This window comes from Strongylocentrotus purpuratus, unplaced genomic scaffold, assembly GCF_000002235.5.
Source record: "Strongylocentrotus purpuratus isolate Spur 01 unplaced genomic scaffold, Spur_5.0 spur5_scaffold_21, whole genome shotgun sequence".
Classification (NCBI taxonomy): Eukaryota; Metazoa; Echinodermata; class Echinoidea; order Camarodonta; family Strongylocentrotidae; genus Strongylocentrotus; species Strongylocentrotus purpuratus.
This window is the reverse complement of record NW_022145607.1, coordinates 8,645,953-8,790,131: the sequence shown is the minus strand read 5'-3', so window position 1 is coordinate 8,790,131 and position 144,179 is coordinate 8,645,953. Positions and strand designations below refer to the sequence as shown.

The window sequence follows — 144,179 nt, the reverse complement described above, 5'->3', positions numbered from 1 at the left end:
CGAAATGGTAAGGGCCGGGGGGTGGTTCAGGATTTTGGAGGAAAATATTTTTTTTTTTTAATAGGCTAGTTTCCCCACAATGAATGTACCTACATGCAATTTAATGGATTCTGACCCCCATATCCCTTTGAAAGGGGCATAGTGGTAAATATTGTAAAAATTTGAATTATCACAACTTTCGGGCCGAAATTGTAAGGGCCGGGGTGGTTCAGCATTTTGAAAGAAATTTTTTTTTTTTTTAATAGGTTAGTTTCCCCACAATGAATGTCAATACATGCCATTAGATGGATCCTGACCCCCATATCCCTTTGAAAGGGGCGTAGGGGCAAATATTGTGATATTTTGAATAAACACCAATTTCAGGCCGAAATGGTAAGGGCCGGGGTGGTTCAGGATTTTGGAGGAAAATATATATTTTTTTTAATAGGCTAGTTTCCCCACAATGAATGTACCTACATGCAATTAAATGGATTCTGACCCCCATATCCCTTTGAAAGGGGCGTAGTGGCAAATATTGTAAAAATTTGAATTGTCACAACTTTCGGGCCGAAATTGTAAGGGCCGGGGTGGTTCAGTATTTTGAAGGAAAAAATTATATTTTTTGAATAGGCTAGTTTCCCCACAATGAATGTACATACATGCCATTAGATGGATCCTGACCCCCATATCCCTTTGAAAGGAGTGTAGGGGCAAATATTGTAAACATTTGAATTATCACAACTTTCGTGCCGAAATTGTAAGGGCGGGGGTGGTTCAGCATTTTGGAGGAAAATATGTATTTTTTTTAATGGGCTAGTTTCCCCACAATAATGTACATACATGCCATTAGATGGATCCTGACCCCTATATCCCTTTGAAAGGGGTGTAGGGGCAAATATTGTAAAAATTTGAATTATCACAACTTTCGGGCCGAAATTGTAAGGGCCGGGGTGGTTCAGCATTTTGGAGGAAAATATTTTTTTTTTTTAATAGGAGCATTTCCCCACAATGAATGTCCATACATGCCATTAGATGGATCCTGACCCCCATATCCCTTTGAAAGGGGCGTAGGGGCAAATATTGTGATAATTTGAATAAACACCAATTTCAGGCCGAAATGGTAAGGGCCGGGGTGGTTCAGCATTTTGAAGGAAATATTTTTTTTTTTATTTAATAGGTTAGTTTCCCCACAATGAATGTCAATACATGCCATTAGATGGATCCTGACCCCCATATCCCTTTGAAAGGGGCGTAGGGGCAAATATTGTGATATTTTGAATAAACACCAATTTCAGGCCGAAATGGTAAGGGCCGGGGTGGTTCAGCATTTTTGAGGAAAATATTATATTTTTTTGAATAGGCTAGTTTCCCCACAATGAATGTACATACATGCCATTAGATGGATCCTGCCCCTCATATCCCTTTGAAAGGGGCGTAGTGGCAAATATTGTAAAAATTTGAATTATCACAACTTTCGGGCCGAAATTGTAAGGGCCGGGGTGGTTCAGCATTTTGGAGGAAAATATTAATTTTTTTGAATAGGCTAGTTTCCCCACAATGAATGTACATACATGCCATTAGATGGATCTTGACCCCCATATCTCTTTGAAAGGGGCGAAGGGGCAAATATTGTGATAATTTTAATAAACACCAATTTCAGGCCGAAATGGTAAGGGCCGGGGTGGTTCAGGATTTTGGAGGAAAATATATATTTTTTTTAATAGGCTAGTTTCCCCACAATGAATGTACCTACATGCAATTAAATGGATTCTGACCCCCATATCCCTTTGAAAGGGGCGTAGTGGCAAATATTGTAAAAATTTGAATTATCACAACTTTCGGGCCGAAATTGTAAGGGCCGGGGTGGTTCAGTATTTTGAAGGAAAAAATTATATTTTTTGAATAGGCTAGTTTCCCCACAATGAATGTACATACATGCCATTAGATGGATCCTGACCCCCATATCCCTTTGAAAGGGTGTAGGGGCAAATATTGTAAACATTTGAATTATCACAACTTTTTGGCCGAAATTGTAAGGGCCGGGGTGGTTCAGCATTTTGGAGGAAAATATATTTTTTTTTTAATAGGTTAGTTTCCCCACAATGAATGTCCATACATGCCATTAGATGGATCCTGACCCCCATATCCCTTTGAAAGGGGCGTAGGGGCAAATATTGTGATAATTTGAATAAACACCAATTTCAGGTCGAAATGGTAAGGGCCGGGGTGGTTCAGCATTTTGGAGGAAAAAATTATATTTTTTGAATAGGCTAGTTTCCCCACAATGAATGTACATACATGCCATTAGATGGATCCTGACCCCCATATCCCTTTGAAAGGAGTGTAGGGGCAAATATTGTAAACATTTGAATTATCACAACTTTCGTGCCGAAATTGTAAGGGCGGGGGTGGTTCAGCATTTTGGAGGAAAATATGTATTTTTTTTAATGGGCTAGTTTCCCCACAATAATGTACATACATGCCATTAGATGGATCCTGACCCCTATATCCCTTTGAAAGGGGTGTAGGGGCAAATATTGTAAAAATTTGAATTATCACAACTTTCGGGCCGAAATTGTAAGGGCCGGGGTGGTTCAGCATTTTGGAGGAAAATATATTTTTTTTTTAATAGGAGCGTTTCCCCACAATGAATGTCCATACATGCCATTAGATGGATCCTGACCCCCATATCCCTTTGAAAGGGGCGTAGGGGCAAATATTGTGATAATTTTAATAAACACCAATTTCAGGCCGAAATGGTAAGGGCCGGGGTGGTTCAGGATTTTGGAGGAAATATATATTTTTTAATAGGCTAGTTTCCCCACAATGAATGTACCTACATGCAATTAAATGGATTCTGACCCCCATATCCCTTTGAAAGGGGCGTAGTGGCAAATATTGTAAAAATTTGAATTATCACAACTTTCGGGCCGAAATTGTAAGGGCCGGGGTGGTTCAGCATTTTGAAGGAAAAGATTATATTTTTTGAATAGGCTAGTTTCCCCACAATGAATGTACATACATGCCATTAGATGGATCCTGACCCCCATATCCCTTTGAAAGGAGTGTAGGGGCAAATATTGTAAACATTTGAATTATCACAACTTTCGTGCCGAAATTGTAAGGGCCGGGATGGTTCAGCATTTTGGAAGAATTTTTTTTTTTTTTTGAATAGGTTAGTTTCCCCACAATGAATGTCTATACATGCCATTAGATGGATCCTGACCCCCATATCCCTTTGAAAGGGGCGTAGGGGCAAATATTGTGATAATTTGAATAAACACCAATTTCAGGCCGAATGGATCCTGACCCCCATATCCCTTTGAAAGGAGTGTAGGGGCAAATATTGTAAACATTTGAATTATCACAACTTTCGTGCCGAAATTGTAAGGGCCGGGGTGGTTCAGCATTTTGGAGGAAAATATATATTTTTTTTAATGGGCTAGTTTCCCCACAATAATGTACATACATGCCATTAGATGGATCCTGACCCCCATATCCCTTTGAAAGGGGCGTAGGGGCAAATATTGTGATATTTTGAATAAACACCAATTTCAGGTCGAAATGGTAAGGGCCGGGGTGGTTCAGGATTTTGGAGGAAAATATATATTTTTTTTAATAGGCTAGTTTCCCCACAATGAATGTACCTACATGCAATTAAATGGATTCTGACCCCCATATCCCTTTGAAAGGGGCGTAGTGGCAAATATTGTAAAAATTTGAATTGTCACAACTTTCGGGCCGAAATTGTAAGGGCCGGGGTGGTTCAGTATTTTGAAGGAAAAAAATATATTTTTTGAATAGGCTAGTTTCCCCACAATGAATGTACATACATGCCATTAGATGGATCCTGACCCCCATATCCCTTTGAAAGGAGTGTAGGGGCAAATATTGTAAACATTTGAATTATCACAACTTTCGTGCCGAAATTGTAAGGGCCGGGGTGGTTCAGCATTTTGGAGGAAAATATATATTTTTTTTAATGGGCTAGTTTCCCCACAATAATGTACATACATGCCATTAGATGGATCCTGACCCCTATATCCCTTTGAAAGGGGTGTAGGGGCAAATATTGTAAAAATTTGAATTATCACAACTTTCGGGCCGAAATTGTAAGGGCCGGGGTGGTTCAGCATTTTGGAGGAAAATATATTTTTTTTTTAATAGGAGCGTTTCCCCACAATGAATTTCCATACATGCCATTAGATGGATCCTGCCCCTCATATCCCTTTGAAAGGGGTGAGTGGCAAATATTGTAAAAATTTGAATTATCACAACTTTCGGGCCGAAATTGTAAGGGCCGGGGTGGTTCAGTATTTTGAAGGAAAAAATTATATTTTTTGAATAGGCTAGTTTCCCCACAATGAATGTACATACATGCCATTAGATGGATCCTGACCCCCATATCCCTTTGAAAGGAGTGTAGGGGCAAATATTGTAAACATTTGAATTATCACAACTTTCGGGCCGAAATTGTAAGGGCCGGGGTGGTTCAGCATTTTGGAGGAAAATATTATTTTTTTTAATAGGTTAGTTTCCCCACAATGAATGTCCATACATGCCATTAGATGGATCCTGACCCCCATATCCCTTTGAAAGGGGCGTAGGGGCAAATATTGTGATAATTTGAATAAACACCAATTTCAGGTCGAAATGGTAAGGGCCGGGGTGGTTCAGCATTTTGGAGGAAAAATTATATTTTTTGAATAGGCTAGTTTCCCCACAATGAATGTACATACATGCCATTAGATGGATCCTGACCCCCATATCCCTTTGAAAGGAGTGTAGGGGCAAATATTGTAAACATTTGAATTATCACAACTTTCGGGCCGAAATTGTAAGGGCCGGGGTGGTTCAGCATTTTGGAGGAAAATATATTTTTTTTTTAATAGGAGCGTTTCCCCACAATGAATGTCCATACATGCCATTAGATGGATCCTGACCCCCATATCCCTTTGAAAGGGGCGTAGGGGCAAATATTGTGATAATTTTAATAAACACCAATTTCAGGCCGAAATGGTAAGGGCCGGGGTGGTTCAGGATTTTGGAGGAAATATATATTTTTTAATAGGCTAGTTTCCCCACAATGAATGTACCTACATGCAATTAAATGGATTCTGACCCCCATATCCCTTTGAAAGGGGCGTAGTGGCAAATATTGTAAAAATTTGAATTATCACAACTTTCGGGCCGAAATTGTAAGGGCCGGGGTGGTTCAGCATTTTGAAGGAAAAGATTATATTTTTTGAATAGGCTAGTTTCCCCACAATGAATGTACATACATGCCATTAGATGGATCCTGACCCCCATATCCCTTTGAAAGGAGTGTAGGGGCAAATATTGTAAACATTTGAATTATCACAACTTTCGTGCCGAAATTGTAAGGGCCGGGATGGTTCAGCATTTTGGAAGAATTTTTTTTTTTTTTTGAATAGGTTAGTTTCCCCACAATGAATGTCTATACATGCCATTAGATGGATCCTGACCCCCATATCCCTTTGAAAGGGGCGTAGGGGCAAATATTGTGATAATTTGAATAAACACCAATTTCAGGCCGAATGGATCCTGACCCCCATATCCCTTTGAAAGGAGTGTAGGGGCAAATATTGTAAACATTTGAATTATCACAACTTTCGTGCCGAAATTGTAAGGGCCGGGGTGGTTCAGCATTTTGGAGGAAAATATATATTTTTTTTAATGGGCTAGTTTCCCCACAATAATGTACATACATGCCATTAGATGGATCCTGACCCCCATATCCCTTTGAAAGGGGCGTAGGGGCAAATATTGTGATATTTTGAATAAACACCAATTTCAGGTCGAAATGGTAAGGGCCGGGGTGGTTCAGGATTTTGGAGGAAAATATATATTTTTTTTAATAGGCTAGTTTCCCCACAATGAATGTACCTACATGCAATTAAATGGATTCTGACCCCCATATCCCTTTGAAAGGGGCGTAGTGGCAAATATTGTAAAAATTTGAATTGTCACAACTTTCGGGCCGAAATTGTAAGGGCCGGGGTGGTTCAGTATTTTGAAGGAAAAAAATATATTTTTTGAATAGGCTAGTTTCCCCACAATGAATGTACATACATGCCATTAGATGGATCCTGACCCCCATATCCCTTTGAAAGGAGTGTAGGGGCAAATATTGTAAACATTTGAATTATCACAACTTTCGTGCCGAAATTGTAAGGGCCGGGGTGGTTCAGCATTTTGGAGGAAAATATATATTTTTTTTAATGGGCTAGTTTCCCCACAATAATGTACATACATGCCATTAGATGGATCCTGACCCCTATATCCCTTTGAAAGGGGTGTAGGGGCAAATATTGTAAAAATTTGAATTATCACAACTTTCGGGCCGAAATTGTAAGGGCCGGGGTGGTTCAGCATTTTGGAGGAAAATATATTTTTTTTTTAATAGGAGCGTTTCCCCACAATGAATGTCCATACATGCCATTAGATGGATCCTGACCCCCATATCCCTTTGAAAGGGGCGTAGGGGCAAATATTGTGATAATTTTAATAAACACCAATTTCAGGCCGAAATGGTAAGGGCCGGGGTGGTTCAGGATTTTGGAGGAAATATATATTTTTTAATAGGCTAGTTTCCCCACAATGAATGTACCTACATGCAATTAAATGGATTCTGACCCCCATATCCCTTTGAAAGGGGCGTAGTGGCAAATATTGTAAAAATTTGAATTATCACAACTTTCGGGCCGAAATTGTAAGGGCCGGGGTGGTTCAGCATTTTGAAGGAAAAGATTATATTTTTTGAATAGGCTAGTTTCCCCACAATGAATGTACATACATGCCATTAGATGGATCCTGACCCCCATATCCCTTTGAAAGGAGTGTAGGGGCAAATATTGTAAACATTTGAATTATCACAACTTTCGTGCCGAAATTGTAAGGGCCGGGATGGTTCAGCATTTTGGAAGAATTTTTTTTTTTTTTTGAATAGGTTAGTTTCCCCACAATGAATGTCTATACATGCCATTAGATGGATCCTGACCCCCATATCCCTTTGAAAGGGGCGTAGGGGCAAATATTGTGATAATTTGAATAAACACCAATTTCAGGCCGAATGGATCCTGACCCCCATATCCCTTTGAAAGGAGTGTAGGGGCAAATATTGTAAACATTTGAATTATCACAACTTTCGTGCCGAAATTGTAAGGGCCGGGGTGGTTCAGCATTTTGGAGGAAAATATATATTTTTTTTAATGGGCTAGTTTCCCCACAATAATGTACATACATGCCATTAGATGGATCCTGACCCCCATATCCCTTTGAAAGGGGCGTAGGGGCAAATATTGTGATATTTTGAATAAACACCAATTTCAGGTCGAAATGGTAAGGGCCGGGGTGGTTCAGGATTTTGGAGGAAAATATATATTTTTTTTAATAGGCTAGTTTCCCCACAATGAATGTACCTACATGCAATTAAATGGATTCTGACCCCCATATCCCTTTGAAAGGGGCGTAGTGGCAAATATTGTAAAAATTTGAATTGTCACAACTTTCGGGCCGAAATTGTAAGGGCCGGGGTGGTTCAGTATTTTGAAGGAAAAAAATATATTTTTTGAATAGGCTAGTTTCCCCACAATGAATGTACATACATGCCATTAGATGGATCCTGACCCCCATATCCCTTTGAAAGGAGTGTAGGGGCAAATATTGTAAACATTTGAATTATCACAACTTTCGTGCCGAAATTGTAAGGGCCGGGGTGGTTCAGCATTTTGGAGGAAAATATATATTTTTTTTAATGGGCTAGTTTCCCCACAATAATGTACATACATGCCATTAGATGGATCCTGACCCCTATATCCCTTTGAAAGGGGTGTAGGGGCAAATATTGTAAAAATTTGAATTATCACAACTTTCGGGCCGAAATTGTAAGGGCCGGGGTGGTTCAGCATTTTGGAGGAAAATATATATTTTTTTAATAGGAGCGTTTCCCCACAATGAATTTCCATACATGCCATTAGATGGATCCTGCCCCTCATATCCCTTTGAAAGGGGTGAGTGGCAAATATTGTAAAAATTTGAATTATCACAACTTTCGGGCCGAAATTGTAAGGGCCGGGGTGGTTCAGTATTTTGAAGGAAAAAATTATATTTTTTGAATAGGCTAGTTTCCCCACAATGAATGTACATACATGCCATTAGATGGATCCTGACCCCCATATCCCTTTGAAAGGAGTGTAGGGGCAAATATTGTAAACATTTGAATTATCACAACTTTCGGGCCGAAATTGTAAGGGCCGGGGTGGTTCAGCATTTTGGAGGAAAATATTATTTTTTTTTAATGGGCTAGTTTCCCCACAATAATGTACATACATGCCATTAGATGGATCCTGACCCCCATATCCCTTTGAAAGGGGCGTAGGGGCAAATATTGTAATAATTTGAATAAACACCACTTTCAGGCCGAAATGGTAAGGGCCGGCCGGGGTGGTTCAGGATTTTGGAGGAAAATATTTTTTTTTTTTAATAGGCTAGTTTCCCCACAATGAATGTACCTACATGCAATTTATGGATTCTGACCCCCATATCCCTTTGAAAGGGGCGTAGTGGTAAATATTGTAAAAATTTGAATTATCACAACTTTCGGGCCGAAATTGTAAGGGCCGGGGTGGTTCAGCATTTTGAAAGAAATTTTTTTTTTTCATTTAATAGGTTAGTTTCCCCACAATGAATGTCAATACATGCCATTAGATGGATCCTGACCCCCATATCCCTTTGAAAGGGGCGTAGGGGCAAATATTGTGATATTTTGAATAAACACCAATTTCAGGCCGAAATGGTAAGGGCCGGGGTGGTTCAGGATTTTGGAGGAAAATATATATTTTTTTTAATAGGCTAGTTTCCCCACAATGAATGTACCTACATGCAATTAAATGGATTCTGACCCCCATATCCCTTTGAAAGGGGCGTAGTGGCAAATATTGTAAAAATTTGAATTGTCACAACTTTCGGGCCGAAATTGTAAGGGCCGGGGTGGTTCAGTATTTTGAAGGAAAAAATTATATTTTTTGAATAGGCTAGTTTCCCCACAATGAATGTACATACATGCCATTAGATGGATCCTGACCCCCATATCCCTTTGAAAGGAGTGTAGGGGCAAATATTGTAAACATTTGAATTATCACAACTTTCGTGCCGAAATTGTAAGGGCGGGGGTGGTTCAGCATTTTGGAGGAAAATATGTATTTTTTTTAATGGGCTAGTTTCCCCACAATAATGTACATACATGCCATTAGATGGATCCTGACCCCTATATCCCTTTGAAAGGGGTGTAGGGGCAAATATTGTAAAAATTTGAATTATCACAACTTTCGGGCCGAAATTGTAAGGGCCGGGGTGGTTCAGCATTTTGGAGGAAAATATTTTTTTTTTTTAATAGGCTAGTTTCCCCACAATGAATGTACCTACATGCAATTTAATGGATTCTGACCCCCATATCCCTTTGAAAGGGGCGTAGTGGTAAATATTGTAAAAATTTGAATTATCACAACTTTCGGGCCGAAATTGTAAGGGCCGGGGTGGTTCAGCATTTTGAAAGAAATTTTTTTTTTTCATTTAATAGGTTAGTTTCCCCACAATGAATGTCAATACATGCCATTAGATGGATCCTGACCCCCATATCCCTTTGAAAGGGGCGTAGGGGCAAATATTGTGATATTTTGAATAAACACCAATTTCAGGCCGAAATGGTAAGGGCCGGGGTGGTTCAGGATTTTGGAGGAAAATATATATTTTTTTTAATAGGCTAGTTTCCCCACAATGAATGTACCTACATGCAATTAAATGGATTCTGACCCCCATATCCCTTTGAAAGGGGCGTAGTGGCAAATATTGTAAAAATTTGAATTGTCACAACTTTCGGGCCGAAATTGTAAGGGCCGGGGTGGTTCAGTATTTTGAAGGAAAAAATTATATTTTTTGAATAGGCTAGTTTCCCCACAATGAATGTACATACATGCCATTAGATGGATCCTGACCCCCATATCCCTTTGAAAGGAGTGTAGGGGCAAATATTGTAAACATTTGAATTATCACAACTTTCGTGCCGAAATTGTAAGGGCGGGGGTGGTTCAGCATTTTGGAGGAAAATATGTATTTTTTTTAATGGGCTAGTTTCCCCACAATAATGTACATACATGCCATTAGATGGATCCTGACCCCTATATCCCTTTGAAAGGGGTGTAGGGGCAAATATTGTAAAAATTTGAATTATCACAACTTTCGGGCCGAAATTGTAAGGGCCGGGGTGGTTCAGCATTTTGGAGGAAAATATTTTTTTTTTTTAATAGGAGCATTTCCCCACAATGAATGTCCATACATGCCATTAGATGGATCCTGACCCCCATATCCCTTTGAAAGGGGCGTAGGGGCAAATATTGTGATAATTTGAATAAACACCAATTTCAGGCCGAAATGGTAAGGGCCGGGGTGGTTCAGCATTTTGAAGGAAATATTTTTTTTTCATTTAATAGGTTAGTTTCCCCACAATGAATGTCAATACATGCCATTAGATGGATCCTGACCCCCATATCCCTTTGAAAGGGGCGTAGGGGCAAATATTGTGATATTTTGAATAAACACCAATTTCAGGCCGAAATGGTAAGGGCCGGGGTGGTTCAGCATTTTTGAGGAAAATATTATATTTTTTTGAATAGGCTAGTTTCCCCACAATGAATGTACATACATGCCATTAGATGGATCCTGCCCCTCATATCCCTTTGAAAGGGGCGAAGTGGCAAATATTGTAAAAATTTGAATTATCACAACTTTCGGGCCGAAATTGTAAGGGCCGGGGTGGTTCAGCATTTTGGAGGAAAATATTAATTTTTTTGAATAGGCTAGTTTCCCCACAATGAATGTACATACATGCCATTAGATGGATCTTGACCCCCATATCTCTTTGAAAGGGGCGAAGGGGCAAATATTGTGATAATTTTAATAAACACCAATTTCAGGCCGAAATGGTAAGGGCCGGGGTGGTTCAGGATTTTAGAGGAAAATATATATATTTTTTAATAGGCTAGTTTCCCCACAATGAATGTACCTACATGCAATTAAATGGATTCTGACCCCCATATCCCTTTGAAAGGGGCGTAGTGGCAAATATTGTAAAAATTTGAATTATCACAACTTTCGGGCCGAAATTGTAAGGGCCGGGGTGGTTCAGTATTTTGAAGGAAAAAATTATATTTTTTGAATAGGCTAGTTTCCCCACAATGAATGTACATACATGCCATTAGATGGATCCTGACCCCCATATCCCTTTGAAAGGAGTGTAGGGGCAAATATTGTAAACATTTGAATTATCACAACTTTTTGGCCGAAATTGTAAGGGCCGGGGTGGTTCAGCATTTTGGAGGAAAATATATTTTTTTTTTAATAGGTTAGTTTCCCCACAATGAATGTCCATACATGCCATTAGATGGATCCTGACCCCCATATCCCTTTGAAAGGGGCGTAGGGGCAAATATTGTGATAATTTGAATAAACACCAATTTCAGGTCGAAATGGTAAGGGCCGGGGTGGTTCAGCATTTTGGAGGAAAAAATTATATTTTTTGAATAGGCTAGTTTCCCCACAATGAATGTACATACATGCCATTAGATGGATCCTGACCCCCATATCCCTTTGAAAGGAGTGTAGGGGCAAATATTGTAAACATTTGAATTATCACAACTTTTTGGCCGAAATTGTAAGGGCCGGGGTGGTTCAGCATTTTGGAGGAAAATATATTTTTTTTTTAATAGGTTAGTTTCCCCACAATGAATGTCCATACATGCCATTAGATGGATCCTGACCCCCATATCCCTTTGAAAGGGGCGTAGGGGCAAATATTGTGATAATTTGAATAAACACCAATTTCAGGTCGAAATGGTAAGGGCCGGGGTGGTTCAGCATTTTGGAGGAAAAAATTATATTTTTTGAATAGGCTAGTTTCCCCACAATGAATGTACATACATGCCATTAGATGGATCCTGACCCCCATATCCCTTTGAAAGGAGTGTAGGGGCAAATATTGTAAACATTTGAATTATCACAACTTTCGTGCCGAAATTGTAAGGGCGGGGGTGGTTCAGCATTTTGGAGGAAAATATGTATTTTTTTTAATGGGCTAGTTTCCCCACAATAATGTACATACATGCCATTAGATGGATCCTGACCCCTATATCCCTTTGAAAGGGGTGTAGGGGCAAATATTGTAAAAATTTGAATTATCACAACTTTCGGGCCGAAATTGTAAGGGCCGGGGTGGTTCAGCATTTTGGAGGAAAATATTTTTTTTTTTTAATAGGAGCATTTCCCCACAATGAATGTCCATACATGCCATTAGATGGATCCTGACCCCCATATCCCTTTGAAAGGGGCGTAGGGGCAAATATTGTGATAATTTGAATAAACACCAATTTCAGGCCGAAATGGTAAGGGCCGGGGTGGTTCAGCATTTTGAAGGAAATATTTTTTTTTCATTTAATAGGTTAGTTTCCCCACAATGAATGTCAATACATGCCATTAGATGGATCCTGACCCCCATATCCCTTTGAAAGGGGCGTAGGGGCAAATATTGTGATATTTTGAATAAACACCAATTTCAGGCCGAAATGGTAAGGGCCGGGGTGGTTCAGCATTTTTGAGGAAAATATTTTTTTTTTTTAATAGGCTAGTTTCCCCACAATGAATGTACCTACATGCAATTTAATGGATTCTGACCCCCATATCCCTTTGAAAGGGGCGTAGTGGTAAATATTGTAAAAATTTGAATTATCACAACTTTCGGGCCGAAATTGTAAGGGCCGGGGTGGTTCAGCATTTTGAAAGAAATTTTTTTTTTTCATTTAATAGGTTAGTTTCCCCACAATGAATGTCAATACATGCCATTAGATGGATCCTGACCCCCATATCCCTTTGAAAGGGGCGTAGGGGCAAATATTGTGATATTTTGAATAAACACCAATTTCAGGCCGAAATGGTAAGGGCCGGGGTGGTTCAGGATTTTGGAGGAAAATATATATTTTTTTTAATAGGCTAGTTTCCCCACAATGAATGTACCTACATGCAATTAAATGGATTCTGACCCCCATATCCCTTTGAAAGGGGCGTAGTGGCAAATATTGTAAAAATTTGAATTGTCACAACTTTCGGGCCGAAATTGTAAGGGCCGGGGTGGTTCAGTATTTTGAAGGAAAAAATTATATTTTTTGAATAGGCTAGTTTCCCCACAATGAATGTACATACATGCCATTAGATGGATCCTGACCCCCATATCCCTTTGAAAGGAGTGTAGGGGCAAATATTGTAAACATTTGAATTATCACAACTTTCGTGCCGAAATTGTAAGGGCGGGGGTGGTTCAGCATTTTGGAGGAAAATATGTATTTTTTTTAATGGGCTAGTTTCCCCACAATAATGTACATACATGCCATTAGATGGATCCTGACCCCTATATCCCTTTGAAAGGGGTGTAGGGGCAAATATTGTAAAAATTTGAATTATCACAACTTTCGGGCCGAAATTGTAAGGGCCGGGGTGGTTCAGCATTTTGGAGGAAAATATTTTTTTTTTTTAATAGGAGCATTTCCCCACAATGAATGTCCATACATGCCATTAGATGGATCCTGACCCCCATATCCCTTTGAAAGGGGCGTAGGGGCAAATATTGTGATAATTTGAATAAACACCAATTTCAGGCCGAAATGGTAAGGGCCGGGGTGGTTCAGCATTTTGAAGGAAATATTTTTTTTTCATTTAATAGGTTAGTTTCCCCACAATGAATGTCAATACATGCCATTAGATGGATCCTGACCCCCATATCCCTTTGAAAGGGGCGTAGGGGCAAATATTGTGATATTTTGAATAAACACCAATTTCAGGCCGAAATGGTAAGGGCCGGGGTGGTTCAGCATTTTGAGGAAAATATTATATTTTTTTGAATAGGCTAGTTTCCCCACAATGAATGTACATACATGCCATTAGATGGATCCTGCCCCTCATATCCCTTTGAAAGGGGCGTAGTGGCAAATATTGTAAAAATTTGAATTATCACAACTTTCGGGCCGAAATTGTAAGGGCCGGGGTGGTTCAGCATTTTGGAGGAAAATATTAATTTTTTTGAATAGGCTAGTTTCCCCACAATGAATGTACATACATGCCATTAGATGGATCTTGACCCCCATATCTCTTTGAAAGGGGCGAAGGGGCAAATATTGTGATAATTTTAATAAACACCAATTTCAGGCCGAAATGGTAAGGGCCGGGGTGGTTCAGGATTTTAGAGGAAAATATATATATTTTTTAATAGGCTAGTTTCCCCACAATGAATGTACCTACATGCAATTAAATGGATTCTGACCCCCATATCCCTTTGAAAGGGGCGTAGTGGCAAATATTGTAAAAATTTGAATTATCACAACTTTCGGGCCGAAATTGTAAGGGCCGGGGTGGTTCAGTATTTTGAAGGAAAAAATTATATTTTTTGAATAGGCTAGTTTCCCCACAATGAATGTACATACATGCCATTAGATGGATCCTGACCCCCATATCCCTTTGAAAGGAGTGTAGGGGCAAATATTGTAAACATTTGAATTATCACAACTTTTTGGCCGAAATTGTAAGGGCCGGGGTGGTTCAGCATTTTGGAGGAAAATATTTTTTTTTTTTAATAGGTTAGTTTCCCCACAATGAATGTCCATACATGCCATTAGATGGATCCTGACCCCCATATCCCTTTGAAAGGGGCGTAGGGGCAAATATTGTGATAATTTGAATAAACACCAATTTCAGGTCGAAATGGTAAGGGCCGGGGTGGTTCAGCATTTTGGAGGAAAAAATTATATTTTTTGAATAGGCTAGTTTCCCCACAATGAATTTACATACATGCCATTAGATGGATCCTGACCCCCATATCCCTTTGAAAGGAGTGTAGGGGCAAATATTGTAAACATTTGAATTATCACAACTTTCGTGCCGAAATTGTAAGGGCGGGGGTGGTTCAGCATTTTGGAGGAAAATATGTATTTTTTTTAATGGGCTAGTTTCCCCACAATAATGTACATACATGCCATTAGATGGATCCTGACCCCTATATCCCTTTGAAAGGGGTGTAGGGGCAAATATTGTAAAAATTTGAATTATCACAACTTTCGGGCCGAAATTGTAAGGGCCGGGGTGGTTCAGCATTTTGGAGGAAAATATATTTTTTTTTTAATAGGAGCATTTCCCCACAATGAATGTCCATACATGCCATTAGATGGATCCTGACCCCCATATCCCTTTGAAAGGGGCGTAGGGGCAAATATTGTGATAATTTGAATAAACACCAATTTCAGGCCGAAATGGTAAGGGCCGGGGTGGTTCAGCATTTTGAAGGAAATATTTTTTTTTCATTTAATAGGTTAGTTTCCCCACAATGAATGTCAATACATGCCATTAGATGGATCCTGACCCCCATATCCCTTTGAAAGGGGCGTAGGGGCAAATATTGTGATATTTTGAATAAACACCAATTTCAGGCCGAAATGGTAAGGGCCGGGGTGGTTCAGCATTTTTGAGGAAAATATTATATTTTTTTGAATAGGCTAGTTTCCCCACAATGAATGTACATACATGCCATTAGATGGATCCTGCCCCTCATATCCCTTTGAAAGGGGCGTAGTGGCAAATATTGTAAAAATTTGAATTATCACAACTTTCGGGCCGAAATTGTAAGGGCCGGGGTGGTTCAGCATTTTGGAGGAAAATATTAATTTTTTTGAATAGGCTAGTTTCCCCACAATGAATGTACATACATGCCATTAGATGGATCTTGACCCCCATATCTCTTTGAAAGGGGCGAAGGGGCAAATATTGTGATAATTTTAATAAACACCAATTTCAGGCCGAAATGGTAAGGGCCGGGGTGGTTCAGGATTTTAGAGGAAAATATATATATTTTTTAATAGGCTAGTTTCCCCACAATGAATGTACCTACATGCAATTAAATGGATTCTGACCCCCATATCCCTTTGAAAGGGGCGTAGTGGCAAATATTGTAAAAATTTGAATTATCACAACTTTCGGGCCGAAATTGTAAGGGCCGGGGTGGTTCAGTATTTTGAAGGAAAAAATTATATTTTTTGAATAGGCTAGTTTCCCCACAATGAATGTACATACATGCCATTAGATGGATCCTGACCCCCATATCCCTTTGAAAGGAGTGTAGGGGCAAATATTGTAAACATTTGAATTATCACAACTTTTTGGCCGAAATTGTAAGGGCCGGGGTGGTTCAGCATTTTGGAGGAAAATATTTTTTTTTTTTAATAGGTTAGTTTCCCCACAATGAATGTCCATACATGCCATTAGATGGATCCTGACCCCCATATCCCTTTGAAAGGGGCGTAGGGGCAAATATTGTGATAATTTGAATAAACACCAATTTCAGGTCGAAATGGTAAGGGCCGGGGTGGTTCAGCATTTTGGAGGAAAAAATTATATTTTTTGAATAGGCTAGTTTCCCCACAATGAATGTACATACATGCCATTAGATGGATCCTGACCCCCATATCCCTTTGAAAGGAGTGTAGGGGCAAATATTGTAAACATTTGAATTATCACAACTTTCGTGCCGAAATTGTAAGGGCGGGGGTGGTTCAGCATTTTGGAGGAAAATATGTATTTTTTTTAATGGGCTAGTTTCCCCACAATAATGTACATACATGCCATTAGATGGATCCTGACCCCTATATCCCTTTGAAAGGGGTGTAGGGGCAAATATTGTAAAAATTTGAATTATCACAACTTTCGGGCCGAAATTGTAAGGGCCGGGGTGGTTCAGCATTTTGGAGGAAAATATATATTTTTTTTAATAGGAGCGTTTCCCCACAATGAATGTCCATACATGCCATTAGATGGATCCTGACCCCCCATATCCCTTTGAAAGGGGCGTAGGGGCAAATATTGTGATAATTTGAATAAACACCAATTTCAGGCCGAAATGGTAAGGGCCGGGGTGGTTCAGCATTTTGAAGGAAATATTTTTTTTTCATTTAATAGGTTAGTTTCCCCACAATGAATGTCAATACATGCCATTAGATGGATCCTGACCCCCATATCCCTTTAAAAGGGGCGTAGGGGCAAATATTGTGATATTTTGAATAAACACCAATTTCAGGCCGAAATGGTAAGGGCCGGGGTGGTTCAGCATTTTTGAGGAAAATATTATATTTTTTTGAATAGGCTAGTTTCCCCACAATGAATGTACATACATGCCATTAGATGGATCCTGCCCCTCATATCCCTTTGAAAGGGGCGTAGTGGCAAATATTGTAAAAATTTGAATTATCACAACTTTCGGGCCGAAATTGTAAGGGCCGGGGTGGTTCAGCATTTTGGAGGAAAATATTAATTTTTTTGAATAGGCTAGTTTCCCCACAATGAATGTACATACATGCCATTAGATGGATCTTGACCCCCATATCTCTTTGAAAGGGGCGAAGGGGCAAATATTGTGATAATTTTAATAAACACCAATTTCAGGCCGAAATGGTAAGGGCCGGGGTGGTTCAGGATTTTGGAGGAAAATATATATATTTTTTAATAGGCTAGTTTCCCCACAATGAATGTACCTACATGCAATTAAATGGATTCTGACCCCCATATCCCTTTGAAAGGGGCGTAGTGGCAAATATTGTAAAAATTTGAATTATCACAACTTTCGGGCCGAAATTGTAAGGGCCGGGGTGGTTCAGTATTTTGAAGGAAAAAATTATATTTTTTGAATAGGCTAGTTTCCCTACAATGAATGTACATACATGCCATTAGATGGATCCTGACCCCCATATCCCTTTGAAAGGAGTGTAGGGGCAAATATTGTAAACATTTGAATTATCACAACTTTTTGGCCGAAATTGTAAGGGCCGGGGTGGTTCAGCATTTTGGAGGAAAATTTTTTTTTTTTTAATAGGTTAGTTTCCCCACAATGAATGTCCATACATGCCATTAGATGGATCCTGACCCCCATATCCCTTTGAAAGGGGCGTAGGGGCAAATATTGTGATAATTTGAATAAACACCAATTTCAGGTCGAAATGGTAAGGGCCGGGGTGGTTCAGCATTTTGGAGGAAAATATTAATTTTTTTGAATAGGCTAGTTTCCCCACAATGAATGTACATACATGCCATTAGATGGATCCTGACCCCCATATCCCTTTGAAAGGGGCGTAGGGGCAAATATTGTGATAATTTGAATAAACACCAATTTCAGGCCGAAATGGTAAGGGCCGGGGTGGTTCAGCATTTTGGAGGAAAATTTATATTTTTTTTTAATAGGCTAGTTTCCCCACAATGAATGTACCTACATGCAATTAAATGGATTCTGACCCCCATATCCCTTTGAAAGGGGCGTAGTGGCAAATATTGTAAAAATTTGAATTATCACAACTTTCGGGCCGAAATTGTAAGGGCTGGGGTGGTTCAGCATTTTGAAGGAAAAAATTATATTTTTTAAATAGGCTAGTTTCCCCACAATGAATGTACATACATGCCATTAGATGGATCCTGACCCCCATATCCCTTTGAAAGGGGCGTAGGGGCAAATATTGTAAAAATTTGAATTATCACAACTTTCGTGCCGAAATTGTAAGGGCCGGGGTGGTTCAGCATTTTGGAGGAAAATATTAATTTTTTTGAATAGGCTAGTTTCCCCACGATGAATGTACATACATGCCATTAGATGGATCTTGACCCCCATATCCCTTTGAAAGGGGCGTAGGGGCAAATATTGTAAAAATTTGAATTATCACAACTTTCGTGCCGAAATTGTAAGGGCCGGGGTGGTTCAGCATTTTGGAGGAAAATATTAATTTTTTTGAATAGGCTAGTTTCCCCACAATGAATGTACATACATGCCATTAGATGGATCTTGACCCCCATATCCCTTTGAAAGGGGCGAAGGGGCAAATATTGTGATAATTTTAATAAACACCAATTTCAGGCCGAAATGGTAAGGGCCGGGGTGGTTCAGGATTTTGGAGGAAAATATATATTTTTTTGAATAGGCTAGTTTCCCCACAATGAATGTACCTACATGCAATTAAATGGATTCTGATCCCCATATCCCTTTAAAAGGGGCGTAGTGGCAAATATTGTAAAAATTTGAATTATCACAACTTTCGGGCCGAAATTGTAAGGGCCGGGGTGGTTAAGCATTTTGAAGGAAAAAATTATATTTTTTGAATAGGCTAGTTTCCCAAACAATGAATGTACATACATGCCATTAGATGGATCCTGACCCCCATATCCCTTTGAAAGGGACGTAGGGGCAAATATTGTGATAATTTGAATAAACACCAATTTCAGGCCGAAATGGTAAGGGCAAGGGTGGTTCAGCATTTTTGAGGAAAATATTATATTTTTATGCCTCCGCCACCGAAGGCATCATGTTTTCGGATTGTCCGTCCGTACGTCCGTACATCCGTCCCGTTTGACTGTTATCACAATATCTCAAGAACCCTTTAAGATTTAAACTTAAGACTCGGGAATAGTATTTATCACCATAGGAAGACGATCTGATTAGATTTTGGAGTACGTAGGTCAAAGGTCACAGGTCACAGAGGTCAACTTATGAAATTCCTTGTATTGAGTTTGTTAGCGCGATATCTCAAGAACCATTTGAGATTTAAACTTCAATCTTAAGGATAGTATGTATCACCATAGGAAGACGATCTGATTAGATTTTGGAGCACGTATGTCAAAGGTCAAGGGTCACAGAGGTCAACTTATGAAATTCCATACATTGAGATTATTATCATGATTTCTCAAGAACCACTGGAGATTTAAAATTCAAACTTAGTGATAGTGTGTATCACTATAGGAAAACAATCTGATTACATTTCGGAGCACGTAGGTCAAAGTTCAAGGGTCATAGAGGTCAACTTATGAAATTTCATACATTGAGATTGTTATCACGATATCTCAAGAACCACTGGAGATGTAAAAACTTCAAACTTAAGGATAGTATGTATCACCATAGGAAGACGATCTGATTAGATTTTGGAGCACGTAGGTCAAAGGTCAAGGGTCACAGAGGTCAACTTATGAAATTCCATACATTGAGATTGTTATCATAATATCTCAAGAACCACTGGAGATTTAAACTTTAAACTTAATGATAGTGTGTATCACCATAGGAAGACAATCTGATTAGATTTTGGAGCATGTAGGTCAAAGGTCAAGGGTCACAGAGGTCAACTTATGAAATTCCATACATTGAGATTGTTATCATAATATCTCAAGAACCACTGGAGATTTAAACTTTAAACTTAATGATAGTGTGTATCACCATAGGAAGACAATCTGATTAGATTTTGGAGCACGTAGGTCAAAGGTCAAGGGTCACAGAGGTCAACTTATGAAATTCCATACATTGAGATTGTTATCGCGATATCTCAAGAACCACTGGAGAATTTTCACTTCAAACTTAATGATAGTGTGTATCACCATAGGAAGACAATCTGATTAGATTTTGGAGCACGTAGGTCAAAGGTCAAGGGTCACAGAGGTCAACTTATGAAATTCCATACATTGAGATTGTTATCATGATATCTCAAGAACCACTGGAGATTTAAACTCCAAACTTGTTTAAATTGCTCTATGGCGGAGGCATCATTTTCGACTGCGCGCAGTCAAAATTCCATCTAGTCTTATTATTGCCTGATTATCTCTTCCTTTTTCTCCAAAGCGCATAGGGACTGAAATATGATAAGCTCTATACAAGTATTGTTTTTTTTAAATTTTATTTACCGAATGGAGATAAGGTATGTGTAGACACAAGTTAAAGTTGATAGAACATAACTTGCGTCTGTATTTTGAAGAGCTTAATTCCAAAAGGAGGTAAATCCACTTTTGATGAAAATTGAGTTATTGATATCAGAACATTGTTCACTTAGGTACCGTACCCATCTTTCAACAAAATTATTAACCTAAATTTTGGAGCAATTTTGAAAAAAATACACCTTCTAATATCACTTTTCTATAGACGCCTGTTCAAAATCTGGAAAACAATTTTATTTTTTTTAGCTCCTTTTGGAATTAAACTCTTCAATATTGCCTGTATTATTTATTTTATTCAAACTTTCAGAAAGATTATATGTAGATATTTATTTGTTTTATTAGTGTTGATATAATTGATTGAAAATGGCTACCAGGTATTTCTGTATTGCTCAATATCTTTCATTTTATAGCCTCAGAGTCGTCTTCCATACCTGTTCCCAAGTACAGAACCTCACCTATGATGCAAAAAAGTAAGTTCAACATTGTTGGTTGGAACGAGTCTCTTATGGCTTTCACAAGACGGTAGAGTTGTAAATAATTTGTCAGCATTTTACTGTAAATAAAGGTGATATAAATATCAGTTGAAGAAGCCTGTTGATAAATCGTGATTTGAGGTGTTTATGGGTATTTGTTTCTAGTTCATCGTGACTGTGCCATGGATCAGTGATGGCCTTGTGGTAGAGTCCTGCATCGATCTTTACTGGGTGTAAGCCACAAATATGTTTAAACAAGGTGTTTCACTCATTGTCATGAATATTGATCAAAGAGATTAGCTAGGAAGTGCATGCATACAGACATTTGTGAAACAGTTCCATTACTGTACATCTCAGGCAGGTTGATGTATAAAGGTGTTAATGAATGTTTTCTTGACCTCTTGACCTCCAGGAAGCAGCAGTCTGGACACTGTTTCATCTCATCATAGAAGCGGAAGGGCATCATCACCAGCTAAACCAAGATAAATACCAGGGACCCGTTTCACAAAGCATTACTACTGATTACCAATTAGAAGCAAGGATTTCACTAGCTTGTAACAGAAACTGTCATTTTTCACTGATGACATGGGGCCCAGGAATCATTGTTCTGAATGATTATCACCTTGATGTCTTATTCATTATGATCCATAGTAGGGACTATGTAAAAAAGACCATTACTACAAAGGTTTTTAAAAGAGCTACATGTTTGTGAGAGGGTGACTTTACTAATACCCCATTCACAGTGGCCTCAAACACCGCGACAGCAGCGGGACTGTCCCGCTGCTGTCGCGGTGTTGTCTTCAGTTTGAAGGCTCGGACCCGTTATAAACTATCGCGGGATAACACCGCCTCGCGATAACGCCGCGACAAACTATCGCTAGGTTCGCCTAGCTACAGCAGCGGGACAGTCCCGCTGCTGTCGCGGTGTTTACTCAGTGTGAAGGCTCTCCGCTATAACACCGCGACAAACATGTGTGATTTGTTTACTTACCTATCACTGACCTCTTTTCTCCAGCAATGGGGAATATAAAGTGAAATAGAAATAAAGTAACCAGTGGATTCAAATTGATTTTATTATTATGTAGATATTATAATTATCCAAATAAAAATATTTCACACTTCAAAAAATTAAAATATCCTGACTGGAAGCAATAAAAATGCTAGTTTTTTAAAAAGTAATATGATCGAGGATACAAAAAGCAACTTGACATGTTTACCTTTTGCAAGCTTGCCTCAATCGAAAACCCCGCGCTGAAGTATTTCCGGTCATATCGGGGTCACTCGCGGGTCATGAGCCATGCATACACGTGTTTGTTACGGAGGTAATAAAAATCACCCGCTGCAGCGTGAATGGGTACATGATATTTATCCCGCTGCTGCAGCGGGATAACTTTTCTACTGTGAATGCATTTGTAGCGGTGTTATGGCGGTGTCGCCGCTCCGCTACAACGCCGCTACAAATTTCAAAACCACTGTGAATGGGGTATTACATAGTTATGTCACTTACATGTATCCATAGTATTCTTTACCTGGTGCGGTGAAATTTGTAGTGTGAGAAGAGTTTACCATTAGAGCAAGATATTTATTATGTATTTGGGTAATTCCATAAATTAGGGACCCACTTTGTGACATTTTTAGTGGAGTAAGGATATTATGCTTGGAAATCACTTTAAATTCTCAATCAACTATTGAAATCTTTACGCAGAGCCACAAATACGTGTGTGTGGGTTCCTTAATTTATGTTGCATACCATGTATTTCACCTTTTGAATAATTGTTTAATTCTGAGCAAAAGGTTACCATATAATTTAGTGATGGAAAAGCAAGAACTTTCGATTCTTTTAAAATAATGTTGATGCATACATTAGGAAATGTAATAGCAACATATGTCTGTGGTAGAATTTATTGTAATTTGTAAAGAAATGATTAAACACATTATTCATTACAATTTTATGATTTTGTTCTTCATATACAATGTCAATGATTGTGGTGACCTTTGTTGTTTATTGCTCTTTGAGAGCGAGCTACCATACCATTGGAAAGTCAAATCAGTACTAAAAGAGAAATACAATATGCAATTATTTTGAAAGTTGGCTTTGCCTTTTAATTCTTCTTGGTCATAACATGACCTATACAAAATAGTCTGAATATGTTGCGAGCATTTTTTGGTAAGTTTGAAGGAATATAGGCTTTGACAAACAAGGTTATAAAATAGTACTGAAATAACCAATTTACAACTGGAAGACATGTACACATCAAACAAATGCAGAATTTTCGGCAAGAATAAAATAATACCTATATAACAACGCTAATATGTCACTGTTTTTCTTTCATTTACATGCTGAATTGTGATTAACAGACTATACTACACTGAAAAAGTTTGAAGCTCATTTCATACCATGCATGAAATCTCTTATCCATCATAGCTTTACATATACCGGTAAAACAAAAGTTGGTCTACTAAATGTCAGAGAATACCTCTTTCAATATAATACATGGAAGTTGGGTAATTTTACTGTTTCAGCTCTAAGAGTTGTGATTGATCCAAGTCCTCCAATCAATGTACATACATGTAGTTGCGATTAATGAACTTTTTATAAGGTTTATTAATTTCTTTCAAACATGAAACACTCGACAGCTGCAAACGGTGATCTCTGTTAATGTACAAACTTTGATCCACATCAGACTTCTCTTCAATCATTGAACCCTGTAATTACCGTGATACCATTAATCAACAAGAAGATTAAAAGGATCGTTTAACAATGTTAAATCTGCGATATGGTGTAATATTGAAGCCCTAAAAAAATGATCAAGAATTGCCTCAAAAAAGTAAAAATCTTTGAGTGACCGGTTTTACCTTACTCATTTTTTCCCAAAATACTGTAGTGTTATGAAAACCGTTTGGCAAATGGTTTTCAAAATTTGTAATTTCAATCATAAATATCTCGATAATTAGACAGGCGATGGGCTTCCTGACTGACCTAAAGGTTTATAATTATCATAGCATCATGAGCTAAATACAGAATTTTGTTTAAGAATCTGAGTTACCGTATCCCTTTAAAATAACCCCCAAATCAGAGAAACTGAAAACTTGCTTTAAGGATGATTGCATTACATAAACAATCATCTTTAAGTTGTCTTTATGAATTGGATGAATACAACAGTGTTTCACATTTCAAACCACTTGTATCATACTGAATATTTATGAAAACATGAACATACATGTAGCTATTTCCATCAACCTACTGACTCGCATTTCAAGAAATTGAAGTGAATATCTCACATGATACGTAGATTAGTATAAGTGACCTTACATGTACATCGTTTATCAACATTATAAATTCAGTTTAAACCATCAACGAAAAAACAAAGTAAAATTAATTGGCAATGTCTTTCAATTTGCCAGAACAACAGGCACACAATTTCCTTGTCTCTATCTTCTCATTAATTTAATGCTTTAATACATTTTCCCCGAAAATTATTTGGAGTTTTGAACAATTCATATACGTTCAATTGATTCTGTGACAATTTGTTTTCTGTCACAACCAAGATTCATGACTACATTCAAAATACAATTTTGTTTGTTTGTTACTCTAGTTGATGGGTGTAAATTGTATTTCATACAGGACAAGGCACATACATGTACATATGTTCAAGGCATGAGCTTTTCATTTCATTTCATTTCGTAAAGATAGGACAATAAACTCAGTTGGTGTCCTAGCAATGTATCATTCAAGCATGCTACAAGTCTCTTGCTCCCTGCATGACGAGATCAACGAAACTTCTTTCTAAATCATTTAGATCTAAGAGTCAAAGACTACTATTTCGTTCTGTCCAAGAGCAGCCTCAGATATCAGGGACTTTAATGGTTATAACATCTCCTTGGCAAGTACTGAAGGTTGAACAGTCCCCTTTAAAGCCATGGCGACCACCCTGGGTACAGTCTGGAGAGGTTCTTGGGGTCTCTTGCCTCTTGAATGAGTAGACTAACTTGACCTGCCACGCTCAGCGTGACCCCGTCCTCAACCCCACCAAGCTTCTGCCTCAGCCGTAGCAGCACCCTCTCAGCAACCTACAAACAAGTCAGGAATAATAGTATGTTATGGGTCTGCAATGTTCCGTTGGTTCATCATGGCAAATCAATGATTAGATTAAAACTCTTTGCACTGCACTTCGAAATCTCACTGATACTCTCTGCTGCGTCAACCTGTGAATGTGGAGCATCGGCAAATGGGAGACCTGCCTATGAGACACATAACTGTGTCCCCTTTAAATCTCTTTCAAAGAGTGATGAGTAGCACAAACGAAAAGATAATCCTACTGAATTGTGGCACATAGAGAACTTGAAGTACTAGTAATACATTATTTTCAAATGTATGGAATAAATCCAAACAAGCAAACCTAGTTGACCTTCGAGGTCGTAGGGCTATTAGTAGCCCCAGGCAGGGTAGCTTTATGAATATCTGTAAATACATGTATACAAACAAACGAACCTGGTTGACCTCCTCCCTAGAGGTTGTAGGACTACTAGCTCCATTGGTAGGATGCAGGATATCTTGATGACCATCTGTAGTGGTGTTGAGCTCAGACTGGTCTCCCATCTCTGTACGGTCCAACGCCTGCAGCTCCAGGGCTCTGGCTGGAGACATGGTCCAGGTGTAGAGAGGGTCATAGAGAAGGACCTAGGGACAGGAGAGAAAATTCAGATTAATTTTATTGGTCCATTTGGAAATTCAGTTATTGGCATTACATAAAGCACATGAACAATATCCAATATAAAATAATATACACAAATAGATAATACACAGTAGAAGATTTACAATGACATAGTCATATGGATATACAGAGTGAGTCAAAAAAAAGTTTACACCTAGAAAATTGCTAATTATTTAAAAAATCATCAATGAAAATTAAACTTTTATATGTCTTATGAAAGAGTGTTTTATCCCAAATCATTTGGTACCATTTTTGTGTGGTATGAGTTCACGCTTGGATGAACAGGAGACATTGTTTGCGAGAGTGCAAAAATCGAATTGCGCCAAAGTTGCCTGTGTGATGTTTGAATAAAACAATTGGGATTTGGGTATTAATTCGGTTTTTGCAGATCCAAATAACAACTCTATCAAAATTAATAACGCCACACATATCAAATATCAACGAACAATTGTGTGTGTGTGTAACTTTGCCCTTTGCAAAAAACATATGCAATGCATTTCATTTGATACATTCAATCCATTCTCTCACTCCGCTAATCCCAACATAATACATACTGAAGGCATCACTTTGGCGCAAGTCGATTTTTGCACTCTCGCAAACAATGCCACCTGTTCATCCAAGCGTGAACACATACCACACAAAAATGGTACCAAATGATTTGGGATTAAACACTCTTTCATCAGATGTATAATAATTTACTGTTCATAGATGATTTTACAAATAATTAGCAATTTTCTAGGTGTAAACTTTTTTTTGACTCACACGGTATAAGAAAATGTACGATTGCGTAGAATTCAGAAATAGTATTATAATTATCTTTCATTATTATTATTTTTATCATTATTATCATCATCATTATTAGATGCTGCTTGTAAGTGTCGGCTTGCATGGTGATGTAGATATACAGTAGGCTTGCGGGTGCACCATGTGAGAGAGAGGGAGGATTGAGGAGTCCTGAAAAGGACTCTCAGTAATCTTTCTTGAGGGTTCGTAGTCCTGAAAAGGACTGTTATCTTTCTTAGCTAATCCCTTGAGCGTTTAAACAATAATCAAGTACGTGTATAGGTCAATTATCCATCAAATGTAATAAACATGTCATTATTATAGCGTTATTGTATTATGTACATGTACAATGACTGTAAAACCAGTAAAAGAAAGTTGTAAATATCTGAATGCAAGATACATTCTGATATATTATAGTTAATGAGATGAGGATTGGAATACAAGTATAGGCATGTCCTCAACATGATATCATTTCTTCATATGTTTTCTAATTACACCTATGACAGAAGTCTAATGAGGATTAACATATATCAAATGTGGAAGAAAAAAAATTGAGAACTATCGAAAGACCAAAAAGTGATGAATGTAGGAAGCTGATTTACCTCAACCACTGTAAGAAGGGCTTCCCTTGAGTTGTGCATCTCCTCCATAGTCTTCTCACTACACCTGTCAAATACAACAGAAAGAAACAACTCACAATCTTAAAACCTGAAAATCTCATCTTATCTTTCCCATAGTTGCCAACCATTTCTATTTTGGAGGAATATTTCCTAATTTTTGCTGTGAAAGGATGGCAGGTATGCTGTTCCTACTCCCTCTATATCTCACTCCTCTTTTGTTACTCTATCCACCTTTCCTTCTTACAACGCATAGAGACATATTGTGATATAATAATAATAATACTCAGTTCTTATATAGCGCTTTTAATATTGCAATCACTACAGCGCTTCCAAACTTGGAGATTATATGCGCTATATAAGTATGGTATATTATTATTATTATTATTCTCTTAGCCAATTCATGTGATTTGATAGGGTGTCTGGTGAGGATTAGCACCATATTGCATCAACCCCGGTCATCACAATTTATTTCTCAATAATAACATTCCATTCTTATACATATCAGCATTCTGATATTTAAAAAAGGATGTCCCTCTGTGCTTCCCAAGAGCTTTGGATAATGTTACCCCAGCTTCCACTCTAGTTAGCAGCATGTTACATGGAACAGGTACCCACTTACTACAGCTTTCCTTTAAAGCCCCACCGTACTTCTTGTAGCTACTTACTCCCTCTATATAAAAAAATATAGAAAAAAGGCCTAAGCGTGCCTAATGGTCCCCCATGATCCTCTTTTTCTTAAGTTAATTGAGAGCTAAGTTGATGAGATAGCCACCTGTCAGTGACCACCCTGGGTGGTCTCGTCCCTCCTGTACACTAGTACAGATTGGCTTTAAAGATGAGTGCCATTTCTTACCTTCTAAAGACTCCCTCTACACCAGCGACACCCATAGCATCTACTAGATCTCTTGTCAGACGGAATGGAACTGTCTCAGGTGTTGGGAGGTTACGGCCCTGCTCAAAGGCAATACCTGAATGAAACATGATAAAGCAAAGAACGGTTGACCGAGGTATCAAGAAAACATGAAGACGTGTCTTTCCTTTATATCTCTTTTTGGAATACTGACTAATGCAGTTGAGTGAGTGAGTGGGTAAAGGGGACTTCCCCCACTTTTAAGAGGAACCGAAGACTGTTAAAAATGTTGCAATGTCCATTTTTGATGTGGCTCTGCTGTATTTATGATCAGCAATTAAAAAAAGTAAATGAGCTCTAATTCACACACACACACACATCTTTAAATGGGTTCTCGCCAGTGCATGATACCCATTAATACCAAGGGAGTGGGAATGCAGGAAAAATATAACAAAAATTTCCTGGACAATGAACAACCAAACCGTTGATGGTAAAAAAAGGTGCCACAAGGCCATATTCTATTCTTTTGGAGCGTTGAAGGGTGCACAAATTTCTAACAAGAAGCCTGCACCATTATTTGAGAGGAAGGAGACTTTACTTACCAAGATCGATGTGAACAAGTTCTGCCGTGTTGCAGTCAATCAGGATATTCTGCACATGCCTGTCTCCAAGCCCAACAACATAGCCAACTGTCAAAACACAAGAGAGAGAGAGAGAGAGAGATATTATAAAAACAAATTGGTCAACATGTGTCCATCCAGCAAAACATTTTTTATGGTTTTACAAGAAGCAATATCATGCAAATGATTCGCCCAAAGTATAGGTTTGAATATGGATGGCGCTAAGTTCTTGTCACAATTATTTTTCAAGCCTTTAGAAATTTGACGAGCTTCATACTATACACAAAGGGATAAGTTCTTCATCAAATGCAGAAAATCTCTCAATGTTAATGTTAAAAAAACACCTCCAACTACAATGCCATTTCTGGCATTTCATAAACATCCAACATGGATAATGCATGTACCAAGTTCTTGTTCTCATCCTTATTACAACAGTTCTAAACTCATTTATACACGACAAGTACATTATCAAATTCAAAACTCGAAGAAAAAAAGTTTGTTACTTCTTACCTCAAGTTTCAAGTTCAACTTGTTATTGTTCCACATTTTGCAGAAAATATAGACATACATATAAAATAAAAAATTATACAATACAATTGTAGTATAAATGAGCACATCTCAATTCATATAATAGATTAAGTAGAAAATGAGGAACCTCTTAAAAAGCAGTGCTTGTATAATATAGGTTCCTGGAAAAATAAGTAATGTGCATGTAGATGAAAAACAGTAGCAGCAGAGAAAGACGTAATTTAGAGGGGAGAATTTAAACAACAATGAAATAAGCACATTTGTATACAAAATAATGCATTAGCACCAATACCTATAGATCCTGTGGCGACACTGCGAGTATAGCTGAGTCTCTTCTCAAACCAATCGGCTGGATCCAGGAACCTCTCCAAGAAGAAGTGATGAAAGACCGGCTGGAAGTTACGACACACGGTCGTGAAATCCCGGAACTTCTGGTTGTTATCACCAGACTGATGGGCCGCCTGGAAAATAAAGACAATTTTCCACATTAAAATAGGACTGTATTGTATTTTGAATGTCTATACTTATTTTCAGTCTGTTAAATTGAATAATAAGCAAGTCAGAGACACTAATTGCACATGGGTAGACAGACAGAGGCCATTCGTACCAACTTGTAAAACCAGCCGAGAAAATTATGGATAAATGCTCATAATAGTTATGCAATCATTGTTCATAATATGCAACCATGTATTAATAATAATAAATCTCATTTTTATATAGCGCTTAATGGGGAATATTGTCTATAAGCACTTTACAGATATTTACATCCATGATACACAGATGAAAATTATTCTTTTTATAGATGTTATGCATGCACTCCGGACATATGATACTGCAGTAATTAGAGCTTTGTAATTCATTATTTAACCTCCAAAAAGTTGAGATCTAACAATAACAAAGCAACTATTTACACTATCGTTCAGGCTGCAAAGAGATATATGAAATTCAAAACAACAACAACACTGAACCAAAAGCGACTGAAAATGATGGATCAATGATAGAATTATGAGCAATACATGTACATATATAGATTTATCTTGGACTATACTCACATGCATCTTTCCCCTGCATGTTTTTGTCTTCCAGTCCCCTGGCCGGTAGCTTACATGAGCACCAAGATCTTTCTTTTGGTCTCCTATGAGATAGAGACCTATAGGCATAGTCCCCTCACACCATTCTAACAAACCAGTGTTCTGACACAAAGGAACAACCTAAAACAGAACAAAACAATCATGGTTTAGTTGTTAATATACAACCTTTATGAGGTTACTCCCGGTGTTGGGAATGTTAGGAGGTAGAACAAACGACTTTTGTTGTAATTTCATTTTTATTATTTCCAACAAAATATGATACATAATAAAAAATACAAAACATAGTTACATTTGTAATAAACAAATCTTAATAGTAATTTATACATTTGAGGAAGACAAAAATTGAATTATAAATTTAACTGCATTTATATTTTAAGGAAATGGAGAGCTTGTAAATTGTGGAGCCCTCAGATAATGAGTTTGAAAAGAGTATAGAATATATAAACAATCAAAGAAGAATAACGGCCAACAGAGACAACAATATTAAAACATGTAATGACTGGAAACAAGAAGATGTAAAAAATTAATTAATTGATGTATTTTGCAACACAAAATTCACATGTATGTAATTTTTGTTCTGTTTAATGTGGATTAATGGGGGGGGGGGGGCCTTCCAATAAAGGTATGTAAAAGTATATTTGATATATTTGAGACTGTTTCTGATTTTTTTTTCCATTGATAAATAGTACATCTTCGTGATAGGGTGCATACCACTCTGAAGATTAGTAGTAGAAAGAGAAGATGAATATTTCACGATATCTAACTATATAAATCTGGTTTTGCTACAGCCTGTTTTGATTAAACAGCTGGCATTACGTCTACTTTCTGGCCGACAATCACAGCCCCTTAGTTTGTGCGCACTTTGTTCCTTTAGCTTCAGTTTATATTATCTGATTTTGGCTTTCTGTTCATTCTTGCAAATTACCCAATGAGTACAATGAAAAGCTTTAGAACGTTTGTATTCATTGGTATTCTTAAATCGAGTTTTGAAATGCAAGATAAAAGGCAAACTTCTCTCTGTCCAAACAGAATACAAATAAAAGAATTTGGGAATTTAAAACTACCTAAAGCAATGAAAGGGTTGAAGAGAGTAGTTATAAATAAGGTATCATGATAATTACCTTGTATCTCCTGATTTGTAGTTTCCTTCTCTTTGTCTCTGTGCTCTTACTGAGTAGCTGGTTCACCAGACCAAAAACTTGCTGCATAACAGCATCCTGCCTTAAATCATCTTTACCCTGGAAAACGAATCACAAAAGAATGAAGACATTATATCATTCAATATGGTTTGATTCCCCATCACTTTTACTGCAATCCAAGGAACCGCATTCTAGAAGTTTACATTAATCAGAATGATTTGTGCTTCAAATGAAAAGCATATGGTAGATCTTTAAAAAAAAATATTCATACTCATATCCTAATGAATAAAGCAAAAATATGACAATCTGGTAGAATTACAATGTGCATAATTATCACATATTAACAAAGCTCACATATGCTTGTCAAGAAGTTTGGGTAGCTTTTATCAGCACACAACCCTGTACTTGCTTCACCTGGGTCCACTCAACTGGATAATATGATGCCTAGTCTTACAGTATGAAAACTCACCACATTGGCATTGTACCCCAGCAACACAGCAAGACTGATTCTAGACCAACACAACTGACTAAACCAACTTGACCAGAAAACTATTGACCATGTTGTTGAACTGTACTTTTCTTATTTGGTCTATTGTCAGTCTTGTGTTGGTCCGATCATACAACATTGTGGTCCAAAGTCGAGACGACAACCAACTTTTCCTCAGGAACCAGAGGTGTTGTAGTCGTAGTCGAGTGGATTAAGCACTTGATTTGAAATTCAAAGGACGTGGTTCGATCCCCGACACAGCACATATATCCTTTGGCAAGGCGTTAATCTTCTTTTGCCACACTCGACCCAGGTGAGGTAAATGGGTACCAGGTACCTGGCAGGAATTAATTCCTAGAAATGCTGGAGCACTGTAATGGCAGCTAGGTTAAAGCCGGGGTAATAATAAATTCGCCTCGGAATAGAATTTCTAGATAGACGGCGCTATAGAAATGATTATTATTATTATAATTACCTTGACCAGCTGTCTACGTTTGACCCCATCTGACCCTCTGCAGGTGATGATCTTAGGCAGGTTGACACCCCCAGCAAGCTTGAAGGTGGGCTCAAAGCCTTCCACATACACTATGTCATCGTAGCAACAGGATGCATCCACCTTCAGTTCCAGAGTGGGCACCGCTACATGACGCAAGGATTTCAGATGGAGGAGGGGCTGGTTGGAGGCTATAGAAATGGGCTCTGGAAGTGAAAAGAGCAACGGATCATTGGTAACAACTTTACAACTATACCTTTTTTACAACATGCATTTACAGGAAGCGCTTCGTTGTCCAAACATGGCCCGTATTCTGAAGTCGTGTCTAACTTAGCCATGTCTAAAGTTAAACAAGTGTTTAGTTAGACACGACTTAGACGCGAGGTCGTGTCTAAGTCCTGTCTAACTAAATTTTGTATTCTGAAGTCACGTCTAAGTCTCGTCTAATTAAACAACTATTTAAGTTCTGCGCAAGTCGTGTTTAACTTTTAGTCACGACTTCTGCGCATGCCCAGTAGGCGTTAATTCTGACGATAGACCCAATGCGCATGCGTGCGCGCACCGGATAAACAAATTAATGTGCACAGCTAGCTGTGCACGTGCTGGTACCATGGTGATGTGATCGTGACGTAATGACTAGACTAGACTGCATGTAACGTACTGTACTGTGTACGTACGTACGTACAACGTACACAGTCTAGTACACTGGATTGACAACACACTCATTTATCAGTGCCTCAGTGCTCGGAAGAACCAGAAAAGAAACTTCTCCAACAGAATGGTTAGCTTATTATAGATTATGGAATTTCTAAGATGTCACCAGTAGATAAGAATAGTTAATATTATCGAGAAAAAAAATTAGGCTACACGAGAAAAAATCCTGCAAAACGTATTTGAAATTTTAGAAGATGCACGTACCATCGTTCTCCCCCGCAAGTTCGGGGTCAGAAAGTAGAGTGTAACTTTGACGTTGAAAAGCAGCAGAATCGCGCCCTTAAACAGGACTTAAACAACCCCTCGCAGTTGTCTAAAGTTAAATAGGACTTAGACAGGATTTCATGTTTAACTTTATTTAAACACTACTTCAGAATACAAAAAAAGTTAGACACGACTTTGTGTCTAAATTTAGACGGGACTTAGACAGGACTTAGACAACTGTTTAATTAAACAGGAGTTAGACACGACTTCAGAATACGGGCCAATGCAGATAAGATTACAATTTGGGGTGGGGATACCTTTCTACAGCCAGAAAAGCTACATCACTTAAAGGTTTAATGTAAGTCAGTTTTATATAATCCAACAGAAGCATTCCTATCAAGTTGAGAATACATTAAAAACAGACTGAGTTTAAATATAGACTTTTTGGAGTGATACTCGACGGGACAGAATGAAAGAATAGTTCTTGATAATTTAAATGTTTCTTTATGCTTGAAATGCTACGAAATCAAGCCTATGCTTGAAGGTCAGCAATGTGGAGACGCAAGGAGCCATAGGACTTCAACTCTTATCACAAGGAGTACATACATGTACATGCATAGGAATTAGGGATGTATGTCTCTGCCAAGAGCATAAGCACACTGACTTGGTTCGATAACTGGAACCACCCACTGAACTAATGACTTTTTATCATCCCCCCTATTTTGTTCACTCAAAGAAAGTGAACTTACTTGTTTCTGATTTCTTTGATGACATGTCCCAATATGCCATCTTGATGTATGCCTCTGAGAGCTTGTTCATGGCAGGTATGATGTCACAGCAGGGCGTCTTAGCCATCAGTCTGTCTCTCATGCCTACAGCTGCTTGCATGCGATCCTGGTTTTAACAATACACACAAAGACACCATCAGAAGAAATTCTCTATTTGTTTACCATATCTTAAAGCCTATCTGCACTAGTTTGGCCAAGAGGGATCAGACCTCCCTTCATGGTCACTGACAGGTGGTTATCTCATCAAATCAGCTCTCAATTAACATAAGAAAAAGGGGATCATGGGGGACCAGTGGTCACCATTTAGGCATTGTTTGCCATATACAGGGCTATAAGTAGTGCAGTGGGGCTTTAAGGATATCATTGTGTCATGGAAGTGTCATAAAATCGGTTTATTCAGTTGATTTCAATCAAGATGTGGAAGGTTTAAATCCCTGCTCAGCATTAATGTCCTTTGGCATGACATTACATGAAATTGGCTACTCCACATCCTTCTCAATTGGTTGCTTGGCTTTTAACTGACTCACATCAAAGCACTTTAATCAGTGACGTGTAACTGGAAAGCACTGTTTATAAAACACTTATATTGTCTATTCCTGTCCTAATTGTGTTCCAAGTTTTCTATTCTTTAGACAATCATTGAAACTGGAATTCGAATCTCACCTTATCTGTTTGAGAGAGGTCTCCACCACTGCTCCTACCCAGTTTTGTCTTCTTGGAATTGATGACCGTGTCCAGGTTAGCATTTGCCAGAGCCAGGATGACAGGTAGAGCATGATGAGGATGATCCGCTGCCACCCTCTCTATCAAGGCATTCAGGATGGTGTAGAACTGCTCCTTGCCTGAATAATAATGATAATAATAATAATAATCCATTATTATATGCGATCAGAAAAAAGAAAAGAAAGGATATTGTGCTCAGAAAAAAGAAAAGAAAGGATAATAGCAGACACGAGGGAAGAGAAAAGAAAGAATAACTGCTTTGGCATAACATTGTACTAATTTAACAAACGAACAAATGTGTCTTTAAGAGACTCTTGGAATTTTCTACTGTATCAACCTGCTTAAGATGACTAGGTAATTTATTCCATAACTCTGCAGCTGCCAGTTGGAAGGATCTCGCACCATAGTAATTTGTTGATATTGAGGGAGGAACTAACAAGGATTGTGACTGAGAGCGAAGGTTTCTTGCCTTGGACCTTGGTGGTCATCCTAGCAGCTAGCTGGTACATCATGGGTAGGAACTTCCTGCTCTCAATCTTTCCAATGGTGTCTTCCAGCAGGAGGCTGATCTGGACGTCCGTGCCGTTCTCGAACCAGAGGGAGCAGAGACGGAAGACGCGGGTGTCCTGGGACTGGTCGGAGGCCTCTAGACAGTGCAGGTAGCATTCCATGGCACGCGCCAGGAAGGTTTGACGATCTTCCCTCAAGGATTCCACCTCCTTCTTGTCTATGGCCAACTGCTTAGCCTGGATTCGGTAAAACCTATCACATACAGACATAAACAGATATTTGACAGTTCTGATACTTGTAGATGTGACGATTAAAAAAAATATTAAAAAAAAAAAAAAAATTGGTTTTATGCTTATTTTACAACTCTATAATAAGGTTCCCACAGAACTTTGAGAACCAATTTCTATGACTATCCACAACGCATTTTTTCTTTTTTCCTTGATCAGACAAGTACAATTTTGGTATGGATTGCGGCGTCCAAGCGGCAGTACAAATACGCCTAATTTCCATGACTTTCCAGAAGAATTTATTTCCCCATGAATTTCTATCTGACCGTGGGAAACCTGCTATTACAACTGTGCAATTTAATATTTGGAAGCGCAGATGCGAAAGTATGTCACATGCTATTGTGAAAATTGCTCAGCAGTCTATTTCTAACATAAACTGAATTCCTCAAATTCAATCCTGGATATGGCATTCTAGCTAACCTATAACCCCCATTACAACCAGTATCATCGACAAAATAAATCCCAGAGCAAACGTTGCGAAAACAAATGTTGTATATCAAACCGATATGGGGTATCTGCAGACACACAATGTATCATTGGTAAAATCAATTTTATCAATTACTAGATTAATACAACCCCCCCAAAAAAATTAAAACAAATAAATAAATAAATAAAAAATTTACCTATCTGAGCTGCCGATGCCAATGCTCCTCAGCTTCTCCACATTTTCCAGTGAAGTTTTCATGAGCTTCCTCTTATCCTCATAGTCTTTAGACTTCATGTATTCCACAAGGCGTTGGTATTGAGCATCAGCAAACCTGGCTAGGGAGTGGTAGGCATTGACTGCTTCAGCACTCATATCTTGCTTCTCATGAAAGATGGTGAATGCCTGCAAATAAAGACATTGAATTCCTTGAAAATTATTTGAATTCGAATTTGATTCAATTCAATTATAGTAGTGGCTTGGATGTTTAGGGAATTGGTCACCTAAAATAAAGGAAATAGAAAGTGGTTTCTTGGAAAGATTTCCTTTTGCGACAGCCACGTAAAATCTAACCCTAACCTAATCTTATACCTTAACCCTATCCCTTACCCTATCCCTTACCCTATCCCTTACCCTATCCCTAACCCTATTTATCATGTTTTATATATCATTCTAAGCTGTACCCATATTTTGTTTTCAATTTGGGTGGCTGACGCAAAAGGAAGTCTTCCTGGTTTCTTTCATACCTTGTCTCGTAGCATTACCTGTTGAAACGGGCAACAGAATTAGTGAGCCACTAATTATTGGGACAAATTATCTTACAAGTCATAGTGAGATAATTATTATTATTATTACTTATACCAGGCTTTTCCCATAAGGCCCAAAGTGCTTACAGTGAATGAAAATAAAAATTACATAAATACAATAATTAGAAAAAACAGTCTTACAACTACAAATTGCAAAAAAGATGTGTTTTTAAGGCCTTTCTGAAGGTTATAACTGATGGAGCCTGATTCTAAGTGGTAAATCATTCCAACATTTTTAAGCCGGCTAATGTATGGGTAACTGAATATGTGAGACGGAGAGGATCACTGGCTGACCTCAATGCCCTGGCAGGTGTATATAAATTCAAACAGGTAAGTAAATAGTGTGGAGCTTGATTATTGAATATTTTGAATACAAACAAGAGCAATTTAAAAATTATTCTTTGTTTCAAAGGAAGCCAGTGTAATGATCTCAAGAGTGGCCGAGATAATATATATTTACAAGGTGAATTTATAGGTAGCCGTTCAAATATTGCACAGTTCCCGTAGAAAGAATATGTAGACTATATACAAAGTAATGTCGCTTCTTTGCGGATGAAGTAAGGGAGACGAAACTCATAATTTCAATAAAGTAATAAGGCCTCAGAACCGAGTAGAGAATTGAGCGAAGAAGTAAGACATGAATTATGATGAAACTGAATTAGCCTCGGTGTAGACTCTCTCTAGGACGAGTGATGAAAATAGGTGTGGCAAAAGCAAGTGTAATATGCCTGTATAAGTTATACCAGTACATTGGGTGGTACGTTGCACATCCCAATACAATAGAGTACTTTCAGTGAAGCACCAAACTTTCAAGTTCAGTCATATAGGAACTGTATTTGATCCCCTGATGAGTGCATTAACTATTTTTAATCTGAAGTTTACCTCTCATCATCGCTACAGAACAATTCTATATGCATGCATTTCATGTATACACCATAACCAACTTCAAATCGTTGCATGCCTGCCTGAAGAGTAGAAACGGATGGCAAGGAGCACAGATTTACAATACAAGAAAATGAATTCCAAAGTTTTGACAGTTCTTTGTCTACATTTGAGCGGGGGCACACAAATTTTATGAAAAGACTGACCTTTTCCAAGTAGTCCTCCATGATGACATTGGGGCTCTGTGACCGGGTTTCAGCGAGCCAGTTGCCATGGATACTGAGCGTTGTGGCATAGATCTTGTAGTGACTGGAATCCTGGGACTGTGTACATTTAAATGCAAAAAAAATGAGGTCATTTTGAGCTCTTTCTTGTGGTAAAAAAATATTCATTTAAACAAATCCATTTTCCATACAACTTCTTCCAGTCGTTAAACTCACCTTAGATAACTTATCAATGAGAGCCTTCATGAGATGTAATGCTGTGGTCCTCTCATTTTTAGCCCAGAAGAGCTGCGCCTCCTCTAGGGAACTTGAACATCCCTCTAGTACAGTGTTCTGGTCCTGTTTCTGCTCCAATTCTTTCAGATGAACTAGAGCTCTCTCAGCAACCTGAATACAGAAGGAACAAAAAGCACAAAACGTAACAAATTTAACAGTAAAAGATAAATAATCACATCATTTCTGATCTTTAACTCAAGTTTTTGAAAGCATGCATACTTTTTTCCTTTTAGTGTAGAACAAACAAAGTGATCATGCTAAAAGTTGATAAACTTCACTGGTCAATTTCTCTGTACAAAAGTAAAGTTATTCCAGATTGTTTGGCCAAGGAAGAAGAAAACTTGATATACATTTCCTGCAAAGACAACGGTGATAATTTGTAGCACTTGCATGGTGTAATTTCCAAAGGCACAGAAATTACCAAAATATTTAAATTTTGGGTGTTAAGTATTCAATTCTGTTAGCTTTCTTCGTTTTTTTTGTGTGAACACTTTGGTATGACTTTGTGCGGCATCATACAATATCATGTTAACTAGTTTTGTCAGTACTGCAAGGTAGAATCTGGGGATTGTTTCACAAAGACTAAGATCGACTTTAAGTTGGACTTAACTATGGCAGGCCTTTTATGCCACTGTTTTCTCTCACCATTTACTGGCATTGGTCTCTCAAGGGATGTACAAATCATGGTCACAAATCTACATTTTTTGATAATTCATTATTGAAGGAAAAGATATCATCTAAAGATCATAATGGTGATAGCAACCAGTGGCATAACAGCCTGTTAAGTCCAACTTAAAGTCGAGCTTAGCCTTTGTGAAACACTCCCATGGGAAATCACAGTGTCAAATTACACCTTCAACCCTTGGTCTATAAAAACTGACACCAATTTGATAATCTTCACCTGAAACCTTTCAGCATCTCTAGCCCACTGAATCTGTGTCTTGAGGTGGCTTGCAATCCCATCATGCAACTTTTTATGCTGATCTCCGTCCATTGCATCAGGCACTAGACGAGAGAGGATGGATCTGAGGGCCAGGGTGGGTTCACTGAACTCAAAGCTGTTGTTCATGAGGGGGAGCTGTGATGTCCATGCGTCAAAGATCGGTTGACTGTCCGTCCTGTGTCTGCATTTAATGAAGTATCACATCACATAGTTATACAGTCAAACCTGTTTATAGCGACCCCCCCAAGGGAAACACAAAAAGGTGGTCTTTGTAGACAGGTTCACTTAGTACATGATTCAATGAGAAACCATTTTCAAGGGATTACAACAAATGTGGCCTTTGTAGACAGGTGGTCTTTCTAGACAGGTGGTCACTAAAGCAGGTTTGACTGTAGTTAGTTTAAGCTCAGTTTTCACATTTTTGAAGAGCTGATAATGAGCATTGGTGGGGAAAATATAGTATGGGAAATATGTTTACTTTGTAATTATTTGAGTAAATGTTTAGGACAAGCTAATGGATCATATCATATGCAGATACTCTTCACTAAAGCCTAGAAAATAATTTGTCCATGTATATACAGTCAATCTGTGTCTTGAGCGACCAACTGTATAGAAAGACCACCCGTCTACAGAGACCACATTTTGTGTTTCCCTTGAAAATGGTTTCTCATTGAAACATGTACTAAAGAAACCTGTACATAAAGACCACCTGCCTATAAAGACCACTTTTCTTGTCTCCCTTGGGTGGTCCGTATAGACAGGTTTCACTGTAGTAACTATGATATATACACTGATCCTATTAATCTCAATTACTTATTACCGGTAAATCCCCTTACTTTTTTATCTTGTTCATCAATTAGTTTTACTACAAAATAATGTCTATTCATCTTTAATAGATGTTTTACTCCTATATATAATAGCTTTAAGCTCATTATTTTTTCAAAATCTTCAGCAAACTTCCTTCAGAAAGTTGAAAATTTTTCTTCTTCTCATCTTACCTGAGTATGAAGGGGGCAACGTTACTGATCTCCTGTAACCCCCTCAGACTCGTTACCAGAGGGTAGATCCTCTGCACACTCTCCAGGCTCACGTGAGCCAGGAGGTGGGTGAGTCCTGTCGTTGCTCTTTCCACGGCTACCTGGTATGAGGACTGATCTCTGGTCTTCAGACTGCACAGTGCTCGGAAGACGTTCTCATGGTAACCCAAGGAACCCTCTACGGAGCTGTGTGTGGTATAAATAAACAATGTATGAATGATATGAATTACAGGTATGAGGTAAGTGTTTCGTTATGACGAGGGCTGAAGTCTTTATAGGAATCCCTCACTCTTATCACATGCATCAGTTCAGATATTCGGGGTAATACTATGTTTGCAATAAATGTATTGTCTTAGAAGTGGATTTTATCTATGGACTAGGAGATCGTATTGACCAAACAACTTGGGAATCCTCCCCCGTGTGGTCTACCCTCCAAACTAACTTCCAAACCTGTCTTAGTCCTGGTCTTAGGTTCTGTCTAGTGGTCGTCCTATACCAATGTGACACAATTGTTGTTCTTCTAGATGCCGCTTCATATGATATTCAAGCTGTCCCTGGCCTCCCTCACACAGTTGTCTCTGGGTGTGTCATCCTAGTCCTGGTCTTGATAGTCTACATATAATGGTCATATATACCTTTCTTCCAGATCCAGGTCCCATAACCCATTCCTCCAAGCTGCTTCATACTGATATTCAAGTAGAGCCTGGTCTCCCTCACACTGTTGGCCCTGGGCCTTCTGTCCAGCTAGATAGGTCTGCAGGATCCCAGATAGACCAAAATTCTGCATCGCCTGTAAATATTAAAAGTTCAGAAAAGTATAGAAGCTTCATCTTCCTGCATATGCATAGTAAATCAAAACCATGACCCTTAATGAATAAGATGTCCGAAGCCGGTGGTTACATACATATTTGTAGAAGAAGTACAAACATGTAGATGTCATTGGTAATGGCACCGAAAGAACAAATACACAATCCATTAATCAGGGCTATAGGTTTCTTGATCACAGCAAACAGTGTTTCAATCTGTGAAACCTCTTTTTTATGTACATATAGATATGTTCATATCACAATCCAAGGATAACGTTTATCTTTCTTCGTAAAGAAAAGTAAGATTTCCATAATTCTCAAAGATAGATTATACCTTTAAAAGACCAAGCTGTGTGGCCTCTGAGCTTGAAGACTGCATCTGAAGATCATACGCTGCCAAAGCCTTCCCCCACTCACCCTCATGCTCATATGTATGGATCCTGTATCAAGAATGAAAGACAAATGAAATAAATGCTGCTTATAAACATCGGCTCGCATGGTAATGTAGATCGATTTACAGTAGGCTTACGGTTGCACCATGTGATCAACCGGCGCTATAGTTCCCTTCAGAACTGTAAGCTCAAGAAAGATTATTTACAGTTTTGTCTTTCATTGGTTAAGTTACTAATCTTGTCATAGACATGATACAAGCTTGTCCACAGCAGCAGGAACACTGAGAATATCACTACATGATGCTTATCTTGCCCCTCTCCCAATGTCATGTTATCGAAGAGTACTCTCTGTCTGGAATCAGATAATGGTTTAACTATGTTATTCCTGTGCTATGGCAAACTGTTGATAATAATAATAATAATAATAATAATCATAATAATAATCATAGCTACATTCATGTTGGCACCTACAAAAAAGGGTTGTTGTGATCAAGCGAATACATCACTGGACTGTGGACCACACGGTTCACGGTTCGAATCCTGCTGTGGGACTACAAAGGCATGTTTTGCCCAAGGACATTAGTGCCACGACGGGACTCGAACCACGAACCATGTGACCCACAGTCTTTTGACGTTTCCACTAAACCTCCACATCCCTACTATACAACTATCCTCTCCCTATGTTATGCTTTTGAATGTACATCTGTGAGTAACTCCCCAAAAGGTACTTTCACTCAGGAATCAGTTAATGGTCCAGCAGTGATATTTGTTTGCTATGGGAAACTGTCAATAATAATAATAATTCTGAATTTATTTAATGTCTAATACGAAATATCGTCTCTTAATAAAGTATGTTACAGATATTACACAATCCATAATCTTACCTTGCATTAGTATCCACCAGCCTGCCAGCTCCACACCCATACACGCTATCTGGTTCTCCTATGCTCCCGAAGGCCTCCATCAGAAGAGTCTGGAGGTTGATACCCGTTACCATGGAGATGGATGCGAGGGAAGCGGAGTCCTGGGAATCCTGGCTGAAGGTTTCTATGGCTCCTCCGTTCCGTGCGGGTGGATTGGTCATCCTACGGATAAAACAAGGGATATAGATAGATTTAGGACTGCTTGAAGAGTCATCTCAACACAGCACACAACAGTGAAACATCCTTTAAAGACCATGCAGAAATAAGTTAACGCCTGGCGTATATTTTCGTTGATTACATCATATATTTTTGCTTGTCTTGATTGATCAATTCATCAAATTTACAAAAGGAATCATACACAATTGTTAACGAGATTAGACAAAGTATCAATATGAGTATACAGCAATTAAAAGTATGGGAGAAAACTAAGGGTCTCCATCTTTTAAAATATGAAATTTGTTTCACCATGATTTTGTATCAATTTTCTCAATTGCATATATCTATCGACCTTCATCCAGAATTGTTATACAATCTTTACAGCAAATTTGGCAAACTACTGCAGCCTGCCATATATGACTATCTCAAATTATCTTGCCTTGTTTAATCATCATCTGACCACTATAATCAGAGATTGAAAGTACTTCACTATCTTCATTCCTGAGTGGAACTAGTTATCCTGAAAACCATTATGCAGCAATTAAACCGCCTCCCAAAGCCCTGTGTCAAAACTTGATGTAAACAGTGTAAATGAATGACAAAACAATCGTTTATTGAGGGGGAGAAAAAAAATATCAGCTGCATGCATCAATGAGCTTCATGGATGTTCCCATGCTCACTGACCTTTGTATTTTAAAATACAAACAAGTGAAGTGCAATCTGGTGCAATATGTCATTCCATTATACAATTTTTGTTTCTCTTTCTTTCTTTTTCTTTTTTCTTCAAGCAGTTTACCCCCATTTCTGATTAGCAGTTTACCCCCATGTCTGATTTGCCTCAAGGAGACTAGAGCGTACCTTTGTTCATGGCACCATACTTCATAGCAGGCTAATCTGAGCAGCCTTGGTCTGTATCCAACCAAAAACTGTCATCCTAATTTTGCTGCATCATCAAACTGACCCAACAGAACCATACAATGTACATGTAACCCCTCTTCTAAACCATGTATACCTCCACTAAATTGGACCACAAGGAGACTAGAGTGCGTGTACCTTTGTTCATTGCACCATATTTCAGAGTAGAGCAAACAGGTGAAGTGAGCCTCACACATCTGAGCTGCTTTGGCCATCTGAAGGTAGTCCACATCCAACCAGAAGTTGTTGTCCCACGGAGTGAAGCGAGATGTCCTGAAATACAATTATAAATGAATTTCAATATTAAGGGTTATCAATGTAAATATTGTATATGTAAACATGTAAATATTCTGTACATCTAAACTGCATATGAACAACATAAACAAAAGCCTGAGGGAAACAACAATAAGAATAAAATAACATTCTCTTAAAATGTTAATTCACTGTATATCTTGTAGACAAACCTTGTATCAGATTTTACAAAATCGCAGTGTTGATTTGAATCAACGATTAATCTGCATTGCCTCTTCAAAATTAATTCAATCAAAATTTTGCTCTTTTCTTTTTAACTTAAAAGAAATGTCAGCTCTGCCTCATACTAACCTACTGGATCTCTCTTGTGTTCTAAGGTAGTGGATTGTGTCAAGCAGAGTCTTGATTGACCTCTGACCTAGCCCTTGGTTTCTCTGGTCTACAGTCCAAAATAAATCAAAAATGATTGTGTAAAATGTTTTCAAATGTTTTCAACAAGTACATGTACATGAAGGAATAATCAGTGCGGAGAAAGGAGTTTTTAAAAGAGAGCAGTATAGAATATAAAATTATGCCTGACCCATGATTTACTAAGGGTTTTCAGATGATATTTGGATTCAGGAAGAAGCAATATTCTTGTAGCAATTTGATTCTGAGATTAAAGTGCACTACTACCCTGCAGTAAGGAATCATCCTTGATTACCATGTCTCAAGCACAGAACTTCTATCAATGAACCTGAGGCGCTTATTTTATCGAGACTTGCAATTGATTGGATTGTCTATTGACTTGCCATTGGCCAGACATTTATGATTGATTCAGTATAGTTTAAAATTGTTTATGTGACATGGCCCAGATTTCTGATATACCATCATATGCTAGCAGTTGCTTCCTTTGAAACAGGAGAAGTAAAGACACAGAGAATCAACACTGAAAAGGGAAATGGGATTTGGAGCCTGGTATGGGATTAGAAGCTTGACTGTTGATAATTAAACTCCACCAAGTAATACTTTCAAGAATGCATTATAATTCAAGAATTCCCTTTTCCCACACATTATGATGTACAACATATGCTACAACTACAGTTGTATGCTCCAAATTCAACCCAGCACTCAAAACTTTCCCTAATTTTAAACCTAACCTAAATTAAAACCTACATATAGTTTAATGGCGACCAAACACTATTCCCAATATTTTTATTAAATAAATCCTAGAGATAATGTTGCTAGAACATTGTCAGATCAGCATGAAAATATCAACTTTTTCCCAGTATGAACACTCACCTAGTGAGCCTGGCATAGGTGTAGGGGCACGGCTGTCGCTGACCGACTCTGTGAATGCACCGAACACTCCTTTGATCTGTTCAGAGAGGATCTGCCTGTAGACGTTGTTATCAGCTGTAAGGATGTCGTGGATGAGGTAGGGGAATACCTGCTCAGCGAACTCAACCTGAGGGGGAGCGCAAAGAATGGCATGAATCCTGCAAGAATTTGTCCTTTCTGACAATTGATGAAATTTCATGTTAATGTACATCACAATCATTTCACATGCATTGAATTGCACTTGAAAGGCAATGCATGTATGTTGTGATGTAAAAAAAAATGTATATTGAAGAAGTGATTTCAAATCTTATAATCAATACCATTTCAATGATATGATGTTGAAGAAACAAGTCCTAGGGATTAGATAATTAGATATAACCAGGACAGAAAGACAACCTTTCTTGTCTCCTTGCTACTATTACATGGCATTCTATTCATCCAAAACATGATCTTACAAGCACCACCCCAATTCCTATCACATGAACAATGGACAGTCTGCATTGATAACAAATCCCCCAAGAAACTCACCCCTCTCCCATCCCAATGAAACTTACACTTCAATGATGGGGGAGGGGGTGATTCCATCTATTTCAAAATGGATATACATGTATATTCCAACAACAAAACAAAAAATAAAAAAATAATCAATTAATTAATAGATAAATAAATATAATATAATTATATATCTGTTTTATTTTTTGCTTGACCTATCTGGGACTATGGGTACAAGTAAGTATACCAAATGGGAAACTGTCTTAGGTGGTGGATGATTGGATTGTTTGTAGCTTTACTTCTCATATATTTACATATATATGCAACTGTCCTATAGTCACTAATTGCCAGAGGACATACTTGTTTAGTGCACCTTTGTCCTACTTGTAGGACATGGTTGTCCTAAAGTCACAGCTGTTAACTCACCTTGGCCAAGCAGATAGGTTCTAGCAGTCTGAGGATCTCATCCCTCACCCCACCGCTCTTGATCAAAGCTAAGGTCAGATCCTTCAACCAATCCTCATGACTTCCTCTCACTGGTTGCCATAGCGACTCCTCACCAACATGCCTCATGAAGGCTTCGTCACAGCTGTCGATGGCGGGCAGTTTGATGATCTGGTGAGATGTTTATAGAACAGATAAAATGTGAAATAAATATAAAATTTACTTCTAAAGTTTGCCAAAAGGAAAAAGTAAAAGTGACCACTGTAGACAGTATGCTTTCTAAAGAAGGTACTGCATTATTTTTCCTATGAATAAAATGTTAACAATTCCACTACTGGCCAGTTCTAGATATGGCATTTTCTTTACCTGTAACCAATAAATTAACCTGCAACAGAGAAGCAACTTTTCAATGGATATTGTACAACCAGTTTCATATCGAGGAAATTTCCTCAATAAACAGTATTTCACATTTGCTACAAACGTGATTCTTACAGAACAAAGCATGAAGATGCCGAACTACACTGTACCTTATTCTTGGATGTTTTGAAGGGATATAGATAGGCCAGCAGAGTGTCAATGTTCTGGTCTCTGTACTGCTCATAGAAGGTCTGTCCACTCCTTGTACCTAACACCATCTTCAAGCACTTGGCAGAGGCTGCTACTACATCAACACTGCCACAAAACGATACATTTATACAAGTATGTCAGGAATTTTGATTGGGTAAAATAAAAAAGTTTGCTGTTATGTTCAAATTGTGTTTATTAATTAAGGACAAGGACAAGAAACAAATAAACCAGCTCTGATATTTTTTCAACTGGTACTCCATTTTATCAAAATATCTTGTAAGAAACTAAACCTCAATACAGGAGATCTGAGTTGGTCTAGTGGTCAGCTCTCAGTCTTTACCTACAAACAGACTCTGCTGGACCCAAGTTTGAAACTGAGATATTTCGTAGAGATGGTTGCAAAAAGGGACTATCCCAGAACATAAATAATCATACCCCCATCCAACCCAACTACACACACATGAACTTTGCATTACATATAGGTAATGTTTACAATCAATTCATCCTACAGGAAACAACGTAAAAACAAGGGAAATTTATGTTGGCTGCTCGCAAGAAGTTCGTAAGAGCAATGTATTGTCAATGGCCTTCTCACACACAACTAACGATAAGTACAGTCAAACCTGTCTATAGCAACCGCCCAAGGAAAACACAAAAGTGGTCTTTCTAGACAGGTTCCTTTAGTACATGTTTCAATGAGAAACCATTTTCAAGGGAAACAAAAAACATAGTCTTTGTAGACAGGTGGTCTCTAAAGCAAGATGGTCTCTAAAGCAGGTTTGACTGTAGACACAAAGTAAATCTGAACATGGATTACATCATCTCACCATGGATCTGTGAGGTATTCTTTGAGTAGATGAAGGATAACTGCATTCCTGCAGCTGATGCGGTCATTGTTATCACGGAATCTCTTAACGGCCGTAGAGTAGCTGGCACTTTGCTCTCCTCCTCCCCATTTCTTGAGTGCGATGACCGAGAGATCAGGTGATCCGATCTCACCGAGGCATTGGCCTGTAACAAAATTACAATGAAAGAGAATATTAAAGTAAAGACCAGTTTTGGAAACGCCCCCCTCTCAAAAAATGAAATGTTAGCTCTTACTACCAATCATGTGAAAGAATATGTTTTGACTAATACGTGATGATACAAATTTTGCAGAGAAACCGCCTACTAATTGATATATTTGGTAAATTATTATGTGGACCTGATAGATATCGCACATGTGTCGCGTAGTCCCATATACAACTTTTTGTGTACAGTAAATTTACCAAGACTGGGCCAAATTTCTTATCATTTTGATTCCAGAACCTTGCAATACACACCAATACTTATATGCTAGATGATCATCCTTTTCTGATCGATTCCATAACGTTTCTCTCACAATGCAATCGCATCTTTAACTATAAAAAGCATATTCTTGCCCTTGCAATCTGTGATAACACTTGGAAGACTCCTACATTTCTTTGATTTGTAAATGAACTCTAAAAATATATATGATTTCTATAGGTTGGAATTACTAGTGGCATGTGGATAACTGCATGTTTGCTTCTTAGTGAATATCTACTACTGTACATGGTTTCAGCAAAATAGTTGTTTGTCTAAATTCCATTACGATGTGAGCAACAAATATGGGTAATACTAAGGATATTTAAGTCGACATGCGAATTTCACCAGAAATCATAAACACCTAGAACCTGTTATATCTTAGACTGAATTTGCATAAATCAATTTCGATTGCAAAAAAAAAAATGCAGCTTGAGTCTAGTAACATCATCCATACCTGCTGCTTTCTGCAATGCGGAAGCTTGTCCATCTTGGTTGCTATGGTTACTGCCGCAGAGTGACACCAGCTCGCAGATGAGTTGTGGAAGAACACTATCTGATGCACTCTCTAAACCACAGACAGAGGAGATGACTTTAATGAGTGAACTCTTTCATAACAATCATTTCACATTATGTGGTTTGGCTCAAAAACTTGTGATTCAGGGCCCTAACAATATACCAGATGCATCACTAAAATATGGACAAATATCTGCACAGACTGCATCTACTTTTGTTACATGCTAGGAATTTTAAAAAGGAAAATAAGCTTTTATAATCCTTAAATTGACAACACATTTTACATTTTATAAAAACAGTGTAAAAATTAAAAAAATTGTTGTACATTCAAAAACACATTTAGCCCTTTAAAAATCCGAGCCCTAAGGGGTTGACAAATGAGAAAACAATTTAATGTGATATACATGAATAAAAAATATGACTGCAGATTTTATGTACGATGTAATTTATTGGAATTTCTGAATGGATTATGCTTTTTATCGCAATACTTTTCACCAACGTCACTCGGTGTTGAGGCTGGTGTTTAAGCTAGCATCGATAACATGATTGTTATCATCCTTCTAAACTGTTGTTGGAGCTCGGTTCAGCAGCCTTTCTGCACTTTCAACACCACTGTACTTGAAATCACTCAGTCATAATCATAACATGCATTGATTGTCCACTGTACTCCTATACACTGTGCACTTGTTTGAAAATTGCCTCAAATCTAATTAGCATAACTTGCTTTCGGGTCGAAAACGCAGCCCACTAGCATCACCATTATTTATGCCAGCGAAAAAAGGCTGGCATAAATAGATAATAACAAGGCCAGTAATACAGCATAATGTTAGCTAGGGTTATGGCATGTTGTATCAAGGAGTTACCAAAACCCCTTGGTTGTATGTTGTATAGTGTATGTTGTATAGTGTTGTGAATGTGTTGTGAATGTCTTTTGTTATGTACATGTGATGACATTCATCACTTGTACACATTTCTATTAAATGTATCACTGTACACTGGCCTTGCTCGCTCACTGCCTCTGATCTATCAGGTGAGCAAGCCCTCATTTATATACCCGACCAGCAAACATGTACAATTTTGGACAGTTAGTAAATCAAACTTTCAAAACCACAACCCCAAGGATGAGTTTGATGGAGTTCATTGAATAAACATGAATATATGAATACTAAGCAAGTCTAACCACCCCTTAAACCCAAGACAAGAGGCCATTTTCATCATGTAACCAAATTTAATGTATAAGTCTTTGTGAAGTGCCTCAATGCAAGTTATTTCATTCACCTGATAAAATGGTATTTCAATAGTAAGAATGCAAACTGCATATATTAAGTGTTGTTAGGTAGGTCAAGCCATAATGTTTGTCAACAACTAATGTATGCAGTTCGGATTCCGTCTATTGAAATACTATTATTCTTTTCAGGTGAATGAAATAATATGTATTGAGGCACTACAAAGACTTATGCATTAAATTTGGTTACATTATGAAAATGGCCTATTTCTTTAGCATGCATTTATAAACAAGCAATACACACCTGTCCTCAAATGTGCTCGACTTCAAATAGACTACCGGTAGTTCACAAAAGATATTCAAATTGTAAGCATGCCTCTACCAACAATGGTTGCTACTAGCAGCGACCACCCTAAAGCTTCCCCTAACAAAGCAACAACTAATGTATGCAACCTGCATTCTGGCTATGACTTGAAGTAACAGGGGAATGTTATTCAAGTTATTCATTTGGGTCTGTCTATTTATGGAACTTCTTTATTTTTCAGTGAGTACTGATTCCTAACCTCCCTCCAGGAATTTGTCTTGTAATAGTGATGCAATCTTCAGTTGTTGCTAGGTCAGACAATAGACAGGTTTACCAACATACTCAAACTTGATGCATACTTTTTAAACAAAGGTTGTTCTTGACAACCCCCAAACTTGTCTGAGACATGATATATATAGACTGGATTCCAAGTATTGCAGTTCATTACTGGAATAAATCGTCACTAGGACCCCAGGATATGAACATCCATAAATTTGAATATGTTAGTGAACAGGTCTATTAGGTTGTAGATAAGTATACATATAGGCCCGAATTCACAAATGAGGTTTGGTTTCATATTTAACTTATTTTCATGTATCTCACTTGATCAATTACAACTATTAAAATACATCAACTTTCTCATCTGTTTTTCCCCCCTTTTCTAAAAATATGTTTTTCACATTTTTTGTTCTTGTTTGCTCGATTCCAAGAAAAGTGTTACAATCCATCCGTCAGTTCGAATGATAATGCCATCACAAGCTATTTGAGCATACATAACGAGCCCCATGATCTTTGACCTTATGACCCCGAAATCTTCCAAGTTCATTAGCTCAGCAAGATACATACATGTCCTGAGTTTGATGGTAATCTGTCCATCGGTTCTAATGATAATGTGATCACAAGCTATATTTGCCTACATAATGAGCCCTGTGACCTTTGACGTCGTGATCCCAAAATCTAATCAGTTCATTGGCTTAGCAAGATACATACATGACTAAAGTTTGGCAGGAATCCATCGATCAGTTCTTGAGATAAAGCGATCACGAGCCATTTTTGCATACATAATGAGTCCTGTGACCTTTGACCTCGTTACCCCAAAATTTAAACAGTGCATTAGCTCTGCAAGATACATACATGACCTATGTTTGGTAGGAATCAATCGATCAGTTCTTGAGATAACACGATCACAAGCCATTTTTGTATACATAATAAGCCCTGTGACCTTGTGAACCCAAAATCTAATCAGTTCATTGGCTCTGCAAGATACATACATGACTAAAGTTTGGCAGGAATCCATGAATCTGTTCTTGAGATAATGCGCTTACAAGAACAAGACGTACAACCCCAAAACTGGTCCTACACATGGTCATACATTTGTGTTAAAAGATATGAACGTGTGAACAGCACTACCCTTATTTTTCTCTAGCACTTTACAGTTTAGAAGCTTCAAAAACACAAATCTTAAAGTGCTAACGTCAAGAATAACTAACCTGCACACATGGAGACCAGCATAGCAAGCTCAGCTTTTCTTGACGCAAGCTCATGATGCAAGCTGTTTAATCCCTCCAAGGTGTGATTCTTACAATGCTGACCACCCCTCATCAGAAAATGGTTGATCTCCTGTCAAGAAAATTCAATAAAATGGATGCAAGTGGATTTTTTAAATTGACCTGTAAGAAAACCCTTACATGAAGGAACCCTGTGTGTTCTATACAATTTAAAGCCTGAAATAAGGCACAAAACCGGGAGGTACTGGAGCCTGAAAACTGGCAACGGCCTAAGAGCTGGCATCCTGAAACATACTAGTCTGAGAAGAGCTTGGCTTCATGGACAGCTTTCTTTCAGACAACCACCTTAAAAATTGCTTCTAAGATGGCAACAATGTACCAAATCTAGAAGAAAATATCAATCGTCATTCTATATGTTCATATTTTTTATATTGTTTAAGTAGTTTGTATCTTCATATAGTTATGTTGCTTTTGTTAACAGGGCCCACTGGAAAAAGTACTTTGATTAATGATGGGGCTACCCTGTTTAAATAAAATGGAATAAATAAATATAAATATATATATATATATGTGTGTAAACAGGGAAGCATCAATATATATGTACAGCCCTTCTTTCTTTAACTCATCTTCTTTGGAAGATATTGTGTTTTTTCTTCTTTATTGTTTATATCTATATTAGAGTAAATCTGATACTTACAGCTAACAAGTTGGCATCTTCCTGTTTGTTCTTGATCTTTTCCAGGACTTTCCTAGCTTTCTTCAGTTCAGCCTTGTCAGGGAGAGGGTTGGTGTCCAGGAGTGCTTCCTTCAGCTTCCCATGGTTCTCAACGACCAGGAACTCTACCAGTGACAGTGCCTGTTTGCTGACATCATCATGACTATTGCCAACCAATGGGACTACTGCTCCCAGGATCACCTCTATGTGTTTGCTGAACTCCTAGTGATAGGACAAAGCGATAGGATAGTTACAGAATTATATAACTGCTTGGTGACATCCTCAGGACTATCACCATTGACTAACTAATGTTCTTAGGATGAACTCTGCATGCTTGCTGAACTCCTAGAGACTGGACAAAGAATGTTACAGATTTATTTAATTGCTTGATAATAATATTATCACCGTGATTCACACCAACCACCAACAGTACTGCTCCTAGGCTCACCTCAACATGGTAGCTGAATTCCTACAGCAAAAGAGCAAAAAGCGTTTCTGACTTATTGTTGCAAAGACTATCATACAGTCAGGGACTTCCTTTTGAGATACTATAAAAGTTTTGGTGTCTGACCCTTTCCAGTAGTTTAGGTACATGTATGCATTGAAAAAGTCAAATTTGTCTGTACTTGACAGGATTTCATACCTCCCTTGTTGTGTAATGGAATCTCAACTGACCACAGTAAAGATCAATTGCAACTTCCCTTTTTGTACCCTTTTGTGCTACCAAGTTTATAATCAATTATCACAAATCAACATTTTGGGAGTAAATCACTGTGCATGGCATGGATAAGTGATATTACCTGAAAAGCCTGAAGTAAAATATTCAACAAAGGAATACACCTAACAAAGTAAACAAAGTAAACAAAGTGAGTCCTAACACAGTGAAATTCATGTACACTTTTACCTCTGAGCACTGCACCACCGCCGCCTCACTGATATGTCTCAACAGATCCAGGCAAGGAAGAACCAAGGATGATGATCCCTCCATGACCGATGACCTGCCCTCCCCTGCCCGATGCTGATGGATGGTATGGACCAGCGTATAGATCAGGTTCTGCAGGACGTACACCCAGGATCCACCTAGCTTGGTATGGAGCTCCTTGATCAGGAGAAGACCAAACAAGCGATACCCCAGCAGGAGACGTCGTCTCTCGTAGGGCTGCCGACATCGCCACATCCGCAGATGTAGCTCTAGTAGAACTTTCTGGATACTGTCCTGAAAACAGAGAAAAGTGATTGCAGATTGCACGTATTAGAGCAAAATTATATGTCAGGATAAAAATATGCTCTCAAATAATTCCTAGACATACAAATCACCAAATGTACACATGTTCATCTCCACTTATAGAACTGACTTTATGGAGGTTTGTACAAGTAGCTTTGTATTATTTATTTTATTATCATCAATAATGGCTATTTGTTATTATACTTTAACTATATCAACCTGCTTGCTCAGCCGTCATACATGTCACTGTAGGAGATAGCGTTAAAAAAGTAAATTTGGGGAATTTCTTTCAGTCCAGGGACCCATTTCACAAAGCCTTTTTTCAATGACAAATGACAAAAATCAGTGACAAATCTGTTGATAACCAATCAGAAGCAAGGATTTCAGTAGCTTATAACAAAAACAGTCATTTGTCCCTGATGACAAGTTTTGTGAAACGCCCCCCAGGTCCACTTAAGACAAACATGTAAAAAAGTGGTGAAAATGTAACAGTTTTGCAGGTAGGGTGAAAACTCAAACCAGTTGTCAGCATGGTAACTTATCCATAGACAAGACTTACACATCTACAAGGAAAGTATTGATTTTTAAAATACACATTGCTTACATGTGTCTTTGCCAGGAGTGAGATGAGGGTCAGAGACCTACCGCCGGCATGGCAGGTCGTCAGATGGTCCAAGGTGGCCTTTATCATGTAAGATGTGAAGAAGGGTGGGTCAGGCTCAGGGTCACTGGGGGTCATGAACCTTGAACTCTGGCTAGTCTCTGTCCAAGGCTCATACAGCATGGTGAGGAGCTCCACCACGATCAAGTGCAAATGGGACTGGATCCAGGCATTGAGGGTCTGAAATAGTGACAAGTATTAGAGAAAAATGAGCACACTTTCCTTGATATAAAAACAATAAAGTGCACCTACTGTGCATGTACATACAATTCAAGGCACTTCAGATATCACTCTCAAAACACTTGACAGGAAACTTATTTCATCTGACAGACCAAATTTTACAAAACGTATAGACTGACAGATATTGCAGTTTACATACATGTTTGTAGAACAGGAAGGTCAAATTGTTGCTGTTATTCTCTTGCAAATATAAAAAATACAGGAGAAAAAAAAAATCAAGTTTACACTATTCTTTTTCCAACATAATGTATTGCATACAGTCTGTGAAGACGATATCCAAAACAAAATTATGAAGTTCAAAATTCTTCTTTTTGTTCTAGCAATCAATTGCAATGCTCTTCCCTTTTCTCCACCCCTCTTAATTCTCTGTGCCATCAAGATGAATCTTTCAGAGGGAGCGTGTGTCGTTGATGAACTCACCTCCTGTCCTATAGCCTGCTTTAATTCCTCCAAGCACTGCACTGCCCAGGCTGCTCTCTCCTTCTCTTCTTCCGCCCTCTCGCTGTGCTCCCTGGACTGTGCAAGGAGCGGTAGGAGACTGGCGATGGTCCGAGGGAAGGAGGACTTGAGGAGATCCTTCCAGTCTTGCTTCAGCTCTCCTGCGATGGACTTGACCGTGCCCAGCTTCTTCAGGTTGACCAGGTGAGGTATGATGGCTGTATGGTGCTTGCTGCAGGAGACACAACAAGGGGGGGGGGTTTACAAAGATCCTAAGTTGGACTTAAAAATTATGGAAAGCTGTTAGCATCTATGAAAATATTTTGTAAAAGTTATTTTAAAAGGCATAAAATGTACATTGAAATAACTCATATTTTCTATTATCAAGGAGATTTCATGTTCTTGATGTGGGATTTATAAAAAGTCTAAAATATTTCAATCTTCGCTTTTGAATATATTTTATTTAAGGCTACAAATGGCTCTCAATAATATTTAAGTCCAACTTAGAGTTAAGTTTGTCTTGGGATCTTTGTGAAACACCCCCCAGGATAGGTTTTATGAATGGATGACATTGGATGCCAGGAAAGAATCTTTACCTGCTGTTACCGTTATCGACCGACTGACCCAGGTTCTGGCACATAAAGGACATTACAACATTCTTTTTTTTTAAAGGCCTTATGAGGGCCTATAGAGATGTCTATAAAGAACACGTCTCACAGAAATGGGTTCAAGAATATTTGATTAAAACATGTTTATGAGATAATATCTAATTAGGAACTACAGTTAATATGTCAAGCTCTTTACAAGTTACTAAACAAAGCAATACAGGGCCATCATCATAATCATCACTACAAACTCTATCATCGTCATTTCCAATGTCACATTGTTTTGTTTTTCTCAAAATTTTAGACTTAAGACACTGTATTTCCTTGAAGGCCTTATACCATATCATACACTCCACTCTCTAGCATCCATTAACACATTTTGGCAGTCTCAGATATAAAGCTGTTTTGTATGATAATTGCTTGTTATACCTCAGGAACTCCTGCGAAGATGAGCAGCCAAGAACACCGTAGGGGAATTCCCTAATTTCATAGCTCTCCTGCAGCCATTGATACACTAGGAAACCAAGGTGTAATGTAGCTAGCTCTGGTCCACTGCTACAGTGAGACATACCCTCAGCTATACAGCTCAACACCTGTACAAAGATTTTAAAATACACATTTCACAGGCTTAATAATAATAATAATAGGCATTTCTATAGCGCCGTCTATCTAGATAATTCAATTCTGAGGCGCATTATTATTACACCAGGTTTAGCCTAGCTGTCGTTTATACAGCGCTCCAGCATTTCAAGGAATTATATCTATACAAAATGAAAATAATTTTCATGCAACAGTTATTGAACATTAAAGGGCAATCATGCCAAATTCTTTGATGTGATTTGTTTTCAATGACACAATTTTCATGTTGGCGCTTTCCACTTGCATATCTATAGTAATGCATTTTAAAAGTAATTAAAAACATGTGAAATACACAACCCTTAAAAAAAGTAATATCAATCAATGAAAACTCAACACTAGTAATCCATAAATATAGACATATATGTATATATATATATATATATATATATATATATATATATCAAGAGATTCATGTACTGGTTAATTTGTTAACTTGTTGACTGCTGAATTCTCCTATTCCCATAGGCTTAACACATGGATCACCTGACTCTTGAATGCAATGGGTTAAACAGCCCCTATTGATCTTCTACATGACATTACTGATACGATCTAACCATACCTTTTTCATCACCGATGATGGAATCTTGTTGATCTTTGTCGTAAGGAGTAAGGCAAATATGGTCTTCTTTTCACAGACGTGACTGCTGAGGGCGACATTTGCTAACGTACGTAGAAGACTGGCTGTCCTATTCTTGGTTTCCTCCTTTGACTCTGCTTCTCCAAAGTCGTCCTGATACATTGAAACGGTAATATCTAAATCTTGTAACATTTCTTAGAACACATTTGATTGCACATATACAGTCAAACCTGCTTTAGTGACCACCTGTCTACAAAGAGCATGTTTTTTGTTTCCCTTCAAAATGGTTTCTCATTGTAACATGTACTATAGGCAGCTGTCTACAAAGACCACCTGTCAATAAAGACCACTTTTCTTGTCTTTATAGACAGGTTTCACTGTAGTAATATGTTATAAAACCTTTCACCTATGAATTAAGGGTATGCAAATGCAAACATTTTAGAGCTTCTACTTGAACTGCCATAGAACCATGTGTATTCAAGAAGAAAAATAACTCTGAAATAATTCTGAAGTCCATGTATAAATGTAAGGACAAACCCTTGTCAGCCAAAATAAATACATATGTTTAAAGCATTCCGGTTGCAGACTTAACTATGTTTAGGCATCAACAATATGATCTGTTCTTAAAGGGGAAGTCCACCCTGATATTGAGTTGGTTTTAATAGAAGCAGAAAAATAAAAGAAATAGATGAGTGAAAGTTTGAACAAAAACGATTAAAAATAAGTAAGTCATGAATTTTAGAAGGTGCGATCAATCAAACATAAATTAGCCACTCTGTGATGTATCTTGCGAGCTCCCCTCCCATAAGCCCTGTACTAAAAAACTTCACAAATTTATAATTCCCCTTAAGAACATTTTCAATTAAACATTCACCCTAAATATAATTATTGCACATATGTTTTATACAATCCCTGTATGAAAAAAGTATATTCCACGATCAATGACTTATAAAATGAAAGCTTATGAGAACAAATATCATAGCCTATTTTCAATTGCATATTGCTCAAAATTTCACCAATTTGTTTCTCTCATTTTTCTGCATTTATCAAAACCTACTTTAAATATCATGGCAGATTTCCCCTTTAATACAAGCATGTACATTTTACATCGTTTACCTACAAAACTAAGAAGTGGAGCAATGCAGAGTCAAATGTGAAACAGAAGTACATCTGGATAGAGAGGTAAACTTACCGATATTTGCATAGCCTCCTCTACATACTGATAAACCAGATTGAAAGCTTGGTTCTGTGTTTCCGTCTTGTAAGGTTGGGTACCTGGCGTATTGAACAGGCTGGCGACAAGAAATGGAGAAGGTAATTAACGACTACATGTACAGGTATATGTGCTGACTAATCTACTTGTTTATGGTCATCATCTATTTCGGACAACTATTTCAGGGTGCTACAAGAATTTTTTTCACCACTTGCCCTGTCGGGCAAGTGGGTTTTCAATTTACTTGCCCAAACAATATTTCCACTTGCCCAAAACTTTAAAGCGAAAAAGGACTCGAGGTTAAAGCATTTATTATCTCGTAATGATAAGTTAGTGTTTTAGATAGCAAATTAATGCACATACATGTACAGTGTAACTGTACTGAATAATTACCTAATATGTCAAAGAAAATGGTCAACAAAGGATGGTTGAAGGTTTAAAAAACGCATTTTATTGATTCTCCATAAATAATCAGATTCACATGAATCTCGGCAAGGTAGAATGGTTCAAGCAGGTTTAAGTTTTTAATATTCAGTCATGTAAAAAAGCATAATGACCCTGTTGTAAAAAATATGATACAAACATGTCATTAATGGTAGCCACATGTACCATGGTGCAACATCACATGTGTGTCTGTGCAAGCCGCTGTCATTTGGAAACGTAGGCTAATTTTCAGCTGTTAATAATTTGGGTCAACTCTTCCATCAAGAAACGTCATGTAAATAATGGGTAATCAACTATTTTAAATAAAGTACGGACATTTTTATTTCATCATTCACTGCTATAAATATCATGCCAAAATTTGTAAATTCTTACTAAATAATAATATTGAAGATATTTTACGATAAATCTCGGATAAGTATGCGAAAACTAGACTAAACAACGTCGCTAAAACCATGAAAACAAAACAACAACGGCTTATATTCTGGGGGTCTCGATACTATTATCAAAATGACTCGCTCGGTCGGATCTTGAGACCGCAGTAATAAATTGAAAACGAGACAAAAACATTCATCTGATTTATATGAGCAGCGAGTTTTAAATAATATGTTCACAATCATTAACAGTCATTATGAATAAATATCAAACATTTGACTTTTTGTACTTACTAGAAAATCCCTGTTGTTTATTCCATTCCGATTCGCACGTGTTCATTTCCCTAGAATAATGACGTCATATTTGGCGTGATTCAACCAATCGGCAATCAGAGAATAGCAAAGGCCTGTCGGTGCGGCCTGCAGAGCTAGAGAGAGAGAGCGCGAATAAGCTCGCAGCTGGTACGATCGCGCTAGCTGTCTCTAGCTAGCTCACGGCCGGCCGTGCGTGGAGGCGGAGCGGCATTCATGGCTTGAAGTGTCACTGTTGCATGCGCGCTGAGCTAGCTGAGCTGGCTAGCTGTCTGTGAAGTTTTTTCGAAATCGGAACGATCGCTTTTTTGCTTCTGGATTTTGACGACGGGTAAGAAGTTGACGGGTGAATGGTAGAGTTCTTGGACACTAGGAAATTACTGTAAAAGTATCACTTGCCCGAATCGGGCAAGTGATAATTTGATTTACTTGCCCGACGGCTCAATTTGGTTGCCCCGGGACGTCGGGCAAGCGGGTTTGTCGCGCCCTGCTATTTACGTTGAACACGTAATGAAATTAATTCACAACTCAGTAAAGACAATTAATTACCTCAGGGCTCGACAATAGCAGAGGACAAGTACACATTGAACACAAGCCTTAGATTAAGCAGCCAGGAGCAAGGGGCAATTTATTTTTAAAAGTTGCCCCTTGCCCACTGGGATTTACCAGAGCAAGGGGCAATTCCGTAAGAACCAGGGGCAATTTCCCCAAAACAGATAATCTAATTATAAGTTCAAAGATACAATGTTAATTTCATAATGTGAATAGAACGATCAATTTAATAACTTTTTAATCTTAACAATATCAACAGGAAAGATTGATTAAGAACATCAACTTGCACATTAAATAGTATTTTAAAGTAACTAAAAATATTGATTAGCAAATGAACAAATAAATTGTCAATTTCACAAACATCGAAAGTCAGAAGGACTTGGCAAGTTTACCGGGTATCCCACCACACTCTCGGTAGTAGGAGCAAATTTGAAGCAATTATATTTTTAATTGTTGTATAACCAATGAAATAAGATGTAAAAATGTCCTATTCGACAGCTGAAAGTGACATGCTCAGCTCAATTGCGTAACGTGTGTTTTTGAAACCAAAATCGTTCTTCGCACACACACTCTCGCCACTCTTGGTGGGCGGCTAGCGGGCTGGGAGTTTGCCAACGAGACCAATGCACCTTCAGAGATTCGCAGCGCGTAATTTTACCGGGACTCGAAACGTTCGTCATGGGAAGTTGGTGGGCTAGCTTTTTGCCAAAACGAAGCTAGGTCGGCTGGTGGCAAAATGAGAGTAACTACGATCGAGAACATCGTAGGTGTTCTTAACTTATTAATAAGAGAATTCTAAATTCTATTTGAGATGAAATAATAAACTAGACCTACAAACAAACCTCGACAGATCTCTAATGACTATTTGAATGCTTGTTTATTTCTCCATTTGACGATTTGTTTTCTTGATCCTGGCCTTCGATTTGTATGTACGTACGTGCGTGCGCCACAGCATGCGCTATATCTAGCGATCGCATGAACTTACGTACGTACATACGTGCGCTAGGGCACATTTTCATGGCACTTGCGCCTTATTAAAGCACTAAACACGAAGCTAGTAGAGAGCTCGTGCGCGGCGAACTGGTCGTGATTCGTGTATTTTTACTGTTCTAATAATTTATGGGCGCATTTTCACCGAAAACACTTGCGCCTTGCCGTCTAGTTTTAGATGATTATGGGCGCAATTGGTGGTTTTATGAGCGCAAATTAGCGCCCTGTGCCCGCTTAATCGAAGGCTTGATTGAACAGCAGAATCATAAAAAAATACAAAAATAGTAGTAGCCTGATGCACACACATTAAAACCATTTTGTTTTCCTATGGATAAAATTTAAAAGAGTAAAGCTTCAAGTTACTGCATGGATTTCTTCAACGTAATCTTACTCTGGACCAATAGCTCCATATTTATTCTCAAATAAAATAAGCATCTACAATAACAGTCCAATGTTTATTCTTTAAAAAATATCATACCTGTACATCTATTACCTTTAAAAATGAAAGGCCTGGGACCTGTTTCACAAAGCCTTTTTTCAATGACAAATGACAAAAATGAGTGACAAAATCTGCTGATAACCAATCAGAAGCAAGGATTTCAGTAGCTTATAACAAAAACTTTCATTTGTCACTGATGACAAGTTTTGTGAAATGGGGCCCTGGAAGATAAATCTTACCAGCCCACTGCTGTGGCCATGTGCATCCTCACTTCATGGGTGCTATCCTGAAGAAGATTTGGAAACAATGTCGCAACCTCTGACCTCTCATTGGAGTCCCCATGACCTTTCTCACGACCTTTGGCTTTGATGAAAGTCCATTGGCTGTCTGGGTCAATTTTAATGAGAGCCTCTATGCACAGCGCCATCTGGTGTTTGACTGGAGTGGAGTAGGTTGCCTGCAGCTGCCTGCATGATGCAGAAAACCATGTCACTTGATTTGCACAAACAATAACTGGGGGGTGTTTCACAAAGATCCTAATTTGAACTAACCTCTTAACAATTATGGAAAGCTGTTAGTATCTTTGAAAATATTTTGTAAATGTTATTTTAAAAAGCATAAAATGTTGATTCAAATCATTCATATTTTCTATCATCAAGGAGATTTCATATTCTTGATGTGGAAATTATAAAAAGTCTAAAATAATTGAATTTCTGCTTTTGAATATATTTCATTTTAAGGCTACAAATGGCTCTCCATAATTTTTAAGTCCAACTAAATGTTAAAGGTAAAGACCAGTATTGGAAACGCCCCAATTTCAAAAAATGAAATGGAAGCTCTCATTACCAATCATGTGAAAGAATATGTTTTGACTAATACATGATGATAAAAAATTTGCCGGGAAACCGCCTACTAATTCATATATTTGGTAAATTTGTTTCTCTCATGGTCTGTGAGAGATATAGGGTAGTCCCATATACATCTTTCTGTGTATAGTGCTTGTAATTTTACGAAGAATGGGCCAAATTTCTTATCATTTTGATGATTCCAGAACCTTGCAGATGCTAGATGCTAGATGATCAACCTTTTCTAATCGATTCCACAACGTTTCTTTCACAATGCAATTGCATGACCATAACTGGTCTTTACCTTTAAGTTCTACTTAGGATCTTTGTTAAACACCCCCCTGGTCAATTTTATCCATGAAGTGCAAATGACATGCAGTTCAATTTATATAATCTAGGAGCTTCTACCATTTGGTATTTTAGGTGTTCATGATCTTGACAGTATACAAATAGTGAATGGCCATGAGTGCAATGGTACACGATTTTGCACGAGGTGAAAGATAAGAGACGCTATATTCAACAAGGCGCAACCGAGTTGAATAGAGCGTCACATCTTTCACCGAATGCAAAATATTGTTCCATTGCTCGAATAAAGGCCATTCACTATTTGTTTTATACAACACCTCGGACGTTAATGGGCTTAAAACAGTTTTTCTGAGCCTAAATCTCAGCGATTTTTTGTTTGTTTTTAATTCATGAAATTGCAGATAGTGAGCGCGCACTATAAAGCAGGCAGCAAACCATGCGCATACCATGCGCCGCGCGTACAAAGATTTATGTTTATTTTGACGCAGAGTGCAATTTTGTGTACCATTGCACTCTGACGTCACTTACCTCACCATATGCTTTGTACATCGCTAGTGACGTAAGCGTGCAATGGTGTGAAAGGATCAAACGGAATTGCACGGCTGGAGAATGATACTGTTCAACAGTACTTAGAGCGCATGTCATGTGATCAATAATTGACCAATGAGGTTGCAAGAATCTTAGTAGGCATTGTATAAAGAAGTATATCTACTTGTTGTGTGACTGACATAACATTCATTTCTTATTAATATTCAGAATTTTCTAATATTCATTCAATGCTATAAAAAGGTATCATATGTGGAAAATATTCATTCTTTGAAATAACAGTTATGAGGTTGTAAGTTGGAATTTTAGTGAATCATAGATGAGAAACCTTATCTACACCTCAACTCAGGAGTAGTATATTGATACACAGAGTAGTACATAAAATTTCCTTGAAAGCTTTGAACATATTTATGGCTGGAATTAAAGGATAATAATAATAAGGGGCATATTAAAAATACCACCACATATTATAAATCAATTTAGAATCTAACCAGTTCAATAACAGAAAAATATTATTCTTTCTTATCATAAAATAAAGAATATTATTCTTTCTATCAGGAAAAGTTAAAGCATAAAATGTTACTTACCAGAAGGCAGCTAGTAGGAGCAGAGCAGCACCCCTGCATTCTTTGATATGGGACGAAACCATCCCATCATCACTTCCACTGGCTGCTAGGTGAGGAGTGATAGCCCTTAGGAATGCCATTGCTTCTGCGCACACTTCCTGCACCTTACGATTCACTGATACCAGCTCTCTGCAATACAAGATAATACAATGACTAATTAACATAGGGGCTAGTCCAAACTATATGGTCATCTCATGTTCCATAGACTAGCAAGTATTGTAGAAACATGAACATATCTTACATCAAAAGTATTATTTTACTTCTTATTTGGTATAATCCAAACTCTGGTAGGCCTACATGTATTAACCTAATACAATAATCAGGAATGCGAAATTCATCCAGATCTTACTTATTGAAGGATCTTCCATTTCCGCTTAATAATGTGTCTGTACGGGTTTAGGCTAAAGATTTTGCACTTCTTCTCTGATACCGGTATACAAATTAATGTATCAATGCTTTAAACACGTCACAAATATTTCCTCTTTCATTCATATCTTTCAAAAATCATTATGAAATTAACACATTTCTCCAAATAACAGATAAAGGACTGACCTCCATATCTGCAGAATACCATTGAGTTCATCATCATGAATATGGTTAGACTCTTCTCTGAGACTGGATACCACAGCAAAGAACTAAGATGGAAATGAAAATAGATTGAAAGATAAGAGCAGATGCATGGAAGTTTTAAATGGATTCCATTTGTAGTTCATTCATGACCTTGTAAACAAAAGAAAACTGACGCCCACTGGCGCTCTGTACCTTATGAAAAGGCGCTTTATGAATGAAATGTTCTTATAAATATATAGAAAAAGGGAGAAAGAAAAGAGAGAGTGGTCTCTACACACACACACTACCAGACAATAAACTGTATATGTTACTATAAATATAAACTCACCAACTGGACTTCATAGGAATTTGTCAAATCCTGATCCTGTAAAAAATACAGGAAACAAAGTCATACATCACAATAACATCTGGGCATGATTTATCATACTTGGCATGAAAAAAGATAATCCCCTTTCTACAAATATGTATCTGCTGCAATTTCAAAATTATACCTAATAGGGCAAGTTGTTCTCGTTAATTTTAGAGAAGAGAAGGAAACTTCAACTGAATAAGGGGAGCCTTCCAAAGTTGCGACTGTGCCGCGACGCGTCGGGGCGCAGAGCAGGATATGAGAACAAAGGAGGCGCCTTTATGCGCCCATTAGCGCCTTTTTGCGTCGGATAGGAGAGGACTTCAGTTGGTTGCCAGCTCATTAAAATCTGGCTATTGTTTGGAGTCTCATTGTTACGAAATTACCCCGCCAGGGCGCGCCCCGGTGAAGCACTTGACATTTGTGAATGGGAGCTTAAACTTTGAATAGCTTTCGCGCCCTTTCGCGCTCGGTCCGGCGCATTAGTTATTCATGTAGTGCCCGCTTGTGTGTCGCTCTCGTCTTGCGAGATTTGACTCTGAAAAGCATTACTTTGGCTACTGATTTGTTTTAATATTATTTTACGTACATGACATTGGTTACAATGTTTGTTTATTTTCCTCTCAAAATCGGAGTTCTGTAGGCGTTAACGTTGGCATGATTGTTCATTTTTTCATCTCCTCCTGTTCTGTTCATGATTGTGTTCAATATACTGTATCAATTTTAATACAAATTGATTTGTTCAAAAAAAACAAATTTATTTTATACTTACCCCACTCTCTCTGACATTGTTTTCCTCGTGCATGTTTTGACACTTTAATTGTAATTTTATATTTCCTTATAGCGATGTTATCGCATGTTTCGATTTTCTTGTTTTTTTTTAAAACAAATTTTGTTGCATCTTGTAAACAGTTCTGTCGTATGATCATTATAAATCATATAATTATATCATCCGTCTGTTATTTCAATACATAGATCCTTTGAATCTTCTTAAAATTAGAGAACGTATTTTAAAATCCGTGATGTTGAAAATGATACTTAATCAAGAATGTCATAGTTTCTCCTTAAATTGGATTTAAAAAGCGTTTTATCTGTATTACGATTTTTTAAGCAAATGATATCCGTATTGTCGGGAACATCATCAATATGTTTCGTTAGAAGGAAGACGCTCATTTTCAGAATGTTCTTTCTTTGCAAAACACTAATGTTACGAACAAAATTAAATACACTGTACCCGTATCATCGGGGATATCGCAAAACTCCCAGGGAGATTATCAATTGCAAATCAACATAGTAAATTATGCCTAAATCGTAAGAATAGAGCATGCATTAAAAAAGAAGAGAGTTACCAGGAAATGATGTTTGAAATTTCACCCCAAACATATCTCAAGAAGAAATTAGTTTATCATTCTGTGTCAAAGAATGTTATCGAATATTTCTTTGCGACGAAGCTGGGGGGGGGGGGGGGGTTACATCCGCGGCCAGTTTTAGATCTAGGTCATTGTTAAGAATAACTAAAATGCGTATATATTGTGCTGAATAGGGGCCACATGTTATCGAAAGAGCGTAGTACGTTCTAGAACAAATACAAGCCATGGCAATTCGTTGAATTGCTTCTCGTAACAGAACTGTCTCACTGTCTAAATAAGGATCCATCCGGGGGATCCATCATGCACGTGTTGGTAAACGGAATTAATAATGATTGGGTTGTTTTGGGACATTTTTTTTTCGGGGGGGGGGGGGGGGGGCAGGGTAGCCCTTATTCTTCTTCTACTGGGTCATCAAGAAACACAAATAGTGTTGAAATTTTCCGCAATCCCTTTAGCGCCGAGGGTAGAAAAGCCTTTAGAAAAGTCAGCTGGACAATAGCAATTTAATGTTGGTCAAACAATCAGCGAGAAGTACTGGGCAAACAGATATTAGCCCACGTCTTCAATATAACCAGGGAATCCTGATATAACTAAGCACATGCTCACAATATGAATATCAAATCTGGCTATTGTTTGGAGACTCATTGTTACTATCTGGTAAAGGAGTACTTTTCACGCACCAAAGTCCGGCTCGTCTAGTACACACAAATCCGGCCCGTATTGACTTTACACACCGGACTTAGGGGACTGTTTTCAAAAGGAGGGAAATGCATATGCGTACCCTACATAACACTCATTCGGGGGTGGGGGGGGGGGGGGGGGGGGGGGGGTGCGCTTAAAGGCGAAGCGCTTTTTGTGAATTTGTGAATTTGAAAAGCTTTCGCGCCCGTTCCTACGCATTAGTTATTCATGTAATCCCCGCGTGTGTGTCCGCTCTCGTCTTGAAAGATTTGACTCTAAAATTTTCACTTTGGCTACTGATATGTTTTATTATTATTTTACGTACAAGACATTGATTTAGATTGTTGTTTTGATTGTTATTTTCCTCCCAAACATCGAAGTTGTGTAGGCGTTGACGTTGTTATGATTGTTCATTTCTGTTCATCAATGTGTTCAATACTTGTATTATATTAATTTCTTCTCGAACAAAACAAAAACGATATGTATAATTGTATTCCTTCTGTATGTTTTTACACATTATTTGTTTCATATTACATTTATTTTGTTCTGTCATCCGATCAAAATAGGTCATATATCTATATCATCACTCTGTTCTTTCTCATGCAAGATCGATTTAAAGAATAGAAACGTAGGTTCTCTAAATCTTCGCAAAATCAGCTATTGTATTTAAATACCCGTGATTTAAAAATGATACTTATAATCAAAGAGATTGACAGATTCTGCTTGAAATAAGATTATAGGGCGTTTATAAATATGTCATACAAAACAAACAAACATCTGCAAATTAAAGATATTACAAAAATGATAGTCGTATTGTCGGGAGCCTGCATCATCAAAACGTTTCGGTAGATGGAACAATTCGAAATCGCCTATCTGTTCCAAACATGAAATTCGATCGAATATTTCTTCGCGAAGAAACTTTATTGGTGGTGTCATTTGTCTTAACAATTTGTTATCTTCAATGTTCGTGACGTTTTGACGTTTCATATTTGTTAGCTAGCGCTAGTAAAGTCTTTTGTTTTAACGTGCACTGTATATAGTTATAAGGCCTGAACACGTCATGTTCACATTGGGTGTTATATAGCATACGGATATTATAGTACATGTAACTTTTAAAAGCACTTTGTTTTTGCAACGCAATGACAAAAGACAGCTCTTTGAGCAGCTAATAGTTGTTGCGCCCATTGTTCCGCTCATAGGCGGCTATTCCCAATCACCGGGCATTATTTGTTATTGTATCATTAGTTAAGTTTATTAATCTATTCATGTTTTCTATTTATTTATTTAGTTTTGGGGAGGGGGAATGTCGTATTACGAATTCATGACCCTTATACATAATGACCATGTTCTCAAATTACGAATAGCGGTCTTCATGAATAGTTGTCCAATGAATAGCGGTCCTTATAACTAGCGAGCGGAGCCCTCGTGATTGACCTCTGCCATTTTGGTCCGGCCGTTCACTTCGCCGCCCCCCTCCCTCACACACATAATACGCAACCTTAATGTGTAGCTAAACAAGAATCTATAGCAAGTCGGACAATTATAGCGATCAAACAATAGTCTTGCTCGGCCGCGTGAAATCCTGCCACGGCATTCTATGTTTTTACCTTTAGAGCGAACTTTTCTTTTGTATTCACTCCATAGAACTCTACTTTATCTTACAGCGAGGTGAAATGAAAAGAGCGTCATCATGAGTAGATCTATTGTTTGATGTTATCCTTCTTCTCCCTAGTTAAGCCAAACCTTCAATTTAGGCATATCCATAAAAGGTAGCTTCCTGTACCGTTCGCTTTTTTTTTCCTGACTGCTATATGAAGCATGTGTATGCTCTGAATTACGCAAACAGGGGACCGGCGGGTTTAAGATCCTCTCCGAACGAAATGTAATGTTGAGTTATGCCTTACAATAGCATATCGACTTGGTTTCTAACCAGGGAGCTCCCGGTTACGAGCTGCTCTGCTCTACCACTGGGCTATAGCGCCTCCCTCCTTTTAAAAAGATCTTTTAAAATTTGCCGGTTTTTTTTTTTTTTAGAATAACAATCAAAACATGTTTGGTATGTTTTTTGTATCTGTGCATTAAGTTTTCAAAATTTCACTTTCGCCACTTAATTATACAAATCTACGAATAAATGATTCGAATGTTAGAGCAGAAATCAATGTTTGTATTTGTGTCGAATGATTAATTATCATCATGAACTGATTAATGTTTTGTATTGCATTTCCAATTGCTGCTCAACTTTATCACCATCAGGCTACGCTTTTTTGTTTACATCTTCATGACAAACATGTTTTATAATCTCGATATAGTTCCCGGACTCTTTTGTCTATTTATTCCACTTTTAAAAAGAGCTATGGAATTATTATGATTTAAAACGCCTTTTGGACGGGCAATTTTCGAAGGCAAATCTCGGGCGTGAAATCCTGCCACGGCATTTTATGTTTTTTTTTTCCCTGAGGCCACTTAACAAAATATTCATGTTTAGCGTCCCGGCTGCTTCTTTTTGGGGGCCGCCTCCTATTTTTTATTTTTGGGGAAATTTTTTTTAATTTTTTTTTTTTATTTAATTTTTTTTTTAAAATAATTTTTGAAAAAAAACACATGAAAAACAATACTAAAATGTATCTATTACTGATTTTTTTTAAAAAGTTAAAAGATGTCGGCGGCCATCTTGAAAACTAGCCCGACTGTCAGGAAAATGTACCGAGCGGCCATTTTGAAAGAAAAAAAAAGAAAAGAGAGGGCCTCCTCCTTCCTAGTTTTCGAAAAAACAGGACACTAATAAAACATTTTTTTATTTGGCCTTAGAGCGAACTTTTCTTTTGTATTCGCTCCGTAAAACTCTACTTTATCAAACAGCGAGGTGAAATGAAAAGAGCGTCATCTTGAGTAAATCGTTTGTTTGATGTTATCCTTCTTATCCCTAATAAGCAAACCTTCAATTTATTAGAACCAAGTCATGGGAGGAGAAAAAAAAGGATTTGACTGACAAAATATAAATTCTTCCAAGCTCAGGCTGTGGCGATGTGCAACGCGTAGCGTGAATATGAATGACGAGAGAGAAAGATAATTCCTTTGTCCATTATACGATGCTAGAATCATATCGCGATGTGGGAATTATACAAATATGTTGATAATCATTCAAATTACAAACATACACAAGCGACCCAAACAGTAATCAATTTGCCGACTATAACCGCATACATGTAGTCATTCACATCATTCGTCTTTTATTTTTTGTTGTTGGGGACAATTAAGCTCGCAATTAAACAACCATTAATCGTACATAGTCATCTTTATTTCACATTTCATACAGTCGTCACAAAAATTAAAAGGAGGCGTATTAAACCCAACAAAAATAAATCATAATGTATTCTGATCAAGATGAACGAGTGTGTTGATTGCCCCCCAAAACAAAGACGATCCCACCAGAGAAGTTCATGCTGTGCTGTAGTAATGTACATCGCAAAGCTTCGCCACAATGATTGGAAAGGTAATACCCCGCCCGTTACGACGCAAAACGGCGCGAGAAGAATAGATCGCGACGCGAGAAGAATACATCAATTTTGTACAAACAATGGAAAGTTTATCAGAACGAAAACCGGAGGAGGGGAAGACAGGCTTTGGCCGAGAAATACTTTCTGTATATCAAGTTTAAGCTGTACCGCGCATCACGAGCGAGAACAATGACGGGAGAGATAATCTTCCATCGCCTGGTGGGGCGCAAAAGGGCGCAAGAAGAATAGAGCGGGTTTATACTAACAATAGACGGTTTCTTTTCATATGCAAGAATCGGGTGAGGGTGACTATTGCGCCCCTTCGCGCCCCTTTGCGCCTCAATGCGTCTCTTGGGACGCGACTGTTCTATTCATCGCGCCCCGACGCGTCCGGGCACAGTCGCAACTTTGGAAGGCTCCCCTAAGGTACAAGTGTTCAGAATCACTGTTTATTTATATCCAGAAAGAGCAAATTATTAAAAAGTTTGAACAAGATGAAAAAGATCAAAACATGTAGTTTGGGCTTCTACTAACTTAACAATTTTAAAAGTAGGCAAGCTGTCATCCACTTGTGTTGACTTTCTCAAGCCCCAACTAAATAAAAGTTTCTGCATCATGATTAATTATATCATAATCACTCCACAAACAACAACAAAACCCTTACCTCTCCATCATCAAACATCTTGAGCAACCTCTGTGTGACAGCAGTCCTATTGTCTCTGGCCTCACTGGTCACCTGATCACTGAAGTCACATGACCAGCACCATGATGACAAGACCTTAGCACTGGAGATAGCTAGCTGTTCTTCATGTGGAAGAGATTCAATGGAAAGCATGCTATGCGTACCTGCAAGGTATGGACAAAGGGAAATCATATCTAAATCATAATTTCTTTTTAAATTAGTTGCTTATTTATGTATGAATCTATATTGGAAATACAAAAATAAAATAAGAAAATAAAATTTAAAAAGGGCTATTTCATTGTGTGTGATGTTTAAGTGCTTCTTTGAAATACACAAACACAGACATTTCCCAGAACTGTAAATGCATGTTAGCCCCATGGATACATCTTGATTTCGAACCCCAGCTCAAGTTATGTTGGGGGGTTTCAATTAATTTGAGTTATTCCATTGGTTAAGAATACATATTGCATATGAAGTCATCTTGTCAAACAAGAAAACAAGTGAATTTCTCCAGAAAGAACCTTGGTACCTTTAGTCTGTGAATCATTGATCAGGGACCCATTTCACAAAGCCTGTTTTCAATGACAAATGACAAATCTGCTGATAACCAATCAGAAGCAAGGATTTCAGTAGCTTAAAACAAAAACTGTAATTTGTCATTGATGACAATTTTTGTGAAACCTCCCCCCCCCCCAGACCTATAGAATCTTCTTACCTGTCATGGAATCTTCTCTGGACTTGTGTCTCTTCTTCTCGGAGGCGCCGGTGGTCGCTTGAACCGAGATGGTGGTGACCTCACCAAAATCATCATCCAAGTCACCCTGGGCCTGCTGCGTGCTCGGAAACTCGTCATCGGATCCAAGCTCCATGGAGTCCCCAAAGGGGTCATGATGATTTGTGACCTTTGACCCCTGCTTCTGACACGACCCCTACAACAGCAGACAAATGAAAAAATGATGAACTCAGACTCATTATCAGAATGATGTGGAAATGAATCAAACCTAGTTAGATGTATACATGTAGGTATTGAGCGTGATGATGTTTTTAAGAGAATCTATGGGTTCTGTACATTTTCTGCCTGTCTTGTGAACTGTGACATTTTAAGAATTTTTCAAGAGAAATGAAATTCCGCCTACTTGGTTGACTTCAAGGCTGCCATAATTCACTCTAGCTAAATTCCCTTTAGGTTCAAATAACCCTCTCTACATAGTGAACAGATACATTGGAAATTGATATTCTTATCAATATTCTTATTACAGTGTATATCAGTCATTATCATCATTACTTATATTCATAATTTTGAAGAAAAGCGTTCACCCTTTTATGTAGAACATCCAGCAAAGCGTCCAGCAGCTCAGCAGGTGTGCATGATCTCACAAGGCTTGCCACCATTTGTCCTGCCTCCCCCTGCTGTCCAGGCTGGCATGCATACAGGGGTAACAGCACAGAGCAGAGTGACTTGAGGGAGTGCGCTCGGCTGATGGAACTGTCTGGTGTAAGGTCTGACTGGATCTCTAGCACCTTGAAGCCCAATGCAAATCTCTTCAGGAGAACCTGGGATTTATCATTTTATAACATTGTACATGTAATCTGTTTGTAACATGAGTGTGTTATCATAATGTGCTAGCAAGGGGGCTACACACTGTAGGTACACTGGTAATGTCCCGTAACGACAGGAACAGTATTCTCAATATCTACTGGATTAAGATCACATTTTGTATGTCCTTTCTCTAGTGCACTCACTAACTCATTTGTTTGTTTATTCATTTATCCAGCCACTCATTCATTCCTTCTTCCACCAAATCATTCATTCTTTCATTCAGTCAATTATTCATTCATTTATCATGGATGTTATGGAGTGGATCCCCCCCCCCCCCTTGACACATTATAGGGATTAAATCTGCTCCCTTTGTTAGACTTCTTTTAATACCCTGTTATCAAGTCCTTTGAAATCTTATCTTTCTCTTTATAGATCCATCAACCTCCCTCTTGATATAACCTTCAAAACATCAATCCATACATCTTCCGCATTTCTCTTTTTTCTCTAAGTACTGCAATAGCCCAAACATCCTACACCCCGTTTATGCTGTGTTTTTATTAAGAAGCATTTAAATGAGGCCGCCATCCATCTCCAGCCTAACCGCTAACGATGGTGGTCTCCTGCGTTCTAAATTACCTCTCTAATTTATTGAAAATATTTCATATTTCTTATTTGTATGCTTTGTACATGTTTATTGTATGATATAATTGTACATATTTTCCATTTAGTTACTTTTGTAAACATTTAATTCATTGTATTTGTTAATGTTCAAATTTTTGTACTTTGAATTTGAATTTGTATATTTTTGAACGCAGAAATAAAATCAATCAAACAAACAAATAACTAGGTGACAGTATCAAACTGAAATATGGTGAACCTGTCTATGAAGGTCACCGGAGGCCAAGAGAAACAGAAAAACTGGCCACTGTAGACAGGTGGCCTTTCTAGACAGGTTCTACAACACACATTTCTTTCTAGAGGTTGACAATATAAAAGGCCACTATAGACAAGTGGCCTTAAAAGAGAAGAGGCTGCTAAGACAGGTTTGACTGTACCGTTATGTGTTTCTTGAGGGGTACTTTCATTGCCTCTCTTGCTGTCATCTCACTGTATTTGATAGTTCTTTCCAAGACTCTACACAACATACAAGCTAGCTGGCCTGACATCTCATAGTGATCCACCTAAAACAGATAATACAATTTAAAACAAAAACAGCATTATGAGTGGGTAACCTTGCAGCAACTAATTGATCCAAAATCAGGGGTGACAGGGTGCACTAAAAAAAACAAAAAACCACCACCCCACCCTCTGAGTAAAAAAAAAGGATTCAGGAGAAGAAAAAAAATGGCATCTAACAACATATCTTCCTCCCCCCCCCCCCCCTTTGAGTAAGAAAATTAGGAAAAAATAGGGGTAAAATCAGGGGGGGGGGGGAACATCAGGAATTTTCTTTTTTTTAATTGGGAAACCACTTTAAATCAGGTAATTATCAGACCTGCAAAATATTAATGAAACATGCGATGTCTCTAGGTCATGAGCATTATCATCCCACAGAGAACTACCCAAGTGGAACAAATTCACATCATACCCTCACTTTGTCTGCATCGACGAAAGAAATAAAACTAAAGATTTGAATCGTCCTTTCTTTGTACGTACCTCCTTGCACTGGGAGTCGGTCACAAGTTTGACCACGTGTCCCAACCTCTCCAAGACACTCTGGACGACCATCATGATCACTGCACCCTCCGTAGAGGGGGCTATTGCTGTGTCATGCCCTACGGCATTCACTCGAGAGTCCTTGGTTAGTGGAATGTGAAAGGAAGCCCTGAGGTATAGTTCCTCTATGAAGCTCAGCCGAGAGGAGCTATTCTCTGGGTTTGGTTGAGCAGCGATGCCAGGCTGCCCTCTGCAGTTCTTTGTGAACAAGGTTGTCAGGAGACTGGCCAGTAGGTCCCTTGGAACACTGATTGAGAGAAAAATATTCATTACTTTACATATTGAAGTAAAATTATTGTTTCAAAACAAGTACCATATCAAAATGCAATGGGAAACATGACAAAACATGACAACAAACACACACAAAAGAACAAATTTGACATTTGGTGATAATGACAGCGACTGTATCAATCTGTATCAAATTTCAAAATCTGTAGTTTGTTAAGGTCAATGTGTGGAGAAAAAAAATCTATAACAAGTATTCTAGTCAATCACAAAGTTACAATCATGAAACGGTTGATTTCAATTTTAAGTGGAATTGCAATTGATTTGAACCAGTATCGTAACTTCTTCTTTGATGTGCACTTGCTGCCAAATGGACAAAGGAAAATGGAACAAATCAAGATCTTTCGATACAATAATGGTAAAATCATCAAGCTGTCCTGACAGGTAGTTTCAATCATGCACGGAAGACTTTCACTTGGTTACAGCATATCAAAATATGAAGTACATTTACTGGTCAAGTGGATATGTCACCAGAATGTCGATCACAAGGTCTGTGATTGGAGTCCCGCCGCGGCACTATTGTCCTTTGGCATGACATTAATCTACATTTGCCATACTCGACCCAGGTGAGGTAAATGGGTACTTAGTAGGATTATTCCTTGAAATGCACTGTGTGCTGATAACGGCTGCCAGAGCTAAAGCTAGGGTAATAATTTCCAAAAGCTCTTTGGAAGCACATCGGGACATTATAATTAATGTGATATGCGCCATATAAGAACTGAATATTATTATAATATTATTATCATTACCTTTTCAATATAAGAGGTGTGACTGCTAGTCTTTCTCCAGCATCTTCTACTTCTTCTGCAGGCAAGATCCAGTTGAGTAGCTGGTGTCTGAGTGGATAGTGGCCCCTCTGAACACCTGTCAAAGAGGCTAGCAAGCCCACTTGGCAGACATGGTTCTCAGGAATGGGGTGAGAGGTCAACAGGGTCAACAGGAAGGTCACAGAACACCTACAAGAAATGGGATAGAAAAACAGGAAAGTAGATTTTTCAAAAAATAACATTGGTAATCCAAGGAAAACTGTGTTTTGAGAGTTCCAAGTCCTCTAATTTTTTGACAAAATAAGAAAAAGTAATCCTTAATGAAGCGGTTTAGGCTAGCAAAGTGTATACATGTTGGAATGTCTAACTAAAAAAACACATATTCTAAAAAAAACACTAACAAAGATAAGCCCATACATATATATTGAACAATTTAATGAATTGAATAATGGTATTTAACAACTAGTTAAAAAAAACAACCAAGAGTAGCATTACATGATATATCAGTGGGTTCTATTGGATGAAACTACAGGCATCATTTTCATATATCTTCAAAAAGATTTCTGAAGGAAAATTTCTGTGATGGCAAAATACCTCACCTTGAAGGCTGTGTGACATCTGGCAAAAAGAGCTTCCAGACTTCCTTATCAGGCTTCACAATCCCATGATGCACCAAAGAGGTCAAGAGGTCAAATCCTTCATCCTCAGCAGAATGAAGGCAGATTGTTCTATGGAAGATTAAAAGAAACTTGTTTGCATCAAATGTGTGCATATTTGGGTGAATGCCTCATTAGTAACCAAATAACATGGATGAGCCCCAACACTAAACTAACAATAGACTAAACAAATGAAGTAAAAAAAAATATACCCAAAATGACCTAGATTGTATTGAGTAATGGGTAGTGTGGAGAGTCTGAGACGGTTTGCAGGTATGATTTTGTTTATCAACTGTACATTTTTTAAAGCCTCCTAAAGACCCTGTTGACACTTCTTGCTTGAAATTGTAAAAGCAAATTCAGGAATTTGTAGAGGTGATGTGGTCTAGTGGAAAAGTGGATAAGGTACGGGTTCAAATCCCAGTCCTGCACTAATGTCCTTTGGCAAGACCTGAATCTAAATTTTTCACTTTCCACGCAGGTGTTAAATTGGTACCTAGTAGGATGCAAATGTTAATGTAGTATGCTTAGCATTGTGAGCATCTGTAATGTGGCACATGGCTAGAATGCTCCCCAGGGAGTGTAGAGTGGCATACATTGTGTGCTGGCAAGCCTGAATCCAATGACTGAGGTAATAATATGTCTGTAAAACACTTATAGACATCATCAATAAACTAAGCGCTTTATACACACGGAACATTATTGTTATTACTATTGCTATTACTATCTAGTTGGTTAATCGATATATTACGGTGAGATCAATTCATAACTAATTTCATTCAACCAACTACATACATCTGCTACAAACCTGATAGTTGCACTCCATACTTTACTCCATTCTCTGCTGAGCTGATCTTTGGTATGCTGTGAGAAATCTTGTCTTGATACCTGGCTAGCTGCTATACACTGAAGACATCTCAACACATGGCTCTGTAACTGGGACCTATCAGAAAGAGAATAAAAAACAATTTGGGTACTGATGAAAGTTATTAGCCAACATATAGATTGTATACTAGTAAGAGAGAGAAACATGGTTTGCACCATCAATCTGATAAAGGTCATAACATATGTAACTTATCTTCCAGTCACTCTTCTCAAATTTGAACCCATGGACTACCGAATTCTCTCATTACCATGCCGTGCTTCAATTCAATTTCAATGTATTTATGTTTCCAACAAAACATTACAAATCAATTATAAACGTTTACAATGATTTAGGAATACATTTTGGAAACAGAGGGGTCAACTAAAAAGTAATACTTGTACAATTGTGAACCCCTAAAATGATACTCAGGAAAAATAAGTAATCAAATTAACAAAATTCGTAACTACATAAGAAACTTCCAAATAGGAAAGAAAAGGGGGATGCCAACAGAGATGAGAACGGGACAAGACAGTACTTTGCATGGCAGAGATAGGAGAACACGGTCACAATGCAAAGAATAGACAATTTCAAAAAAGAAGTGAGAGATCGGGGGTACATAAAATAATACAAGAGGATGAGCTGCATGTGGGGTTGAGAACAAGATGAGGAAAGACAAATGCGCATTAGGATGAAGATAAGCATGAGAGGGCACAATATAATATATCAAATGAACACACAATGAATGTCTTCTATTCTGATACATACCTCTTGCTGTGGGCCTGGAGGTTGTGCAGGGCTGAAACAAAGAGGGCATACTCTTCTTCGGGAAGGTCTGAGGGATACTTTGTGACTAATGCTGCAAGTAGCTGTAACCTGTTGATAGATTGAAAATGCCACTGTTAATCTGTCAATCATAAAAGTAGTTTTGTATTCATTTTTGGTGCATGATATGATGTTGTTTATTGAATAGCTTGTCAAGAATAAAGAGGGCATTTAAATCATTCAATTCACAAGATAAAGATATTGATTTTGAAAATTTGCCCTATTTGATGTAAGATGAGGTACCACTAATTTAAAGTTCCACGTTAAGCCTTGATCATTTATCAACTGTATGTAACATGTATCAGCTATACCAACTCTATGAGGACAAGCCGACTCCAAAGCCCCAACGACAATTGTCTTCCAGAATTTGTAACTGTACAACTAGGAACGCTAGCAAATTGTTAATGATGGCCATTTTGAAGCAAGAAAATTTCACACTCTTGGAAAATTAATCCTTGTCATTCCTTTACTATTTTGTAGAATGAATCTGGACCACTTTCAACATTATAAATAATTATCTGGTTACAATAAGAGGTCCATTTATATAGGGCGGCTACTTTACGAATATACTCTACTGCGCTTACTACAAGGTATCATATTATTACCCTGGTTGTAGCTGCATGAGCTGCCATAATAAGGCGCTAAAGCATTCAAGGAATATCTTCCTACCGGGTACCCATTGACTTCACCTGGGTGGAGAGTGGCAAATGTAACTTAATGTCTTGCCAAAGGTCATAAGTGTCACGGCGGGGCTCGAACCCCGAACCATGTGGTCCACAGTCCGATAACATATCCGCTAGACCCACCGCCCCTACATACATGGTTATACAGTAAATTAGTGAATGAATGACCTTAAAGAGAACTATTGCTGAGCTAGTGCCATGAGCGTCTCTGGACGGTGTGTGCGCTCTATAAGTTTACACTATTATTATTGCATCAAGAGGACCTTACCATGGAATGATGGAAGCATGCTGCAGTGGTTGAGAGATGTACTCCCTGAGAAGCTCCCATCCAGACTCTAGACGTCTTCTCTTGGATGGCGTGGTCACCTGACTGGTTAGCCTCATCTGACTACTCATCAGTCTGCTGGTGGAGGGCAGCTGACTGCCTTGTAGGCTCACCTCGTACGATACTGAGCCTGCATTGAATATCTGATATAAGCAGATGGTCATTGTAATTAGCATGTAGTTCTTCTAGAGTAACTCTTTGATGAATGCATAGTCCCTGAATGTATTTATTTGCTTTGCAGATTGAACTTGTGAAACAGTTTACACAATAAGTGCAAAGTAGTATGTGATGTTTGATAAACTTTCAGCAAGTCCAATTTGCTGGTATCATCAGCTCACTGTTTATAAGTGCTGATGTATGTTTTGCATAACATTTAATCATAGATATGATGCTACTTGTTGCCATAGTAGCAGCTAATGTATACATTCAATCCATCAACTACAACATGGGACAAGAATGTTGATTGCAATCGCCTCAGCTAAATGAGTTTTCTCAATTTCTATAAAAGTAACTCTAAAATAAAAATTAGAAATCCAGCAGAGTATTTTAGGCCCCCACAGTAGTACAGTGTATGACCACAGAGAGAGAGAAAGAGAGAAAGGGGGGAAGAGAGAGAAATAGAGAGACACATAGAGACAGAGAGAGACAGAGAGAGAGAGAGAGAGAGAGAGAGAGGGGGGGGGAGGGGGAGGGGGATTTTATATAATTGTTGATGTCTCTTGTCTTTACCTGATGGCAAACATCGGCCGCAAGCTCCACAAGGTCCTGTTTGAAGTTAACATCCCGCTTTCTGTAAATATTAACAAATATATAATTGATTAATAGTTATAATAATAATAATAATAATCACATAAATTAATTCAAAAGAATTGCTCCACTCTGTTCTTAATCCTACCATGTATGCTTTGTAAATATCCATGCACAGGGTGTTGAAATGTTGGCTGGTATAATACCTTCCTGAAAACTATTACACCTTTGACTTCAGTTTAAACACCTTTAGGGCGTCTTTTGGAGGAATCCTACCAAGTACAAGATACAAGTTTCAAACGTTTAATCTTAAAGTTTATGCTTTGCTAATACATGTTACCTCATTTCTCGATAATAAAATAATGCACAAATAATGAACACCTGTTGACAGATTATATGTTTAGGACACATTGCTATTTTATAAAAAGGTTGAGGCAGAATGCAACATTTCTTACGAACCCTGCTCCTTTGAGTTTGAGTTTGGAACCTTCTTGTCTCCACTCTCTTACCAGCTCTTCGTACAGACTTGTCAACTGATTCTGAAACAAACAGAAAATTGAAATATCATAATATCCCAAACCGTATAGTTGCTCCGGGGGAAACTGCTCCACAGTCAATTTCAAGGGCAATTTATAACCTCAACCCTGGACTCGTATTCCTAACCCTTAAACCTGAACTATAACCCTCTTTGCAACCCTATCCCTATATCTTTGACAAAATAAAGGCACTGCAAATGTCAAAATCATAAAATTTGCCAGAGCAAATGCTACATCACCACTTCTCTAGGCTGTCATTTTCCTTGTACTATAATCACACAAGGGGAGTACTCACTTTCCATTGGTCAAAGTCTCCAGCATAGGCTCCTTGCTCCTGTGTCATGACACCCATTGGGTGATGGACACTCATCTGAAGTCTCAGGAATGTTACCAATTCATCCTACAAAGAAATAAAATACAAAGGAATCAATTAGAAAGTTGAAGCTTTGTTTCTACAATGCCTATATCTCCTACACGCTCATGCACAAAATAGCATTCTAAGGAAAATGTCATTAAATCTGTGTGTGTTAAAAAACATTGAATAAAACAACTTCAACACAAATAAACAAGTCATGCACTAATAACAATGCATTAACTTTGAGGGCATTACAAAACAATATTTCCAAAGCCCAGTCTGAATACTGTCATCCATCAGGTTTCTGCCTCAAAAAGGCTGGTTTAATGTAGCTGAAAGCTTATGATCTGAGAGTCCTTTCTCTGACCTACCCTGATAGCTTGGGCTGTATTGCTTCTCCATGCCAATAAGAGGTATGTCAAGGATTCTTCTCCCAGCTTACACAGATGATGTCTTCTATCAGGTGCTACGTGCAGACTGAAGATATTCAGAGCTGACAAGGTACAGGAGATCACTGTGGTGCTTCGCTCCGTTCTACGTGAGAGAAAGGGAAGTAAAAACTGTCTAAAGCGACCGCCCAAGGGAAATACAAAACATGGTCTTTGTAGACAGGTCCCTTTAGTACATGTTTCAATGAGAAACCATTTTCAAGTGAAACGAAAAATGTGGTCTTTGTAGAGAGGTGGTCACTAAAGAAGGTGTGACTGTATCATCATTCATTTAAAGATTAGTACTTTCATCTATGAGTTTGAATATTGATGTGAAATTACCCCGAATCCATAAAGTTTGATTTGTACTTATGCATTTGCATAACCCAATCGCCGCATTCCCAAAATCCAGCTGATTACATGGAATCCTGTGGAGCAAGTGCCATAAGCATTTGAGTTGGGAAGTATTAATCTTAACCTATTGCCTGTGGGAACCAAGTGGTTCCTGTATTAAGCCTATGGAAATCAGAGAATTCAGACAATCAGAAGAAATTTGTGCAGGTCTCTATTATCATTTTGATTGGATATTTCATTTATTTTTCTACTCTAACATAGATATAGACACATGCAAGGAAATATCTTCATGAAACCATAATAGCTTGCTTCTTTATGAAGGAAGAGGGAATATTTCAGCTACAGATTGAATCCTGTGATTAGCCCCTATCCTATAGGAACTGGGTGGGTCCAGTATTAAGTCTATGGAGAATTAGAGATTTCAGTAGTCAGTGGGTTAGCCATTGGCTAGATAACATCATCCCAGAGCTTCGTTATGAAAAACCAGTGCATATAAATTATACAGTTGGGCAATTCCACGGTAACGGAAGGACACTCAGACAAGATTTTTGAACTTCAGGTTCATACTAAAAGAAATGTTTTATTAGTATGTATTAAACTATGGGGAACAAAATGTGTTTCAGTCAAGTGGAAAGCTTCATCAACTTCACAAAGTTTGGATAAACACTAATTAACTGGAAAAACCATGTCCATTTTTATGTCCTTCCGTTACCGAGATAATTAATATGCACATTCTTAAACTACTTAACTATAATGACAATTTTTTTTGGGAGAATTAAAGGCACTTATATAGGTATTATATCTGTACTGTTTCACATCTTATACTAATAAAACAGTTCTTTTAGTATGAACCTGAAGTTCAAAAATCTTGTCTGAGTGTCCTTCCGTTACCGTGGAATTGCCCAGTTTAAAAATAAATACCTGATTCTTTTGAGCATACTCCCGAAGAAGTTAAAGAGATGGCTCGTTGGTAAAGCTCCTTGAATGGTTGCCCCGGCAACCAGAGACTGAACAGCTCTAGCCTGCGGATCAAGGCTCACACCTTGGTCAGTATGATGGATTGCTATAGTGATAGTCTCGATGAGCTCTGAAAGAAAATACCATAAAAGTCACATCACTTTCAATAAAAACCACAAAATACATGGTATTTGAAGTATGTAGCCTTGAAACAAACTAGTAAAGTAGAATATCATCACAGCAATTCTGCTTAAATAAGTTTCCTGTATCTGTATCATTGACAATGATATGAAGGTACTTGTGAAACAGATAAGACTACTTTTATGAATACAGAGAAAGAGAGAGAAAAAATGGGATATTAAACAACAAAGATAATGATGTTGATGATGATGATGGTGAAGATAATGATGATGATGATGATGATGATGATGATGATGATGATGATGATGGTGAAGATAATGATGATGATGATGATGATGATGATGATGATGGTGAAGATAATGATGATGATGATGATGATGATGATGATGATGATGGTGAAGATAATGATGATGATGATGATGATGATGGTGAAGATAATGATGATGATGATGATGATGATGATGATGGTGAAGATAATGATGATGATGATAATGATGTTGATGATGATGATGGTGAAGATAATGATGATGATGATGATGATGATGATGATGATGATGGTGAAGATAATGATGATGATGATGATGATGATGATGATGATGATGATGGTGAAGATAATGATGATAATGATGATGATGATGATGATGATGATGATGATGATGATGAATGATGATGATGATGATGATGATGTTGATAATGATGATGATGATGATGATGATGATGATGATGATGATGTTAATGAAGATAAACAAAGCATGACAAAAATGACGGAAGTAAGAGGAGAGATTTGAGGACCATAGAACATCACCAAGACATTTGAGTGAATACTGACCAATCCATGTGCGTTGGTCCAATTCATGCCAGTACTTCCGGCAGCCCAGGACATCCCTAGTTATGATGGAACAACAATCAGCTCCAAACTCAGGACCAGTGAAATCATCCTTCATCAAAAAAATCATCTTCTTGACCAGCTTGACAACAGGTAGGTTGGGACCACCTAGACATAGTACAGAGAAATTAAGTTGAAAACAGATTTGTTTGTGAATATGAAAGAAACCCATCTAGGTCATAGACTACTCTGTTCTGATTGCACAATCATCCTTTTTTTAATCATCTTTTTTAAGTTTGTAAAGATTTAAAACCAAGTAGAATATTCTATTGAACACGATAACCTGATCTAATGATGTAAACAGATATTATGAAGCAAAAGTGAGATTAACACACTTCGATCAACATTTGTTATATTACTGTTTTCTTTCACGCAAGATTTGTCAAAAAAGAAGGGTCGTTCGAATATGAAGTTGTAAACTGCAGGGACTTTTTAAGATGTTAAAATAAACGGGTATTGCTTGCAACAAGGGTCCTACGTGTATTCATCGAGCTCTAGCTGTGTGATAGGATACAGAAACCTAAAGCATATTACACTTTTATTTTCTTTTTTAACACTGCTGTTTATCACTTCCATATCTGAACAACGCTTAACTCTCCCCTTCCTTGAATCAAAGGAAAAGAAAAGGAGTTGATACCTATACTAAATAAGGAACTCCAAAGAGCCTGCATTTTGTTTGCTCCAAAGCCCTAATTTATGTTTCAGAAACTTTTATTATAGGCTGTTGGGAAATGATCACATAACTTAGTCCAAAGAAGTTCATTTTTAACAAATACGTCCCAAACATATCTGATTTCTCAATGCTTTATAATTTGTGACTTACGTCCATTTGCCACACCCACAATCCATTTCAGTGTTGATCTTACTTCTCTCTTCCTTGTCTGGTTTGTAGTGCTAGAACGAGAACCTGGGTGAAAGATAATACCAAAGGTGAACAAACTCTTTGCCTGGAAATTTTGTGATGAATTATTTTTCCCAAGGAAATTACACATTGGGAGAAACTGTCATTTATTCTGGATTATAAAATGTTGACAACACCGGAGTGTTGGCTCAGTCAGTAGAGCATCCGCCTCACAACCGGGAGGTCGTGGGTTCAATCCCCGGCTGCGTCATACCAAAAGACGTTAAAAGATGGGAGTTGCTGCTACCTTGTTTGGCGTTCAACAATAAGGGATAGAGCAACGTTGATCTGGCGCTGCTCAGTGGCTGCCGGGCTCACGATCAACTGGGCAAAAAGAATTTTTGTTTCAGTTTAAACAAATTTGGAGTGGACTAAAAGATTATTATTATTATTATTATTAAGGTCCTCATACAGGTTTTTTGCTCCTGCAAAGTTTATACAGCAAACACTACTTACATTATCTATCACTGGAAGGAAAAAATTAAAGTAAATACTTAAATAGAAGCATATATTTCATTGACATAATGGATTTGAAAGAGTGAAGGCCGTAACACATTATTATCCTGCAACTTTTCCCCTTGCTACGAAACAAACTCTAAAATTTTAGAAGTTGAATTGATCTATCTTGCTCCAAAAGTTTGTTATTATTGGTAAAAACCATTTGGAGGAAGGCAAGTATGGCTTGCTTAGTAAGCAACATTACACATATATATATACATGTACAGTAAGGTATACCTCAATTTTGGAAGGAATTTTTGGTGGAATTTATTGACTTACTACTTGCACCTTTGCCTTTCAAGAGTTCAATTTCTTTGACGATGTAGGCCCAGACACATTTGAAGACTTCCTGCCATGTGAAATTACTTTTCCCTTCAATTGTATGTTTGTCAAGCTGTAGTTGAACAGTCTTCTTGTTCAGCTCCTTCTTCACAATATCTATTTGTTTCTGTAAGATAAGAAGATAAGGGGAAGCTGCTTTCTTAGCACTTGGATCAAATACTTCAAAAATATGCAAAACATGAATGAATTAAAATTGCTTCAATTTATATTTCAGAAACCAAACTAAACTAAACTAATATAATAATTAAGAAAGATGGACACTCTTTTGATATACAATGAGGACCGACCTCTGGATGTCAACTGTAGTCTGATGACTGCATGGTTCTCACAAGCATGGTCAATATCATGGACGAACTAAAGGATACCAGTACCTACAATGCTCTTTTTAATCTAAAATAAAAAAAATACTTCATCTGTTTTTAAATCTATAATAATATTTGCATGTTAATACGTCTCCTATGTTTTGTACACTGTTTTGTTATTGTTATATTTTTTATAGCCAATTGTTGGAACTTGTATATGAATCTTTTTAAAACAGGGACTGCCTCGACAGAACCTTATAGTTTTATTTGCAGTTTCCCTAATTCATTTCTACTCCTGATTAACTTTGTATAATTCCGATATATTTGTAGACATGTTTCCATTTTGTGTGCGTTTTGTGTTTTCTATATTGTATATAATCTGTATCTTATATGTTTTGTATGGATTTGAATTGAAATAAAACTTGAACTTGAACTTGAACTTGAACTTTACTTTCAGAGATCTCATTTATTGAAAGGCATATAATCTTAAAGAGTAATAAGTTATGTTTATTTTGATAGATGAAAGATAGGTTTCTATCACATATTCATTTCAAAATCTTAACTATAAGGAGTGTCCACTTTCTTTGTTTATTTGCTGAGTGTACGATAAATAATAGCATTGCACAGAAAATTAAGAAAGTGATAAAGGATTTTCCAAATGTATTCCTTGATGTTAGACTTTCTTCATATACAGTGAAAACAAGATCCCTTTGAACGCTGTGAACAAGAGCTTCGTCTGCTCTGACAAATTGAATGAAAATATACACTTGACACAAAAGTCAACTTTCATGTAATTTGAAAGAAAAAGAAAACACATTTCAATATCAAAATTACTAGTTTTAAAACTTGGCTTCTCACCTTCCTTTCAGTGATCTTGTCTGAGCCAAGGTATCCGCAAGCAGTCCTGAGAGGTATCAGGACCTCGGCCATGTCTCTTAATCTTATAGTAACATCAATACTCTCCTGAAATCTGTTGTTTTAAAGAAAAAAAGAAAAAAACTTTTGTATAAATTTCTACTTCCATGTAATCAATGTAATTTTATTGTGCAAGATTTTACCTTGCCTTTCAATTTCAAGCAACTTTTCTAATTTGGATTTGCCAACAACAAAAAATAGATCTAGATCTAGATCTAGAGTCTATAGACTATAGACTAGATCTACAACTTACAAGAATTTTTTTGTTTAAATAAATAACCATGATAACAAGACAGAATAAATAGAGTCCATCATCTCCATTAAAAAAGAAACATTGACAGTAGAGGTACACAGCCAATATATGCCACTATTTCTTATTTGGGAGGCTATCTCCCATTTGGATTTTGGGTTAAAAATCTCCTTTATTTTTTACTTTTGCTGCAAACGGAATCTGGGAATAGATCTAGATAAGATATTTTTGACTGTAACTGTTAGACCCGACCCTACATTAAAAATACACCATTATTACCCATTAACTTTTGTTTTCATAATAGTTGTTACCATGATCCAAATCCACACACAAAACCATTGGGCTCCTAACCTCTGAAGACAAAAATTAGACTGGGGAAAACTGCTATAACAACGTCAGATACTTCGAACATGATTTGGAGTAGTCTAGACCTCGAGCTCGACCGCGCACTAATAACATGCGCAGCTCGCAGCATGAGCTACCGGTTAGCTAGATCATTTTCCGCCTGATCCGCTGGCACACTGCACCAGCAACAAATAGGTCCGCTGGTGGTGTCGATAGCAGGACCAGATACGAGACCGAGTAAATCAATATACACATGACACAATAGCTTAATATCATCGATTTTAGAAGTTTGAAATAGTCCATTATGAATCTTTATAATTGTTAGTGTTCATTTTGTAACCAAATTTGCTACGAATGCGAGAATCTACTGACTTTTTCTTCGTGCCTCCAGCAGCAATCGTGTGTGAGCGTGGCCCGACTGGAGATGCCGGTATCTGGATGAACCTGCTTGAGGACTTTGTAGATTGTTGTTGTTGTTCGTTTGGTATTATAATGGCTATTAGTCAAATTTGACTATTGTTGCCAATTTCATCGCATCTCTTTCTTTTAATGTCTTGGTAAAATTATTATTTCTTTCTTTCTTTTTCCAATCTCATTTTAATATAATATTAGTCATAGTCTACAAAAAAATAAAAACAAAAAATTATTTCAAATTAAACCACGATCCGCACACAGTTCCAACTCACGCTGGCCCTGTCCTTTCTATGATGCCTTCTTACCAGCCCAGCGAGTTATGTTACGCCGTACGCTTCTCGGTTGATAAACTCAACCTAGGTCACTCTGGCATAGACAAGGGGGCGTCGTGTACCTGTATGTTTAGAGGGTTTATTTATTTATTAGGAGAAAGACAACTGCATAAGCAAAACACTTGTGGGCTTTATTAGTTTATATGAGTTAGTTCATGAAATTATTTATATAGCGCATGACTTTTAACTACTATAATCATTGGGGGGTGACATGCTTTCGAGTAATGATATAGCAAGTTTTAATTGCTTTTTTTCTTTTCCCCAGCAGATTTCATGTATCCTTCTCTCTCCCTCTCCTCTCCACTTCCCTAAAGTTGTGTGTATGTATTAAGATATGTTTTTCGATTGGTCAAATAAATAATGTTAAATTGTTTCAATCATTATTATTTTTTTTTTTAATTAAAAGAGGCCTAAATAAGATATATAGGTCTATACGATCAAAACTTCAAATAAGACACTAATACAGGTGTAGGCATAAGGTTATACACAAAAAACCTATTTTCTCTTCTATTCAGCTCAAATTGATTGCGGTTTCTGTTTTTCATCTCTTTTTGATTTTACTTTTTACATAATCGCTTCGTTCTAAAAACGAAGCGAGAAATTGCCATTTGTACATGAGAGTCACTGTTTCGTAAACATATCATAATGTCCTCTTCCTTGGAAATATTAACTTCTGACATTAACATGGCCCTTTCTATTATATACTTTGGACATTCTATCAAAAAATGTCTGACCGTTTCTAATGTTGGGCAGCTGTCACAGAAACCTGTGGAGTGGATGCCCAAACGCAAGAGGTCTTGGTTGAGTCCAGACACTCCCAGGCGTAGTCGCCTAAGAATAGTTTCAGTTTTTCTTCCCAATTTACAAGAATATTGTGAGATAACATTTGGCTGAAGGATTTTTAATGCCGATTGGGTATCATTCCACCTTTCTTGCCAAAGTAACTTTGAACTGTACAAAATTAAACTTGTCTTTTCAAATAAAGTCAATTTATTATGCATTTCAATTTCCTGAGTTAGAGCTTTTTTTGCGTAGAAGTCTGCCTTTTCATTTCCCACTATCCCACAGTGGCCTGGAATCCATTCCAAAGCGATTTCGATCCCTCTATATTTCAATCGGGTCGTTATTATAAATATTTCTGTGACAAAGGATTCGTCACTAAAATGTTTCAAGGCTGTGAGGGCACTTAAGCAGTCGCTAAAAATGACTGCACCTGTATAGATGTTTGTTTCTTCGATCCATTGAAGGGCAAGAACAATTGCAGCCAACTCGGCTCTATACGATGAGGTAAAATTCGCTAATCTTTTACATTGGTGTACAGAAAAGTGTGGGATATAGAAAGCAGCCGAGCATTGGCCCTTCTCCGGAAACTTAGATCCATCTGTATATATATGCAACTGGTTCGACCATTTTGTATTAATCAATTTTAAGCTTTGTTGCTGTAGTTCATTCGGATGGTCGGCTTTTGAAATCCGAGAGCTCAACTCGGTCGAAACCAGTGGGGGTTCAAAAAGCCATGGCGGAAATGGGGATGGTACGGCAGTTTCTGTCATGAAGTTTTTTATTTTACTCTGGGTTCTATACCCGAAAGGTTTACTAAGAAAGTCTTTTCCCTTTAGATAATCAAATTGCCAACATGGCCCTATGTTTTGTGATAATGGGTGGTTTGGGGATCTTTCGATACTTTGTCTATATTTACTTGACACAATTTGTCTCCTTAGATCCAAGGGAAATTCCCCCATTTCCACTTGTAAGGATTGTAGGGAAGTGAGAGGTAGTCCTCCCGCACAAATCCGTAGCGCCTGGTATTGCACCGAATCAAGTGCCTTTTTTGTGGTGGTAGTAGCGCTATCGTAGGCCTCACATCCATAGTCGAGTAAAGATCTTATGAATGCCCTGTAAACCTTTACGAGGGATTTAGAAGAGCTCCCCCATTTAGTTCCCGTTAAACATCTTAGGATATTCAATTTTCTTTTACATCTCTTTACAACATTTTCCACGTGTGGCTTCCAGGTCAATTTCTTATCAAAAGTTACCCCCAGAAAATGATGAGTATTCTGAAAGGGCACTTTTTTCCCGTCTAATTCTACTTGCGGTGGTGAGAGATTCATTGTACTTTTTGTAAAAAATATAGGGACTGTCTTATCAGCCGAAAGCCGAAATCCCCATCTGCGAAACCAAGTCTGGAGTCTATTCAGGTATTCCTGAAGTTTGCTTGATATTTGAAGGATATCCCTACCTGATGCCCATATGACAAAATCATCAGCATATACAGCTAAGGGCACTGAAGGATCTGTAGGGATATCACTAATCATTAAATTAAAAAGCAGTGGACTCAAAATACTTCCTTGTGGGAGTCCATTATGCATATCATATGTTTTTGATTCAGTATTATTAATTCTTACCTGAAAGGTACGTCCTGTCAAATAATTTTGTAGATATTGTAACAAATTTCCTTCTATTCCTTTTTGGGCGAGTTTGAATAGTAGTCCGTTTATCCATAATTTATCATAAGCTTTCTCAATATCTAGGAACACAGCTATTATGTGTTCATTACAATTGATACTTTTCTGAATATCGTTTTCTAGGAGAACTATGTTGTCTATGGCACTCCGCCCTTTTCTAAACCCGCTAATAAAATTAGGTAGTAACTCATGTTTTTCTACATACCATTGTAACCTTTCTTTGATCAAACGCTCGATTATTTTGGCGAAGCATGATGTGAGTGAAATGGGTCTATATGAAGACGCTTTCCGGGGATCTTTTCCAGGTTTCAAAATTGGTATCAAAATAGAGTGCTTCAGTGGGAGGGGTATTTCCCCTGTTCCCCAAATCCTGTTTATTATATCTAACATAACCTTTTTAGTTTCTTTAGGAAAGTTTTCATACACCTCATAAGGAATGTTATCTTGACCAGGGGCAGTCCGCTTTTTTGACTGTACTGCCTTTTCTAATTCAATGAGTAAAAAGGGTTCATTGATAACACTCTCCTGAATATTCATGCTATTCTTTACTAAAGCTAAATACTGTTCATTTACCCTATCTTCTCTCATTCCTAAAGATTGAAAGTAGCGTCCAAAAACATCCACCTTTTCATCCTCCCGAGTTATTTCTTTGTCATTTTCTGTCAATGATGACATATTTTTTGACCTCGCACCTGGAACACCATTTAGTCGTTTTATGCAGGTCCAGATTTTTGACTCAGGCATGTAACGGTCCAGTTTCGTGCAAAACGCTTGCCAATATTTTTGTTCTGCTTGGCGGAGAACTCGTTGTGCCATTTTTTTCTTGTTACTATAATCATCTATATTCTCCAGCGTTATCATTCTACCTTTAGAGAGCTTGTTACTCGCTTTATTTCTTTCTTTAATTTTAGCAGAACATTCTTTTGTCCACCATGGGACCGGGTTTTGTTTCTTTTTACTCTTTTGGGGAACAGCTTCCTTTATAACTTCTTTTAGGTACTCCATAAATTGGGTGTACATTTCCTTTACATTTGTGTTTTTTAATGTAATCTGTCCATTTAATACTTCTTCACATTTCTTTGCAAAGTTAGACCAGCTTATATTCTTAAAAGAAAAAGGCTTTTCTACCACATTTCCATTAGGCATACCTGCATTTGCTCTATGCGGATCTGTACTTTTTTCGAGAGACACTTGGAGAGAGATTGGGAAGTGGTCACTACCAAAAGTACTCCGCATGACTCCCCATGTAGACTTACACGCCAAAGAAGGAGATGTGATGCTTAGATCCAGACATGATGTTTTCCCCGTTCGTGGGTCTAATCTGGTCCCCTCTCCATTGTTCAAAATAATCAAACTGTTCTTATTCAAAAAATGTTCTATTACTTCACCGTTTTTGTCTGTTTTCTCGCTGCCCCATAAAACATTGTGAGCATTAAAATCTCCCATTATAAGGACGTTTTCATTGTTAGATACATTTTCCATTAACTTATTCATAATATTTTCATTCAGTTTATTACAAGGGTTATAATAATTAATGATTGACAATTTTTTCCCCCCTATGTAAACATTCATTTGTTGTAATTCTAAGTTTGCATCTGTGAAAGGACCCTCATACTTAATCCTATCATGAACATATATAGCACAGCCTCCTCTAATATTATTTTGTCTGTTTCTAGGAAAGCATGTATATTCTGGAATATTCAAAATAATGTTATTATGAAACCAGGTCTCCTGTATGCAAATAATATCATATTTAAAATCCTTGTGTAAGTTTAAATAATTTAATAATTCATTGCCGTGCCCTAAGAGTCCCTGGGCGTTCCAGTGTATAATGGAAAGTGACATGAGTAAATTAATCACTATCATTTGTTCTATCATATGTACTATTTTGTTGCAGCGCCCTTTTGGCTGCGACGCAAACAAGAGTATTCAATTCTTTTTCAGTTCTACCTTCTGTGAATTTAAAAATTAGTTGGCAAATAAAATCTATAATTTGTTCATCACTAGCCGAGGCTATGAAGTTGGTCATAGGTGGAGTGCCTTGTGGTGTTTCATTTGACGTTCCTTGATTATTAATGGTCTCTTTACTCTGTGGTACCTGAGGAATAACCTGGTTTTGAAATTGTGGGGTGGTGTTTGCTCTGGTCAGGAATGACGGAACAGCTGCTTGTGCGTAGGTACTAGTATTAGTTTTACCAACATTCCGCACTGGAAGTTCGTTTGTTTGTTTTTCTGTTTCCTTACTCAATGTTTTGTTGGCTTTATTTTTCTGTTGAATAGGCTGTGGATTTGATACTTTTTTGTTTTGTTGCTGCCAGGACTGAGCTGCTTCTGCGTACGATAGCCCCTTTTCATACCGTATCTGTTGAACCTGCTTTGCCTTTTTTGCTTGTGCGCAGCCGCTGTAGGCTGCAGAGTGGTTTTCCCCGCAATTTACGCACTTTCGTTCTTCTTTTTTTTTACAGTCATCGAACGAGTGGTTTTCTCCACATCTGACGCATCTTTTATTGGAATTACATTGTGAAGCATTGTGTCCGAATCTTTGGCATTGATAACATCTAATTACAGGTGGGACATATTGTTTTACGCGCTTGATTTGGAAACATAAGTGGATTTCAGGGGGGATAGTGACTTTACTGAAGGTTAGAATAACGCAGCGCATGGGAATTTGAGAGATTTGGCGCTTTCCTTCTATTGTTTCATCTGTTCGGACTCTTTTTACCATCCTCTTCACCCCAATCACATTCTGAGTTTTCAATTCATTAAGAATTTCCTCTTCCTTCATTTCCTGTGGGATGTCATAAATGACTCCCTTTGATGCATTCACTCCTTCACTGACTTTTACATCAACACTTCCTATTTTGTTAATCTCTGAGATAGCCTTCACCTGCTTAGTATTTTTACACTTGATTAAGAGTCCCGTATTAGTGGTTTTGATAAAATCTACAGGGTTCACGCAAACTTCCCGAATTGCCTTGGCTATTTGTATGGGATTTACTTTGTTCAAAGATTTTGTCCTATCTATTGGGGTTATGAAAATGTTAAAGCCCTTTGGGTTTGGGTTTGGGGAAGTGGTGTGGAAAGTGGTGTTCGAAGAGTATGATTCTGAGGCGTGTTTTAAGTTCTCTATATTAGTAGAGCTTCTCCCACGTTGCCTTTTTGCAGGATTCCTGTTTTGCACAGTTTGAAAAACCATTTCATCCTCGCTCATCATGGATCTTTCCGGCTCGGAGGCGTGAGCCGCCATGATTGGCTTTCGAAAAAAGGCGCGAAATTTGAATAGCGCGTATCGTGCAGCTAACCACAATGAAATGAAATGAAATGAAATGAAAAGCCCACAGTGTTTGCTTACCTCAGTACGAAAAATTCCTATTCCAAAAGTGGTCACATAAATCCAAAACAAAAAACTTCAAAAAGAACAACCCAATTTCCATATGAGAAACAAAGTCAAAGATATAATCCAAGAGTCTTGTAGATGAAGGTGTATTTAATTAGACAAAAAATAAAGGAAAAAATCTGTTTAATTATTTTATGCGGCCTACGTATCCAGATCTGTGAAATTATGACGGCCCCATTTTAAATAAAGTCTATTTCCTATTAGTTTATAATGCCCCCTACCATAATCTGTAGAACATAACTGCCCCATTTTAATGAATTATATTTCCATTGTTGTTACTAGTGTATGAGTGAACAAGGGCTAATTCGGGTCGATAAGTTTGTTTTAAGAAAAAACGACCCCTTTACTGGTCTCATTCAAAATATTTTGAATTAATTTTTGTTATATACCTTATTGATTAATGAAGGAAGAAATTAAGCATGGGTTGATAATCAAGATTTATTTTCGGGGCAGCGTTTCACAAAACTGAATACAAGTTTACCGACATCCCATTGAAATACGTGTGTTAATTAAGTTAAAAACGCGTTTGAATGGGATGTCCGACGGGGAACTTGTACTTGTGACTGTTCACCCCCCCCCCCCCCCCCGCTCCTTGAACGGAGGGATACCATGCGTATTACCAAAATGTCCGGTAAAGGGGTACTTTTCACGCACCAAGTCCGGCTCGTACATACACAAAAAAGACTTTACACACCGGACTTAGGGGGTGTTTTCAGGAGGGAACATATGCATATGCGTACCCTAAAAAACACTGAGTGGAGGGACCGATGTGAGCTTGAACTTGAAGTACTTATAATGAGTCAAACCGATGACTCTGACCCACTGGCTTGATGCATCATCTAGCACTTGATTCAAACATTTCCGAAAGAGAGAGAGAGAGAGAGAGAGAGAGGGAGAGACTGGAGATAGAGGCAAAAAACGCTCTTCGTATTTCGTGACATTTAGAGCATTTTCCGTCACACATCACAATTTCTGATTTTTATATCCCAACTCTTTTTGATAGTTTTTTTGTTCATGCTTCATGCTTTTAAACAGCGTGGCAGCATATCAAAGGTACTTTTTTGAGAGGATCGAGGCCTGTTTCAATGAAAAGTTGAGTGACGATCGATGAGGCCTAACAAAAAAAGATGTTGTGTTGCCTAGCGGTAGGTGCCGGTCGGATTTTTTTAATATATATATACTTTTCCCCCCTTTTTTTCCTTCCCTTTTTAGGCTTTTGTTTTGACTTTTTTTTAAAGCCGACTGTAGATATCAAGATTTCAGGGTCGGTCGCAAAGGTCAATACAACACTTTTTTTACGCCTGATCTTGAACAAGTCAATCACAATAAAAATAGTACAATTGAAAACGATAAAAATTCAGATAAACATGAACACACAAAAATAAAATCAAAAATTTTAGAAAAAAATCCCACATTTTTTCATAAATTGTAAGTAGTAAGGCTTGGCGTTCCCGCCCCCCCCCCACTCAGTGTTATTTAGGGTACGCATATGCATATTCCCTCCTTTTGAAAACATCCCTAAGTCCGGTGTTTAAAACGGGCTTTTGTGTACTACGAGCAGGCGCGGATCCAGGATTTCTTAGGGGAGGGGGCCCAACTTTTTTTTTTTTTGCTCCCGAAAATTTGAAAATCGAGCCGGCCGAAAAGTCGCTCAGTGGGGGGGGGGGGGGGGTGGGGGTACAGAGCACAATTTTTTTTTTTTTTTTTTTTTTTTTTTTGCTCCCGAAAATTTGAAAAACGCGCCGGCCAAAAATTTGCTCAGTGGGGGGGGGGGGGGGGGGGGGGGGGGGGGGGGGGGGGGGGGGTAGTGAGCACATTTTTTTTTTTGGTCCTCAAAAAAAAATTCGATTTGCACCCCCCCCCCCTTGAGCGCCAGACTTTGGTGCGTGAAATGTACCCTTTACCGGACATTTTGATTAACATGCATGTATATCCCTCCGATCACGGAGTGTGGGGGGGGGGGGGCGGGTTGGCGTTCTAGAGCACCCAGAGCCTAAAATATGTTGTAGCCTTTATTCAATATTTGTTTCTATATGCCTACTATTTGTTTTTGTTTTCACCGTCCCTATTTAGGAAGACGAACACTATCCAAAATAAAAGATAGTACTTGATTGAGGCTACAAAAATAGTGCTGTAATTGTATCAATTTTTTAATCATTAAATTTAAACAAAATTCTATACTCCATTAATAATAAGGGAATCTAACTTTATGAAGTGCAATCCAAACATCGATGATTTTGCACGCATTCACTTTGCCTTTGTTCGCTTGCGAGAATGCCACCGCAAGAGCGGTAGCAAAACGAATCCATACCGGAAGTATAAAGATGATATGTAAAACATTGATGTTAAACGTCACTTCGTTTGCTGAAAATCCTTGGTTTTTTTTTGTTTAACGCGCAATTTGTGCGATTTGAAACACGTTTAAAATCTCACTAATAATCGCGCTCTTTTGGGGGAGGGGGATGGTTCAGACGTATAAAACATTGAGGTTTGGACCGCAGCTAAACCTTACTCTTTTGGCATACGTGTAACGATTCAAAGCTCACAATACGATATGATATTATGTTTTTACAATGAGACTTATCTGATTTTTGTCCAATTTCAAAGCCTGAGATGAACATCACTAATGCATGATCTTTGTTTCATGTTGATCATAATACAAGACTGGTAGATTACAATGAACTTGTTTTTATTGTGTTTTTTGGGGGGAAGAAGTTGTGACTCTCTGCTGTCAGTGGTTTAAATAGCACTGATTATTTGTAATTGAAAACTGTATATTGCTTATCATTGAATTATTTAGCTTGTTCACAAATCAAGAAAGATTGAAGGCTTTCACAAACCCTTTAAGACAACCTTACAGGAAGACAAGAAGAGTTGAAATTCATAAAAATGTTTTTAAAAATACCTGATCATATTTTTTCAAATCAACACCGAATCTGGCATGAGTTTGAGGTTGTATTTTTAGGAGACTATGAAATCATTTCGTACGAGATGTGTCCGTTTGAGCTTGTTTCATTGGGAGTAGAGAGATAAATTGAAATATAAAAACACATTAAAATTGAGCAATGATAATAATCAAAAACAATAAACAAGTTATTGAAAAGGAAACAAAAAAATCATGTAATTGTGCGCGCGCGTGTGGGTGTGAGGGTGTACATAATTATGTGTGCGTGTGCATGTGTGTTTGATTCATAAAGCCATATACCACCCTGATTAACTTTTGATATGTTATACTTTATACATGGTGCCAGATAAAGATGTCAGAGATAAGAATGTCAAAGGAAAAATGTCAGAGGGAAAATGTCAGAGGTCTGATATTACATTTTTTACATCTGACATAATTATTTACCTCTGACATTATAGTACCTTCGACATTTTTAAATCTGACATTAATTTTTACATCGAGCCTTATACATATCCCCACAAGCTTTAATTGGGTACCCGGTAATATACGAAAGTAATTGTGTTTATTCAGCAATGTGGGCGTCGGTTAATGACGCTGTCGGATGACCGGTGCGACAGTGACATCTGAGAGATATCGTATGTGTAAATCCAGAACATTATTATTATTATCATTATATTAAATCAGTTTATATATGGTTGTGACAAATTACTTAAGGGGAGAAAGTCTCAACAACAACAAATAAGCTTAGAAAGCAAAAGGGAAGAGAATATTGTTTTAAATATGAAATTAGGGAACATGTGATAGTACTTGCATATGCCCTCACGATCATCATATGGTACGAAAACAACACCCCCCCCCTCACCCGAATGGAGATGGTGCACACTGTGTGCGTGACTGAATCACATGACCAGGGTAATAATAATCTGCAAAGTGCTAAATAGATCGAGATATATTATTAGTAGTATAAGTAGTAGTAGTAGTAGTAGTAGTAGTAGTAGTAGTAGAAAAAGATATATATTATAAACGCGCATAGTATGTGAGAGTATATTACGTACATTTGAATTCAAAACAAATTCTTATAGTATTCGGCAATAATGGTCATAAACTGACTGACTTGCCTAAATTAGAAGTTGTAGTAGGCCGTAGTAATAGGTTAGTGCCGCTCCTTTGGCGAAGAATATTGAATTAAACAAATTTACTATCGGTATTCTCCATTGAATATGGTTGTGTACTAAGAGGTTCTCCAAGGTAAGCTAACTTCAACGTTGGTGATGACGTCATTTTCATTTACCTAACACGGACATACTTACAGGAAAGCACTACATGTTCTATGCGATACTATGCCACGTCTACTTTCTGAGAAAAAAGTGTCAATGCAGGTCATAACATAACCAATCATCTTCCAAAATACATAATATAATTAATGCTGACAATATACTTTCTATCTACACAGTTTTGGTTTCGTTAGGCTTCTAAGTGGTCGTATGTGTTTAGACAATAGAGTTCAGGAAATTATAATCAAATGCAGATAATGGTCAACAGTTCTTGTGAAACTTCATCGTCTTTAACAAATCAAAGCAATATTATCTGTTACTAGATTGGCGTTGCGAGAGAAAAACTGCAAGCACATCCAACATTGTCTTCTTAGTATTGGATTTTTCATCATTGTTCGTAAACTTGGTTCCAAGATGGCGTTCATTCGATCGCAGGTGTTGTGTGTTTTTGTTGCTGTGTTTGTTGTACTTTTCTGTGTGGATCTTGCATATAGAGTGGAAGGTGATGTAATACTAAGACTAGCTAGCATCGGAGATAATATCACACTAAGCTGCTCTCGACCTGATGGTGTTGATGATAACAACAATAATTGGTTTAGAAATGGATCATTTATTGCCAACAATCACGGTGTCGTAATCAGTGATCCTCGTTTTACACAAGGTGTTAACAACGATAGATTTCCTGATTCTAACAATATACACATTTCTAACATCAGAATGAATGATTCAGCTACCTTCCAATGTCGTAATTTTTATGAACATGAAATTCTTTCGTATGACTTACGTGTCATCAGATGTTCTCACTGCATTATAGCACCTCATTCAAATCCAAATAAAATAAAAGTGATTTGTTCCCTAGATAATTATTGGACAAGCCAGACACTTTCTCGATCTATCATTTTCAATGGGAACACATATCGGAAGGCTGAAATTGAAGGAAATATCTTCTTTTTTTCGATTACTATGACTGAATTAAACAGGCTTCCTTCAGAATTCTATCTGAAAATTGAGGAGGAGACGGGGATCCCATGCATGCTACCAACTCAGCCAACGCCATCCTTCTTTCCCACGACTACGCTATCAACGACTTCTCTGTCTTTGAAACAAACATCGCAAAATAGACCATCGACATTATCTTATACAGTTTCAAAAAAATTGCCAGCCGGTAGATCTATATCAATGTCTACAACAAAACATCACACACCAAGTAACAATAATGCCAGCCCGGACAAAAACACGAGGGATGGCAATAAAACCATGATCATCGTAATTATTGTGTCTTTTTTCATTCTGATACTGATTGTAATCATTGTTCTGCGATGTAAGAAAAAGAAAGATCGACAAGAAAATAAACACATTGGCAATGCGCCGATTAAAAGGGAGACGCCTGAAGTTTGTTACGAATCGATTGAAGATGGACCTCGGAAGGATCCAGTGTGTGCTACTTCATTTAAGGAATTGAGGGTAACCACCTTGGATCAACGAAATGCTGATCATCCTGCAAATGGTGAAATGATTGACAATATTCTTTACGATTCAAGAGACGAGATCGCTGATAGCTCCATCTCACGAATGAAAAGTCCGCTCGACGACGCGCTCTATGCCATGCCGGGCAAAAGAGCAACCATCAGCCGTGAGTCAAAATCAACATCAAAAGCTACTGATAGATCTTCCAATTCAGATCACCTCTATGGCAACAATTCCATCATCACTCAACACGAGCTGAACAGGAATAGCCTTCAGCCAGGGGAACAGTATGAGAATATCAAGATGCCAGGATCAGGAGATGATGCTGAGGAGATTCCGCTCTATAACATGCCAGATGAAGGACCCACCAGGAATACCTCGAAGACCACTCCAGAAGCAGGACAGACACCAACCTTGCCTAAGAATGAGTTAGTCAGTGTAAATGCCTTGTATGCCGAGATTGATTAGACTAAGAAAATATAAGCGATTCACTACTTTTTCCTCTTCATTATTAGTTTGTTTGAAACTCTTCAAATTCGAATTAACTTGTGGCTCAAAGATATATTGCTTAGAACTTTAATTTCATCAAATCAAAATCTTCAAGATTTTTCGTCTAAAAGCAAGCCGCCGATTTTCGAGCCAACTTGTACTGAACTATGTTTGGTTACACTTTGACAAAAGATTTACTTAATAATAGTAATAATAATCGGTTCGTGTATAGCGCATATCACATTATAACGTCTCTATGCGCTTCCAAAGAGCTTTGAAATGTATGTATTAACACGGCTTTAGCATGGCTACCATTACGGTGCCATTAAAGATTATTATTGGGGGAGGCTCTAACCGTCTGAATATTGAAGTCACATTGTGTAGCATTAAAACCTTACATACAACATGATAGGAAAAAGGGGTTCAGAAAATGTGTTCATATCTTGTCACACCATCGGCTGCTATCGGAGTGTTAAGCATCTTTTTTAATTGTAAATGTTTTCACTAAGTTACACCTTAAAAAGAGATTTAAAATCGTTTATGCTGGTGTGACAGGTTCAGGAACGTTTTAATGGTTGTAGATAATACCATCATTTAGAGCGTACAAACAGAACGACTGTTTTCTTTAGTCTTTACGGTCTTTAAGTTGGTTCAAATGAGAACTCAAACTTAACTATGTATCAAAGTTTAAAAGAGAATTAAGATAAAACTGATTGAATTCTAATCATTTTGTTTTTATAATGTCTTATCATGAATGCCTTGTACTTAAGACTCAGTATTAAAAAGGTGTAATAAGATGAAAGGTGTAATAATATGAAATGGTTTTATTTCTATATTTCTGCAAAGTATAAGGAAGTGGATTAAGCTTCTGCTTATACATTTAAAGTCAAAGTCATTGATTGCTTGCTGGTGACCTTAAATCTATTCACGTACAACACGATTGTAGAGACTTTCAAGAAATTAACTACATGGTAACTTCAGTAGCCTATCGTTTGCCTCCAGAATAATATGTAACATGTCATTATAATGTTCGCTTGATTCAAAAGGTGACGCACATGGGTATTGAAACTGCTTTCTGTAGATCCATTCAAAACAAAAATGACTATGTTATCTTTTATAATCTAGAAAATATGTATCTCTTCTTTCTCACCGACCGTAATTATCGTAATATGAACATAAAATATAAAGAATACCATATTATTATTAGAGTAATTACGTGTGGACCTCAAATAACGAGCTATCTTTATTATGTTATGGCTGTTAGTATTATTGTTTAGGTGTTCATATTATATCATGCTGTTCTATATATGGGTCATCCCGTACGTGCCTTACTTTATATCTCGCAAGAACGTTCTCAATATTCATATCCAAAGACGATTTTGCTTGTGAAAAGTATGATATTTATTTGTACGTAGAGCTATTGAGTACGCGGTAAATCATCATTTACAAGATACAATATGGATTTCTAACTTAGAAACACAGCATTTGTTTACCAAAAAAAATGCTTACTCTCTTAAAGTACCTTACACCAAATACTGATCCTTCTTTTAATTATTTGTAATTTTACCATGCTTTGTAATCATTTAATGTTTTTATCAGGCTTTGACTCAGCCTTTGGATAAAAGAAATATGTTTCATGTTGTATTTTTTGTTGTAAATTTCAGCACGAGGTACAAAATAATAAGTTAAATTGGTTATTTCGTCAAGAATGGAAAAAAACCGTCTGAATCCGCATTTTCTAAATCAGCCTATAATCTCGACATAATTTATAAAACTATAACGTAATTCTTATTTACGTCTTTTGCAACCATGGAAACACGACGCAATGGAATATGTTAAAGGCATCTATGAATTTTCAGTCCTGATCGCTATTGACAATTATGAGAATCAAATTATTTAAGTACGGAACACGGAAATTCTTACAGAAAGACACTACCCCTTTTTTGTGCGATACTGAAACTATCTATGCCACGCCTACTTTCTGAGAATAAGTGTCAACTCAAGGTAGGTCATACTATAACCAATCATCTTCCAAAATACAAGTTACAATGCTGCCAAGATACTTTCTATGTAGGCCTGTACAGTTTTGGTTTCGTTAGGCTTCTAGGTGATCGTATGTATTTGGACAGTCGATAGATCCACTTGTAACACACTGTCGCTCATATGGTTGGAATATTTTTGTTTTACCCCAATTTATGGAATTATTTTTGAAATAATTTATTCCAATTAGATCTAGATAATAGTATACATTCTCAGATTTTATTGAATAATAATTTGCCAATGTGTGTTTTGCGTGGCTGCTAAAGTATGTGTAACTATGCTACTATGCTTATCAACTAGGGGACCTACGCCCTTAAGTCATAAATGACAGTAATGAGGATTAATGCCCCACAAAAGGGCACTAATATAGCACATCGACACGGTTTTGATCCTGGGGTCTCACAGTTACGAGGCCATTGCTTTGTCACTGAACCGTGACTGTACGCAGCGGGGGCTAGGTAGGGGACAGTTCCCACAAATAAAAAACAACAAAGAAAATGCAATAAATTTTCAATAATTCGTTGAATTCCCCCCGGTCTCAACATAAAATAAATCCTCTGTATGACCATGCATTATGGCTCAAGGCCAGGGCACACAGGATTTTTGTTATCAGGAAAAATGAAATACATTTAATCACTTGTAACAAATGTTTCAACAAAGCCACATTTGAAAGTTCTAGAATTGATTTAAAGTAGCATATGGATTGTGTAATAGACTGCTTAGCTATCTGTCTTTAAACGTTTAGTACTGTAATGGGTTTTTGTTGTCAAAAAAGTCTGTCTATTGATTTCATCTTATATATTCTGTTTAAGAATAAGTGATGAATTTGAATAAAACGCACATGTCTGTAGGAGTATAAATTTGAATAATAATTCAATTTCAGTACGTTTTAAAACTTGATAATGATTGACGGGGGTTTGTAAAATTTAAAATAGCGATAAACAGCTTTCTTTCGCCCCTTACAGAAAACTTGCCAATAGTTGTTTTTATTCCTAGGGTAGCATAATGAAATTTGATCATCAACAAGTAACAAGATATGTTTTTCTTCTTTTTTTAGATTTTTTCTTTTTCTTTTTAGTTTAATTTTGTGGTTATTTTGTATGTAGTTTAATGACATGAGATCTTTTTAAAAATACAGACGTTAATGTAATGTACTCTGTAATAAGGCATAAGAGACACAAGATTTGTAATTATATATACTGTGAGTTCACAAGACATGTATTACTATATTTGCAATGTTCACACAAAGTATGTACCAGTTGTTTATCAATTATTCTTGTAATATGTTCATATAATACTATTTTCTTTAGACCCCATGGAAGAACAGGACCATTTTGAAAATGGTCCTGAAATGGGCTATCCAACCGTTCGTCTATACTTCACACATTAATTTATTTATCATTTGAAGTGTGCTTTATATGTATGTTTTTAAAACTTGTACGTATAAATGGATTTAGGAAATAAAAACAAACAATGTTCCAAACACGTTATTGGTTAAAGAAAAACAAAAATTTGTTAAAAAATGTTATGTTATGACCAATACAAATCACTTGATACAAAGACAAAACAAACAGCGATCAACAATAACTTTCATATCCATTATATGCAACACTTTGACTTTGAATGTAGGAAGTAAATAAAGCATGCAATATAAGAAGTAGACAAACATATAACTTCTTGGTTCGGTGTACGTTTTCGTTTCCTTTTTTAAAATTCAAATATTTGGCATGAAAATTGAAGTAAAAGGGTGTGTGACGGTGAGAGAGAGTTGAAGTGAGGAAATATATGACAGGATGGATGCAGGGTATGGATGTATTTTGACCTCAACAAATGTATTTGAGGCGACTATAAAATCATTTTGTACGAGATGTGTCCCTAAGAATATGTTTCATTGGAAGTTGAGAGATTAACATTAAGAATATTGAGCAGTAAATAATGATAACAAAATTAAAAAAACAAGTAATTTAAACAAAAAATTGTGGGTGTGTTTGCGCGCGTGTGTGTCATGGTGTATGTATGCGTGTGGGCGTGCGTGTTTGATTAATAAGCCATATATCACTATGGCCTTGTTTATTAAAAAGCAGAAGGGAAGAGAATATTGTTTTCGTATGACATTGGGGAACATGTGATAGTGCTTGAATATGCCCTGAAGGTCACCATGCACTCCCCCTCGAGTGGAGATGGTGTACACTGTTTGCGTGACTAAATCACAAGATACGTTCTATATATATATATATATACAATTTCGGTTTCGTTAGGCTTGGTATGTGTTTGGACAGTAGATGGATCCACTTCGATACAAGTATTATTTCCTTGTCAAGAAGGTCGAAGTCTGAACACATCTAGACTCAAGAGGGCAACATACATTACCATTTGCCTTATGATCTTTTACAAACGAGATACAAGTATGTATACTATTTAAGTTCTATTTTCCAGCATTTTGGGTATCTTTTTTTCCAGCGTTGAAATCTTTTGGGACCTGGCTCTGCCGCAGCACTTCAGGCATGACGAAACGTGATTTTCATGATCATCAAAAAAATGTTTTTAAACTAATAAATACGAGAATCATCAACACTACGAGACTAACAGAGGATCATGACTGGGATCGTCAGAAATATAGTAGACATTAAAATCGTAATGATCATTGCTTACACCGATCATTGATACCTGGAGGTACGGATCAAGCAATGTGACAAATGACAAATATATGTATTTTACAATATATCGTTAACCTAACACACGAAATTAATGTAAAACTACGCCACTTTATGACAAAACATGATGGAAAATGCATATTTCGATGATAAATCGTGATGAGGTTTTATGACAAAAGTTTCAGAACAACAAAAAAGTTCTCTTCTTCAAATCGGCCCAATCCTGCGCACGCGCTTTTCACCACAACCTGCTTCAAAACGTCATTCCGTCATACACCATCGAGTTTCAGGAACTATATCATCGAATGCAGACAATATTCAAACAGTCCTTGTGATCGATACTAAATACCGTCTTTAACAAATCAAAGCAATATTATCAGATACTAGATTGACGACGCGAGAGAAAAACTTCACTTACATTGTTCCGTAGCGATGTAAACACATCCAACATTCTTTTCTTAGTTTTGGATTTGTCATCATTGTTCACTAAACTTGGTTCCAAGATGGAGTTCATTCGATCGCAGGTGTTTTGTATTTTTGTTACTGTGTTTGCTGTACTTTTCTGTGTGGATCTTGCATATAGAGTGGAAGGTGATACAATACTAAGACTAGCTAACATCGGAGATGATATCACACTAAGCTGATATCGACATGGTGGCGTTTATGATAACAACAAGAATTGGTATAGAAATGGAACATTTATTGCCAACAATCACGGTGTTGTAAATCCCCGTTTTACACAAGGCGTTAACAACGAAGGATTTCGTGATTCTAACAATATACACATTTCTAACATCAGCATTAATGATTCAGCTACCTTCTAATGTCGTAACTTTTATGGTCAAACAATTATTTCGTATGACTTACGTGTCATTAGCTGTTCTAATTGCATTTTAGCACCTCATTCAAATCCAGATAAAATAAAAGTGATTTGTACCCTAGATTATTTTTGGACAAGCCAGACGCTTTCTCGATCTATCATTTTAAACGGGAACACATATCTGAAGGCTGCAATTGAACGAAACATCTGTTCTTTTTTAATTACTGTGGTTGATTTAAACAGGCTTCCTTCAGAATTCTATTTGCAAATTGAGGCGGAGACGAGGATCAGATGCACGCTACCAACTCAGCCAACGCCACCCTCCTCTCCCACGACTTCGCTATCAACGACTTCTTTGAAACAAACGACGCAAACTAGACCTTCGACATTATCTTACACAGCTTCAACAAAATTGCCGGCCGGTGGATCTACATCAATTTCTACAACAAAACATCACACACCAAAGAACAAGAATGCTAGCTCGGACAAAAACACGAGGGATGGCAATATAACCCTGATTATCGTCATTCTTAGTTCTGTCTTCATTTTGATACTGATTGTAATCATTGTTCTGCGATGTAAGAAAACGAAACATCGACAAGAAAATAAACACATTGGCAATGCGTCGATTAAAAAGGAGACTCCCGAAGTTTGTTACGAATCAGTTGAAGATGGATCTCAGAACGGTCCAGAGTATTTTTTCTATAAATATTACCGTTGACGAATTAAATTAAAGTTCATTCAATCAGTCAAAGGGAGAGTTGAGTTTTGTTGCAGAGGGCGCTACACGAAATAATTTTTTGTGAGATAATAAAAAACTGAGTGTAAAATTAGCTTCATAGCAATTTTAGGCCATAAAAGCACTAAAAATGTCATAAATAAATCTCGGTTTCGTTAGGCTTCGTATAATTTACTATGTTTGGGACGTCGATGGATCCACTTTTAATTAATACTATTGTATTGATTACAAGTGTCATTTACTTGTCAAGTAGGTTGAAGACTTTTAAATCACGAGGGCAAAATACATTTACCGGTTGCAATATAATATTTTATTAACAAACCAGAAACATGTACCAATAAGTTCTAGCTTCCAGCAATCGGGGTATCTTTTTTCTATCGCTGAAATCGCTTGGAACTAGGCTCTACCGCAGAACTTCAGGCACGACAAAACGTAATTTTCATGATCATTCAAGAAATGCATACGCGCTTTTCATCACAACCTGTTAAAAACGTCATTCACCATCGAGTTCAGGAACTATATCATCGAATGCAGACAATGGTCAAAAATTCCTTGTGAAACTTCACCGTCTTTAACAAATCAAAGCAATACAATCAGTTCCTAGATTGATGTTGCGAAAGAAAATCTTCATTTACATTGTTCCGTAGCGATGAAAGCACATCCAAAATTGTTTTCTTAGTTTTGGATTTGTCATCATTGTTCACTAAACTTGGTTCCAAGATGGCGTTTATTCGATCGCAGTTGTTTTGTGTTTTTGTTACTGTGTTTGTAGTACTTTTCTGTGTGGATCTTGCATATAGAGTGGGAGGTGATATAATACAAAGATTAGCAAACATCGGAGATGATATCACACTCAGCTGCTACCGACCTATTCGTGTTTATGATAACTACAAGAATTGGTATAGAAATGGGACATTTATTGCCAACTGGGAAGGTGTCGTAATCAGTGATCCTCGTTTTACACAGGCTGATACCTACAATGGATATCCTGATTCTAACAATATATACATTTTTAACATCAGAATGAATGATTCAGCTACCTTCCAATGTCGTAACTTTTATGACGAAGAAATTCTTTCGTATGACTTACGTGTCATTAAATGTTCTAACTGCATTATGGCAACTCATTCACATTTAAATAAAATAAAAGTTATTTGTACTCTGGATAATTATTGGACACGCCATGTGCCTTCTAAACACATAATTTTAAACTGGAAGACATATCCGATGGCTGCAATTGAAGGAAACACCTTTTCTTTTTCGATTACGGTTACTCAATCAAACAGGCTTCCTTCAGAAATCTATCTGCAAATTGAGGCGGAGTCGTGGATCACATGCATGCTACCAACTCCGCCAATGCTTCCCTCCTTTCCCATGACTGCGCTATCAACGACTTCATTGAAACAAACGACGCAAAATAGACCACCGACATTATCTACAGCTTCAAAAGTATTACCAGCCGGTAGATCTACATCAATTTCTACAACAAAACATCACACACCAAAGAGCACGAATGCCAGCTCGGACAAAAACACGAGGGATGGTAATATAACCGTAATCATCGTAATTATTTTGTCTTTTTTCATTCTGATACTGATAGTAATCATTGTTCTGCGATGTAAGAAAACGAAAGATCGACAAGAAAATAAAAACATTGGCAATGCGTCGATTAAAAAGGAGACTCCTGAAGTTTGTTACGAATCAGTTGAAGATGGATCTTGGAAGGGTCCAGGGTATGCTACTTCCATTGGAGAGTTGAGGGAAACCAGCGTGGATCAACAAAACGCAGATCATCCTGAGAATAGTGAAATGATTGACAATATTCTCTACGAATCTAGAGACAAGATCGCTGATAGCTCCATCTCAGGAATAGAAGGTCCACTCGACAACGCGCTCTATGCCATGCCGGATAAGAGGGCAACCATCAATCTTGAGCAAAAATCAACATCGAAAGTTGCTGATGGATCTTCCAATTTAGATCACCTCTATGACAACAATGTCATCATCACTCAACACGAGCTGAACAGGGATACCCTTCAGCTAGGGGACCAGTATGAGAATGTCAAGATGCCAGGATCAGGAGATGATGCTGAGGAGATTCCGCTCCATGACATGTCAGATGAAGGACTCACGAGGAATACCTTGAAGGCCACTCCAGAAGCAGGACAGATATCAGCCTTGCCTAAGGATGAGGTAGCCAGTGTATATGCGTTGTATGCCGAGGTTGATTAGTCCATTGTTAATTATTTTGTTTAAAACTTTGCAAATTCGAATTTACTTGTTGTTCAAGGGTGCATTGCTATGATTTGAACTTTACTTTTATCAATTCAAAATCTTACAGATTTGTCACCTAAAGGCAAGCCGCCTATTTTCGAACCAATACTTAATTGTGTTTGGTTACATTTTGACAAAAGATATACTTGTAGATGATTATTGGGGAAAGCTCTTACCGTCTGAATATTGAAGCCACATTGTGTAGCATGAAAATCTTACATACAACATGATATGAGTTCCGAAAATGTGTTCATATCTTGTCACAACATCGGCTGTTATTAGAGTGTTAAGCATCTTTTTTAATTATTAATGTTTTGACTGACACCTTAAAAAGAGATTTAAAATCTTATATGCTAGTGTGACACGTTCAGGAATCTTTTAAAGTAGATATTTATTGATTTAAAATTTATTTTCATTATTGCAAAGATGAAATTTTGATTCGACAAGGTTATCAAAATTCAATGCTTGGAAACATTCGAAGAAATTATTATTATTATAAATTACAAAACGCTTAAATACAGCCCCGACATATTCTCCGAAGGCTGCTTTGATGTGTGAGATCACAGTATGGACATGATTTGCACAAGCAGATGATATCCCATGACATCTCACATATTTTCAGTGCCTGTTTTTTTCATTTCTCTTGAGTTTTTCCTTTTACTTCACTACCATCAGGCTAAATGTATAATCCATTGCCTAACTCTAACCCCCGCTCATGGTTCTATTTTGATGACAAATGCAGAGATACAAAAATAAAGAAATCTGTCACTTGTAAACAAAATAAGACGCCATTGTATATTCAGCTGCACACACCGCGGTATGTTCGGCGTTTCAAGAGGGAACAAATGCCGACCTTAATATCATTCCGGGGGGGTTTTCAATTTGAAAGTCTGGTTTCTTTGATTGTTAATTAACCCCTATCCTGTGCATTACAAACAAAAAAGTTTAGTTATCAGAATCGGGTCATATCCCCTTTTGAATGGTTTGACATGCCATTACATTTATATACACTAAACTCATTATAATTCGACAAATAATAGCTTTGCAATTATGTTCATTCTTTATATGGGATGTCGTCTGCTTGGGCAGTATTTAGTCCATCATGTGACGTCATTAAAACATCGTTATTTTTCTGGCGAATCTCTCGTATATCCCATGTGCTATGGAGGTGGTTGTATTTGTATTTTTATAAATCACCCGATATGTAGTTGACCTAAAACTTGTACGATGGCCATCTGTTAGCTTACCAGTTTTTAGTGATACATTAGTTGACAAATTTGTGATTTTCTTTGAATTTCCAGTTTAATGGCTGTAGATAATACACTTTACCATCGTTTGAAGCGTACAAACAGTATACGACTGTTTTCTTAAGTCTTGACGTCGATATGAATGGTCGATTCTATAGGAAACTCAAACTAAACTATCTACTGAAGTTAAAAAGGGAATTAAGATAAAACTGATTTAAACTCTAATTACAGTTCTTCTTGTAAAGTCTTATCATGAGCCGATGTCTTTGAATGTCGTGCACTTAAGATTCTGTATAAAAAAGTGTAATAAGATGAAATGGTTTTATTTCTTTATTTCTGCAAGGTAGAAAGAGGTGGATTGCCTGTGTTTATTTTTAAAGTAATCGTCATTGATTGCTTGTTGGTGACCTTAAAGTTGTACGTAAATGTGTGTATACAGTATATATATATATATATATATATATGTTTATGTATATAAGACGATTGTAGAGACTTTCAAGAAATCAACTACAAGGTAACTTAAGTAGCCTATCGCTTGCCTGCATGTAAATACAGAAATCTTGTTAGAATAATGTAATACATCATTGTAATGTTCGCAAAATTCAAATGCTGATGCACATGGCTAAAACCGCTTCGTGTACATTTTGTTCGAGAAAAAAAATGACGAAAATATGATGTTCACTTTTATAATCTAGAAAAGATGTATCTCTGCTTTCTCACCGACCGTAATATTATGAACGTTAAAATATAAACAATACCATCAAAGTGTAATTACGTTTTGACCTCAAATAACGAGCTATCTTCTCTATTATGGCTATGATTGTATTGTTCATATATCACGCTGTTCTATATATGGTACATCCCGTGCCTTACTTTTAATTTAGCAAGAATGTTCTCAATATTCATATCCAATGACAAGTTTTGCTTTCGAAACAGTATTATATGTATTTGTACGCAGAGCTATTGAGTAAGACACACAAAAAAGACAGAAAGACAAAATTTGTTTACCAAAAGAAATGTTTACTCTTTTTAAGTACCTGTCACCAAATATTGGTACTCTCTTAATTATTAATTTCTTTACCATGCTTTGTAATCATGTAATTTTTGTGAACAAGCTTTAAATCAGTCACATGTTTCATATTGTAAATGTTTGCACGAGGTAAAAAAATAAAAAAGTTAATTTGGAATCTGTGGTGCTAAAATAGATCAAGATATAATCGAATTATTTGTAGTAGTATTAGTAGTAGTAGGTATAACAAACCAAAAATAATTACAACAAACACATGTTATTTGATGGTTGCAAATGATCAAGCTTTATGAAAGCTTCAAAAAACAAAAAACAGAATTGAAATCGGTCAATGCGTTGTGATTTTATACCATTTTTTTGATATCGCAAAATTACCGAAAAACCTGCCAGAAATGGTCAAATTGGCAAAAATGGCATAATTCGACAAAGTTGACAACTTAATTCATCACTTTCTTGGACACAAATAATAAATTAAATTATCAGACACTAAAAAATCATCTTTGTGGTAAAAAATACAAAAAAGAAAATTCATATATCTATTACCGTTTTGAAAACAGAAGCCAACAAAATAAGTAATTTTTGCCATTTTTGCGAATCTGCAGATATAAAAGAGTTGTGAAAAAAACTAAGTCCGCCTAATCAATATGCGCATATGTAATCAAATCAAAACCGAACATGATACATCAGTGAAACCTATGTATCTCAGACAGGTATGGAAATATATTTCATTTGAAATTTTAAAAAATCATGAATATTCATCAAATAAGCAAATTAGGTCATTTCAGCTAATTATATATTCGCGCACTCATTATGCAAATTAGGAAAGTCAAACTGTTCATTTTTGGGGCATTTTTTAAATCATATATTCATAGATCATATTTACACCAAATATTAACATTAAATTCCAAATATTTTTGCAATGCCAATAAAATATGGCGATGGAAATTACTTGGATCTCCGTCACAGCTATTTCCTCATATGTTTCACAAATAATTCAGGAAAACCGATCGTATGATAATAATTTGTAGACTTTCAGCTACATCACAGTATATTTGTTTATTTAAAAAATGTCAGATTTGAGGATTAATGACGATTTTTCGAGAAATCATTCAACAGGCCATAACATCCCACAGGGACTGAATTTCAGTGTAACACAAATTTTGGTGGCCCCAGTACGGTTGTGGCTACCTTGAGTGTAAATAAAAATGAGTGAAACACATGAGGATATTGCATTTTTGTAGGGGAGTTTTATACATTGAGGTGCATTTTCACCACGCAGAATAGTAGCGCGAGTCAATGGGCGATCAGCGGGCCATGTCACACATGGCTGAAAAGACAATATTCTAATTAAATAATTAACATATTTCCCACATGCCTATAACAATGAAACTACACAGAATTGTAGTTAAAAGTATGCTTGAAATATATGTGGAATAACAATTTCAAAATATTGTTTAGTTTTTTTAAATACATTTACAAAAATTGTTATTTCTACCAACTGACTGCTGTACAGTTGTGTGTGTGTGTTCGCGGGGCAGACTGTTTGCACTGGCTGTGTGATCACCCTAGTAGTAGTAGTTATTCGTGAGGCTCTTATGGCAACGAATATCAACATAAACCGTATTCTCCATTGTATTTGATTGGGTAAGAGGTATTCCTAATGAACAATCTTCAACGTTGTTAATTACATCATTTTCATTTATATTGAAGGTAGTGTATCTCTTTTGCAGCCAACATCAAATGCTGTAGAACTTTGCATGAATTATGAATATGTCACGTATGTCCTATCTGTGAAATTTAAACATTTGCAGTGTCCTAGTTTTCAAATTATGCAAGAAAACCCGTTTACCTTCTAGACTTCACTGTAATTAGACACTATTGAGTGACTGGCTGACATCTTTTTTTCTTTGGTACTAACATACATAAAATGAGGCTGTAACAGGTACGTGAGCATTTGTCTACATCAATAACCTACTGCTTGTAACGTCCAAAATTAAACCGTTTGAGTCTTTGTGCAGCATAAAACGTACGACCATTCGGTAAAAGGGTCTGAAAATCAGACTATTACTTAAGTTATTGCAATCACTTAAGTCGATTCGACATCTAATGGTTATTTTTTTTTATACTAAAAGCCACTTTCAAGCGCTTTATTTTTCAGGGAAGTTCTAAATTAGTATTGTCTTTCAAATAACCTTTTTATTTTTTCGGCCTGCACATGGGACATAGTACCTTTAAGGAAGTACTTACAGAAAAAACACTTCATGTTCTGTGCGATACTGACAATATTAATGTCACGCCTACTTTCTGAGAGAAAGTGTCAATGTCGGTCATAATATAACCAATCATCTTCAAAGATACACATTACAATACTGACAAGATACTTTCTATGTATACAATTTTGGTTTCATTAGGCTTTTAAGTGATCGAATGTCTTTGGGCAGTCGATGTATCCACTGTTAATACTATTGTATTGAATACAAGTGTCATTTCCTTGTTGAGCAATGTTGAAGTCTCAACTCATGTCAAGAGGGCAGAGTACATTTACCGGCTGAAACAAAATCTTGTATTAACAAACGAAATACATGTACTATGAAGGGTATCTTTCTCCAGCGTTGAAATCCTTTGGAGCCTGGCTCTGCCGCAGAACTTCAGGCATGACGAAATGTTATTTTTATGATCATTACAAAAATGTTTTTAAACTAAGAGATACGAGACCCATCACCAATACCAGACTAACAGAGGATCATGACTGGGATTTGTATCGAGATCATCGTCAGAAATATATTCGACATTGAAATCGTAATGACCTTGACAAAAGATCATTGCTAACACTGGTCATTGATATCTGGAGGTACGGATCAAGCAATGTGACAAATTACAACTTTCTTCCATTTTGAAATATATCGTGAACTTAACACACGAAATAAATGTAATACTACGCCACTATATGGTGACAAAACATGATGGGAAATACTTATTTTGATTGTTTTGTCGTGATGAGGTTTCATAACAATTTCTTTTTAGAAGAACAAAAGTAGTTCCCCTGTTAAAATCGGCCAAATCCTGCGCACGCGCTTTTCATCACCACCTGCTTTGGTACTGCTTTGGTACTTTGTCCCATTTGCAGGCCCCAAAACTGAAAAGGTTAAATTCCAACGGCATTTGAAAAATAATACAAGAACTTCCCTTGAAAAAAGGGGGAGGGTTGAAAAATGTCTTTAAGGGGGAAATAAACGACTATAATTTGTCAAATCGACTTAAGTGCTACCAAGTCAGTAAGTAATAGTCTAATTTTCAGACCATTTTGCTGAATGGTCGTACGTTTTGTGCTGCACAAAGATTCAATCAGTTTAATTTTGGCCATTACAAGAAGTGGGTTATTGATGTAGAATTGTAGACAAATGCTCATGTACCCTTTACAGCTCATTTTATGTATGTTATTTCCAAAGAAGAAAAAAGTCAGTCAGTCTAGCAAGTAAACGGGTTTCCTTGCATAATTTGAATATTAGGACACTGCTAACGTTTAAATTTCACAGATAGGACATACATTACATATATAATTCCTGCAAAGTTCTACAGAATTTGATGTAGGCTGCAAAAGGGACATAGTATCTTTAAAGTGCTATTCCCGTCATCATCGAGTTCAGGAGCTATAGTTATCATCGGATGCAGACAATGGTCAAACAGTAGTTGTGATACTTCACAGTCTTCAACAGTTTGAAACAATACTATATCAGTTACTTGATTGACGCCTCGAGAGAAAAACTTCGCTTACATTGTTTCGTAGCGATGAAAGCACATCCAATATTGTCTTCTTAGTATTGGATTTTTTCATCATTGTTCGCTAAACTTGGTTCCAAGATGGCGTTCATTCGATTGCAGGCGTTTTGTGTTTTTGTTTCTGTGTTTGTTGTACTTTCCTGTGTGGATCTTGCATATAGAGTGGAAGTTGATATAATATTAAAAGTAGCTAACATAGGAGATGATATCACACTAAGCTGCTATCGACCTTATAACTTCATGAGTTGGTATAGAAATGGAACATTAATTGCCAACTATGACGGTGTCGTAATCAATGATCGTCGCTTTACACAAGCTGATACCTACAGTGGATATCCTGATTCTAACAATATAAAGATTTCTAACATCAGAATCAATGATTCAGCTACCTTCCAATGTCGTAACATTCATGGCCGAGAAATTCTTTCGTATGACTTACGTGTCATTAAATGTTCTAATTGCATTATAGCAATTCGTTCACATCCAGATAATGTTAAAGTGATTTGTACTCTGGATAATTATTGGACGAGCCGGGTGCTTTCTAAATACATAATTTTAAACGAAAGTACGTATCAGGACGCTGCAATTGCAGGAAAAACCTTCGATTTTTGGATTACTGTGACTGAATTAGGCAGGCTTCCTTCAGAATTCTATCTGCAAATTGAGGCGGAGACGAGGATCACATGCATGCTACCAACTCAGCCAACGCTATCCTCCTTTCCAACGACTTCTTTGTCTTTGAAACAAACATCGCAAAATAGACCATCGTCATTATTTTATACAGCTCACACATCAGAGAACAAAAATGCCAGCTCGGACAAAAACACGAGGGATGGTAATATAACCCTGATTATTGTCATTCTTGGTTCTGTTTTCATTCTGATACTGATTGTAATCATTGTTCTGCGATGTAAGAAAACGCAAGATCGACGAGATGCGACGATTAAAAAGGAGACTCCCGAAGTTTATTACGAATCAGTTGAAGGTGGACCTCAGAAGGGTCCAGAATATGCTACTTCCAGCTTGGATCAACGAAGTGCAGATCATCTTGAAAATGGTGAAATGATTGACCATATTCTCTAGGAATCTAGAGACAAGATCGCTGATAGCTCCTTCTCAAGAATGGAAGGTCCGCTCGACAACGCGCTCTATGCCATGCCGGACAAAAGGTCAACCATCAATCGGGAGTCAAAATCAACATCAAAATTTACTGATGGATCTTCCACTTCAGATCATGTCTATGGCAACAGTGTCACCATCACTCAACACGAGCTGAACAGGGCTACCCTCCAGCAAGGGGGCCAGTATGAGAATGTCAAGATGCCAGGATCAGGAGATGATGCTGAGGAGATTCCGCTCTATGACATGCCAGATGAAGGACCCACGAGGAATACCTTGAAGGCCACTCCAGAAGCAGGACAGACATCAACTTTGCCTAAGGATGAGGAAGTCAGTGTAGATACATTGTATGCCGAGATTGATTAGACTAAGAAAATAACAAACGAATACCTTCGTGTTTTTTCCTTGATAATTATTTTCTTTAAAACTTTCAAATTCGAATTTATTTGTTGTTCAAGGGTGCATTGCTTTTTTTACTTTAATTTTATCGAATCAAAATCTTAAAGATTTGTCACCTAAAGGCAAGCCGCCGATTTTCGTGCCAATACTGAACTATGTTTGGTGACATTTTGACAAAAGATTTACTTGAAGATGATTATTGGGGAAGGCTCTAACCTGAACATTAAATTCATGAATGACTTGTGTAGCAATAAATTCTTATATACAACATGATAGGAAAAATGGGTTCAGAAAATGTGTTTATATCTTGTCACACCATCGGCTCCTATTAAAGTGTTAAGCTTCTTTTTGAATTATAAATGCTTTCACTGACACCTTAAAAAGAGATGTAAAATCTTATATGCTGGTGTAAGAAGTTCAGTAATCTTTTAATGTGTGTAGATAATACCATCGTTTGAAGCGTACAAACAGTACGACTGTTTTCTCAAGTCTTTACGGTGATATGATATGTTGGTTATAATGAAAACTCAAACTGAACTATGTATTGAAGTTTAAAAGGGGAATTAAGATAAAACTGATTGAATTCTAATCAAATTTCTTTTTATAATGTCTTAGAATGCCGTGTACTTAAAATATAAAAAAGGTGTAATAAGATGAAACGGAATTATTTATATATTCTGCAAGGTAAACGAAAGTGAATTGAGCTTCTGCTTATACTTTTAAAGTGATAGTCATTGATTGATTGCTGGTGATCTTAAATCTATTCACGTACATCACGATTGTAGAGACTTTCAAGAAATCAACTAAAGGGTAACTCCAGTAGCCTATCGTTTGCATACAGAATAATATGTAACATGTCATTGTAAAGTTCGCTCAATTCAAATGATGATTCACGTGGGTATTGAAACTGCTCTCTGTAGATTCGTTCAAAACAAAAATGACTAAAATACTATGTTCTCTTTTATAATCTAGAAAACATGTATCTTTGCTTTCTCACTGAGCTTAATATTATGAACGTTAAGATATAAACAATACCATCTAAGAGTAATTCGTTTTGACCTCAAATAACGAGCTATCTTTACTATGTCAGGGCTATTGTTGTATAAGTCTTCTTACATCGCGTGCTTTTTATTTCGCAAGAACGTTCTCAATATTCATATCAAGTGACGAGTTTTGCTTTCGAAACAGTATGATAGGTATTTGTAAATTTGTGCACTAGGTAAAAATATTAAATTAATTTGGTTCTTTCGTCAAGAATGGAAAAAAAAAGTTCTAAATCGTTCTATTATCATGACTATTGAAAAGATAACGCAATTTAATAGTTTTACGTTTTTTTGCGACTTTGAATGAAACGAGGCAAGTGAGAAAATAATAAAGGAGGCATCTATGAATCCTCAGTCCTGATCACTAATAAGAATTATGATATAGGTTTATTAAAATAGGGCCTACCTTGTTAGATATTTCATTACGGAAAATTGAAACTACATTGTATAATGTTCAACATGGTATGTGTCTATTATATTTTTCGATAAAAACGTGTATATGCATCTGTACTCAGATTAATGATATTTCAATAATGTAAGCGTATAATTAAAAACAGTTTTTATACCAGCGCAACCTGTAGATTAGAATCCAAGGTAAATGATTACAGTTGCAAATAAATAAACATGAAACACAACATTTATGTTGTTTTCTATACTTCTCAAAATGGAGAAGAAAAAATATTTTTTTTCAAATAAATAGGAAAACATGTGATAATACTTGCCCGCATACACACAATGTGGTACGAATACATCCCCCCCCCCGAGTAGAGATGTTGCACACTGTGTGCGTGACTAAATCACATGACCAGGGTAAAAATTATCTGTAAAGCGCTAAATAGATCAAGATATAGTATTATTATTTGTAGAAGTAGTAGTAGTACAATAGTGCCGCTCTTATGGCACAGATTATTAACATAAACAGTATTTTTCATTGTATTTAGTTGGGTGAGAGGTTCTTTTAATGAGCTAACTTCAACGTTGTTAATGACATCATTTTAACTTACTGTAACGGACCAGCCCGTTACAGGTAGTTATCTTGCAGAAAACGTAGAGGGCAGTAAGCTTTTGGGGCGTAAGGGCTCAGAGCGCGATTACGGACGCACCATGCGTAAAGCAGCTCTCAGAGGGTCTCAGATGCTATAAATTGCGGTATCGAGCACAGGTTTCGTCACTTCGACGCTGGCTCTCGTCTTAGTCAGATAGCGAACTCTCCGCTTTGCTCCAGCTGAGCTAAAGTAAGGAAAAGGATTGGAAGCGAGAAATAGAGTTCCTACAAAAGGCAATCCCTGCCTTTACTACTTGTTGAGATTAATACAGATAATTGGTGTCGGTGTTAACTATGATAACGTGTTGGAGAAGTTGACTTATGTTTGTATTAATAAAGTATACAGTTAAACAATCCATCGTTTCATAACGTGTAATTAGTTGAGTCTCCATAGACTGATGTAATATAATCCTCTCATAGAGAATACACGTCCAGCTATCCAAAACACCTCTCATCTCCACACTCATATATTTTGGGAAAACGGAGCCACGTCAGGGCCTCTAAACTACAAGCCAAATAGAAACCGCTCGCATTATTCAGGATGGCAAATTCTTCGTCAGATGACGGTAATAGAGGCAAGGGACAGGCCAGTCCTCCAGCATCCAGGACCCGTTCTAGGATGGAGGGCCGTAACACGTTTGGTGTCAGAAGTGGGATGGAGGACGAGAGGAAAACTGGAACAGATGGCAGTGATTCTACTTCGAGAGATGAATCAGTTTCCATTAACTCTGGAGTACATCGTTCAACAAGTATGAAAAAGCAGAAGGCGACGGCTTTGATGGAAATCGCCGAATTGAGGCAGCAGATATCGGCAATTAATGCAAGGATTGAGGAGCTATTACAAGGGTTCTCAAACATAAAGGCTACCGACGGAAGGTCGAAGAAGAAGAAACATAAAAGGCGTACCAACACGCAAATGTCCGGTAATGTGACGTCAAGTTCGGATGAAGTACAACTAAAGTCACAAGAAGAATCCTTGAATACAGAAGGGATCCAGACTTCTTCACTGTCAAGCAAGGCAGTGAAAGTAAGTAAAGAGCAACGGATAAAGAGGCTACATCGGAAGGATGAGTCATTGCATGCAGCTATACCAAGGAATAGAGGCATCTCTATTACGCCTGACAGATATGATGGGTCTACCTCATGGATCGACTACTGCGAGCACTTTGAATCCTGCCGTGCAGTGAACGGCTGGAATGATGAAGAAGCAGGAAAAATTCTGGCATCATGTTTGAGAGGGCAGGCTTTGAGATTGCTGCGGGAACAGAAACAGAGAATGAGCTTCAATGATCTGAAGAAAAAGCTGGCTAACAGGTTTTCGGATTACGGACAAGCCGAAAATCATTTGCTGGAGCTTAAGCAAAGGCAGAGACGTGAGGGCGAAACACTCAAAGAGCTAGGGCAAAACATCAGAGAATTAACTTCCTTAGCTTATCCAGAGTTAGACTATGCTGTACGAGAGAGATTGGCGAAAGGGCATTTCATGGATGCTCTACTGAAACCCAAGCTCAGAGAGGCTATATTTAATTCTCAGGATAAGACACTAGACGAGGTGATACATGTAGCTGTAGTAGCTGAGGCCTTTCACAATTCTGAAGATCAGAGGATGAGCACTAGAAGGACATCAAAGTACTGTAGGGGAATGACAAAGGAAGAGGAAATGGATCAACAGCCAGCCGACCCAACCTCTGAAGTGGTGAACACCCTGATCAGCCTGAAAGAGGAAATTGTAGGATTGGTGGCGGCATTAAAGGGCGCTTTTCAGGCGTCTCAACAAACCGCTAACTCTGATGGAAAGCAGCAACGGGAGAAATCAGCTGTATCTGATGGTTGTTGCTTCTACTGTGGAAAGAAGGGGCACATCAAGAAAAAGTGCAGAAAAAGGCTGAAGAGTGAGGCTCAAAGGCAAACTGAACAACAGCAACAACAGGTCTCAACAAACGAGGAAAGGCCGCCTCAGGGGGACGTGCATGGTGCGGCCAATGCAGCAAGATCTGACAGCCCCACAACAACAAATACCACAGAACCAATAGGCACATCTAAGCACAATAGCGAGATGCACAAAGGAACATTAAAGGGCATGTATATACCAGTTATCATCGCCGGGCAACAGTTACAGTTTCGTGTAGACACTGGGGCTACCGATACATACATCTCCAAAGCAGGATATGTGAAACTGATAGAGCAGCCTTCTATTGAACCTACTACAGAGAGAATAATGCTTGCAAACGGCTCAAATATGAAGGTGGACGGCAAGATCCACACTGAAGTGACAATAGGCCAGGGAAAGGCAAGGGTTACTTTGATTATCGCTAATGTATGCGGCGATGGAGTCTTGGGCATGGATAATCTACTATTGTTAGGAGCAAAGCTTGACTTGAAGACGGCTACTCTAGAGACCAAATGGGGATCAGTTCAGTGTCGCCATGAAGGCAATACCGCAACCTGCTTCCGCATTGTAACTACGGAGATGCAGACTGTACCTGCAGGACGAGAGAGCCTTAGTACAGGAAAGACGTCGCCACTGAGACGGAGGAGGAAACAGATGGTGAACAACTGTTCGAAGCCACTAGAAGCCTGCGTCAAGCTGGAGGCGGATGTAAGGTGACGCAGAAAACAGAACATTTCCACCAGGGATGAAGATCACCTATCGATACGAGTCACTGTACCTGCCAGATGGAACAGTATCCACTCGTATTACCAGGGATACCTAGAAGGACAGGAAACGAACTAACTGTAAAAACAAAGATGAACTGTTAATAAGACAAAACCTTTCAGGAGGAAACAAAAGGCATCCTTATTGTTTATATCTATACATGGATATATTTTTTTATCATTTTTATGTCGTAGTGTAAGCTATTCATTTCTTTGTAAAACACCACACCATTATCTTTTTGGGAGAATTCAAGGATGTGTCATAATGCACAAAAATTCATGAAAATAATTGGCATAGAAAGCACTCGCTGTAATGGTTATATTCAGAGTTAATGTCCATAGAATGAACATGTTTTTATATGAGAACTTCATAGAAAGAGATTATGAAAGATATAGAGGGCATTCATTGTTATATGCATGTCAGTAGTCTTAAAGAGTAGAGGACCTAACTCTCAGTATGGTTAATACAGCGATGCTTAATTCAATATGTTTTAGTGATTATAGATATTTTTTTGAAACCCCTCGTATTAATGTGAGGGTGACAATGTGAGGACACATTCCTTGAAGAGGGGTGCTGTGTAACGGACCAGCCCGTTACAGGTAGTTATCTTGCAGAAAACGTAGAGGGCAGTAAGCTTTTGGGGCGTAAGGGCTCAGAGCGCGATTACGGACGCACCATGCGTAAAGCAGCTCTCAGAGGGTCTCAGATGCTATAAATTGCGGTATCGAGCACAGGTTTCGTCACTTCGACGCTGGCTCTCGTCTTAGTCAGATAGCGAACTCTCCGCTTTGCTCCAGCTGAGCTAAAGTAAGGAAAAGGATTGGAAGCGAGAAATAGAGTTCCTACAAAAGGCAATCCCTGCCTTTACTACTTGTTGAGATTAATACAGATAATTGGTGTCGGTGTTAACTATGATAACGTGTTGGAGAAGTTGACTTATGTTTGTATTAATAAAGTATACAGTTAAACAATCCATCGTTTCATAACGTGTAATTAGTTGAGTCTCCATAGACTGATGTAATATAATCCTCTCATAGAGAATACACGTCCAGCTATCCAAAACACCTCTCATCTCCACACTCATATATTTTGGGAAAACGGAGCCACGTCAGGGCCTCTAAACTACAAGCCAAATAGAAACCGCTCGCATTATTCAGGATGGCAAATTCTTCGTCAGATGACGGTAATAGAGGCAAGGGACAGGCCAGTCCTCCAGCATCCAGGACCCGTTCTAGGATGGAGGGCCGTAACATTACCTTAGCGGGAAAACACTTCATGTTCTGTGCGAAACTGATAATATATGTGCCACGCCTACTTTCTTAGAGAACGTGTCAATGTTGGTCATAATTTAACCAATTATCTTCCAAAACACATATAACAATGCTGACAAAATACTTTCTATGTATACAATTTTGGTTTCGTTAGGCTTTCTAAGTGGTTGTATATTATGTTTGGACAGTCGATGGATCCACTTTTAATACTATTTAATTGAATACAAGTGTCATTTCCTTGTTAAGCAAGTTAAAGTCTCAACACACCTAGACCTATGAGGACAGGATCCAATTTACCGGTTGCAATATGATATTTTATTAACAAACGAAAGAAAGGTACTGTGAAGTTCTAGCTTCCAGCACTTGGGGTATCTTTTTTTTTCAGGCTGAAATCTTTTGGAACCTGGCTCTGGCGCGGCACTTCAGACATGACGAAACGTTATTTGCATGATCGTTAAAGAAATGTTTTTAGACTAATAAATACGAGACTAATCAACAATACGAGTGACAGATAGATAATTGTTAAACACTGATCATTGATATCTGAAGGTACGGATCAAGCAATGTGACAATTGACAAATTTTTCATTTTACAATTATTATCGTGAACCTAACACACGCAATGAATGTAATACTACGCCACTATAAGTAACAAAACATAATGGGAAATGCATTTTTCGACGATATATCGTGACGAGGTCTTATGACAAAAGTTTCAGAAGAACAAAAGAAGTTCCTTTCTTCAAATCGGCCCAATCCTGCGCAAGCGCTTTTCATCACAACCTGCTACAAAACGTCATTCCGTCATACCTCGAGTTTCAGGAACTAATCATCGAATGCAGACAATAGTCGAACAGTCCTTGTGATCGATACTTTACCGTCTTTAACAAATCAAAGCAATATTATCAGATACTAGATTGACGCCGCGAGAGAAAAACTTCACTTAAATTGCTACGGAGCGATGTAAACACATCCAACATTGTTTTCTTAGTATTGTATTTTTCATCATTGTTCGCTATACTTGCTTCCAAGATGGAGTTCATTCGATCGCAGGTGTTTTGTGTTATTGTAACTGTGTTTGTTGTACTTTTCTGTGTGGATCTTGCATATAGAGTAGAAGGTGATATAATACAGAGACTAGCTAGCATCGGAGATACTATCATACTAAGCTGCTATCGACCTAATCTTACTATTGATAACTCAAAGAGTTGGTTTAGAAATGGTACATTAATTGCCAACTATCACGGTGTCTTAATCACTGATACTCGTTTTACACAAGCTGATAAATATGGTGAATTTCCGGATTCTAACAATATACACATTGCCAACATCAGAGTCAATGATTCAGCTACCTTCCAATGTCGTAATTATTATGACCAAGTAATTCTTTCGTATGATTTACGTGTCATTAGATGTTCGAATTGCATTATAGCTACTCATTCAAATCCAGATAAAATTAAAGTGATTTGTACTCTGGATAATTATTGGACAAGCGAGGTGCTATTTAAATACATGATTTTAAACAGGTTCAAATATCGGAAGGCTGCATTTATTGAAGGAAACACCATTTCTTTTTCGATTACATCGACTGAATTAAACAGGCATCATTCAGAATTCTATCTGCTAATTGAGGCGGAGACGAGGATCACATGCATGCTACCAACTCAGTCAACGCCACCCTCCTTTCCCATGATTGCGCTATCAACGACTTCTTTGAAACAAACATCGCAAAATAGACCATCGACATTATCTTATACAGCTCACACATCAGAGAACAAAAACGCCAGCTCGGACAAAAACACAAGGGATGGTAATATAACCCTAATCATCGTCATTCCTGGTTCTGTCTTCATTCTCATATTGATTGTAATCATTGTTCTGCGATGTAAGAAAACGAAAGATCGACAAGAAGATAAACACATTGGCAATGCGTCGATTAAAAAGGAGACTCCCGAACTTAATTACGAATCACTTGAAAAGGGATCTCAGAAGGGTCCACAGTATGCTACTTACATGGAATTGAGGGGAACCAACTTTGATCAACGAATTTCAGATCATGCAGATACAAAGGAGCATCCTGAAGTTTGTTACGAATCGATTGAAGATGGATCTCGGAAGTGTCCAGAGTGTGCTTCTTCCAATATGGAATTGAAGGGAACCAATCGTGAGTCAAAATCAACATCACAAGCTACCGGTAGATCTTCCAATTCAGATCATGGCTATGGCAACAGTGTCATCATCACACAACACGAGCAGATCAGGGATACCCTTCAGCAAGAGGACCAGTATGAGAATGTCAAGATGCCAGGATCAAGAGATGATGCTGAGGAGATTCCACTCTATGACATGCCAGATGAACGACCCATGAGGAATACATTGAAGGCCACTCCAGAAGCAGGACAGACATCAACCTTGCCTAAGGATGAGGGAGTCTGTGTAGATCCGTTGTATCTTGATATTTATTAGACTAAGAACATATAAATGATTAATTAAATTTTTCTCTTTATGATTAGTTTGTATGAAACTTTTCGAATTCCAATTAACTTGTGTTTCAAAGGTATATTGCCTGGTATATTGCCTATAGAACACCTTAAAACTCTATGCTGGTGGGGCAAGTTCAGGAATGTTTTAATGGCTCTAGAAAATACCATCATTTGGAGTGTACAAACAGTATACGACTGCTTTCGTTAGTCTTTACTGTGATGTGAATTGTTGCTTCTACTGGAAACTCAAACTTTACTATCCACTGAAGATAGAAAGGGAATTAAGATAAAACTGATTTGAACTCTAATTACACTTCTTTTTGTATACAAAAAAGTCTTATCATGAGCCGATGTCTTTGAATATCGTGCACCTAAGATTCTGTTTTAAAAATTGGGAAAAAAGGTGTGATCAGATGAAATGGTTTTATTTCTATATTTCTGCAAGGTAGAAGGAGGTGGATTGCCTCTGCTTACTTTTCAAGTTATCGTCATTGCTTGAAACGGCTCGGCGTAAAAATGTCAGAGGTAAAAATGTCAAATGTAAAAAGGTCATGTCATTTTTTTGACATTTTTTGTTTGTACCTCTGACATTTATACCACTGACATTTATACCTCTGACATTTATACCACTGACATTATTACCTCTGACAATATACCTCTGACATTTATACCTCTGACATTATTACCTCTGACATTTTTACCTCTTACATTTTTACTTCTGACATTTTTACCTGGCACCATTTAAACTGCTTTGTCTTCGTCCGTACGAAAAAATATATGACCCAAAAATGATGTTCACTTTTATAATCTAGAAAATAAATATCTCTACTTTCTCACCGACCGTAATATTAACATGAAATAATATAACATCGATAACATCCAAGCATAATTACGTACTTAGGACCTTAAATAACGAGTTTCTCTATCATGGCTACGATTGTATAGGTGTTCTTATATCACGCTGTTCTATATATGGTACATCATTTTACTTTCTTTATATTTTGCTTCTCAATATTTATATCCAATGACGATTTATTTATCTTTCGAAACGGTATAATCTGTATTTTTAAAATACGCAGAGTTATTGAGTACGCGCTAAGTCGTCATTCACAAGATAAAAATAACGATTTCTCTATCAGAAACGAAGGATTAAAGAAAAATATATATCCTTACTCTCTTTAATTACCTGTCACAAAATACCGGTACTCTTTTAGTTGGGCCTATTAACATTTTAACCATGCTTTTTCATCATGTATTTTGTGTAAACATTAAACTTTTATATACTCAGTCTTTGGATTATAGAAACGTTCATGTTGTAAAAAATATGTGCACTATGTAAAAATAAAAAGTTTATTTGGTTCTTTCGTCAAGAATGTAAGGAATCCGTTTTAATCTGGATATTCTAAATCGGCCTATAGTCATGACATTTGAAACGATAACGCATATTTATGGTTTTACGTCTTTTGCGACCTTGCAAAAAACGAGGCAAGTGAGAAGATATTAAAGAAGGCATCTACGAATCCTCAATCCTAATCGCGAAAGAGAATTAGGAGAAGTACTTTTATTAAAGTAGGGCCTACCTTATTAGATATTTCATAGCAAAAATATTATCTTCAACAAATGGTATGGGTCCATTATTTTGTCGATAAAAACGTGTATATGCATCTCTACTCAGATGACTGATACTTCAAAAACCTAAGAGTATAAAAAAAAAACTTGTATACCAGCGCAACGTGTAGATTAAAATCCAAAGTAAATGATAAGTCGCAAATAAATAAGCATAAAACACAACATTTGCGTTGTTTTCTATACTTCTCAAATATGGAGAAGGAACTATATGTTTTGAAAAAAATTGAGGAACATGTAATAATACTTGCCCGCGTGGTCACAATGTGGTACGACTACCACCCCCCCCCCGGGTGGAGATGGTGCACACTGTGTGTGTGACTGAATCCCATGACCAGGGTAAAAATAATATGTAAAGTGCTAAATGGATCGAGGTATATATTTGTATTATTTGTAGTACAGGTGTAGTAGTAATAGTAATTAGTGCCGCTCTTATGGCAAAGAATGTTAACATATAAACAGTATTCTCCGTTGTATATAGTTGGGCAAGAGGTTCTTCTAATGACGTTGTTAATGACATCATTTTAATTTATCTTAACGGAAAAAACACTTCATGTTCTGTGCGATATTGAAAATATCCGTGCCACGCCTACTTTCTTAGAGAAAGTGTCAATGTTGGTCAAAATACATAATACAATGCTGACAAAATACTTTCTATGTATACAATTTTGGTTTCATTAGGCTTTTAAGTGATCGTATGTGTTTTGACGGGCGATGGATCAACATCAATACAAGTGTTATTTCCTTGTCAAGTAGGTTGAAGTCTTAACACATCTAGACTCAAGGGGGCAGAATACAATTCAATAATATTATACAAATAATGAATGGTTATGAGTTCAATAGTGCGAATATGTTCATGAGTTGAAAGATTAACATTCTATTCAACGAGGCGTCAGCCGAGTTGAATAGAATTAACGTTAATCTTTCAACGAATGAAAATATTCGCACTATTAAACGAATGAAAAACATTCATTATTTGTTTTATACAACATCGAAGAAGACCTAATAGAACGTTAATCAACAAATTATGCTTTACTCCTTATAAAGATAAATTACAGTTCGAGTCAAGCCTTCTCAATTACATGCAGATTGCCTTCGCGTCAGATACACGCAGGGATACGCGCGCGCACATGCAGCAGAGAGGTACGCAGTCTGCATATAACCAAAAATGCACGGCGCATATAACCAAAAATGCACGACCGTGCAATATACCATCTATTGAATATCATGTGACCAACAATCGTCCAATCAAATGACAAGGATCCACGTAGGTGTTGTATAAAATAAAATATTTTATTAACAAACGAAAGACATGTACTATAAAAGTGAATTCTTTTGGAACCTGGCTCTGCCGCGGTTCTTCAAACGTGAGTCACGTGACGTAACGTTATTTTCATGATCGTTACAGATATTTTGTTTAAACTAATAAATACGAGACTCTTTACCATTACGAGTAACAAAGGTTCATGCATGGGATTCGTATCGAGATCATCGTTAGAAATAGATTCGACATAAAAATCGCCATGATCTTTCGAACACCGATCATTGTTATCTGGAGGTACGGGTCAAGCAATGTGACAAATGTATTCATGTTACAATATAGCGTGAACCTAACACACGAAATTAATGTAATACTACGCCACTATAGTGAAAAAACATGATGGGAAATAAATATTTCGATGATTTGTCGTGATGAGGTTTTATGACAAAAGTTTCAGAACATCAAAAAGAAGTTCTCTTCTTCAAATCGGCCCAATCCTGCGCACGCGCTTTTCATTACATCCTGCTTCAAAACAATTTCCGCCATATACCATTGAGTTCAGGAACTACATCATCGAATGCAGAAAATGGTCAAAAAGCCCTTGTGATACTTCACCGTCTTAAAAAAATTAAAGCGATGCTTTCAGATACTAGATTGACGCCGCGAGAGAAAAACTTCACTTACATTGTTCCGTAGCGATGAAAACACTCTCAATTAACATTGCTTTCTTAGTATTGGATTTTGTCTTCATTGTTCACTAAACTTGGTTCCAATATGGCGTTCATTCGATCGCAGGTGTTTTGTGTTTTTGTGACTGTGTTTGTTTTACTTTTCTGTGTTGATCTTTCATATAGAGTGGAAGGTGATACAATACTAAGACTAGCTAACATCGGAGATGATATCACACTAAGCTGTTATCGACCTGATCTTGCTTATGATAACTACAAGAATTGGTATAGAAATGGAACTTTTATTGCCAACTATCAAGGTGTTGAAATCAATGACGCTCGTTTTACACAAGGTGATACCGACAATGGTCCGGCTGATTCTAACAATATACACATTTCTAACATTAGAATTAACGATTCAGCTACCTTCCAATGTCGTGACTTATATGGCCAAGAAATTCTTTCGTATGACTTACATGTCATCAGATGTTATAATTGCATTATAGCAACTCATTCGATTCCAGATAAAATAAAAGTGATTTGTACTTTGGATAATTATTGGACAAGCCAGGTGCTTTCTAAAGACATATTTTTGAACGGGAACGCATATCGGAAGGCTGCAATTATTGAAGGAAACACCTTTTCTTTTTCGATTTCTGTGACTGAATCAAACAGACTTCCTTCAGAATTATATCTGCAAATTGAGGAGAAGACGAGGATCATATGCATGCTACCAACTCAGCAATCGCCACCCTCCTTTCCAACGATTTCGCTATTAACAACTTCTTTGAAACAAACGACACAAAATAGATCACAGACATTATCATATACAGCTTCAAAACAATTGCCCGTCGGTAGAGCTACATCAATTTCTACAACAAAACATCAAACACCAAAGAACAAGAATGCCAGCTCGGACAAAAACACGAGGGAAGGCAATATAACCCTGATTATCGTCATTCTTAGTTCTGTTTTCATTCTGATACTGATTGTAATCATTGTTCTGCGATGTAAGAAAACGAAAGATCGACAAGAAAATAAACACATTGGCAATGCGTCGATTAAAAAGGAAACTCCTGAAGTTTGTTACGAATCAGTTGAAGATGGATCTCAGAACGGTCCAGAGTATGCTTCTTCCATTAAGGAATTAAGAAAAACAAGTTTGGATCAACGAAGTGCAGATCATGCAGATAAAAAGGAGGATCCTGAAGTTTGTTACGAATCAGTTGAAGATGGATCTCGGAAGGGTTCAGAGTATGCTACTTCCATTATGGAATTGAGGGAAACCAGCTTGAATCAACGAATTGCAGATCATGCAGATATAAAGGAGACTCCTGAAGTTTGTTATGAATCAGTTAAAGATAGATCTCAGAAGGGTCCAGAGTACGCTACTTCCATTAGGGAATTTAGGGGAACCAATCGTGAGTCGAAATCAACATCAAAAGCTGATAGATCTTCCAATTCAGATCATCGCTATGACAACAGTGCTATCATCACTCAACAAGAGCTGACCAGGGATACCCTTCAGCAAGGGGACCAGTATATGAGAATGTCAAGATGCCAGGATCAGGAGATGGTGATGAGGAGATTCCGCTCTATGACATGCCCGATGAAGGACCCACGATGAATACCTTGAAGGCCACTCCAGAAGCAGGACAGACATCAACCTTGTCTAAGGATGAGGTAGTCAATGTAGATGCGTTGTATGTTGAGATTTATTAGACTAAGAAAGTATAAGCAATTCACTACTTTTCAGGTGGGCTGTATAACGTACAGACCACCTTATAATTTCGTTAGAATTGCCTTTATTTATTTATTATTTATTATCAGGTGGGCTGTATAACGTACAGACCACCTTATAATTTCGTTAGAATTGCCTTTATTGTTTATTTATTTATTTATTTATTTATTAAATATTTTTCTTATTTCTAACCACTTTTTTGTTAGCAAGATAACTTAAAAATGCCTCGATCAAATGCCTTGAAATTTGGCACACATATGTAAAGGCATATGTACAAGGCACAATAACGTTTTCAACATTGTCCTTCACTGATGACGTCATCTAGGCGCCATTTTGTAAAATGTTACGAAAATTAACTCATGATCATATCTTCATAACCAAAAGCTATTTCTCTTTCATATTTATCATGATCGAGGTCAATATCCGTCCGGTCAATTTCAGGTCAAATAACGCGCGCGTGCGCTTACGTCCGCGCGTCAATGCGCGCGCAAAATTTTGAAATGCTCAAAATCGTCTCAAAATCATTTTGCATACGTTTTAGGCCATTCTAAGCATTTTATAAAAAATCGCGCACTTTATAAAAAGTCGCGCACACGCACATGCGTGCGCGTTTTCGCGCGTAAAACTATTGCACAACATAGAATCGCCATTTTTTTTCTTTCATAATATTCCACATATTTTTACAAACAAATTGATACCATGTTTGTCTCTTTATGACTATTAATAACGGAATAATCGACCGTTTAACATTAATTTCAGTGCGCGCGAGCTCTTGTAATACATAGCATATATGGGCAAAAACATGCCTATACAAAATCCATTGTAGCTCTTTAGGATGCAAGGTGACCCCAATTTCTTTTCATCTTTTAATAGAGTATGAATTGGAGATACGATTTCATGTCTCATTTGACCCTTAATTAACTCATGACGTCATCATAATGGCCTCCAAACTCAAAATTTCAATTTGCATATTATGACGTCAGCATATTTACGGAAAATTGATTGTATCTCTGTAAATATCGATCGATTTACTTTCAAATTTTGATATGTTCTAGCTGAGACCATTTCCTACAAATGTTGTTGCTATTATTTTTCATTTTGACAAAGGCATCGTGGCGTATTTTTGCGATTAAAGGAGGCATGTCAATTTTTCACATTTTGCGTGTATTCTCTATGGAACATTACTTTTTCTCAAAACTGGGTTCTACATTTCCGTCTTTCGCGAGCAATATCTCCGTCGTTTTAGCTTCGTTTACGTTGAACTTCGAGTATGTTGTAGCTGAGACAATAAGATATTTCAAATATGCCCTTGATTTTTTCTCAAATTTTAGTTGGATCAGCCCACCTATACTTGTTCCAAACAAGTATTACAAATCTAGTTAAATATTTTTCTTATTTCTAACCACTTTTTTGTTAGCAAGATAACTTGAAAATGGCTCGATGAAATGCCTTGAAATTTGGCACACATATGTATAGGCATATGTACAAAGCATAGAATTTTTTTCAACCTTGACCTTGACTGATGACGTCATCTAGGTGCCATTTTGTAAAATTTTACGAAAATCAACTCATGATCATATCTTCATAACCAAAAAGTATTTCTCATTTATATTTATCATGATCAAGGTCAATATCCTTCCGGTCAATTGCAGGTCAAATAACGCGCGCGTGCGCGTACGTCCGCGCGTCAATGCGCGCGTAAAATTTTAAAATGCTCAAAATCGTCTCAAAATCATTTTGTATACGTTTTAGGCCATTCTAAGCATTTTATAAAAAATCGCACACACGCACATGCGTGCGCGTTTTCGCGCGTAAAACTATTGCACAACATAGAATCGCCATTTTTTTCTTTCATAATATTCCACATATTTTTACAAACAAATTGATAGCATGTTTATCTCTTTATGACTATTAATGACGGAATGATCGACCGTTAAACATAAATTTCCGTGCGCGCGAGCTCTTGTAATACATAGCATATATGGGCAAAAACATGCCTATGCAAAATCCATTGTAGCTCTTTAGGATGCAAGGTGACCCCAAATATTTTTTCATATTTTGATTGAGTATGAATCGGAGATATGATTTCATGTCTCATTTGACCCTCAATTAACTCATGACGTCATCATAATGGCCTCCGAACTCAAAATTTCAATTTGCATATTATGACGTCAGCATATTTTTGGAAAGTTGATTGTATCTTTGTAAAAATTGATCGATTTTCTTCAAAATGTTGATATGTTCTAGCTGAGACAATTTTCTACAAATCCATTTCCCACAATTTTTCATTTTGACAAAGGCATCATGGCGTATTTTTGCGATTAAAGGAGGCATGTCAATTTTTCACATTTTGCGTGTATTCTCTATGGGACATGACTTTTTCTCAAAACTTGATTCTACATTCCCGTCTTTCGCGAGCAATCTCTACGTCGTTTTAGCTTCATTTACGCTGAACTTCGAGTATGTTGTAGCTGAGAAAAAAAGCTATCTCAAATGTACCCTTCATTTTGCCTCAATTTTTTGTTGGATCAGCCCACCTATACTTGTTCCAAACAAGTATTACAAATCTAGTTTTCTTTATTATTAGTTTGTATGACATTTGTTAAATTCGAATTAACTTGTGGCTCAAATGTATATTGCTTAGATTTTTTAATTTCATCAAATCAAAATCTTAAAGATTTTCATCTAAAGGCAAGCCGCCGATTTTCGAGCCAACTTGTACTGAACTATGGTTGGTTACATTTTGACAAAAGATTTACTTAATAATAATAATGATAATATTCGGTTCTTGTATAGCGCATATCACGTTTTAACGTCTCTATGCGCTTCCTAAGAGCTTTGGAAATTATTAGCACGGTTTTAGCATGGCTGCCATAACGGCGCCATATTATTGGGAGAGGCTCTATTCGTCTGAATATTGAAGTCACATTGTGTAGCATGAAAATCTTACATACAACATTATAGGAAACAAATGAGTTCAGAAAATGTGTTTATATCCTGTCACACCATCGGCAGCTATTAGAGTGATAAGCATCTTTTTTAATTGTAAATGTTTATAATGACACCTTAAAGAGAGATTTACAATCGTGTATATGCTGCTGTGACAATTTCAGGAATCTTGTAATGGCTGTAGATAATACCATCATTTGGAGCGTACAAACAGTACGGTTGTTTCTTAAATTTCTTTTCATGCCGTGTACTTAAGATTCTGTATAATAAAGCTGTAATTAGATGAAATCGATTTATTTCAATATTAATTTCTGCAAAGTAAAAGGAAGTGGATTAAGTCATAGTCATTGATTGATTGCTGGTGACCTTAAATCTATTTACGTACATGTACAGCACGATTGTAGAAACTTTCAAGAAATCAAGGGTAATTTCAGTAGCTTATTATTTGCCAACAGAAATCTTGTTAGAATAATGTAACATGTAAGTGTAATGTTCGCTCAATTCAAAAGGTGATGCACATGGCTATTGAAACTGCTTTGTGTTTAAAACAAAAAATGACAAAAATACTATATTCTCTTTTATAACTCTAAAAAATAAGTATCTCTCCTTTCTCACCGACCGTAATATTATGAACGTTAAGATAATAAACAATACCATCTAAGAGTAATTACGTTAGGACCTCAAATAACGAGCTTCTTTATCATGGCTATGGTTGTATAGGTGTTCATATATCACGCTGTTCTATAATAGAACGTTCTCAATATTCATATCCAATGACAATGTTTGCTTTCGAAACAGTATAATATGTATTTGTACGCAGAGCCATTGAGTATGCGTATCAGAAACACAGAATTTGTTTACCAAAAGAAATAGTTACTCTCTTTAAGTACCTGTCACCAAATACTGGTACTCTTTTAATTATTAACATTTTTACCATGCTTTGTCATCATGTAATTTTTTTAACAAGCTTTTACTCAGTCTTTGGATTATAGAAATGTGTCATGTTGTACATAAAGAGTATTGTAAATGTGTGTAGCAATTAGTGCTGCTCTTATGGCAAAGAATATTAACATATAAATAGTATTCTCTGTTGTATATAGTTGGGTAAGAGGTTCTTCTAATGAGCTAACTTCAACGTTGTTAATGACATCATTTTAATTTACCTTAACGGAAAAACACTTCATGTTCGGTGCGATATTGAAAATATCCGTGCCACGCCTACTTTCTTAGAGAAAGTGTCAATGTTGGTTATAATGTAACCAATCATCCTCCAAAATACATAATACAACGCTGACAAGATACTTTCTATGTATACAATTTTGGTTTCGTTAGGCTTCTAAGTGGTTGTATATGTTTGGACAGACGATGGATCCACTTTTAATAATATTGAATTGAATACAAGTGCCATTTCCTTGTCAAGTAGAATGAAGTCTCAACACATCTAGACTCAAGAGGGCAGAATACAATTTACCGGTTGCAATATGATATTGTATTAACAAAACAAAAAAAGGTGCTGTAAAGTTCTAGCTTCCAGCATTTGGGGTATTATTTTTTCCAGGCTGAAATCTTTTGGAACCTGGCTCTGGCGCGGCACTTCAGACGTGACGAAACGATTTCACGATCATTCAAGAAATGTTTTTAGACTAATAAATACGAGACTTATCAACAATACAAGTGACATATAGATCATTGCTAAACACTAAACACTGATGTTTGATATCTGAAGGTAAGGATCAAGCAATGTGACAATTGACAAATTATTCATTTTACAATATATCCTGAACCTGAACGCACGAAATGAATGTAATACTTCGCCACTATAAGTAACAAAACATGATGGGAAATACATATTTCGACGATATATCTTGACGAGGTCTTATGACAAAAGTTTTAGAAGAACAAAAGAAGTTCCTTTCTTCAAATCGGCCAAATCCTGCGCACGCGCTTTTCATCACGACCTGCTGCAAAGCGTTATTTCCGTCATACACCATCGAGTTTCAGGAACTATATCATCGAATACAGACAATGGTCAAACAATCCTTGTGATCGATATAATTTACCGTCTTTAACAAATCAAAGCAATATTATCAGATACTAGATTGACGCCGCGAGAGAAAAACTTCACTTACATTGTTCCGTAGCGATGAAAACACATCCAATATTTTTTTCTTAGTATTGGATTTTTCATCATTGTTCACTAAACTTGGTTCCAAGATGGCGTTCATTCGATCACATGTTTTTTGTGTTTTTGTTACTGTGTTTGTTGTACTTTTCTGTGTGGATCTTGCATATAGAGTGGAAGGTGATGTAACACTAAGACTAGCTAACATCGGAGATGATGTAACACTTAGCTGCTTCCGACCTGTTCTTGTTTATGATAACTGCAAGAATTAGTACAGAAATGGAACATTAATTGCCAAATATGTCGGTGTTGTGATCAATGATCCTCGCTTTACACAAGGTGTTACCGGCGATGGATATCCTGATTCTAACAATATAACAATTTCTAACATCAGAATGAATGATTCAGCTACCTTCCAATGTCGAATGCCTTTATATTTCGCTTCTCAATATTCATATCCAATGAAGATTTATTTATCTTTCGAAACAGTATAATATGTATTTGTAAAATACGCAGAGTTATTGAGTACGCGCTAAGTCGTCATTCACAAGATAAAAACAACGATTTCATAATCAGAAACGATATATATATATATATATCTTTACTCTCTTTAAGTACCTGTCACAAAATACCGGTACTCTTTTAGTTGGGCCTATTAACATTTTAACCATGCTTTTTCATCATGTATTTTTTGTAAACATTAAGCTTTTATATACTCAGTCTTTGGATTATAGAAACGTTCATGTTGTAAAAAATATGTGCACTATGCAAAAATAAAAAGTTTATTTGGTTCTTTCGTCAAGAATGGAAGGAATCCGTTTTAATCTGGATATTCTAAATCGGCCTATAGTCATGACGTTTGAAACGATAACGCATATTTATGGTTTTACGTCTTTTGCGACCTTGCAAAAAACGAGGCAAGTGAGAAAATATTAAAGAAGGCATCTACGAATCCTCAATCCTAATCGCGAAAGAGAATTAGGAGAAGTACTTTTATCAAAGTAGGGCCTACCTTATTAGATATTTCATAGCAAAAATATTATCTTCAACAAATGGTATGGGTCCATTATTTTGTCGATAAAAACGTGTATATTCATCTGTACTCAGATGACTGATAATTCAAAAACATAAGAGTATAAAAAAAACTTGTATACCAGCGCAACGTGTAGATTAAAATCAAAAAAGTAAATGATAAGTTGCAAATAAATAAGCATAAAACACAACATTTGCATTGTTTTCTATACTTCTCAAATATGGAGAAGGAACTATATGTTTTGAAAAAATTGAGGAACATGTAATAATACTTGCCCGCGTGGTCACAATGTGGTACGACTACCCCCCTCCCCCTCCCCCGGGTGGAGATGGTGCACACTGTGTGCGTGACTGAATCCCATGACCAGGGTAAAAATAATATGTAAAGTGCTAAATGGATCGAGGTATATATTTGTATTATTTGTAGTACAGGTGTAGTAGTAATAGTAATTAGTGCCGCTCTTATGGCAAAGAATGTTAACATATAAACAGTATTCTCCGTTGTATATAGTTGGGCAAGAGGTTCTTCTAATGACGTTGTTAATGACATCATTTTAATTTACCTTAACGGAAAAAACACTTCATGTTCTGTGCGATATTGAAAATATCCGTGTCATGCCTACTTTCTTAGAGAAAGTGTCAATGTTGGTCAAAATATATCCAATCATCTTCAAAAATACATAATACATTGCTGACAAGATACTTTCTATGTAAACAATTTTGGTTTCGTTGGGCTTTTAAGTGATCGTATGTGTTTTGACGGGCGATGGATCAACTTCAATACAAGTGTTATTTCCTTGTCAAGTAGGTTGAAGTCTTAACACATCTAGACTCAAGGGGGCAGAATACAATTCAATAATATAATATTTTATTAACAAACGAAAGACATGTACTATAAAAGTGAATTATTTTAGAACCTGGCTCTGCCGCGGTACTTCAGACGTGAGTCACGTGACGTAACGTTATTTTCATGATCGTTACAGATTTTTTTGTTTAAACTAATAAATACGAGACTCTTTACCATTACGAGTAACAAAGGTTAATGCATGGGATTCGTATCGAGATCATCGTCAGAAATAAATTCGACATAAAAATCGCCATGATCTTTCGAACACCGATCATTGTTATCTGGAAGTACGGGTCAAGCAATGTGACAAATTAATTCATTTTACAATATAGCGTGAACCTAACACACGAAATTAATGTAATACTACGCCACTATAGTGACAAAACATGATGGGAAATAAATATTTCGATGATTTGTCGTGATGAGGTTTTATGACAAAAGTTTCAGAACATCAAAAAGAAGTTCTCTTCTTCAAATCGGCCCAATCCTGCGCACGCGCTTTTCATTACAACCTGCTTCAAAACAATTTCCGTATACCATTGAGTTCAGGAACTACATCATCGAATGGAGAAAATGGTCAAAAAGCCCTTGTGATACTTCACCGTCTTAACAAAATCAAAGCGATGCTTTCAGATACTAGATTGACGCCGCGAGAGAAAAAATTCACTTACATTGTTCCGTAGCGATGAAAACACTCTCAATTTAACATTGCTTTCTTAGTATTGGATTTTGTCTTCATTGTTCACTAAACTTGGTTCCAATATGGCGTTCATTCGATCGCAGGTGTTTTGTGTTTTTGTGACTGTGTTTGTTTTACTTTTCTGTGTGGATCTTTCATATAGAGTGGAAGGTGATACAATACTAGACTAGCTAACATCGGAGATGATATCACACTAAGCTGCTATCGACCTGATCTTGCTTATGATAACTACAAGAATTGGTATAGAAATGGAACTTTTATTGCCAACTATCAAGGTGTTGAAATCAATGATCCTCGTTTTACACAAGGTGATACCGACAATGGTCCGGCTGATTCTGACAATATACACATTTCTAACATTAGAATTAACGATTCAGCTACCTTCCAATGTCGTGACTTATATGGCCAAGAAATTCTATCGTATGACTTACATGTCATCAGATGTTATAATTGCATTATAGCAACTCATTCGATTCCAGATAAAATAAAAGTGATTTGTACTTTGGATAATTATTGGACAAGCCAGGTGCTTTCTAAAGACATATTTTTTAAACGGGAACGCATATCGGAAGGCTGCAATTATTGAAGGAAACACCTTTTCTCTTTCGATTTCTGTGACTGAATCAAACAGGCTTCCTTCAGAATTATATCTGCAAATTAAGGAGAAGACCAGGATCACATGCAAGCTACCAACTCAGCCCTCGCCACCCTCCTTTTCCACGACTTCTTTGAAACAAATGACACAAAATAGACCTCAAACATTATCATATACAGCTTCAAAACAATTACCAGCCGGTAGATCTACATCAATCTCTACAACAAAACATCACACACCAAAGAACAAGAATGCCAGCTCGAACAAAAACACGAGGGATGGCAATATAACCCCGATTATCATCATTCCTGGTTCTGCTTTCATTCTGATACTGATTGTAATCATTGTTCTGCGATGTAAGAAAACGAAAGATCGACAAGAAAATAAAAACATTGGCAATGCGTCGATTAAAAAGGAGACTCCTGAAGTTTGTTACGAATCGATTGAAGATGAATCTCAGAACGGTCCAGAGAATGCAACTTCCATTATGGAATTGAGGGAAACCAGCTTGGATCAACGAAGTGCAGATCATGCAGATCAAAAGGAGTATTCTGAAGTTTGTTACGAATCCATTGAAGATGGGTCTCGGAAGGGTCCACAGTATGCTACTTCCATTATGGAATTGAGGGGAACCAATCGAGAGTCAAAATCAATATCAAAAGTTACCGGTAGATCTTCCAATTCAGATCATCGCTATGGCAACGATGTCATCCTCACTCGACACGAGCTGAACAGGGATATCCTTCAGCAAGGGGACCAGTATGAGAATGTCAAGATGCCAGGATCAGGAGATGATGCTGAGGAGATTCCGCTCTTTGACATGCTAGATGAAGGACCCACGAGGAATACCTTGAAGGCCACTCCAGAAGCAGGACAGACATCAATCATGTCTAAGGATGAGGTAGTCAGTGTAAATGCGCTGTATGTTGAGATTCATTAGACTAGGAAAATATAAGCGAATCAAAATTTTCAAGACAAGCAGCCTATTTTCGAAACAATACACTTATACTGAACAATATTTTGACATAAGATTTACTTGAAGATGATTATTGGGGGTGTTTAGTGTGTTTTGTCACCTAAAGGCAATAACCGATTTTAAAATCTTTATGAAACTATATTTGGTTACATTTCGAGAAATTAATGACTTTAAGTTGATTACCGAGAAAGGCTTAACTATCTGAACATTAAAGCCTCATTGTGTAGCATGGAAATATTACATACAACATGATAGGAAAATGGGCTCAGAAAAAGACGTTTTATTCTTGTAACACCATTTGTTAGACTTTTAAGCATCTTTGTTCATTGTTAAGGTTCTCACTAACAAACTGAAGGAGAGATATGTGTAAAATCGTGATTGTAAGTTATCTGCTGGTGTGACAAGTTCAGGAATGTTTGAATGGCTCTAGATAATACCATCATTGGGAGTGTACAAATAAGTATCTCTTCTTTCTCACCGACCGTAATAACATATAAATAATATCATATAAGAGTAATACTATCTTCTCTCTCATTATGGCTACGATTGTATAGGTGTTCTTATATCACGCTGTTCTATATGGTACTTGCCTTTCTTTAGATTTTGCAAGAACGTTCTAAAATATTCATATCCAATGTCAATTTTGCTTGTGAACCAGTATAATACGTATTTGTACATAGAGCTATTGAGTACGCGTTAAGTCGTCATTTACAAGATAAAAATATGGATTTCTAAATCATAAACACAGGATCTGTTTACCCCAAATATGTTTACTCTCTTAAAGCGCCTGTCACCAAATACTGGTACCCTTTTAATTATTAACATTTTTACCATGCTTTGTCATCATTTAATTTTTTCAACAAGGTTTTACTCAGTCTTTGGATTATAGAAATGTGTCATGTTGTAAACAATATTGTTAATTCGTGCACTCGGTAAAAATATGGTTCTTTCGTCAAGAATGGAAAAAAATCCGTGTTATTCCGGATTTTCTAAATCGGTCTATAATCATGACATTTGAAACGATAACGCAATTTAATGGTTTTACGTTTTTGTGACATTGAACAAAACGAGGCAGATGAGAAATATCAACGAAGCCATCTATGAATCCTAAATCCTAATCGCTAAAGAGAATTATGAGAAATAGGTTTATTAAAGTAGGGCCTACCTTATTACATATTTCATAACAGAAAAATGAAACTATAGTGTATTATCGTCAATATGATACATGTATGTGTCTATTATATTTTTTCGATACAAACGTGTATATGCACTTGTACTCAGTTTAATGATATTTCAATAAAGTAAGCGTATCATCAAAACATTTTATCTCTGCGCAACCTGTAAATTAAAATCCAAGGTAAATCATTAAAGTTGCAAATAAATAAGCATAAAACACAACATTTATGGGTTTTTTAAAACTTCTGAATAATTATAGAAAAGGAAAAATATTGTTTGAATTATATTGGGGAACATGTGATAATACTTGCCCGCATAGTCACAATGTGGAGATGGTGCACACTGTGTGCGTGACTGCATCACATGACCAGGGTAAAAAGAATCTGTAAAGTCCTAAATAGATCGAGATATATTATTATTATTTGTAGAACAGATGTAGTAGTAGTAATTAGTGCCGCTCTTATTGCAAAGATTATTAACTTTAATAAACAGTGTTCTCCATTGTCTTTGATTGGGTAAAAGGTTCTTCCAATGAGCTAACTTCAACGTTGTTAATGACGTCATTTTCATTTACCTAATAAGGAAATACTTACATAAAGACAATACATGTTCTGTGCGATACTGAAACTATCTATGCCATGCCTATTTTCTGAAAGAAAGTGTCAATGTTGGTCATAATAAATAACAATTCGTCTTCCAAAATATATATACACAGTGGCAGATTCAGGAATTTCTTACCGGGGGGGGGGGCACAAAATGGCTTGGGGTGAAATCAGTAGCATACGCAAGATTTTTTCAAAGGGGGTTTTAACATTTTTAAATCGGGCCGAAAATTTCGCAACGAATCAGCTGGCCGCTGAATAAGTGGGGAGGGGGGGGGGTGGGTAAGAGGACATATATATTTATTTTTTTGGTCCCCCAAAAATCGCAACGACTCAGCCAGCCGTTGAATAAGCGGGGGGGGGGGGGGGGGGGCGGGGGAGGGGGGTTGTGAGCGCTAATTTTTCAAAAAATTTTTGGGGGCGGGGGGGGGGGCACGTGCCCCCTAGATCCGCCCCTGTTACAATGCTGACAAGATAGTTTCTATATGTATACAATTTTGGTTTCGTTAGGCTTCTAAGTGGTCGTATGTGTTTAGACAATCGAGTTCTGGAAATTATCATCGAATTCAGTCAATGGTCAACAGTCTTTGTGATACTTCATCGTCTTTAACAAATCAAAGCAATATTATCTGTTACTAGATTGACGTTGCGAGAGAAAAACTGAAAGCACATCAAACATTGTCTTCTAAGTATTGGATTTTTTAATAATTGTTCGTAAACTTGGTTCCAAGATGGCGTTCGTTCGATCGCAGTTGTTTTGTGTTTTTGTGACAGCGTGTGTTGTACTTTTCTGTGTTGATCTTGCATATATAGTGGAAGGTGATATAATACTAAGAATAGCTAACATCGGAGATAATATCACACTTGGCTGCTATCGACCTGATCTTGCTTACGAAAACTACAATAATTGGTATAGAAATGGAACATTAATTGCCAGCTATGACGGTGTCGTAATCAATGATCCTCGTTTTACACAAGGCGTTACCTACAATGGATATCCTGATTCTGACAATATAACAATTTCTAACATCAGAATGAATGATTCAGCTACCTTCCAATGTCGTAATTCTCATGAACATGAAATTCTTTCGTATGACTTACGTGTCATTAGATGTTCTCATTGCATTATAGCACCTCATTCAAATCAAAATAAAACAAAAGTGATTCGTACCCTAGTTAATTATTGGACAAGCCAGACTCTTTTTCGATCTGTCATTTTAAATGGGAACACATATCGGAAGGCTGTAGTTGAAGGAAACACCTTTTATTTTCTGATTACTGTGACTGAATTAAACAGGCTTCATTCAGAGATCTATCTGCGAATTGAGGTGGAGACGAGGATCACTTGCATGCTACCAACTCAGCCCACGCCACCCTCCTTTCCTACGACTTCTTTGAAAAGAACGACGCAAAATGGACCATCGACATTATTTTATACAGCTTCAAAAGAAATGACCGTCGGTAGAGCTACATCAACTTCTACAACAACGAATTACACATCAAAGAACAAAAACCCCAACTCGGACAAAAACACGAAGAATGGTACAATAACCCTTATTGTCGTCATTCTTGGTTCTATCTTCATTCTGATACTGATTGTAATCATTGTTCTGCGATGTAAGAAAACGAAAGATCGACAAGAAAATAAACACGTTGGCAATGCGTCGATTAAAAAGGAGACTCCTGAAGTTTGCTACGAATCAGTTGAAGATGGATCTCAGAACGGTCCAGAATATGCTACTTCCATTATGGAAATGAGAGAAACCAGATTGGATCAACGAATTGCAGATCATGCTGATAAAAAGGACACTCCTGAAGTTTGTTACGAATCAGTTAAAGATGGATCTCAGAACGGTCCAGAGTATGCTACTTCCATTATGGAATTGAGGGGAACCAATCGTGAGTCGAAATCAACATCAAAAGCTGATAGATCTTCCGATTCAGATTATCGCTATGGCAACAGTGCTATCATCACTCAACACGAGCAGAACAGGGATATCCTTCAGCATGGGGACCAGTATGAGAATGTCAAGATGCCAGGATCAGGAGATGATGCTGAGGAGATTCCTCTCTATGAAATGCCAGATGAAGAACCCACGAGGAATACCTTGAAGGCCACTCCAGAAGCAGGACAGACACCAACCTTGCCTAAGGATGAGGTAGTCAGTGTAGATATGTTGAGATTTATTAGACTAAGCAAATATAAGTGATTTATTACTTTTTTCCTCTTTATGATTAGTTTGTTTGAAACTTTTCAAATTCGAATTAACTTGTGGTTCGAAGGTATATTGCTTAAAACTTTATTAAAATCGAATCAAAATCTTAAAGAAAAAGCAGGCAATTTTCTAGTCAATACTGAACGATATACATTTTGACATAAGATTTACTTGAAAATGATTATATAGGTAGGCACATATTTAGTGTGTTTTGTCACCTAAAGGAACCGATTTTCGAATTTATTCTGAAACTATATTTGGTTACATTTTGACAAATGAATGATTTGAAGTTGATTCCCGAGGAAGGCTCTAACCGTCTGAACATGAAGCCATGTTTGTGTAGCATGGTCATCTTACTTACAACATGATAGGAAGAATGTGATCGTAAAAGTTGTTTGAATCTTTTAACACCATCGTTAGAGTTTTAAGCATCTTTTTTAATAGTAATGGTTCTCATTAACAAGTTCAAGAACGTTTGAACGGCTATAGATAATACCATCGTTGGGAGTCTTTACGTCGCTATGAAATGTCGATCTAAAGGAAACTCAAACTAAACTATCTACTGAAGTTAAAAAGGGAATTAAGATAAAACTGATTTGAACTCTATACAATTATTTTTATAATGTCTTATCATGAGCCGATGTCTTTGAATGTCGTGAACTTAAAATTCTGTATAAAGAAGGTGTAATAAGATGAAATGGTTTTATTTCTTTATTTCTGCAAGGTAGAAAGAGGTGGATTGCCTGTGCTTAAGTTTAAAGTCGTATTCATTGTTTGCTTGCTGGTGATCTTAAATCTATTCACGTACAACACGATTGTAGAGACTTTTAAGAAATCTTCAGTAGCCTATCGCTTGCCTGCATGTATATACAGAAATCTTGTTAGAATAATGCAATATAATTATCATTGTAATGTTCGCTCAATTCAAATGACGATACACATGGCTATTGAAACTGCTTTGTGTATATCGTTCAAAACAAAAATGACTAAAATACTGTTCTCTTTTATAATCTAGAAAAAAGGTATCTCTGCTTTCTCACCGACCGTAATATTATGAACGTTAAGATATAAACAATACCATCTAAGAGTAATTACGTATGGACCTCAAATAACGAGCTATCTTTACTATGTCATGGCTATTATTGTATGGGTGTTCATATTTTATCATGCTGTTCTATAAAATTATGGGTCATCCCGTACGTGCCTTACTTTATATCTCGCAAGAACGTTCTCAATATTCATACCCATTGACGATAATTATGATTTGTATTTTTGTAGGCAGAGCTATTTAGTACGCGGTAAGTCGTCATTTACACAATACAAATATGGATCTCTAAATTAGAAACACAGGATTTGTTTACCCCAAAAAATGTTTACTCTATTAAAGTACCTGTCACCAAATACTGATACTATTTTAATTATTAACAATTTTACGAGGCTTTGTAATCATTCTTTTTTTCAACAGGCTTTTACTTAGTCTTTGGATAAAAGAAATATGTTTCATGATGTTATTTTGGGGGTAAATTTGAGCACTAGGTAAAAATATTAAGTTAATTTGGTTATTTCGTCAAGCATGGAAGAAAACCGTCTTTATCCGGATTTTCTAAATCGGCCTATAATCGTGACAAATAAAACTACAATGTAATTTTTATTTACGTCTTTTGCAACCTTGGAAACACGACACAATGGAGAATTCGTATTTAAGTACCTAACACGGAAATTCTTACAGAAAGACACTCTCCTTTTGTGTGCGGTACTGAAACTATCTATGCCACGCCTACTTCCTGAGAATAAGTGTTATCTCAAAGTTGGTAACAATATAACCAATCATCTTCCAAAATACAAGTTTGGTATATATACATTTTTTGTTTCGTTCAGCTACTAGGTGATCGTATGTAATACTATTGAATTGAATACAAGTGTCATTTCCTTGTTAAGCAAGTAAAAGTCTCAACACATCTAGACTCAAGAGGGCAGAATCCAATTTACCGGTTGCAATATAATAAATTATTTACATACGAGATACATGTATTATGAAGTTCTTGCTTCCAGCATTTTGGGCATCTTTTTTCCAGCGTTGAATCTGCCGTGACACTTCAGGAATGACGAAACGTTATTTTCATGATCATTAGAGAAATGTTTAAACTCATGAATACGAAACTAATAAAAAATACGAGTAACACAGAATCATGACAGGGATTTGTTATGAGGTCATCGTCGAAATAGATTCGACAGTA

The 144,179-nt window shown here is 37.2% G+C and overlaps 1 protein-coding gene across 1 annotated transcript; it reads right to left on the bottom strand.

The window, feature by feature from the left end:
• Positions 1-24,549: 24,549 nt before the first annotated feature.
• Positions 24,550-85,546, bottom strand: LOC105440179 (serine-protein kinase ATM-like). The gene is made up of 58 exons (XM_030994954.1): positions 85,441-85,546; positions 84,218-84,386; positions 83,363-83,446; positions 82,483-82,647; positions 81,477-81,642; positions 80,145-80,307; positions 79,714-79,818; positions 79,342-79,421; positions 78,865-78,925; positions 78,079-78,278; positions 77,071-77,178; positions 76,249-76,383; positions 75,384-75,512; positions 74,767-74,973; positions 73,673-73,979; positions 73,072-73,197; positions 71,794-72,030; positions 71,192-71,405; positions 70,459-70,640; positions 64,226-64,261; positions 63,880-63,962; positions 63,289-63,456; positions 61,244-61,471; positions 57,876-57,975; positions 56,666-56,836; positions 55,897-56,060; positions 54,845-55,094; positions 54,128-54,364; positions 53,203-53,514; positions 52,281-52,520; positions 51,566-51,695; positions 48,488-48,598; positions 47,535-47,718; positions 46,668-46,812; positions 46,123-46,311; positions 45,166-45,331; positions 44,236-44,323; positions 43,771-43,905; positions 42,523-42,723; positions 41,581-41,686; positions 41,076-41,230; positions 40,402-40,626; positions 39,362-39,584; positions 38,401-38,571; positions 38,167-38,283; positions 36,472-36,677; positions 35,521-35,813; positions 34,992-35,170; positions 34,290-34,434; positions 32,605-32,828; positions 31,625-31,741; positions 30,465-30,623; positions 29,705-29,873; positions 28,867-28,953; positions 28,268-28,382; positions 27,397-27,460; positions 25,789-25,977; positions 24,550-25,367 (listed from the first exon to the last, which is right to left on the bottom strand). Exons 1-58 carry the CDS (start codon positions 85,510-85,512, stop codon positions 25,209-25,211), a joined length of 9,351 nt encoding a protein of 3,116 aa, XP_030850814.1. The 5' UTR covers positions 85,513-85,546; the 3' UTR covers positions 24,550-25,208.
• Between the last annotated feature and the right edge of the window lie 58,633 nt (positions 85,547-144,179).

Bases quoted from the DNA above. Each gene is read 5' to 3' on its own strand.
- LOC105440179 (XM_030994954.1), bottom strand. From the start codon at position 85,512: ATGGCCGAGGTCCTGATACCTCTCAGGACTGCTTGCGGATACCTTGGC. The intron at 46,312-46,667 runs GTACAGTGTAGT...ACATCTCACCAG, and splicing joins TCAAAACATCCAAGAATAAG to ATCATCAAACTGCCCGCCAT. The intron at 28,383-28,866 runs GTAAGTAAAGTC...TGTTTCATTCAG, and splicing joins ACTTGTTCACATCGATCTTG to GTATTGCCTTTGAGCAGGGC.